The sequence below is a fragment of the Lactuca virosa genome, chromosome 5, assembly GCF_052849685.1.
Source record: "Lactuca virosa cultivar CGN04683 chromosome 5, Lactuca_virosa_CGN04683_v6, whole genome shotgun sequence".
Lineage (NCBI taxonomy): Eukaryota > Viridiplantae > Streptophyta > Magnoliopsida > Asterales > Asteraceae > Lactuca > Lactuca virosa.
Window position 1 is genome coordinate 200,593,546 of NC_136430.1, and position 144,179 is coordinate 200,737,724.

General features: G+C 38.4%; 4 protein-coding genes and 1 long non-coding RNA gene across 13 annotated transcripts; all 5 read left to right on the top strand.

Moving 5' to 3' along the window:
• Positions 1-64,368: 64,368 nt before the first annotated feature.
• LOC145115264 (cyclin-T1-3-like) lies at positions 64,369-69,091 on the top strand. Of its 7 annotated transcripts, none has more exons than XM_079051523.1 (9): positions 64,379-64,521; positions 64,633-64,720; positions 64,827-64,914; positions 65,395-65,730; positions 66,310-66,391; positions 66,482-66,616; positions 66,684-66,859; positions 66,967-67,118; positions 68,269-69,091. In XM_079051523.1, the coding sequence occupies exons 4-9, from the start codon at positions 65,501-65,503 to the stop codon at positions 68,931-68,933; spliced, it is 1,440 nt and encodes a 479-aa protein (XP_078907649.1). In that variant the 5' UTR covers positions 64,379-64,521; positions 64,633-64,720; positions 64,827-64,914; positions 65,395-65,500; the 3' UTR covers positions 68,934-69,091. The 7 variants fall into 7 exon arrangements, with proteins under 7 accessions (XP_078907646.1, XP_078907644.1, XP_078907649.1 ...); XM_079051521.1 differs by having other exon boundaries at positions 65,410-65,730; XM_079051519.1 differs by lacking the exon at positions 64,827-64,914 and having other exon boundaries at positions 64,633-64,805; positions 65,410-65,730.
• Positions 69,092-70,362: 1,271 nt separating this feature from the next.
• Positions 70,363-71,791, top strand: LOC145116620 (uncharacterized). Of its 2 annotated transcripts, XR_013712228.1 has the most exons (3): positions 70,363-70,533; positions 71,039-71,402; positions 71,574-71,791. It is a non-coding gene; the product is annotated as an uncharacterized LOC145116620 (long non-coding RNA). The 2 variants fall into 2 exon arrangements; XR_013712227.1 differs by lacking the exon at positions 71,574-71,791 and having other exon boundaries at positions 71,039-71,519.
• A 685-nt stretch (positions 71,792-72,476) lies between these two features.
• Positions 72,477-74,413, top strand: LOC145115832 (protein HIGH ARSENIC CONTENT 1, mitochondrial-like). The gene is made up of 6 exons (XM_079052188.1): positions 72,477-72,565; positions 72,668-72,748; positions 73,476-73,549; positions 73,746-73,816; positions 73,935-73,988; positions 74,155-74,413. Exons 1-6 carry the CDS (start codon positions 72,549-72,551, stop codon positions 74,269-74,271), a joined length of 414 nt encoding a protein of 137 aa, XP_078908314.1. The 5' UTR covers positions 72,477-72,548; the 3' UTR covers positions 74,272-74,413.
• Positions 74,414-85,879: 11,466 nt separating this feature from the next.
• Positions 85,880-92,868, top strand: LOC145114504 (DNA (cytosine-5)-methyltransferase CMT2-like). Its single transcript, XM_079050523.1, has 21 exons — positions 85,880-87,084; positions 87,566-87,600; positions 87,708-87,810; positions 88,267-88,371; positions 88,468-88,587; positions 88,676-88,757; positions 88,880-89,094; positions 89,186-89,251; positions 89,477-89,719; positions 89,929-89,987; positions 90,087-90,153; positions 90,250-90,579; positions 90,679-90,747; positions 90,844-90,930; positions 91,036-91,123; positions 91,252-91,373; positions 91,456-91,560; positions 91,882-91,925; positions 92,028-92,097; positions 92,365-92,468; positions 92,587-92,868. Exons 1-21 carry the CDS (start codon positions 86,146-86,148, stop codon positions 92,756-92,758), a joined length of 3,225 nt encoding a protein of 1,074 aa, XP_078906649.1. The 5' UTR covers positions 85,880-86,145; the 3' UTR covers positions 92,759-92,868.
• Positions 92,869-95,082: 2,214 nt separating this feature from the next.
• Positions 95,083-99,813, top strand: LOC145117710 (protein TOPLESS-RELATED PROTEIN 2-like). 2 transcript variants are annotated; one of them, XM_079054020.1, is made up of 10 exons: positions 95,083-95,285; positions 95,505-96,535; positions 97,603-97,686; positions 97,895-98,017; positions 98,105-98,287; positions 98,372-98,500; positions 98,573-98,662; positions 98,771-98,962; positions 99,057-99,229; positions 99,474-99,813. In XM_079054020.1, the coding sequence occupies exons 2-10, from the start codon at positions 95,639-95,641 to the stop codon at positions 99,670-99,672; spliced, it is 2,070 nt and encodes a 689-aa protein (XP_078910146.1). In that variant the 5' UTR covers positions 95,083-95,285; positions 95,505-95,638; the 3' UTR covers positions 99,673-99,813. The 2 variants fall into 2 exon arrangements, with proteins under 2 accessions (XP_078910146.1, XP_078910147.1); XM_079054021.1 differs by having other exon boundaries at positions 95,084-95,285; positions 97,907-98,017.
• Positions 99,814-144,179: the final 44,366 nt, after the last annotated feature.

The window sequence follows — 144,179 nt, forward strand, 5'->3', positions numbered from 1 at the left end:
CCGAAGACTTCATAGTTTATTGTGATGCTTCGAATCAGGGTTTAGGTTGTGTCCTTATGCAACGTGGGAAGGTCATTGCTTATGCATCCAGACAACTGAAAACGCATGAAGTAAATTACACCACGCATGATCTTGAACTGGGAGCGGTGGTCTTCACCCTAAAAATTTGGAGGCACTACCTCTATGGTACCAAGTGCACCATCTTTACAGACCACAAGAGCCTCCAGCACGTTCTAAATCAAAAGGAACTAAACATGAGGCAACGGAGATGGGTTGAACTGTTAAATGATTATGAGTGTGAAATCAAATACCACCCATGCAAGGGTAACGTAGTAGCCAATGCCCTGAGCCGAAAGGAGTATTCAAGTCATCGTGTTAAGACCCTGTCAATCACCATCCAATCTCATCTAGCCTCACAGATCAAGGAAGCCCAATTGGACGCATTGAAGCCAGAGAATGTCGCTAGTGAATCTTTACGAGGAATGGAGAAGGAGCTCGAAGTTAAAGACGACGGAGCCCACCACTTCATGAATAGAATCTGGGTTCCCAAAATTGGGGGATTTAGAGAGGTAGTTATGCATGAAGCCCACAAGATGCAATATTCTATTCATCAGGGGTCAGACAAAATGTATTAGGATATCAAGTAGCAATATTGGTGGCCTAATATGAAGGCAGAGATAGCCACTTTCATGGGCAAGTGCCTTACTTGCGCCAAGGTGAAAGTGGAATACCAAAAGCCCTCGGGACTACTACAACAACCAGTGATACCCGAGTGGAAATGGGAAAGGATTACTATGGACTTCGTGACCAACTTGCCAAAGACGGCAGACGGATTGGACGCTATCTGGGTAATCGTCGATAGATTAACAAAATCTGCTAATTTTCTGCCAATAAAAGAATCCTACAATATGGAAAAGCTAACCCAAATCTACCTCAAGGAGGTTGTGAGACTCCATGGAGTGCCAGTATCGATCATCTCGAATCGAGATAGCAGATTTACTTCAAGATTCTGACAATCTCTTCAGAAGGCAATGGGAACACAGCTAGATATAAGCACCGCCTACCACCCACAGACGGATGGTGAAAGTGAGCGTACCATCCAAACACTCGAGGATATGCTCCGAGCTTGCGTGATTGACTTCGGCAAATCATGGGATGCCCACTTGCCTCTGATCGAATTCTCTTATAACAACAGTTACCATACGAGCATCAAGGTTGCTCCCTTCGAGGCTCTCTATGGGCGTAAATGTAGATCGCCCCTATGTTGGGACGAGGTGAGTGACATGATGGGTTTTGAGCATTCTAACACTCTTATGGTGTACATGCAACCCTATAAACCTTGGATCTCTGTTTTCTCTATTATACATGCAAATATTAACTATTCCAAGGTTTCATCCTAACTAGCATATTATGAAGCACCTATACTACAAAGTTCTAGTTAGATGACATACCTTTTGATGTAGCTTGATGTCTTCAAGCTTTAAGAGCTTAGCCCCAATAGTGTGGAAGCCTCAAATGGAATCATAAATCACCAAAACACCTTGGAAGAACTTGAGAGAATATGTATGCACACTAAAATCGGCCCACTCTTATTTTCACACACTTGTCCAATTTTGTGAGCCAAGGACCCCTTTATATATTATGGAGGATTAGGGTTACATCCATGTAAACCCTAATACCCATGACCTTTCATTTACATGGGATCCATGGGTTAAAAGCTCCATGGACCATCCATGAAAGCTTAGCCCAACCTAAGTGAACTTGGCCCATTCCATATATATAAGAGTTCATATTTAATTAGTTCTTTTTGATCACTTAATTAATTCTAAATTAATTCTTGATCAATACTAATTAAATAATATGATTCCATATTAATATATTAGAACTTATAATATATTAATATAAATCATAAATATACTATTCTCAAAAGACTATCCATATAAGTTGTGGCGGTGAAGTGCAACCCAAATGGACCATGTCGGGTCGGGTCAAGTACATACTAAATATAGTTATGGACTTAGACATTAATCCAACATGACACTCAACTAGCAAAAGGACAATCACCAACCAGTGCTCTTACAGGACCCGAAATCATTCGTGAAACAACCGAGAAGATAGTCCAAATCAAAGCTCGACTTCAAGCATCACGAGACCGACAAAAGAGCTATGATGACAGGCGGCGAAAGCCACTAGAATTTCAAGTCGGGGATCGTGTGCTATTAAAGGTCTCTCCATGGAAGGGAATGATTCGATTTGGGAATAGAGGAAAACTGAACCCGCGGTACATTGGACCATTCGAGATTCTTGCCCGAATTGGTCCAGTGGCTTACAAGCTCCAGCTACCCGCCGAGCTCAGCTACGTACACCCAGTGTTCCACGTCTCGAATCTGAAAAAGTGTCTATCGGATGAAACCCTTGTAGTCCCTTTGGAAGAGATTGAGATAAACGAGAACCTCCTGTTCGTCGAAGAACCAGTCGAGATTATGGATAGGGAGGTGAAGCGTACAAAGCAAAGTCGTATCCCGATCGTGAAGGTTCGATGGAGCGTAAAACGTGGACCGAAATTCACGTGGGAACCTGAAGACCAGATGAAGCAAAAGTACCCTCATTTATTCTTTCCTTCACAATCCTAGTTTTCAAAAGAATTTCGGGACGAAATTCCCTCTAACGGGGGGATGATGTCACAACTAGCATTTTAGCTAGGAAATTCTATTCCTGTGTAACCGTTCATCTATTGTAAATCATATACTATAAGTAAATCTTACTCAATGCTTATTTAGATTCATCAATTATGTTCAACAAAGAGTCTGAAACCCTAAGAATCCCGGTTTGAGTCCATATTGGACTAGAATTTCCTTATTGGGCCTAATGGACCAGTAAGCACCCAATTCAACTTTATTGGACTTAGAAGCCCTAATTGGATCCTAATTGGACCCAATTCATAAATCTAAAACATTTTGGACCATTTGGGTCTAGAATGATTCATTCTAACCCTAATGGGCCTTATTGGGCCATAACTAATCCAATTAACCTTAGTGAGCCATAAGCCCATTCTTTTATTTTATTTGGGCCGTGAATGCTTCCAAGGGCCCAATGGGCCGAAAAATTTTATGTTTAGGATCCAAAGATCCTAACTAAAGTTAATAGGCCCAAACCACTCCACCCTTTCTTATTGGCCCAAAATCTCGGCCCATGTATAACAAAAAAAAAGAGAAGTGAAATGGGGGGGTTGACTTTGGAGGTGCCACCTCCATAATACACACCATGTATCAAGGCTTGGTTTCTCATGTTCCCATGCTAGTCACCTCACCATTCTATCTCCCCTATTTTCTTCTACTCTCGGCCGAGAGCCAAAACACACATACACACTTGAAAATTTCTCTCCAAACTTCTCTAAAATCATCCTCTTCCTTCCTCCAAGATCTCAAAAAATTGTTAGGGTTCTAAGGATCTTCATCAAGTCATTCAAATCTTTGGTAAGTTATTGTCAAACACAAGTATCTTCTTTCATCTTAACATGAAAAACTCCTTCTTATATGGTTTTTATTCCATTATCACACCTTAGAAGCTTCATAAACTCGAGATTCACAACAAAGGTATGCTAAGACCAAAAATCCTTTCCACTTCTTCTTCAAAAACTGAAACATCAAGCAAAGGTGAGTTCATACCCCATTTTTTCGGTTTTCATATGATTTTTGGGGGAGAATGCAAGTAAAATATGTAGATATATGTGTTATATGCATGTTTTGTGTGAATTCTTAGTTTATATTGGTAAAAATGTGTTAGATCTTGGCAAATCTTGAAATTTTAAGTATTATTTAGCAAAGATCTATGAACTATGACATTATATACATCACATTATCAAGCCAAAAGTGATTACATGTTTAAAATACAAAAGATTTAAAAAAAAAACCTTGTTAAATGTCAAAATTGGCAAGAAAACAAAAGATAAGGGCAAAAAGTGACATTTATGTTTTTTAAGGGCCAAACAGGTCCTACATGTTTAAAAAGGTATTTTTATGTTAAACATACTTTAAAAAGGGCCAAAAATGCAAGTTTAAGTTTAATGGGCGAAAACTTTTGGGCCTTACGGTTTTGGGCCCAATTTGCGAAAAAAATGAAGTTTTGGGGTTAAAAATGTTGTTTGGCCAAAGTTTGAGTCATAAATGTATATAAAACAAATTTAGGGGTGAAAATAACATTTATTTTTAAATTGGACCAAAAATGTAAAATTTTCCAAAATTGGGCCGAAAGTGTAAATTTTTACAAACAAGGGGCTGTAAATGCACTTTTCTGTAAAACAGGGTTCTAAATGTGAAAATATAACTTTTTGGGCTAAATCCGTGAAATTCCAAACATTTGGGACAAAAATTACAAATCTTTATAAATTATGGACTAAAGTGTCATTTTTACAAAATTTTGGGCCTTAATTAAAAATTTGAGGATTATTGGCCAAAAATGTCATTTTTACAAAAAGAAAGCTTCTGATCATCAATCTAGTAAACCTTGAACTAAAACAACAACGGAAGAAAACAAATGAACGAAATACGTCAATAACTATTTATTGGGCCTAATATTCACGTTTCTTGGCCATTGGGCCCTAAGGGCCCAATTAAGTGTATATTGAGCCCAATGTTTTCCATGACGTTTTTATTGGGTCTTGCGACCCACTTACATGTTAATTTGGGCCTAAGTTATCGATTATATGTTTATTGGGCTTTTGTGGCCCATTTACATGTCTATTGGGCCTAAATTACCCTCTTACATGTTATTGGGCCTCTGTGGTCTAATTACATGCTAATAGGGGTTGGAATGGAAATTTCACATGTTAGTAGGCCGTAACTATACCTTTGCGTAATCATTAAACTTCGTATACTTATATATGTACTTTTCGAATACAAAAACATATCACATATACGTAAACATTAAACATAGTACAAAAAGGGGTTGAGAATCTAGTGAGACATGTCGGTTGGCACCTCTGAGTGTACAATCGTAGCATGTAGTTATAATCAGAGTTTCCTGGAAGGAAAGCGGGAGTTTGTGTATAGATCTATACGGGGTGACCCTTCACGCCTTCGCTGTTCGCTACAGCTAGACTAGGCCAGTCTAGGGCGACAAAATCCTTAGCAAGACCGGCATTTGGAAAAATACCAAGACGGGGGACCTAGTCATTATCATGCATGGTTATAACGGCTCATATAGGGATTCAATACCAAAAGTTTAACCTTTTGAAGATAAAGTCTTCGATTGTGTCAATGCAAAACGACTTATTTAACGATACAATAATCTAGACGTTGGTATAAAACAGAAAATATCGGATTTTCTGGGGAAATTATTCATATACATTTATCATTTATTCACAATACAATGAATCTAAACTACACTCATATAAGTTATAACTAGGGGTGGAATTGGTACGGTACCAATTCAATTTTATTTAAACCGTGTACCATACCAACTATAATTGGTAACAAAAAATTGCTACCGGTACCGTACCAAGTATACTTGGTACCAATATAGTTGGCTACCAACAAGTGTGGTTGGTACAAATTGGTAATGGTATATGCCAACTAATTTTAATTTTCTATTCTAAGATTTAAAAATAAGCAAAGACATTGAGTAATTTTGATGTTTAATATAGAAAATAGTTACATAGTTCTTTTAGTTTACAAAAGAATTCTATTGAACTAGCGCTAAAGTATCATTTTCATTTTGTGCTTTAACGTGCTAATAACTATTGACTAATGCGACCAAATGAATTGTATAATGTTCTTGAAAATGTAAACACTAAACACAATTAGCAGTTGAAATATACGAGTTCGTTATATATATATATATATATATATATATATATATATATATATATATATATATATATATATATATATATATATAATAAATGAATTGGTTGGTACGGTATTACCATGGTATTCTAACTTTTGTACCATTACCGTACCAACATTGCTCAATTGGTACGGTACTACCAACCAAACATGTTGGCTGCCAACTATATTGGCTACCAACTTTCTTGGTTTGGTTGGTAACATGTTGGTTGGTTGTTCATGGTACAATTTTGCCAGCCCTAGTTATAACTATGAATTTCACACATGCATTTATACTTGATTTTTACATCATTTTCAGACATTTTACAGAAAATATCGGATTTTCTGGGTTTTTATGAAAGATACAAAGACTTTTACTCAAACATACTTATGAACTCACCAACATTATATATGTTGACTGTTTTCAAAATAACTTGTATTCTCAGGTAATCGTTAAGCTGGAAGATTTGCAAGTGTGTGTGGTTTTGTTTTATGTAACAGCACTTATCGTACTTTTAACAATTTGAACTTATGTATTTTAACAATGTACTTGATGTGAACACTGCTAGGTATTATGTAATGGTGGTAATGATTGTGTTATGATTCATGTATATCCATTGTGATTATTATTCAATTGTTAGTCACACGAGCCCCCAAATGTTTCCACCATCTGGTTCGGGGGTGTGACATATTATAACTCATATTAATACACTTATAAGACTTAAGACTTTAAATGTTCATAATATTTATAAATTAACCATATTACTCTTATGATCAATATGGTCAATCTAACATATACAATAATGTTAACTACCCTATTGTTTAACATTAATAATACATGAAATTTGCGGTCGTTTCATGTAAGGTGTATATGTGGTGTGGGGTAGGGGTGGAAGTGTGATGTGCATGTAAGTGTAGTGGTGATTATGAGCTCTGATACCAATTGTAGTGATGTTGATTATGATGACTAATGCAGAATAATAAATATCTAGTGAATCATCATACAAATCATGAACACATGGAGTAAATAAATTTGGTTTAAGCTCTCATTAGTTTTTGATAAAAAAGAGTACAAATAGGTCTTGTTCTTTCTCTCTCTAAAACTAACACTCCAAAATGATCATTACATAATGGGAGTCACTCACTTCCTAATTATAGGAAAGACTCAACTCATTTACACATACAAGAGGGTAAGCCACATCCAAAGAGAAGTTTGCACCCTAACGTTCTCCCCATCAAAGTTAGGATTGGATGTCCCGGCTTCAATATCCAACGAGCTCGTGCGATCAAGACCAAAATCCCCCTCGAAGTAACACCGGTCTTCAAATCCGCAAATAAATACCCGAAGCTTCGAATACCCACTCTTCATTCTCCTCCTTTTTATAATCAAAAAATGATTATAAAACCCATTAAGGGTGAGAAGCACCCGAGGATTAATCTTCACATAACTCCCCCTTAATGTGTGCAAAAAATGAAACACCGAAAATCTTGCATAGAAAAACAATCACGAAAAAGTCTTGAAAAATTTCCAATTTGTGAAACTTTTCGACTTTTGGGTGAGAGTTGCAAGATTTTCCAAAATCCGGGTAACAACTGTCACTTTCTGAATTCTGCAGGGACCCGTTGCGCCGAAAACATCTAAAAATGCAAAACTCTACCCCATTTGCGAGGCTGGGCATAAAGTATAAATTTGCACAAACTGCAAGGACTAAAATTGTTAATTCTTCAATTTCCCAGCATAGCCCAATTTCGAAGTTGGGTAATTTCTGCCAACATTTCGAAATTGTAGGGACCAAATGAGAAACTTCACCCATTTTCACAAAATAATTTCACCAATGTCGAAGTTGGGTGAAAATTGCCATTTTGTTAAAATATTAGGGACCAAATTCGAAACTTGTGTGTTTTCTTCCCCAATTTGTTACACAGGGAACGAAAGGTGTAGCAACAAGATTCACGATTGCGAAGTCCCATTAACCACTCGTCATCAACAAATCGAACATTCAGCCTACTCGTTATCAACCCTTCGCAAGTGAACCGCTCGATATCTAGCCTTCGAAACTCGGTGTCTAAACCTTCCAAGTCAAGACCCCCTTTTCGAAGCTCCAAGACCAACCCTTCGAAACAGATTACAACAATCAACCAAAATTGACCAGCGATGTCGATATACCCAGTCTTCGAAACATCTATTGATTCCAAAATCGTCATCAAACTTCCCATTCGTTATCAAACAATCGAATCTTCCAATAGCTAGCAACCCTTCGATTATCACACATCATTTAATCATTCGATTTCAACTATTCTTTCCCAGATCGATTACTTTTCCAATACTCACCAATCGATTTCAAATCCAAATCAAATACCTTCGAAATTAATCAAAATACTTCACCCATTCGAAATCAAAATCATCGATCATCAACTTAGATACCCAAGGCTTCGATTTTTGTAACTCAACCCAACTGTTCGTCCTTAGCTTTCAATGACCGTCGACAACAAAATTAACAAACATTCGAAATCGATCTTATAACCATCATCAATCGAACCATCTATAGCAGTTCGTTCCCAACCATCATTGAATTTTGACTTCGTTCTCCAATTTTGACTTAGAACCCATCGAGTCGCTTTCACAGTTTGAACATTCGAAATTAAATCTTCAATTTTGAAAACGATTCCTTGTTCGATATCAGGACATCGATATTATCTTAATGAATTTGATCCCAAACCTTCCATTATCACATTTTACACACCAGTTAATCATCGAAATCAAAAATCTCAATTTTGAGTTTTCCCGTTTGACTTTTCATTTGAATCGATCCCAAGAGAATGATGAATGAACTCAAATCACTACCGAAAAATTATTTCGACTCAAAATCTACCATTGACAACAAGTTCGATTCCAAAACAACTCAAATTGACATTTGATTCGATCAATTTTGACTTCGAATTCCTATTTTGACTTTTGATCGACTTTCAGTTCTTCAGTCGATAAATTCTCAAGACATTCGATTTACATACAAACATGCGATTTGATTTCAAAGATTTCCAGATGTCTGTTTGAACTCAATTGAGTGAATGCGAACTCAGGAATATCAAGGTCTGATGACAAACAGAAAATGAAAGAAAACAAAATAATGAATGAATCAATGGAGTTTGACTTATCATACGGATGAACAATTACCGATTAACTATTTGGGCTTAAAAGTGAATAAATGAACAGTAATGGATTTGTTGAATTGATTTTGATTAAATTTTGGGCTCATGATCAAAAATAAATTAAGTCTCAATGAATTTGGGCGTGATCTATTGAAAAATTATATTGGATCATCAATGGGATTGGAACAAAATAGATCCAAAGAAACAAAACGATCAAAATTGAAAAACGAAAACGCACGAATCAAATTTATGAACGTTTTGGAATCCATTTGAGAATTTGAGATACCTTTTTGATGATCTGAGTTCCATTTTCAACTAACGAATCAAATTTAGAAGATCTTGGTTCTTTTGTTGGAATGAGAAAATCTCCAATTTGAACATTGTACCACCCACAATGCGTGTTGTATAACTCGTTCTTCGTGTTCTTTGTGTTCTTCAACGATCTAAGAACATCTTCATAAGAACCATCAATGCTTTTGGGTTTTGACTTCAAATTCAATGCAACATTTGGAGATTGATTCTTTGGAAGCCAAATTGGCTTCATGGATTTTGGATTTACAACAACATTTGACGATTTTTGTGAATAAACTCGCTTGTTTTTACGTTTAATCTTCTTCTTCTTTTTCTTTCTCATCTTTTTGCATCTTGAAGATTTGATTTCAAGAACACCTTCATTCTTGAAAACTTCAACTTTACAAGTTTGTATCAAATCTTTTGGAGTTTTATACTTGTGAATTTTTTGGATTACCGACTTTCGATAAGGAATCATTCCTTCAGACGAATCACAAGAACACAAAATATCATCAGTATGAACTCCAATCAAGTTAAAACTTTTTCATCTTCATGAAAATCAACTTGAATTTCTTTTTCTTGAACATCAATAACATCCGGATAAGAAGCAAGAACATTATCACGATGAAAGAACCCCTTTCTCTAATCTTTATTATTACTCCAAACATGCTACGTGCATATTCATAAAAAATATTTTACATGTATGGTTTTATTATAAAAGACTGGATACAAATCGACTAACGAGTTTTTACAAAGTTTTATATATATTATATAACTTCCCAGGAATTTATACACTAAATACAAAAACTATAATATTATCTAATCTACATCTTCTACCAGTACATGACTATACTGGATGCTTATCACCTGCAATAGTTTAAACATTGAGAGGGATAAGCGGGTGACGCCTAGTAAGTTCAATAACAGTTACAATATAACGCTATGCCATATACATATCAATATGACAGAAACAAAAAAGGGACAAAGAACAACAAAGGCAAATAAGTATCATATGACAGGCTTTCCATATCAACGAATAATCGGATTCAAAGAATTTCAATCAATGAAATACAACAAATTTCAACGTAATATACATCAATAAGACTTTAGCTCATGTGGCTTAGAAAAGACACGATTTCTGAATTAACATTTTGGCTGGCAATTTATAGACTTTCGGCCCTGCCCGGCCTTCTGCCAATGCCAAAGTGATGCTTAATCATTCACTTCATGTTCAAAGGCTACATACCAATACCCAAGTGATGTTTAGTCATTCACTTCGTGGTCAAAGGTATAGCTCATTATCATAATAACACAGGAAAGCACATTGCACATATAACACATAACATACAATTGTCCCTATATTGAACTCACCGTGAAATAACTGAAGGGTAAAATGATAATTTGGGCAGCAGTTCATCTCTAAATAAGACTTTATTTGACGAAACCGGGGATTTTAGTTGAAAACCGGGCCTTGCATGGGCAGAGTTTCAACTTGAAAAAATATTATTTTCTCGGGCTTTCGGAGCATCGGGACTTGCTTCGGGTGTCGGGGATGTTTCCTAGGCTTCAGGGGGTGTTAGGTTAATTTGAGTGGGTGTAGGGGGTGAGAGAGAGTCAAATTTGTAACAAAAATTCGGGCAGCCTCTTTGACAACCCGAAAATTTCTACCTTCTAAGTCAATTCAATCAATCAAAAGTCAGGCTTGTTTCTATTACCTTTTAGCCTTGTTAAGGGTCTGTTTAAGAGTTTCTAAGCCTGGTACACTCAAGGATTGTGTGTTAGGAAGTGTTAGCTTGAGATCGTTGAGTTAAAATCGAGCCGGAAACACCCTCACAAGGAGTTCACGGCCAAGAACCATGTTCACGGCCGTGAACCCATCTTGGGCCGTGAACTCATGCCTTATACATGAGTTTTGGCCATTTTTCTTCACTTCTCACATTCCAGCCGTGAATATATCACTTCTCTCTCAAGTATCATCCTAAAAAGGGTCTCTTTTCACCTCAAAATCGTAAGTATCTCATCCCTTTACTTGTGTATACTTAGAAACCCCTTTGATTCCATATTGATTCATCACTTTTCACCAAGATCTTCAAGTGTTCTTCATCATTTGAGCCGTGATGATCAAGTGGGCCATGAACCACTCATTAAGTTGGGCCGTGAACCATCAACTTGGGTTGTGAACCATTCATTAAATTGGGTCGTGAATACCCTATTGGGTCGTGAACACCTCAAGCCTAGTCGTGAACACCCTTTCAGCCTCCTAACTCGCTTCTAGCACTCTTTTGGTGAGTTATTCTTGGATCCTAGGTCGTTTACCAATCACCTTTGTAGTTAGATTCACTAATTACATGCCAATATGTATCATTATATGTCATTTAGGACTCATTTGTGTCTCGGGAATTCATTCGTGGAACTTATCATCCTTATTCGAATCTTCAATTCAATCACCCACATAAGGTGAGTTCATACCCCTATAATCTATCTTTTAAATGTTTTTAAATGCTTTTAAGGGGGAGGGGGAATACAAGTTGAACACAATAATATTGTGTTAATATTTATCTGTGATAACCATCACATTAAAGGATTTCTTATGCTTTTGTAAGTGATCAAATCAATTCAAAAACTTTTTTTAAAGATGTTAGTTTGTTGTTTCTAAAACTTCATTCTTAAAGTACATGCTTAACTCAGTAGATAATTGAGTCTTTTCTACAGGCCAGTAACAGTTCAAACAAACATACTAGTAAACTATAATAGGTATAGTTTAGAGGGTTACTACTTACTATTTCTAGAACAGTGAAACTTACAGGAGTCAGTTCAAACATACTATAACTAGAAAAGGGAGGAACATACTATAACTAGAACAGGAAGGAACATACTATAACTAGAACAGGAAGGAACATACTATAACAAGAACAAGATAACATTAATGTGAGCCACTACTTCATGGCATAACAATATACTTGTTGTGTCACGTTTTGTACCCAGAGTCTCCTGGAGGGAGAGCGTGAGTTTGTGTATAGATCTATACGGGATTAATCATCCTAGACCTTGCTGCTAGCTAGAGTGGGACCTGCAGGTCTACGGGTGACAAATGTCATACCATTTTCGACGTCTTTAGATCGTCGTGTTTTATACTAGTTAATCAAGCATGGTTATAACCTCATCACATTTTACCTTAATTAAACTTATTGGTTTTAAGGTAGTTAGTACATCGGTAGGTATTTTATACAATACTACTATACAACTTCATTTTCCATTCCACTCATATAGTGATTTTCACACAGCGAGTAATCTAAACTATTTTCTAGTAAAGATAGTTATAAACTAGGGAAAACATACATTCTTGCGAGAGAACAAACAAACGAAACAGTTGGGTCTTAGTACATTCAGTTAGAAGGGGGCCTATAATGCTAACTTTATGATTCCTTAGCTTATACATTAGGGATATATATTAATCGGATCCGACAGGCAGTAGGATGTGTGCTTTCCGCTTCATTTCATGTTCCTTGTTTGGTTGTGGGCTTAGAGTAGATTCACACAATCTACTATCTATTCGATCTTAGTTATATATATATATATATATATATATATATATATATATATATATATATATATATATATATACATATATATATATATATATATATATATATCATGTATACACCAAGTAATCATAGGGAGTAACTGTTGGATTAATGTCTAAGTCCATAACTATAATTGGTAAGACTTGACCCGACCCGACATGGTCCATTTGGGTTGCATGGCATCATGCATTTGGATAGACTATAATGAGAGAAATACCACTTAAGGTTGGTTAATATATTATAAGTTCTAATATATTAATAAGGTTATTTAATTAGTATTGATCATGAATTAATTTGGAATTAATTAAGTGATCAAAAGGAGACTAATTAAATATATGGGTTGATTGTGTAAATCATTCATTCTTATATATGTGGGCTTGTGATCCAAGATTCCTTATGTTGGACTAAGTCAATGGGGTGACCCATGGATACTCCATGGAGGTTAAAATCCATGGAGCATAAGTAATGGGTAAAGTTATGAGTTACATGGTGTAACCCTAATAGCCACCATATAAAAGAATCCCATGGCTCAAGAAATCGTGCACTAATGTGTGAGTGTGAGGGCTAGACGATTTCAAGGAGTGTTCAAGTTTCTCTCAAGTTATTCCAAGTGTATTTGGTGTTGTGTGAACCATTTGAGGTGTCACACTTGGGGCACTAGGCACTCAAGCTTCATGAAGACATTCTACATCAAAGAGGTATGTATTCTATCTTGTTATATTTATTATTTTGTATGCTAGATTAGGATAATACCTTGGATGTTCATAATTGTATGTATAATAGAGAAAACATAGATCCAAGGTATTTAGGGTTGCATGTACACTTAGGAGTGTTAGAATGCTCATAACCCAACAGTGGTATCAGAGCCTAGGCTTGTTTTCTTGTTATACTTGCAAAAGTAGCTGAAAAATCGAGTTGGATGCATATATTCGATTGTTTTGGCTGGAATTGGACTAGGAACATTACCCTAAGATGTTTTTGTAAACTTGTTTTTGATGTGGTAATGTTCATGCTAATCCAATTTCTAAGATAATTGTCATAATTTCAAGATTTGTATTAGTTTGTATGTTCATGCTAATTTCTTGAAGATTGATGATTTGAATTATCTTGTTCTTATGAGGTTCTTAGATTAATAGAAAAGTTGTGTGAAATAGTTGTTTTCAATCCATTTTAATCTAAGAGTTGATTCCAAAGTGTGTTTTTGTAACTTGTCCTCAAGTTATATGAAAAGTCACATTTAAGAATCATAAAACTCATAAAAGTTGGCAAAGGTTACAAAATGAAGAGTCTAGTTCTAATTAAATGGTTTTATGACTCCATAACTTGTCCTCAAGTTATGGAGGTTCAAGAGTCTCTTCATTAAATTAAAAAAAAGTGTAACCTTAATTAGTTCCATAAGTTACAATAAAAAAAAGTTATTTTTTTTTATTAATTAGTTTAAAGTCTTCCATAACTTGTCCTCAAGTTATGGAACTTGAAGAGTTTTTTTTTTTAATTAAAACTACATTAAACTCATAAGTTATGGAATTAATTAGTTTTGAATAGTTTCAAAACTTGCCCTCAAGTTTTGGAATTTGAAAAGTTTTCACTTATGAATACTTTAATTCCAAGTTAGCCCTTAGAATTTTAAAAGTTAAAATTCAACCCTTATACTTTATAATATTATAAGTTAATAATATTTATATATATGTATAAGAGTAAAGTCAGTCTTACCGTTAGTAGGCCTCATTCACGAAGCCGGTCTATAAGGGGGGTATAAGGTTACTGCCTATAAAATGGCAGTTTAATGGGTGTCCACTCTCACCCACCGCTTCCTTGACTGGTGGAGGGTCGTTAGCCGAACGGGTAGGACAAGGACTTTAATTCTCCTTTCATTAAAAGTATTAATGATAAGTACTAAGTAACTAAACTCTTATTAATACCCAATCTTAGTTACTTAGGAAAATGTGAATTTGGTGCTAACCCATGAAATTACACTTTGCACTTTTCTTAAGTCGTTAGTGGAGCGTGTGTGGTTAACCGGCACACTAACCTGGACTTAACAAGGTAGGCAAAGGGTAACTTAATATTTATCATAGTATCGGTGGAGCGTGTGTGGTTAACCGGCACACTGATTAAGGGGTAAATATTAAGGGTACCAAGTATATTTGCATGGTTATTCACACCTTGGTTTTGTGATCCTCGGCATCCCAGTCACAAAACCTGAAGGGCACACTCGAGATTGAAACATGCCTTTGAACAGTTCAATGAATCTCAAAGATCTAGGACTTTCAAATCCAATTAAAACCTAATAAATTATTTCATTTTTCATGGTGGAAATTGGTGAATCGTCATTCACCTACCTTCAAATATTTTATAGCTTGGATTACGGCATCCCTCTTCTAAGTTATAAAATAGTTTGTTGGGTCCTAGCCTTAATATTTCATATTGGGTGTCATATTAAGGACTTTAAATCAACTATCTTGAATATCTCCCAAAAAGATGTCTGGTCTAGACATTTATGATCTTCCCAAATCTCTTGAAACAAGCTTTCCTAAATGAAGATGATGTCCCATGGATATCATACTTCTTTCACCTCCTCCAATTATTCTCCCTAACCCACAAGTTCCTAAAAAGTTTAAGGTCACTCAAGCCCTATTGGCAAGGCAAGGTCTAGGTGTGATCACATCTTGGAGATATAGTCACATATTGACAAGCCGAGAGAGTTGGGTGTCAAAGTCTTGAGAAAGTTGGTGGCTCAACTACTTTCTAAGTCACACAGTGAGTTCTTTTGGGAATCCTATGAAACAAACAAAGACAAGACCCTTAATGATCTTATCTATTTGCTAAGATCAACTTCCTAAAACGCTATGGACATTGACAATGATGACATTGGATATCCAGTAAAGCTCTCTCTTCCCAATAGAAAGGGATCGACCATAGTCAACTCGGTTGACCCAATGGTAAAGAGAGAGGCGAAGTCTGAGATAGTCCCATTATCAAGGGTCCATAGGTAACTATTGCCAAAGGAAGGGGCATTGGTTACGAAGCTGCCAAATTTACCTAAGGATGTTAAAGTCAATAAGTTTGGCTCTACTTCAGGTAAAGTCCATTGTCTAACTCTATTAAGTACATGCTGATTCTGATCGCGACGATGGATTTCAATCGCATGGTTCGGTGATCAGAATTTTGGGCTATTACTTAAGAGTTATGATATTTATATTGCTTAGGAATAGATAACAACAAGGTTTTCATATGGATTGTAAGGATAAGTTTTTCCGCAAAGTTTTAAAATAAAAGAAAAAGGTTTTGATTTTATTTATTTTAAGTATCCTTACAATGGCATTTGTGAAAAGTTGTTGCTTATAAGATTCCATTGATAGCAATATTGGAAAAATGGATTTGATTCTTTCGGTTGTGGTAGTGTCTAATATTACCAAATAAGGAAAGATTCTCATCACCCAAGGTTCAATTGGACCGAAACTTGGAATCATGCAAGTTGTATAGTATGATGAATGAGAACTTTCAGCTTGGAAAATTAAGACTAATTCCTTATGTGAATAAGGAAAGGACTAAGGGATCGAGTACACATTCTTGTGCACTGGTGAAGTCCACCACAAAAGATCAAGAAGACTATTCGTCATGATTTACTTAAGTTCAGTAAATATGGTTATACTTATAAGTTTAAGTATAAGTCTGTAGCATTGGAGAAGTTTCAATGTGAGACAGAACGAATAAGAAGAATCAAAGTATGGCAGAAAGATAAAAGTTTCTCAAATCTGAAAAGATGGGAGAGTACTTTAGTATCATGTTTATGATCATCTTAATGATTAAGATACCATATCACAATTGATCCTCTAAAGTCATCTTAGTGCATTCTTATGACTAAGAAGAGGAGTCATGAATTGTTGAAATGGTTAAATCAAAAAGATGAGTCATACTTCGTTCCAAAACAATTCTTAGAGTCATACTCCAAGATTGTAACTTAAGTGACATATGTTAAAGAGGGTTTGTTAACACTAGTCAAATGTAAGAGTAAAAGGTTATCTACTCTTGTACATTTGAAATTGGTAAGTTGTGATGTTTTGGATAAAACAGAGACCAACTTAGGCCAATTGTGTAAAGTGATAGTCTTGATAAAGAATCCGCACTATCTCTTGAATATTTGACAAGGGAGTCTTATATGTCAAGAGGACAGTGGGAGTCTTAAAGCTCTTGAAAGTTTCAAGACTTAATCAAGAATAAAACCTAAAGTTCTTCACTAGCACACGACTTGAGGTTTATAACCTATCATGTTGAAATTTTTGTGCCTATTCAAGTTGGCTTTGCATAGGAGTTCTGAGAGTTCTCAATTGGTTGTACAACTACTTGGAAGCAATGGCAGGCACCTGAGCTGCCAAATGGCAAGAATTTAAGATTGCACAAGTTTAATCAATATGAGTTTGGATTTGTCACTAACCTTGTCTTGTGATTATGGTTTTGACAAATTCACATGGATAAGAACACATACACTATTAAATCTAAGTGTCATAAGGTTTCTCTCCGATTCATGAAAATGATGGTGAGGAAACACTTTCACTAAGTAGATTTTAGCTAGATAGCAATTGTGATATTTGCATTCTTAAAGTCGTTAGTGGAGCGTGTGTGGTTTACCGGCACACTAACATGGACTTGTGAGAAGTGGCAAAGGTCTAAACAATTGAGACTATGATTACGGCATCCCTTTTCATAGCTCTAAAATTGTTTAGACACACATGTGAGCTATCTAAGAGAGGTGTATGATTTTAATAAAGTTTTATCAAAACAATCTAGTATCAGAAATCTGAACTTTGGTAAGAAAGTCAGCTGATTTCTGAGTACATGTCAAAGCTAGTGGGAGCATAAGTGTTATGCTAATAATCATCATGTTAGTGGGAGCATGATAATTATGACAAAGGTTGCAACTTAGCAATGTTAATTATAGAAAACAAAAGTTTCAATTCGTGAGGTTGCAGGGGTTGAAAAAGTTGTTTTGCTATAATTAAGGGAGAGGAAATTATACTTCATTTCAATTCTAAAAGCTTAGATTGAGATTTTAATCGTATTTAATCAAGGATATATATATGAATTTCATATTGGAATGGCTCAACATAAGGAAATTCTATATATAGGTCCATTATTTGCGTTCTAAAATTCGATTATGATTACGGCATCCCTTTTCATAATCTGAATTTTGAGAACTTGGCAAATTGAAATGGAAATATTATAGCAAAAGACTGGTTTAGTCTTTATGTGAGACATCATGAATCGTGTCCCATATGCTTCGGATATAGGATCGATTACATGTTCTATATTCATCCTTTCTAAAAATTTCCAAATGCCTGGGGCATCATGAAGGGAAAAGGTCTAGAATTGGATATGACTAAAATGATTAAGCAATTGTCGAGGACAATCTAAGGTTTACCAAAGATTGGTTGCTCAAGGACAGTTGGAAGTATAATGTTAATTCTGGAAGGACCATATTGACATAATCTGTAAGGAGGCAACTCTTGTTCAGAAGTGATAGTCAAAATGGAATATGGAAATGTTTTAAAGTTAGAAATTATTCAATCTGTGTAAGATTAGGAAACTTAATGAAAGAAGGATGTTTCCAAGGAGCTGATCTCCTTTGGAATGCTCTGTAATGATTGTTGTCAAGTCTTTCTGACTTTGTGCATAATCATTAAGAGGATCAATGCATATAAGTTTAGAATCTAACAGATTTCAGTAAATGGCATGAATTTGGAATTCTTGCATTTGCAGTAAGGATTTGGGACTATGAAAAGAGGATCACTGGAGTGATGTTCAATTGATCGATTTTACAAAGTAAAGATCATAGACAAACATAGTATACATACTTGGTGTATGGCATGACTAGTGTTTAGAAAACATAGTGTACATGCTTGGAGCATGGGACAACTATTGTTTTAAATTCAAGTATAAAGTTGATAAAACCGAAACAATGAATAATGAGTAATCAGTATGGTGATAAATAAAAGTGTTTATTTATATTCATAGGGTTTGATACCATATTTGATTCATTTATTCTTGTGTTTCACTTTGCATGTTTTGACTTCCAGAATAACTAAGTCGCTCTTCCTGAATGATTAAGTTATTCAAACCATCCACAGTCGGTCATATGTTGGAAGTAGATATGAATCAAGACTGTCATGGGTTGGTTTGTAGAGGTCCAAGTTGGTGGACAAAGTGGTGCTACAACACTCATGAGTGCTCATAAGTTCTGAGTATTGGATTCAACCCGCGCTCATTTGAATCACTTCATGGATTTTATCACGAGTGATCATGAGACGATAATATCTTATATTCTTCAAACCTAGAGATATGAGTTGTTACTATGAGTTGGTTATACACTGATTGCACGAAAACGCATTGGTAACTCGATGTTATAAAACGTGCCTTTATGTATGATTCAACAAGTAGTAGAACAAGCCATATGAGTCGAAGTTTATCCATTCCTTTTACCTTCGGGATAAAAGAGATATCTGTGGGCCCCTCGATGATTTAAAGATAATACATGTGAGTGCTTGGCCAAGCCATGACTGATTTGATTTGTTCAATCAGTCAGTCATCATGAATCGGAAATCGGGAAACAACAAATGGACAGAGAGAATGATTGATAATCCATGTCTCAGTCCATATGATATCTAGAATGGATGAATATATGATCCCTTATCTAATGGACAAGTCATTGATAAAGGTCAGAGTTCATCGACAAGGTCAGAGTTCGACAGAAGCTTTTGAGAGCTACGATTGCTGATCGGTTCCTGAAGTCATACGCAATAATAGTTTTAGACTTATCCAAGTGGGAGACTGTTGGATTAATGTCTAAGTCCATAACTATAATTGGTAAGACTTGACCCGACCCGTCATGGTCCATTTGGGTTGCATGGCATCATGCATTTGGATAGACTATAATGAGAGAAATAACACTTAAGGTTGGTTAATATATTATAAGTTCTAATATATTAATAAGGTTATTTAATTAGTATTGAGCAAGAATTAATTTGGAATTAATTAAGTGATCAAAAGGAGACTAATTAAATATATGGGTTGATTGTGTAAATCATTCATTCTTATATATGTGGGCTTGTGATCCAAGATTCCTTATGTTGGACTAAGTCCATGGGGTGACCCATGGATACTCCATGGAGGTTAAAATTCATGGAGCATAAGGAATGGGTAAAGTTATGAGTTACATGGTGTAACCCTAATAGCCACCATATAAAAGAATCCCATGGCTCAAGAAATCGTGCACTAATGTGTGAGTGTGAGGGCTAGACGATTTCAAGGAGTGTTCAAGTTTCTCTCAAGTTATTCCAAGTGTATTTGGTGTTGTGTGAACCATTCGAGGTGTCACACTTGGGGCACTAGGCACTCAAGCTTCATGAAGACATTCTACATCAAAGAGGTATGTATTCTATCTTGTTATATTTATTATTTTGTATGCTAGATTAGGATAATATCTTGGATGTTCATAATTGTATGTATAATAGAGAAAACATAGATCCAAGGTATTTAGGGTTGCATGTACACTTAGGAGTGTTAGAATGCTCATAACCCAACAGTAACAGGTATGGGTCAGGTCATAGCATACAAATTCAGTATACCGTTTTGTAGTACAAAAACATACCTTTCAGATAGAACAGTAAGTAGGTGAAACTAGAAACTTATCTGTAAATGGGTTGATACGCATTATAATACCTTAGCTTATACATCAGCGTTATATATAATTAATATCCGATAGGCAGTGGAATGTGTGCTATCCGCCTTACTTCCTGTTCCTTGTTTGGTTGTGGGCTTAGGGCAGATTCACACATTTAACTGTCCGTTCGATATTGGATTTCATATAGCTAGTATAAACTAAGTGATTATAGAAGGAACTATTGCAGTCACCATTTTTACCAATGGAAATATATGATTTTCTTAAAGAATGTTTTCTTCAAAAATAATAGAGCTATTATAGTTAACTTCGTAAGTACCAAATGAATACGTCAGGGTTATATACAATGAAGATCTATCAAACAATGGGATGTGTGACTTCCGCCTCATTTCTTGTTCCTTGTTTGGGTGTGGGCTTAGGGCAAATTCACACAATCGATTGTCTGTTTACTCTGGGTTTTATATAACTTGTATCCATTTAGTACTCATAGAAGGAATTGTAGAGTCATTTTTACTTATCATTCATCACATCAGAAAATATAGGATTTTCTGGAGGAACAGACGAACTTTTCTAAAAAGAACTCATGGTATCCTCTTTACAACTAAAATACCTATGAACTCACCAGCTTAAATGTTGATTTACTCTTTCAAAATAACTTATATTCTCAGGAAACTAGTAGACAGGTACGCGCACCGGGATTCAGAAGATGGAGCATTGTAGCTTCATGTCTTGTTTTGTTATTTACTTTGGAGTCAATCTTTTGTGAATCTAATACATTGTAAACACTTTATTATTTATGCAATGGTCGTTGTTACTTTGATTACTATGATGCATGTGTTGTGATACTAAGCATGACGTCCTCCGCCCCCGAACGTTTGCGGCCGTTCCGGTTTGGGGGTGTGACAGCCTCGCACCCTATTTATAGTGTCCGAGGGTTCGCATTACGTTGGGCATAACTCCTCGGTACGCTGGGCGTACTGCGTAGCGGTTTACTACGTTGGGCGTACGAAGTAGATCAGCTCGGACGCGTCAAGGCTACGATACATGGCACTCATGCGAAGGAGTAGCGAGGGTGACTGACTCCGGGTCTCTTACACGAGTACGCTGGGCGTACTCATGTATGTTGGGCGTACTTTGATTTATCAAACTTCAAAATTTCGTAAATTTCGTATACGAACTCCATTTTTGTTGTTCATTATATTCACGCGTAGGTATCACCGTGCTCTACAACTTTCGTTTAGACTCCGTCAGCTAATTTTGACTTTATTTTTAATGTTATATTTTTAACGGGCCGGGACAGGAAAAGTCCGTTAAAAATTCAAAACTTCTTCATCCGACGTCCGTTTTCGTCTGTCTTTTTACCGTTGTACTACTATTGACGAGATCTTCAATTCTCGTTTTGGGTGTCGGCTAAAAATCACTCGATCTTTACTTCGAGTTTCGAGTGAGGTTTTCGCCTAAACGTTTCTGTCACGAAACTTCAATAAATCATAACTTCTTATGGCGTCGTGCCGGTTCTGTCACGAAACTTCAATAAATCATAACTTCTTCGTTATAAGTCGGATTTTAGTGAGGTTTTCGCCTAAACGTTTCTAATGAGATAATTTACAACTTTCAATAACATTATTTTTACTTATTTCCAACTTAAATTTTTACATTTTCGTTAATTTTAATATTTAACTTTTGATTAGAATCTCATAAGACTTCCAATACTTCCCGAATGATTCTAAACATATTTTACTTCAATTCTCATAAAACTATCTTGTTAGAACTCAATACTCAAAACCATATAATATTTAATATTATTTATTAACAAAACACGATAACTGAACGTGTATGTTACAAATACCTCCTCCTTTTGAGGATTTTGTCCCCGAAATTACAACGATTTAAACAAATGGGGATATTTCGCTCTTATCTCATTCTTATTTTCCCAAGTATAATTTGGGCCTCGATGGTGTTTCCACTTGACATGCACCAACTCCACTTCTTTATTACGTAATTCAGTCACGATTTTTTCAGGCTCTTCTACATATCTTAATTTATTATCCAGTTTCACCTCGGATAACGGGACCGTTTCATCATATATGCTTAAACATTTATGCAAATAACTTACATGAAACACATCATGAATACTTGCCAAATCTTCCGACAATTCTAAACGGTACGCTTGCTTACCAATTCTTTGGATGATTTTGAAAGGACGAACAAATCAAGGACTTAGTTTTCCTTTCTTCCCAAATCGCATGATGCCATTCCATGGGGATACCTTCAGCATTACGAAATCACCCACCTGGAATTCTATGGGTCGTCTTCTCTTTTCCGTATAGGACTTCTGTCGATCCTGGGCCGCTTTCATTCTTTCTCGTACAATTTGAATCTTATCAGTGGTGTCTTGAATCATTTCAGGGCCTTCAAGGATTTTCCGTCCTACATCACGCCAACATAATGGAGTACGGCATTTACGACCATATAATGCTTCATATGGTGGCATTTTGATTGAAGTGTGGTAACTGTTATTATATGAAAATTCGACAAGAGGTAAGTACTTATCCCAGTTACCACCGAACTCCAAGACGTATGCACGAAGCATATCTTCTACTGTTTGGATTGTTCTTTCCATCAGACCATCTGTCTGGGGATGATAAGCTGTGCTGAGAGTAATTCGAGATCCCAATTCACGTTGCATACTAGCCCAAAAATGAGAAGTGAAGCGAGTATCACGATCGGAAATAATCTTTAGTGGCACACCATGTCTTGTAACAATTTCATCCAAGTATACTTGTACGTATTTTTCCATTGGAGCTATTTCACGCATGGCAAGAAAATGTGCACTCTTAGTCAGTCGGTCGACAATTACCCAAATGCTATCATTATGTCTAGCAGTCTTTGACAATTTGGTAATAAAATCCATCGACAGTTCCTCCCATTTCCACAGAAGGACATTAATACATTCTGGACTACCATATGGCTTTTGGTGTTCCGCTTTGACTTGTAAGCATACTAAGCATTCCTGCACATATCTTCCAATGTCTCTCTTTAATCCAGGCCACCAATAATCAGCCCGTACATCATAGTACATTTTACTTGTACCAGGATGTATTGGCAGTTTAGACTTATGGGCTTCATCCAAAATCTTATGTCTTAATCCGCCAATCTTTGGAATCCACAGTCGATTCTTAAACACCTTCAATCCACGTGGATCATCGAGTAAAATATCAGCATAATGTACCATCCCTTCTTTCTTCCCATTTTCTGGCTTTAAGGCCTATACTTGCCATTTTTATAGTTCATCAGGAATAGTGAACTTTACTGTAGTGTGAGTAATAACATAACACACACTATTACGATAAACCTTCCTGCTAAGTGCATCGGCAACTACATTGGCCTTTCTAGAATGATACATGATTTCATAATCATAGTCTTTGATCAGCTCCATAGCTCGCTGTTGTCTCATATTCAAAGTTTGCTGACTGAATATATACTTTAGACTTTTGTGGTCGGTAAACAATTGGCATTTTGTACCAAAAAGATAATGTCTCCAGATTTTTAGGGCAAATACTACTGCAGTGAGTTCGAGGTCATGGGTAGGATAATTCTTTTCATACTCTTTTAGTTGTCTTGAAGCATATGCTATTACTTTACCACGCTGCATCAATACACAACCGAGTCCCAACCTTGAAGCATCGCTATACACGGAAAAATCATTATCACCTTCTGGAAGTGATAAGATCGGAGCATGAGTCAAAAGATCTTTTAGAGTGGAGAAAGCTTTTTCTTGGGCTTTACCCCATTCGAACTTTACTTCCTTTCGTGTAAGACTTGTAAGAGGTACAACTATGCGTGAAAAGTCTTTAATGAATCTCCAGTAATACCCCGCGAGACCCAAGAAACTGCGGATTTCAGAAGCATTACGGGGCGCTTCCCAGTTCTGAATGGCTTCAATTTTGATAGGATTTACTGATATACCGTCACCATAAATCACATGGCCGAGAAATTGAATTTGGCGAAGCCAAAATTCACATTTGGAGAATTTAGCATATAGTTTCTCGTTTCGAAGAAGTTCTAATATTTCACGAATATGAATGACATGATCAGCTTCAGACTTGGAATAGATTAGAATATCATCAACGAATATGATGACATATTTATTGAGAATTGGATGGCATACCTGATTCATCATATCCATGAATACGGCAGGAGCATTTGTCAAACCGAATGGCATGACAAGGAATTCAAAATGCCCATAACGAGTACGAAAAGCAATCTTGGGTATATCTTGCTCGTATACTTTCAACTGATGATAGCCAGATATCAAATCAATCTTCGAGAAATACCTAACACCCTGAAGTTGATCAAATAAATCATCAATGTGAGGTAGTGGGTACTTGTTCTTGATAGTTACCTTATTTAGCTCACGGTAATCAATACACATTCGCATCAAACCGTCCTTCTTCTTGACAAACAATACTGGAGCACCCCAAGGAGAGGTACTCGGTCGAATAAAGCCTTTGTCAAGTATTTCCTGCAGTTTGGATCATCATTTCCTTCATCTCAGCTGGCGCAAGACGATAAGGAGTCTTTGCAATTGGAGCAGCACCAGGTACAAGATCAATTCGGAATTCTACTTGCCTATCCGGAGGAAGTCCAGGCAAATCATCGGGGAAAACATCAGGATATTCATTAACAACGGGAACATCATTTACACTTTTCTTCCCCTCTTTTGAGATATCAACTGTATAGGCCAGATAGGTAGAACACCCCTTCGATATAAACTTACAAGCTTTTAGGAAAGAGATTATTTTAAGAATTTTAATTCTTTGTTCACCGTAGACATAAATTGGATTCTCCCCTTCAATAGGAATGTGTACTATCTTCTCATAGCACAAGAGTTCTGCAAGGTTCTTTGACAACCAATCCATGCCGAGAATAATATCAAAGTTGGGCAAGGAGATAGAAATCAGGTTAGCAAGAAAATTATAACCTTCAATTTCTATGACACAATCTATATAGACTTTATCAGCAAGTAGTGAGATACTTTCTGCTGTGTCTACATGAAACGGTTGAGCGAGTGCATAGCAAGCAATTTGAAAAGAACGTGCAAATTCATCAAACACAAAAGAATCTGAGGCACCAGAATCAAATAATATGTGAGCAGGTCTAGAGTTGACGAGAAATGTACCAGTCACAACAGACGGGTCTTTACGTGCCTCCTCCGTGGTAATTTGGAATGTGCGGCCTTTAGCTTTTGACACCTCGTCCTTTTTAGTTGGAGTACTCTTTGGTTGTTGAACGGAAACTTGACTCCTCGCCGGTTGTTGAACAGAAGCTTGACTTCCCGCCACTTGGTTAGTAAGAGTAGGGCAGAAGCACTTCCTGTGGCCAGTAATACCACAAGCAAAACATGTAACATTCTTTATCAGGCAAACAAACTTCATGTGGCCTATTTCTCCACATCCAAAACAGATCACTGATCCTTTCTCTAATCTGCATTCACCCTGATGATTCTTTCCACAATTTCGACACGATGGTGACTGAAGAGAAAACGATTGTGACCTACCGTGGCCACGAGAGGTATTATGAGATTACACTTGCTTACTAGGATCAATTCAAATAGATTGAGCTGGTGGAATAGAGGAAACATGAACAGTTCGATCAATACGTGGATGCTTCGGAACAGAAAAAGTGGCACCACGTATTTCTAAATCATGCTGGCGCTTTTGGGCATACTCAACAACTTTATCAAATGATAGAACATCCTGATTTCTCACGAAATTGTGGATTTCATATCGTAATCCCTCCAAGAATAACTGAATTTTATCGTCCAGTTGGAATATACTTTGTAGCAAACCGTGCTTTTTGATTGAATTGAGTTTCATATTCATTCACAGTCATTCCTCCTTGTTTAAGCTCGAGGAATTCTTTCTCCAATCTTCTCCTCATGTCTAGAGGACAATATTTTTCTATCAAGCGATTTTTAAACATCCCCCAGGATAAATTCTCCTGGTCATACTCATTGAGAGCTTCAAATGTTGCTTCCCACCATACCAAGGCTTCTCCGTTGAACATTGCGGAAGCATAATTAACCTTTTCTTCATTAATCATGAGAGATACGAAATACTTTTTCCGTGTTCTGGATCCAGGTAAGAAAAACAATAGGATTAAGGGCACCTGAAAACTCCGTAGAGGATTAAGGGCACCTGAAAACTCCGTAGCACCACTACTCTTGAAAGTTTTAAATGAGGGATGTTTCGCCTCCCCTTTTGAAGATTCTCTGATGGCTTTCTTTGCCTTTATCATCATTCTTTTTGTGTTCTTCGAGAGTTTTCTGAATAACACCAGTAAGTTTACCCAAGATTCGTTCCTCACGAGGGGATACTGAAGTATTTACTTCATCAGGACGAGGTTCTCCACCCACATCTGATGTATGGCTACCTTCTTGTTCAGCCATTGTTCTGAAAATTTAGAGTAACATAGTATTTTAGAATATTAGGATTTATTATTACCTAATACTTTACTTAAGTCCTTCCTATGGTTTGTATCCATATACTTACAATGAATCCGTTCATATATTGAACTTCCGACGGTTTAAGTCTAAATACCAATCCGTGGTATTTAGTTCACTTAAACTACTGCTCTGATACCATGATTGAAAGAACCCATTTCTCTAATCACAATTATTACTTCAAACAGGCTACATGCATATTCATAAAAAAATATTTTACATATATGGTTTTATTACAAAAGACTGGATACAAACCGACTAACGCGTTTTTACAAAGTTTTATATATATTACATAACTTCCCAGGAATTTATACACTAAATACAAAAACTATAATATTATCTAATCTACATCTTCTACCAGTACATGACTATACTGGATGCTTATCACCTGCAATAAATTAAACATTGAGAGGGATAAGCGTGTGACGCGTAGTGAGTTCAATAACAGTTACAATATAACGCTATGGCGTATACATATCAATATGACAGAAGCAAAAAGGGACAAAGAACAACAAAGGCAAATGAGTATCATATGACAGGCTTTCCATATCAATGAATAATCGGATTTAAAGAATTTCAATCAATGAAATACAACAAATTTCAACGTAATATACATCAATAAGACTTTAGCCCATGTGGCTTAGAAAAGACACGATTTCTGAATTAACATTTTGGCTCGCAATTTATAAACTTTCAGCCCTGCCCAGCCTTCTGCCAATGTCAAAGTGATGCTTAATCATTCACTTCATGGTCAAAGGCTACATACCAATACCCAAGTGATGTTTACTCATTCACTTCGTGGTCAAAGGTATAGCTCATTATCATAATAACACAGGAAAACACATTACACATATAACACATAACATACAATTGTCCCTATATTGAACTCATCGTGAAATAACTAAAGGGTAAAATGATAATTTGGGCAGCACTTCGTCACTAAAGATGACTTTCTTTGACGAAACCGGGGATTTTAGTTGAAAACCGGGCCTTGCACGGGCAGAGTTTCAACTTGAAAATATTATTTTCTCGGGCTTTCGGAGCATCAGGACTTGCTTCGGGTGTCGGGGATGTTTCCTAGGCTTCGGGGGGTGTTAGGGTAATTTGAGTGAGTGTAGGGGGTGAGAGAGAATCAAAATTTTAACCAAAATTCGGGCAGCCTCTGTGACAACCCGAAAATTTCTACCTTATAAGTCAATTCAATCAATCAAAAGCCAGGCTTGTTTTTATTACCTTTTTAGCCTTGTTAAGGGTCTGTTTAAGAGTTTCTAAGCCTAGTACACTCAACGATTGTATGTTAGGAAGTGTTAGCTTGAGATCGTTGAGTTAAAATCGAGCCGGAAACACCCTCACAAGGAGTTCACGGCCAAGAACCATGTTCACGGCCGTGAACCCATCTTGGGCCGTGAACTCATGCCTTATACATGAGTTTTGGCCATTTTTCTTCACTTCTCACATTCCAGCCGTGAATACATCACTTCTCTCTCAAGTATCATCCTATAAAGGGTTTCTTTCACCTCAAAATCGTAAGTATCTCATCCCTTTGTGTATACTTAGAAACCCCTTTGATTCCATATTGATTCATCACTTTTCACCAAGATCTTCAAGTGTTCTTCATAATTTGGGCCGTGAACATCAAGTGGGCCGTGAACTACTCATCAATTTGGGTCGTGAACCATCAACTTGGGTCGTGAACCATTCATCAAATTGGGCCGTGAACACCTCAAGCCCAGCCGTGAACACCCTTTCAGCCTCCTAACTTGCTTCTAGCACTCTTTTGGTGAGTTATTCTTGCATCCTAGGTTGTTTCCCAATCACCTTTGTAGTTAGATTCACTAATTACCATGCCAATATGTATTATTATATGTCATTTAGGACTCATTTGTGTCTCGGGAATTCATTCGTGGAACTTATCATCCTTATTCGAATCTTCAATTGAATCACCCACATAAGGTGACTTCAAACCCCTATAATCTATCTTTTAAATGTTTTTAAATTCTTTTAGGGGGGGATACAAGTTGAACACAATAATATTGTGTTAATATTTATATGTGATAACCATCGCATTAAAGGATTTCTTATGCTTTTGTAAGTGATCAAATCAATTCAAAAACTCTTTTTAAAGATGTGAGTTTGTTGTTTATAAAACTTCATTCTTAAAGTACATGCTTAACTCAGTAGATAATTGAGTCTTTTTCTACAGGCCAGTAACAGTTCAAACAAACATACTAGTAAACTATAAAATGTATAGTTTAGAGGGTTACTACTTACTATTTCTAGAACAGTGAAACTTACATGAGTCAGTTCATACATGAGTCAGTTCAAACATACTATAACTAGAACTAGGAGGAACATACTATAACTAGAAAAGGGAGGAACATACTATAACTAGAACAGGGAGGAACATACTATAACTAGAACAGGAAGGAACATACTATAACTAGAACAGGAAGGAACATACTATAACAAGAACAAGATAACATTAATATGAGCCACTACTTCATGGCATAGCAATATACTTGATGTGTCACGTTTTGTACCCAGAGTCTCCTGGAGGGAGAGCGTGAGTTTGTGTATAGATCTATACGGGATTGATCATCCTAGACCTTGCTGCTAGCTAGAGTGGGACATGCAGGTCTACGGGTGACAAATGTCATACCATTTTCGACGTCTTTAGATCGTCGTGTTTTATACTAGTTAATCAAGCATGGTTATAACCTCATCACATTTTACCTTAATTAAACTTATTGGTTTTAAAGTAGTTAGTACATCGGTAGGTATTTTATACAATACTACTATACAACTTCATTTTCCATTCCACTCATATAGTGATTTTCACACAGCGAGTAATCTAAACTATTTTCTAGTAAAGATAGTTATAAACTAGGGAAAACATACATTCTTGCGAGAGAACAAACAAACGAAACAGTTGGGTCTTAGTATATTCAGTTAGAAGGCGGCCTATAATTCTAACTTTATGATTCCTTAGCTTATACATTGGGGATATATATTAATCGGATCCGACAGGCAGTAGGATGTGTGCTTTCCGCTTCATTTCATGTTCCTTGTTTGGTTGTGGGCTTAGACTAGATTCACACAATCTACTATCTATTCGATCTTAGTTATATATATATATATATATATATATATATATATATATATATATATATCATGTATACACCAAGTAATCATAGGGAGTAACAGGTATGGGTCAGGTCATAGCATACAAATTCAGTATACCGTTTTGTAGTACAAAAACATACCTTTCAGATAGAACAGTAAGTAGGTGAAACTAGAAACTTATCTGTAAATGGGTTGATACGCATTATAATACCTTAGCTTATACATCAGCGTTATATATAATTAATATCCGATAGGCAGTGGAATGTGTGCTATCCGCCTTACTTCCTGTTCCTTGTTTGGTTGTGGGCTTAGGGCATATTCACACATTTAACTGTCCGTTCGATATTGGATTATATATAGCTAGTATAAACTAAGTGATTATAGAAGGAACTATTGCAGTCACCATTTTTACCAATGGAAATATATGATTTTCTTAAAGAATGTTTTCTTCAAATATAATAGAGCTATTATAGTTAACTTCGTAAGTACCAAATGAATACGCCAGGGTTATATACAATGAAGATCTATCAAACAATGGGATGTGTGACTTCCGCCTCATTTCTTGTTCCTTGTTTGGGTGTGGGCTTAGGGCAAATTCACACAATCGATTGTCTGTTTACTCTGGGTTTTATATAACTTGTATCCATTTAGTACTCATAGAAGGAATTGTAGAGTCATTTTTACTTATCATTCATCACATCAGAAAATATAGGATTTTGTTGGAGGAACAGACGAACTTTTCTAAAAAGAACTTATGGTATCCTCTTTACAACTAAAATACTTATGAACTCACCAGCTTAAATGCTGATTTACTCTTTCAAAATAACTTGTATTCTCAGGAAACTAGTAGACAGGTACGCGCACCGGGATTCAGAAGATGGAGCATTGTAGCTTCATGTCTTGTTTTGTTATTTACTTTGGAGTCAATCTTTTGTGAATCTAATACATTGTAAACACTTTATTATTTATGCAATGGTCGTTGTTACTTTGATTACTATGATGCATGTGTTGTGATACTAAGCATGACGTCCTCCGCCCCCGAACGTTTCCGGTCGTTCCGGTTTGGGGGTGTGACAACCTCGCACCCTATTTATAGTGTCCGAGGGTTCGCATTACGTTGGGCGTAACTCCTCGGTACGCTGGGCGTACTGCGTAGCGGTTTACTATGTTGGGCGTACGAAGTAGATCAGCTCGGACGCGTCAAGGCTACGATACATGGCACTCATGCGAAGGAGTAGCGAGGGTGACTGACTCCGGGTCTCTTACACGAGTACGCTGGGCGTACTCATGTATGCTGGGCGTACTTTGATTTATCAAACTTCAAAATTTCGTAAATTTCGTATACGAACTCCATTTTTGTCGTTCTTTATATTCACGCGTAGGTATGACCGCGCTCTACAACTTTCGTTTAGACTCTGTCGGCTAATTTTGACTTTATTTTTAATGTTATATTTTTAACGGGCCGGGACAGGAAAAGTCCGTTAAAAATTCAAAACTTCTTCATCCGACGTCCGTTTTCGTCTGTCTTTTTACCGTTGTACTACTATTGACGAGATCTTCAATTCTCGTTTTGGGTGTCGGCTAAAAATCACTCGATCTTTACTTCGAGTTTCGAGTGAGGTTTTCGCCTAAACGTTTCTGTCACGAAACTTCAATAAATCATAACTTCTTATGGCGTCGTGCCGGTTCTGTCACGAAACTTCAATAAATCATAACTTCTTCGTTATAAGTCGGATTTTAGTGAGGTTTTCGCCTAAACGTTTCTAATGAGATCATTTACAACTTTCAATGACATTATTTTTACTTATTTCCAACTTAAATTTTTACATTTTCCTTAATTTTAATATTTAACTTTTGATTAGAATCTCATAAGACTTCCAATACTTCCCGAATGATTCTAAACATATTTTACTTCAATTCTCATAAAACTGTCTTGTTAGAACTCAATACTCAAAACCATATAATATTTAATATTATTTATTAACAAAACACGATAACTGAACGTGTATGTTACAAATACCTCCTCCTTTTGAGGATTTCGTCCCCGAAATTACAACGATTTAAACAAATGGGGATATTTCGCTCTTATCTCATTCTTATTTTCCCAAGTATAATTTGGGCCTCGATGGTGTTTCCACTTGACATGCACCAACTCCACTTCTTTATTACATAATTCAGTCACGATTTTTTCAGGCTCTTCTACATATCTTAATTTATTATCCAGTTTCACCTCGGATAACGGGACCGTTTCATCATATATGCTTAAACATTTGCGCAAATAACTTACATGAAACACATCATGAATACTTGCCAAATCTTCCGACAATTCTAAATGGTACGCTTGCTTACCAATTCTCTGGATGATTTTGAAAGGACGAACAAATCAAGGACTTAGTTTTCCTTTCTTCCCAAATCGCATGATGCCTTTCCATGGGGATACCTTCAGCATTACGAAATCACCCACCTAGAATTCTATGGGTTGTCTTCTCTTTTCCGCATAGGACTTCTGTCGATCCTGGGCCGCTTTCATTCTTTCTCGTACAATTTGAATCTTATCAGTGGTGTCTTGAATCATTTCAGGGCCTTCAAGGATTTTCTGTCCTACATCACACCAACATAATGGAGTACGACATTTACGACCATATAATGCTTCATATGGTGGCATTTTGATTGAAGTGTGGTAACTGTTATTATATGAAAATTCGACAAGAGGTAAGTACTTATCCCAGTTACCACCGAACTCCAAGACGTACTTATCCCAGTCACAAACGAAGTCTCTCTCAAACCTCTCTCGCTCTATCTCTCTCTATCTCAAATCTCTCCCAAATATCTCCAAATATGTGAAATTCCCAAATATCTCCAAGTATGTGAAATCTCTCCTAAATCTCTCTAAGTATGTGAAATCTCTCCAAGAATATGAAATCTCTCCCAAATCTCTCCAAGTATGTGAAATCTCTCCCAAATCTCTCTCAAAATCTCTCTCAAATTTTTTTAATCACTCGGGCCATCCCGACCCTTAAATTAGTCAAAAACAACTCGAAACGGGAAGATAAATGGAAAATCAGCCATATAGAACTGAAACCTTTTAGGAACCGAAACTACTCCTTAAGGACCGAAACTCGCTTAAAGAACCGAACCGGCCATGGACCGAACCCGAACCTCGGAGGACCGAAGGTCCCTTCGGACCGAACCTCCTCTTTCGCCCCATTTCGCTTTCGGTTCTTTCTGACGGCTTCGCCTGCGAGACTCGGACCGAACCCTTCTCTCGGTTCTCATCCAACAACCAAACCCTCCTCTCGGTTCTAAGCACCCAAGGACCGAACCTTCGGCCCTGAACCCAGATTTTAGCAGCTTCGCCCTTATTTCCCGGTTTTCGACCCAAACTTCGTTTTAGGCTCGTTTTTCGTGATTTTAACGCTGGATTTTCACCCAAACTCATATTTTGACATAAGAGACCCTAAATATTCATAAATTAATCATATTTTGGGGGAAATCCTTGTCCAATAATAAAATCTATTAAGTTAGATTTTGAGGTGGAGTGTTGTTTTCTCCATAAAGCTATGACACAAGCAACCTCCCATGCCCACTCCATGTCACTATTCCTATCATCTCTAGTCTATTCCTTGTTCCGTCACACCCTTCTCCAGCAAGTTATCTTAATCAAGTATTGGGAAATCATTGTCTCTCCTCCAAGATATTCACTCTTTCACCAAAAGCAAATACACTTTTTCTCTCTCATTTCTCTCCAAGATTTCGAGATTCTCCAGAGGTTTTGAGCTTTTCATCCTCTTTTGGTAAGTAAATTTCATCCCTCACTTGATTATCTTATTCTTTTTCACTCAAGTCATGGATTTCTCACACAAATATCGTCATATTTGTTGCTAGATCTTCAAATCTTCAAGTATCTCCCAAGTGTTCTTGACTTGGAAACCTCTCTTCTTCCACCTTCATCTCAGGGAATAACTCAAGGTGAGTTCATACCCCCACATTTTCATATTTTCTTCAAGTTTTAGGAGGGATACAAGTTAAAATACCAAAAACTTAACTAATCTCAAACATCAGTTTTCAACAGGAAAGTTTAGTTCCATTCACGGACTGTTTTGACAATCTTAAACTTAATATCTTTCAAAACTGTTTAATAGAAAAATAGGTCAGGTTCATACCTTTAAAATGACTACTTGCACATCTCCATACGATTTTTCTACAATTTATGGTGATTTTTACAAAACTACCTATCATTTCAGAAATGAATTCGGACCAGTCTGTGAATATGAACATTTTCACACAAGTTAGGGACTTCTAAAAATCATAAAGGGTGATTTCACTTCCTCCACGGAAGAGGTTTTATATTCAAACTATATGTAAACTAGTTAACGTAAGTTGTGAGACAATTCTTCCATCGTACTCTTAGAGTACGGGTTCAAATTCCTGTAAGTTATAACCAGAGTCTCTTGTAGGGAGAGCGTGATAATTGTATATAGATCTATATTGCGATTGACACCCCACACCTCGCTGCTAGCTACAGCCGGACCTACAGGTCTACGGGTGACAAGAGTCATAGGATCTTCACATCTGAAAAACGTTGTTGTAGGTTATTTCTCGTTATAGTATGGTTATAACGACTCACACAGGGATTTACCAATCTTTCAAGTTTACAGGGAAAATTCTACTTTGAAAAGAGGTTTTATCTATTTAAAACTACAAACATGTTATAAGTATAAAACACACTCATACTCTCGGTCTTGGGATTTAGGACTACATGACTGTTATAAGGAAAATATTGGATTTTCTTTGGAAACACATTTCTATTAAAACTACGTTTCATCTAGAATTGTTAGACTTCAGCTATAATTGCTAAGTGTACATGTTAGAGTTATATATGAATTTAGTCGCAATCGACTTAGAATTGGTGGGCCCGCCTTACTTCCTGTTCCTTGTTTGGTTGTGGACCTAGGCCATACCCATTATATTCGACGGTTTATTTAACTTAAATTTTATATAACTTATATATGCTGGGTGATTATAGAAGGAATCTACGGGTCTTTCTAGGGTACATTATTGCATAACATAGGAGCGTTCATTTCATACTTAATAAAGAAAATATTGAATTTTCTAGAAACATACTCTATCACTTTTACAAGGAAAACAACTTCTTTCTCAAGTAAAATTCTTATGAACTCACCAACTTAATTGTTGACACTTTTTTTCAAAACTACTTGTATTCTCCGGAAATCAGTGAAACAGGAAATCAACAGCATCTTGAGGATGGGACGTTAAATCGTCAAACAGTTCATTTTGTCATCATAATGTAATTGATTTTGAAACATGTAAACATATACTATGGCTTAACTTTTTCAATTATATTTATGATGGTTGTATTTACTTTGAGCACTATTATACTCATTGTTGTGATACTATACATGAAGTCCTCCACCCCCGGACGTTTCCGCCATCCTTGGTTTGGGGGTGTGACAATTTGACCCCTACCACTACCATATAATAACATATCATGAACACACTGCTAGGCATGCATGGGTGTTGTCTACCCCTTCAGTATCTTTCAACCGGTATCCGAGGGCTATTCCACCCCTCCTACCACTAACACATATAAAAGAGCATCCTAGCACATAAAGCATATCAGATAGTGGCAACCCAGACAATTATCACAAAGACAATCATCTAATCACACAACTCCTACTAGCGGGTCGGCATTGTGGTTGTAGACACACTCCTACTGGAAGGTAACTCACCTCAATGATGTGAAGTGTCCGAACTGTCCTCGATGTTGGGATCAACTCCTCTCAAACTCCTACACATAACAGCCTTCCTTAATTACCATTTCATACTCTTAACCCTTCCAAGGGTCAACTCAAGTCAATTCCAAGTCAAGGTCAACACCTTGGTCAAAGTCAACTTTTGGTCAAAGTCAACATCTGGTTGACTTAACTCGCCGAGTTGGTCCACCAACTCGTCGAGTTCCATAATCCACTAACATCCTCGCAATTCACTCCCACTCGTCGAGTCTTTCAAGAACTCGTTGAGTTCTTCTTCATACGTAATCGAGACCTTTAGTCAATGACTCGCCGAGTTCGTCCTTGAACTCGTCGAGTCCTTCTTCATGCAAGTTGGAACGTTAGTCCTTGACTCGCCGAGTCTTTCCTTGACTCGTCGAGTTCTTCTTCATGTACATTGGGATATTGCCTTGAACTCTCCGAGTTTATCCTTGAACTCGTCGAGTTCTTCGATCTTCAAGTCCATATTCAAGTCCATCTTGTTGAGTCATCTTCTAGACTCAACCTGATTCCTCAGAAACATAAAATATCGGGAAACCATTACCCGACTCGCCGATTCCTATGAGCGACTCGCAGAGTCCCCCAAAGTCCAAGTCCACCAAGTCAATTTCAGTCGGGCTTAATGCATCCAGAACATAGATCTGACCTCCTAGGATCGATATAGCACATAAAGTTACAAACTTTACGTGCATGCATGGGTTAACTGGCTCATAAGGACCTAAAATGAAGTCTACAAGGTGCATGGGACTCCCATGGCCATAAAGTTGGCACCTTTATGCCATGGGAACCCTTAAAGGTTCAAGATCCGAAGTGCAACTCCATGGATGCTCACAATCTCGAGTATGGCTTCGCTAACACTTGAAAAAGGTAGAAAATAGCCCTAAATGGAGATCTAATAAATGAATAGTCAAGGTATCAGCTTTATACCTCAAATGAGCTGGAAATGTGCCAAAACTCTGGATCTACTTCCTTTATCTTGATCTCCTAAGCCTCGTCCTTCTTCTCAAGCTTCAATGACACACAAATGGCATAAAAGGCTCAAGAACACTCAATATTCGATTAGGGTTTCGTGAAGAGAGTCTGAGGGTGATGGAGGATGGAGTGGAGACCCTATAAGTTGTTTAAATAAGGTACAAACCCTCAAATTTAGGGTTTCACCCAGACATGTCTACTCGTCGAGTCGGGGGTTCCGACTCGGCGAGTAGGCTCTTCTACCCGCGTCCAATCCTTCGCATCTACTCGACGAGTTGGGCCTCCTACTCGTCAAGTCCCTGAGTAAATATGCAAAACTTGAAAAAATACGTACCGGGAACCGGGCGTTACAAAATCACTTGAATTATAGTGAAGAAAATCGAATTATGAGTAGAATCAATGAGGAATTCGATTTCTAGAATCCAAACTCTCTATAACACAAAGATCAAAGATCAAATGAAAAATCACCAAATCTAGAAAGCCATCATGGATCTATTCTTAATCAAATCAAGAACACCCGCTCTGATACCAATTGTAGTGGTCATTATGAGCTCTGATACCAATTGTAGTGGTATTGATTATGATGACTAATATGGAATAAGAAATATCTAGTTAATCATCATACAAATCATAAACACATGCAAGAAAATGAATCTGGTTTAAGCTCTCATTAGTTTTTGATATAAAGAGTACAAATGTGTCTTGTTATTTCTCTCTCTAAAACTAACACTCCAAAATGATGATTACATAATGGGAGCCACTCACTTCCTAATTATAGGAAAGACTCAACCCATTTACATATACAAGAGGGTAAGCCACATCCAAGGAGAACTTTGCACCCTAACAGTAAGCATGTGGATGTGTGTTAGAGTCAAATTATGTAGATATGATGATGTCAAATTTGTACATAGTTTTATAGGCTTACTACTCATTGTTGATAGTCAGTACTGGTTAAGTAAGTGTAAATATTATAACTTGGCAAGATGAGTTGTCAGTTAACCAAGTTGTCTTTGTGTTGTGAGTTATTTATTTTATTATGTAAAATGTTGCAAGACTGAACATGAAGATATTTTTTGCTAATCTACCGAATACTAAAGACCATATATGATATGCCTTAGCTCATCAAATATGGAGCTCATTTCTAAAGCTATTGGAGAAATTTGAAGATGATGTTTGAAGTGCTGAAATAATTTGAAGCTGCAATTGTTAATATATGGAGTTATACATGTCAATGGGGAAGGGTTTGGAGCGAATCACCCTTTATCCAAAAGCCTTTCAAGATTTTAAAAATATGCCTCATCCTACTCCAATAACCCTAAGGGTTTTAAATAATCAAATTTGAACATGTATCCATCGAATCAATGAATAGCCGACCTAATAACTTGACTATTTTATTATATAAAAATTCCACAATGTATATATATATATATATATATATATATATATATATAAGATGTTTTCGTATGTTGAAAGCCAACGTTTTGTATAGGTTTCTGAGAGATAAAGAGCTTAATGTAAAGAAATTTTCACGAGTTTATGTACAAAGTCTCATAGAGGATTCATAGAGAAGTTATGTGTTCATAACTATGAGTTATCTATCTGAATCATTATGCTTAAAAGAAAACCCTGGAAAATAAAATAAGTTTATATTTGTTGAATACTTGTGTCATTATTCCTCGTTTCTAAGGGTGTCAAATCAGGCAATCGTGTCGTGTTTTTGTCTGACACGACAAAGTTTTATGTAACACGAACACAACACGACATAATGTTATATTTATTTTCATTAACACGAAAATGAGTCGATTAAAATACGAAAACACGACAAACATGAAATAATATAATTATTAGTTTATTTAATTCATACTTTTTTTAACAACTTCAGACCCATATTATTAGTTATTTAGCAAGACGTTAGAATATGAAAAAACCACCAATTACAAAGGTTTTAAAAGTCAAACATTCCAAAACTACGTATAACATAAAAACACGACAAACACATGCTAAGTCGTGTCAATTTCGTGTCAAATTTTAAACACAGACACGGCACGACACGAAGTCGTATTTTTTATATATAACATGAACACAACACGAATACCAATTTGAATTTCGAAGCCATGGACCGGAAGTCGATTGTGTAAGATTTTTGGCCTTAAGGAGGCAAAGTTTAGTCCTTGTGGAAGGATGTAATGATAGTTAAGAGATTTTACCCTTGAGTTGTGTTTTGGGGCGAAGGGTAGAAAGGGAAAAGTCTTAGGTTGGGTTCTTGTGTGAAATATTGATTTTTGTTCGAAAAGTTTTTAGTCCAAGATATTTAGATAATAATGTAGAGCTCTTTAACACCTTTCCATGGATATAGAGAACGTCGAAAACAGAGTTAGAACGAAGAAATTATGGCCGTTTGAAGTTAGGGCGGTTTTGGGTTGAGCCGCGTACGTTGGGCGTACTAGGGAATTCCTAGTACGTTGGGCATAAATTGAGTACGCTCGACGTACACGACTAGTGTCCAAACCCTATTTTTGTGTTTTGAGCCCTATTTAAGCTCCTTAACTTCCCCAAACTCATTCCATTCTCAACCTCCACCTCTCCAACACCCTCTCTTGAAACACTAACCCGCCTTATGAGCAAAAAGAAGGTGTTTTTAAGTGCTTTGGAGTGTTCTTGGTGCACCTTGGAGACGAAAGAACTCATTAAAGGAGCATTGGTTTCTTTGGAGCTTGTAGATCCAGACCTTGTTCACCTTGATCTTTCTTCTAGAGGTATAAAGTTTGAATCTTGATGATGAAATTGTTAAATCTAGCTAGTTTTGGGTGTTGTGAGCTTTTGGTCACTTTAAGTGCATAAAGTTTAGATCTCGAAAGTTTGTGACCTTGTTATGGATAAAGTTGGAAACTTTATCCATCTAAACATCATTTAGATTCAGATCTGTAGGTTAGAGACTTGGACTTAATGGGTTAAGTTGAAAAAGATGCACTTTTGGGTCCCTTTGAGAATTAAAGACTAGATATTGTTTGTTGGGACCATTTTAATGGATAAAGTTGGAAACTTTATCCATTATGGAGTTATTATGAACCATAAAAATATGATATTGAGTGTTGTATGTAACCCATGCATGTGTTAGATGGTCTTATTGGATAAGAACATAAGGTTTTGGATATTAAGCACTTAATAGCCATACAAAGTCATAAAGTTGGAAACTTTATGACTTAGGACATCATTTTGGGCTTGGATCTGAGTTTTGGACGGAAGGGCTTAATGGAATAAGCTCTTAATGAAGTTTTGGGACTGAGCAGTGTAAGCTGGGCGTACCTGGAGGTACGTTGCGCTTACGCGGTCAGCGCCCCGCGTTTTGGTCAACATCAGAGTAAGCTGGGCGTACTCTCTTGGTACGCATGGTGTACTCCGTTGGGAAGGGATATTGACTTTTGGGACCTTGACCGTTGACTTTGACTTTGATAAGATTTGACCAAGTTTGACTTAAGGGTATTTTGGGTATTTCAAGCTATAGTTAAGCCTTGGTCTCTATCTGTTGAGTAGGTGACCTGTAGAGTCGGCTATCGGAGCAGAGATTCATTCAGATTGTTTTCAGGCTGGGAGGTGAATTTTCCTCACTGTACTTTCAGTTCGAAGGAACCAAGGCCAGCCCATTGGATTGATATACTGGTTTACCGTATGTTGTTATGCTGTAGTAATCAGTTAGATCTGCATCCTAGTTTATACGATGTTGTTATTGTTGGATTAGGTGTCTAAGTTCATAACTATTTCTGGGATGTACTTGACCCGGTTCGCATGGTCCATTTGGGTTGCATGGCATCATGCATTTGGATAGACTAAAATTAGAGAAATAACACTTAAGGTTTATTAATATATTATAAGTTCTAATATATTAATAATATTATTTAATTAGTATTGATCAAGAATTAATTTGAAATTAATTAAGTGATCAAAAGAAGACTAATTAAATATATGGGTTGATTGTGTAAATCACCCATTACTTGTATAGTGGGCTAATGCTCCATGGATTATCAAGTTAGGCTAAAACCCATAGGATCCTCCATGAATGCTCCATGGTGTCTTTGAACCCATGGATCATGGAAATGAAGAGCCATGTCAAGTTAGGGTTTACATGGTGTAACCATACCTATGACACACTATAAAAGGAATAGGTGAGCAACCAAAATCGGCGCTAGTGTGAGAACAAGAGGGCATACCCGATTTTAGAAGTGTTCTATTTCTCTCAAGGTTATTCCAAGTGTATTTGGTGTTGTGTGAGACATTTGAGGCATCACACTTGAGGTGCTAGGCTCATAAGGTTCTCAAGGAATCCAAACCACAAAAGGTATGTTCTTCTTCTAGCATTTATGTTTAAAAGTTCCCCATGCTGTAACATCCGGATTTCCATGTATCATAATTGAAGTATTTATTTTTGATTTAAGAAGAAGGACTCAACGAGTTGACGCCTAAACTCGTCGAGTAGGATCGTGATTGATGACTCGGATTAATGAATAGACTCGACGAGCCGGTGAGTGGACTCGACGAGTCCGCGCTGTGGATAGAAACCCTAAATCTTTGGGCATGTGCCCTATTTAAGGGACCTTATGGCCTTCATTGGCGGCCACACACACACTTGAGAGACCCCAACGAACTAGAAAGCCTAGAGAGTGAGGGAAGGAGCTAATTACATCACCATAGTGCATTATTGCAAGAAAAAAGGGAGATTCAAGCTAGGCTGATTAGAGGGGGCTCAGAAATTCTTCTATTTCATCAAAGGCTTCTGTTTGAGGTAAGAATCCATGCCTATTTTCGTGTATATAGTAGATTTATGGAATCTAGGGTTTCTTTACCCCTTTATGTTGAGATCATGGAGCATGGGGAGTCCCATTGAGGCATAAGACATTAGATCTGGACCTAAAGAGGTCCAGAGAGTCCCAGAGACCAAGCTTTATGCTGTTACATGAGGGTATTGAGCCTAGGACACCATTGTAAGGGTTATTTCATCAAATAGAGCTAGATGTGTGTTGCATGGACATAAAGCTTGGACCTTTACGTGACTTTTGGGTGTTAGAAGGTCAGATCTATAAGTTAGAGAAACAGATCTGACCTCAGAAGGTCGAATGAGTGTTGCCATGGAGGAAACTCGTCGAGTCCATGAGAGAACTCGACGAGTCGGATCGGGTTGCCCGCGATTCGTGATCAGTGGTAACCCGTCGAGTGAGAGGTTAACTCGATGAGTCGAGTGAGGCCTTAGGAGGATTCAGAGGACACACATGTACTCGCCGAGTCACCTGAGTGCACTCGGCGAGTCTGGTCAAAGTTGGACCGTTGACTGGAGTTTACTTTCGTTGACTTTTAGGGTTTGGTCAACATTTGGACATTTGGACCATTGGAGGGGTAAAATGGTATTTTCCCCTTCTGAGAGGTTATAGGAAGGGATTAGTCGGAGTTCGAGACTTTCCGAGGTTATCCGAGGTGAGTCTTTTCACTATACATTACGTAGAGTGGTATCTATGTGCAGACTGGAGGGTCTTATGTGTATGTGTATGTTGAGATTTATGTGCTTTCTGTTATATGTATTCTATGTGTTATATAGACCGGATCGGAGGGTCCAATGACTTATGAGGCCGGAGGGTCCTCGATCAGACCGGACCGGAGGGTCCAATATTCAGACCGGACCGGAGGGTCCAACGAGCTAGACCGGACCGGATGGTCCAACGAGCTACGAGACTGGAGGGTCCCGCTGAGACACATTGACCAGAGGGTCATACCGAGTTGTAGCCTTAAGTGGATTATGTGTTGTATGTGGTATTTTGGGGAACTCAACAAGCGTTTATGCTTACCGTGTTATGTGAATTGTGTTTCAGGTACTAGCGAGGATCGTGGGAAGGCACCGACATGATTTGTACACACTGGCTGAGGATTATGTTTTGAGATTCTGGGATATGTATTGTTGTGATGACATTTGATACACATGAGATTCTGAGATTTTTATATGAGTTTTATTGTGTTGGAAAAATGAAAAATTGTTTTAAATTTTACGTCGTTACAAGTTGGTATTAGAGCCTTGGTTTGAGGGATTCGGATGCACCTTCGGGCGTATCTAAACTCAAACTGAGGATTTGAGAAATTTTTTCGTCAAATAAACAATTTTTCTAAAAGAGTAAGAGATTTTGAGACAAGCAGAACAAAACAGTGTGTACGATCAGCCAGCGCCTGAATGGTGATTTCCCAAAATACCCTTACATTATGTTTTATGAGATATTATGTGATTTGCTATGCATGCTAGAGTAGGCTAGGTATTCATGTCTAGGACTAGAGTGGCCTGATTTGTGATGCCTTAGCCTAGGAGATTACTGCTGCTATGAGATACTTCGAGAGTGAGTAGGTAGCAGCGAGGAGCTTATGAGTGGTCTATTGGAGGGTAGCCAGAGTTAGTGAGATATAGAGTACTTGTGATCTGGGATCCTAGGAGGAGGACTTGGGGTGAATACCGATGCGTTGTGGAAGGTAGTATAGGGCCCGTACTACTGGAAACACCGGATCGGTGAGCAGTCCAAGTAAGAATCCTTAGGGTACTAAAGAACAAGTAGGGTTGAGTATCGAGTGCGAGTATACTCGAGCGAGTCTCTGATTCCTTTTGTGTTGTGTTTCAGAGACATCATGGTTGGGACGCGCCACAACCCAGGAGGCAGTGGTACCAGTGATGAGGAGATCCGTAGGCTGATTCACGAGGAGGTGGCCGCAACCATTCGAGCTGAGATTACTGAGATGTTTGGGTCTATCTGTTGGATTAATGTCTAAGCCCATAACTATATTTGGTATGTACTTGACCCGACCCGACATGGTCCATTTGGGTTGCACTTCACCGGCACAATTTATATGGATAGTCTTTTGAGAATAGTATATTTATGATTTATATTAATATATTATAAGTTCTAATATATTAATATGGAATCATATTATTTAATTAGTATTGATCACAAATTAATTTAGAATTAATTAAGTGATCAAAAAGAACTAATTAAATATGGACTCTTATATATATATGGAATGGGCCAAGTTCATTTAGGTTGGGCTAAGCTTTCATGGATGGTCCATGGAGCTTTTAACCCATGGATCCTATGTAAATGAAAGGTCATGGGTATTAGGGTTTACATGGATGTAACCTTAATCCTCCATAATATATAAAGGGGTCCTTGGCTCACAAAATTGGCACAAGTGTGTGAAAATAAGAGTGGGTCGATTTTAGTGTGCATACATATTCTCTCAAGTTCTTCCAAGGTGTTTTGGTGATTTGTGATTACATTTGAGGCTTCCACACTATTGGGGCTAAGCTCTTAAAGCTTGAAGACATCAAGCTACATCAAAAGGTATGTCATCTAACTAGAACTTTGTAGTATAGGTGCTTCATAATATGCTAGTTAGGATGAAACCTTGGAATAGTTAATATTTGCATGTATAATAGAGAAAACATAGATCCAAGGTTTATAGGGTTGCATGTACACCATAGGAGTGTTAGAATGCTCAAAACCCAACAGTGGTGTCAGAGCCATGGGTTGTTTTCTGTTATATTGATGCAAATGTTTTATTTTCAAAGTTGGAAAAAAAAAGAAAAAAAAACATGACGTTTGTCAAATTTTAAGATAATTACTTGTTTTTGTGAAAAACTAATTATTTGTAAAATTTGAATCATTTGCTATATGAGTTGAATTAGGTCAAATTTAGTAAAAGATAAAATGATATTATTATTTTATTAGTTTTAAAAGTTTGATCTAAAGAGTTTTTTGAAACCTCCATAAGTTATGGATATGAAAAGGTTTTTAAAAAAAAATTGATTCAAAGTTTTTTATAGAGTTACAAAACTTGGTCTTAATGTTTTAAAGAATTCCATAACTTGTTCTTAAGTTATGGAACATGAAAAGTTTCATCATAAAACAAGTATTTAACTTCATAAGTTATGGAATCCAAAAGTTTTCAAGAGTTACAAAACTTGCCCTCAAGTTTTGGAATTTGGAAAAAGTTTTTTTATGATAAAAAAAAAGAATTGAATTCTAAAACTCTTGGGTTCATAACTTAAACAATTAATTAAATGGTTTTAATTTTGAATTTAATAATTGGAATTATGATGTTTTTATTGAATAATTCAATTAACTCTTATGGACTTTCAAACATTAGAAAATCAAGACTAATTACTTGTTCACATGGATGTGTGAGTCAAGTGAAGGACTAAAGGGATCGAGTACACATTCTTGTGCACTGGTCATGTCCACCACAAAGCTCGTTAAGACTATTTGATTTACTAAAGTTTAGTAAATATGGTTATACTTACAAGTTTAAGTATAATTCTGAAACATTGGAAAAGTCTCAATGTATGGCAGAACGAATGGGAAGAATCAAATTAGGCAGAAAGATAAAAGTTTCTCAAATCTGAAAAGATGGGAGAGTACTTTAGTATCATGTTTGTGATCGTCTTAATGATTTAGAAATCATATCACAATTAGTCCTCTAAAGGTCATCTTAGTGCATTATTATGACTAAGAAGAGGAGTCATGAATTGTTGAAATGGTTAGATCAGGAAGATGAGTCATACTTCGTTCCAAAACAATTCTTAGAGTCATACTCCAAGATTGTAACTTGAGTGACATATCTTAAAGAAAGGTTTAAAACACTTGTCAAATGTAAGAGTAAAAGTGTCCTACTCTTGTACATTTGAAATTGGTAAGTTGTGATGTTTTGGATAAAACAAAGACCAACTAAGGCCAATTGTGTGAAGTGTTGGTCTTGATAAAGAATCCGCACTATCTCTTGAATATTTGGCAAGATAGTCTTATATGTCAAGAGGATAGTGGGAGTCTTAAAGATCCTAAAAAGAATTTCAAGAACTAATCAAGAATAAAACCTGAGGTTCTTCACTAGCACACGACTTGAGGTTTATAACCTATCGTGTTGACATATTCTGTGCCCATTCCAGTTAAGGTTGGTTTTGCATAGGAGTTCTGAAAGTTCTCAATTGGTTGCATAACAACTTGGAAGCAATGGCAGGCCCTGTACTGCCAGGTGGCAAGAAGTTAAGATTGCATAAGTTCAGTCCATATGAGTTTGGATTTGTCATTATCCTTGTCTTGTGACTATGGTTTTGACGATTCACATGGATAAGAACACATACACCATAAAATCTAAGGGTCATAAGGTTTCTCTCCGATTCATGAAAATGATGGTGAGGAAACACTTCCACCAAGTAGATTTGAAGCAGATGGCAAAAGGTCTAAACAATTGAGACTATGATTACGGCATCCCTTTTCATAGTTCTGAAATTGTTTAGACACACATGCATGCTATCTAAGGAAAGGTGTATGATTTTGATAAAGTTTTATCAAAGCATCTCATATCAGAAATCTGAACTTTGGTAAGAAAGTCAATAAAGTATTGATTTCTAGAAGTCCAGCTGATTTCTGAGTACATGTCAAAGCTAGTGGGAGCATAAGTGTTATGCTAATAATCATCATGTTAGTGGGAGCATGATAATTATTGTTAGTGTTGCAAGTTAGCAATGTTAATTATAGAAAACAAAAGTTTCAATTCGTGAGGCTGCAGGGATTGAAAAAGTTGTTTGCTATAATTAAGGGAGAGGATATACTTCATTTCAGTTCTAAAGGCTTAGATTGAGACCTTAATCATCTTTAGTCAAGAATATATATATATGAATTTCATGTTGGATTGGTTCAACTTAAGGAAATTATATATATTGCGTTCTCAAAATTCGATTATGATTACGGCATCCCTCTTCATAGTCAAATTTTGAAAACATGGAAAATAAAAATATTGTAGCAAAAGTCTGGTCTAGAATCATGTCTTTATGTGAGACATCATGAATCGTGTACCATTTGATTTGGGTATAGGATCGATTGTATGTGCTATAATATTTGTCATTTCTAAATTTTTCCAAATGCCCAGAGGCATTAAGAAGGGAAAAGGTCTAGAATTGGATATGACTAAAATGATTAAGCAATTGTCGAGGACAATCTGAGGTTTACCAAAGATTGGTTGCTCAGGGGCAGTTGGAAGTATAGTGCTAATTTTGGAAGGACCATATTGACATATTCTGAAAAGAGGCATCTCTTATTCAGAAGTGATAGTCAAAATGAGAATATGGAGTTGTCTCCATAGGTGGAAGTTATCTGTGTAAGATTAGAAAACTTAATGCAAGAAGCATGTCCAAAGCAATGTACTTTGAATATGAGACTTAGTTTCCATGGAGTTGATCTCCATTGGAATACCTTATAATGACTGTTGACAAGTCTTTGTGACTTTGTACATATTCATTACAAGAGGGTCAGTGCATATAAGTTTAAAATCTAAACAGATTTCGATAAATGATAGGAATTTGAAATTCTCACATTTTTTGATAAGGATTTGGGAGTGTGAAATTAGAATCATTGAAATTATGTTCAATTGGTTTATTTCACAAAGTAAGAATCATAGACAAACATAGAGTGCATACTTGGTGTATGGCAAAGCTATTGTTTAAGAAAAACATAGTGTACATGCTTGGAGCATGGGACAACTAGTGTTTTTAATTCAAGTATAAAGTTGATAAAACCGAAACAATGAATAATGAGTAATCAGTATGGTGATAAATAAAAGTGTTTATTTATATTCATAGGGTTTGATACCATATTTGATTCATTTATTCTTGTGTTTCACTTTGCATGTTTTGACTTCTAGAATAACTAAGTCGCTCTTCCTGAATGATTAAGTTATTCAAACCATCCACAGTCGGTCATATGTTGGAAGTAGATATGAATCAAGACTGTCATGGGTTGGTTTGTAGAGGTCCAAGTTGGTGGACAAAGTGGTGCTACAACACTCATGAGTGCTCATAAGTTCTGAGTATTGGATTCAACCCGCGCTCATTTGAATCACTTCATGGATTTTATCACGAGTGATCATGAGACGATAATATCTTATATTCGTCAAACCTAGAGATATGAGTTGTTACTATGAGTTGGTTATACATTGATTGCACGAAAACGCATTTGGTAACTCAATGTTATAAAACGTGCCTTTATGTATGATTCAACAAGTAGTAGAACAAGCCATATGAGTCGAAGTTTATCCATTCCTTTTACCTTCGGGATAAAAGCGATATCTGTGGGCCCCTCGATGATTTAGCGATGACACATTTGAGTGCTTGGCCAAGCCAGGACTGATTTGATTTGTTCAATCAGTCAGTCATCATAAATCAAAAATCGGGAAACAACAAATGGACAGAGAGAATGATTATAATCCATGTCTCCGTCCATATGATATCTAGAATGGAGGAATATATGATCCCTTATCTAATGGACAAGTCATTGACAAGGTCAGAGTTCGACAACGGCTTTAAGAGCTACGATTGCCAGTTAGGTTTTGAAGTCATACTCATAATAGTTTTAGACTTATCCAAGTGGGAGACTGTTGGACTAATGTCTAAGTCCATAACTATATTTGGTATGTACTTGACCCGACCCGGCATGGTCTATTTGGGTTGCACTTCACCGGCACAATTTATATGGATAGTCTTTTGAGAATAGTATATTTATGATTTATATTAATATATTATAAGTTCTAATATATTAATATGGAATCATATTATTTAATTAGTATTGATCACGAATTAATTTAGAATTAATTAAGTGATCAAAAAGAACTAATTAAATATGGACTCTTATATATATGGAATGGGCCAAGTTCATTTAGGTTGGGCTAAGCTTTCATGGATGGTCCATGGAGCTTTTAACCCATGGATCCTATGTAAATGAAAGGTCATGGGTATTAGGTCTTACATGGATGTAACCCTAATCCTCCATAATATATAAAGGGGTCCTTGGCTCACAAAATTGGCACAAGTGTGTGAAAATAAGAGTGGGCCGATTTTAGTGTGCATACATATTCTCTCAAGTTCTTCCAAGGTGTTTTGGTGATTTGTGATTACATTTGAGGCTTCCACACTATTGGGGCTAAGCTCTTAAAGCTTGAAGACATCAAGCTACATCAAAAGGTATGTCATCTAACTAGAACTTTGTAGTATAGGTGCTTCATAATATGCTAGTTAGGATGAAACCTTGGAATAGTTAATATTTGCATGTATAATAGAGAAAACATAGATCCAAGGTTTATAGGGTTGCATGTACACCATAGGAGTGTTAGAATGCTCAAAACCCAACACTATCAAGACCACATTGATTGAGACATTTGACGAGCGATATGCTTCTCTTACCGAGGCTGCTGTTGCTGCAGCCACCGCAGCCGTCGCCGCTGCCAGGCCACATGGGGGTGACTCGTTGCTGTACCGAGAATTCAGCAACACGAAGCCACCAGATTTTGATGGGACTCAGGATACGATAGCCGCGATGAGATGGATCTCTGACATTGAGGTATGCTTCTACACGTGTTCTTGTCCAGAGCATCTGAGAGTACGGTTCGCGTTGAACCAGCTTCGCTTGGGGACGAAGGACTGGTGAAAGTTTGTGATAGCTGACTTCACTCCTGCAGAGATTACTGTGGTGACCTGGGAGAGATTCACCACCATGTTCCGAGATGAGTATGTTCCCCCGGTGGATAGGGAACGTCTAGCCCAGGAGTTCTTGTCCCTCAAGCAGGGAACGGAGTCTGTGACTGTGATTACACGGATGTTTCATGAGAGGTCGTTGTTTTGCCCTGAGCATGTGTCTACTGAGCAGGACCGTATTAGTCGATATCTGAGCATACTGAGGAGAGACATTCGTGAGTTCGTGGCGAAATCGACGTACCGGACATTTGCCGAACTCCAGGAAAATGCTCGGAAGAGGGAGATTGAGCTGGAGACTCAGGCCAGGGAGGAGGCCGAGTCTTAGAGGAGGGATAGGCGCCCGGTTCAGTCTCAACCAGCAGCCAAGCGGCCAAAGTCCGTTGATTCGAGGTCTAGAGGCCAGAAGGGCCACATTTGTGGGAAGTGCGGCAAGAGTCATGATGGGACGTACAGAACGGGTGTGTGCTACAAGTGTGGGAAGGAGGGGCATATCGCAAGGGATTGCCCCAAGGGATTTTCGGTTTGATTTCACTGCAACCAGACGGGCCATCGGAAGGCCGAGTGCTCACAACTACTTCAGGGATCAGCACAAGGATCTGCACCTGCTGCTAGAGCTACCGAGGCCCGGCCAGCGAAGGCCGAGGAACCGAAGGCTCGCGGGAGAGCCTTTCAGTTGACAGCGGAGGAGGTCCGCGCAGCGCCCGATGTCGTGGCTGGTATGTATTCATTTAATTACTTGTTCTGAGTTTGAGATATTGTTCTTATATTGTGGTATGCATAGGTACTTTTCTTGTGAGTTTCGTACCTGCTTTAGTGTTATTTGACTCGGGTGCGAGTCGATCTTTCGTGTCCTTAGCATTTAACCAGCACATCAATATCCGACGAGAGGCGATGAGTCGGCCTCTGTGAGTTTCTATAGCCGACGAGCGAGCGGTGTATGCGACTGATGTGATTCGAGGATGTGTACTCGAGATTTTCGGTTTTGAGTTCCCGATAGATCTGGTACCGATTGCGATGGGGGATGTCTGTGTCATCGTGGGCATGGACTGGTTGAGTCGATTTGGAGCTGTTATCGACTGCGAGCGTCAGTTGGTGACCATATGAGACCCTAGTGGGGGAGTACTTATGGTGTATGGCGAGGGTACCCGATCTGGGTCGGCATTTTGCTCGGCTACCAGAGCGAGGCAGAGTCTACAGCAGGGCTGTAGAGGGTTTGTAGCCTATGTGATGGATACGCGAGTTGCCGCTGAGGGGCCGAGTTCTGTCGGTGAGGTACCGATAGTGCGAGAGTTTCCAAATGTTTTCCCCGAGGAGTTGCCGGGTGTGCCTCCCGAGAAGCAGGTGGAGTTTTGCATCGATTTGATTCCGGGGGCGGCACCTATTGCCAAGGCACCCTATCGCCTTGCGCCACCGGAGATGCATGAGTTATCCTCACAGCTTCAGGAGCTGTTGGGGAAGGGATTCATCCGACCGAGTAGCTCGCCGTGGGGAGCGCCAATCCTTTTTTTTCAAGAAAAAGGATGGTTCACACCGGATGTGCATTGATTACCGGGAGTTGAACAAGTTAACGGTCAAGAACCGTTATCCATTGTCGAGGATCGACGATCTATTTGATCAGTTACAGGGTGCGTCTTGGTTTTCCAAGATAGATTTGAGGTCTGGATATCACCAGATGAGGGTGCGTGATGAGGATATCCAGAAGACGGCGTTCAGGACTCGTTATGGGCATTACGGGGTCGTGGTGATGCCATTTGGGCTCACCAATGCACCAGCGGCGTTCATGGACGTCATGAACCGAGTATGCAGGCCGATGTTGGATCGATCGGTGGTTGTGTTCATCGACGACATTCTGGTGTATTCGAGATCCAGAGAGCAGCATGAGGAGCACCTGAGGGATATCTTTGGAGTATTGAGATCGGATAGGCTTTATGCCAAGTTCTCCAAGTGTGATTTATGGTTACGAGAGCTCTAGTTCTTGGGACATCTCGTTAATCAGAATGGAATATTGGTCGATCCGGCCAAGATTGAGGTTGTTATGAGTTGGGAGGTGCCGAGATCCCCCACCGAGATCAGGAGTTTTCTGGGGTTGGCTAGTTATTACCGGGGATTTATCAGGGATTTCTCCAAGATTGTCGTTCCCCTTACCAAATTGACCCGGAAGGGCGTTGCTTTTTCTTGGGGTCCAGAGCAGCAGACCTCATTTGAGACTCTTCGCCAGAGACTATGCGAAGCCCTGGTGTTAGCCCTTCCGGAGGGAATGGAGGATTTTGTGGTATATTGTGATGCGTCTATATCGGGGTTGGGTGCAGTGCTTATGCAGAGAGGGCACGTGATAGAATACGCATCGAGGGAGCTGAAGCCTCATGAGACGAGGTATCCCACCCATGATTTGGAGTTGGGGGCAGTGGTGTTCGCCCTCAAGATATGGCACCATTATTTGTATGGGGTTCGGTGTACGGTATACACGGACCACAAGAGTTTGAAGTATCTGATGGATCAGCCCAATCTGAACATGCGCCAGAGGAGATGGTTGGATGTGGTAAAGGATTATGACTGTGAGATCCTGTACCACCCGGGCAAGGCTAACGTGGTAGCCGATGCTCTGAGTCGCAGGGCGGAGAGTGCCCCGATTCGAGATATATGCATGAGGATGACGGTGATGACTCCGGTATTAGATACCATCCGAGAAGCCCAGGCAGAGGCTGTGAGACCGGAGAACCTCAAGAGAGAGCGGGTGGTTGGACAGGTATCCGAGTTTGTGACGGATAGCTGAGGGCTTATGACCTTTCGAGGTCGGATTTGGGTGCCTTATACGGGCGGGGCACGTAACACTCTGATTGAGGAGGCGCATAGATCGAGATTCTCGATCCATCCCGGGGACACTAAGATGTATTTGGACCTGAAGAGAGACTACTGGTGGCCCTGTATGAAGAGGGATGTTGCATAGGTAGTAGAGAGGTGCTTGACCTGTCGCCGGGTTAAGGCCGAGGACCAATGTCTGTATGGTAAGTTGCAGCCGCTAGAGATTCCCCAGTGGAAGTGGGAACAAATTTCTATGGATTTCATCACCAAATTGTCGAGGACCACGAGGGGTGTTGATGCAATTTGGGTGATTGTGGACCGACTGACGAAGAGCGCTCACTTCTTTGCTATCAGTGAGAGCTCTTCTGCAGAGAGGCTGACAGAGATATATGCACGAGAGGTTGTAGCTCGGCATGGAGTGCCGACGTCCATAGTGTCGGATCGGGATGTGCGTTTTACTTTTATATTCTGGAAGAAGTTCCATGAGGATTTGGGAACGCGATTGCATTTTAGTACCACCTACCACCCACAGACAGACGGACAGAGCGAGCGAACGATTCAGACGCTCGAGGACATGCTTCGAGCATGTTTCAAGGACTTCGGTGGAAGTTGGGACACAAACCTACCCTTGGCTGGGTTTTCTTACAACAACAGCCATCACTCGAGCATTGGTATGCCTCCCTTTGAGCTCCTATATGGGAGGAGGTGTCACACCCCCATCTATTGGGGTGAGGTGGGGCAGAGAGTTATGAGCAGCACTGAGATAGTGCTGAAGACGACCGAGCAGATTCAGCAGGTCAAACGGAGGTTACTGACAGCCCAAAGCCGACAGAAGAATTATGCGGATAGGCGGAGATCCGAGCTCGAGTTTCAGGTTGGAGATTTCGTGCTTCTGAAGGTATCTCCTTGGAAAGGAGTGATCCGATTCTGGAAGAGGGACAAGATGGGGCCCCGGTACATTGGTCCGTTCAGGGTGACCGCGAGAGTGGGTAAGGTAGCATACCGTTTAGAGCTACCTGCGGAGTTGAGCCAGATTCATGATACCTTCCACGTATCCCAGTTGAGGAAGTGTATAGCCGATGAGACGGCAGTAGTGCCGCTAGACGATATTCAGGTGGATGCGAGCCTAAATTACATTGAGAGGCCGATCGTGATCTTGGATCGGAAGATCAAGGTTATGAGGAACAAGGAGGTGCCTCTGGTTCAGGTCCAGTGGAAACATCGGAGAGGGTCCGAGCTGACTTGGGAGCCAGAGGCGGAGATGCGGGAGCAGCATCCAGAGTTGTTAGCAGAGTAAGACTTCGAGGGCGAAGTCTGATTCTAGTGGGGGAGAATTGTAACATCCGGATTTCCAGGTATCATAATTGAAGTATTTATTTTCGAGTTAAGAAGAAGGACTCGACGAGTTGACGCCTAAACTCGTCGAGTAGGATCGTGACTGATGACTCAGATTAATGAATAGACTCGACGAGCCGGTGAGTCGACTCGACAAGTCTGCGCTGAGAGAAACCCTAAATCTTTGGGCATGTGTCCTATTTAAGGGACCTTATGGCCTTCATTGGCGGCCACACACACACTTGAGAGACCCCAATGAACCAGAAAGCCTAGAGAGTGAGGGAAGGAGCTAATTACATCACCATAGTGCATTCTTGCAAGGAAAGAAGGGAGATTCAAGCTAGGATGATTAGAGGGGGCTCAGAACTTCTTCTATTTCATCAAAGGCTTCTGTTTGAGGTAAGAATCCATGCCTATTTTCGTGTATATAGTAGATTTGTGGAATCTAGGGTTTCTTTACCCCTTTATGTTGAGATTATGGAGCATGGGGAGTCCCATTGAGGCATAAGACATTAGATCTGGACCTAGAGAGGTCCAGAGAGTTCCAGATACCAAGCTTTATACTGTTACATGAGGGTATTGAGCCTAGGACACCATTCTAAGGGTTATTTCATCAAATAGAGCTAGATGTGTGTTGCATGGACATAAAGCTTGGACCTTTACGTGACTTTTGGGTGTTAGAAGATCAGATCTATAAGTTAGAGAAACAGATCTGACCTCAGAAGGTCGAATGAGTGTTGCCATGGAGGAAACTCGCCGAGTCCATGAGAGAAATCGACGAGTCGGATTGGGGTAAAATGGTCTTTTTCCCTTCTGAGAGGTTATAGGAAGGGATTAGTCTAACCATGAGAATCGTTGTTAATTGAAGGTAAATTACTTTATGTGATTAGGCGGAGGCTAGATCAGTATTCCGAGTTCGAGACTTTCCGAGGTTATCCGAGGCGAGTCTTCTCACTATACATTACCTATAGTGGTATCTATGTGCAGAACGGAGGGTCTTATGTGTATGTGTATGTTGATATTTATGTGCTTTGTGTTATATGTATTCTATGTGTTATATAGACCGGACCGGAGGGTCAAACGACTTATGAGGCCGGAGGGTCCTCGATCAGACCGGACTGGAGGGTCCAACGATTCAGACCGGACCGGAGGGTCCAATAAGCTAGACCGGACCGGAGGGTCCAACGAGCTAGGGGACTGGAGGGTCCCGCTGAGACACATTGACCAGAGGGTCATACCGAGTTGTAGCCTTGAGTGGCTTATGTGTTGTATGTGGTATTTTGGGGAACTCACTAAGCGTTTATGCTTACCGTGTTACGTGAATTGTGTTTCAGGTACTAGCCAGGATCGCGGGAAGGCGTCGACATGATTTGTACACACTGACTGAGGATTATGTTTTGAGATTCTGGGATATGTATTAATGTGATGACATTTGATACACATGATATTCTGAGATTTTTATATGAGTTTTATTGTGTTGGAAAAATGAAAAATTGTTTTAAATTTTATGTCGTTACACATGCTATGCTAGATAGTTGAAGAACCTTAAAATCCATTTTGCATGTATCTTAGTAAAACATAGATCCAAGGCTTCTAGGGTTGCATCATAGGAGTGTTAGAATGCTCAAAACCCAACAGTGCTATCAGAGCCTAGGCTTGTTTGTTTGATACTTGATGCAAAATTGTGAAAAAATTCAGTCTTTCTGCACTCTGCAACATGAACTCGCCGAGTCCATGGGGGAACTCGACGAGTCCATGAGTAAACTCATCCTACTCGTCGAGTAGGTTCATGCACTCGACGAGTAGGAGCCCCAGAATGCAGTTTTTCGACTTTTGCTGCTGGAAATGGACTAGAAACATTACCATAAACTGTTTTGGTCTTATAAAACTTGTTTTAGATGGTGTAATGGTTATGCTAATCCATTTTCAATAACTATTATCAAATTTTCAAGTTTTATATGGTTAATTTTATGATTCTTGAAATTGTTGATATGCATGTTCATGAACTTATGAGTTTAGAAGATCATAGGAATTATTTGTAACTTGCTTGTTAGTTTAATTTTTGATCATTATGTGTTTTAATGGAATCCATAATTTGTCCTCAAGTTATGGATTACCAAAAGTAATTCTTTTAAAGTCCATTAAAGAAACACATAGGTTACATAAAATGAAAAGTCTCTCATTTTAATAAACCATTTAACTCATAAGTTATGAAAGATGAAAAGTTTTGAAAGTTACAAAACTTGCCCTCAAGTTTTGGAACATGTAAAGACACTTTAAAAAACTTTAGTTCCAACCCCTAGAATTTTAAAAGTTAAAATTCAACCCTTATACTTTATAATATTATAAGTTAATAATATTTATGTATAAGAACAAGTCGTTTTACCGTTAGTAGGCCTCATTCACGAAGCCGGTCTATAAGGGGGGTATAAGGTTGTTGCCTATAAAATGACAGCTTAACGGGTGTCCACTCTCACCCACTGCTTCCTTGACTGGTGGAGGGTCGTTAGCCGAACGGGTAGGACAAGGACTTTAAATCCTCATTAAAATTATGATGGAATATAAAGTAACTAAATGTTTTATAAAATTCCCAATCTTAGTTACTTTAGGAAAATGTGAATAAGGTGCTAACCCATGAAATTACACTTTGCACTTTGATTAAGTCGTTAGTGGAGCGTGTGTGGTTAACCGGCACACTAACCTGGACTTAACAAGGTAGGCAAAGGGTAACTTAATGTTTATCATAGTATCGATGGAGCGCGTGTGGTTAACCGGCACATCGATTGAGGGGTAAATATTAAGGGTACCAAGTATATTTGCATGGTTATTCACAACTTGTTTTGTGATCCTCGGCATCCCAGTCACATAACCTGAAGGGCACACTCGAGATTGAAACATGCCATTGAAAAGTTCAATGAATCTCAAAGGATCTAGGAGTTTCAAAACCAATTAAAACCTAATAATTTATTTCGTTTTTCATGGTGGAAATTGGTGAATCGTCATTCGCCTACCTTCAAATATTTTATAGCTTGGATTACGACATCCCTCTTCTAAGTTATAAAATATTGTGTTGGGTCCTAGCCTTAATATTTCATATTGGATGTTATATTAAGGACTTTAAATCAACTATCTTGAATATCTCCCAAAAGATGTCTGGTTCAGACAAATATGATCTTCCCAAAAACTCTTGAAGATGATGTCCCGAAAATCATTCTTCACTCCCTCCACCTCCTCCAATTATTCTCCCTAACCCACAAGTTCTTGAATAGTTCAAGGTCACTCAAGCCCTATTGGCAAGCAAGGTCTATATGTGCTCACATCTTGGAGATAAAGTCACATATTGACAAGTCGGGAGAGTTGGGTGTCAAAGTCTTGAGAAATTTGGTTGTTCAATCACTTTCTAAGTCACACAGTGAGTTGCTTTGGGACTTCTATGTAACAGACTATGACATGACCCTAATGATCTTATCTATTTTCTTGGTGCTGCTGAATCAGCAATGATTTGGAGCTCTAGTAAAGCAAATTTGATTAGTATATCAAATTCCCAAACTACCATGGACATTGACAATTGGTAACATTGGATATCTAGAAAAGCCTTCTCTTCCCAATGGAAAGGGATTGGCCATAGTCAACTCGGTTGACCAAATGGTAAAGAGAAAGGATAAGTCTGAGATAGTCCTGTGTGCCATTCCCAAAGGGTCCATATGTTTCTGTTGCCAAAGGAAGGGGCATTGGTTGCGAAGCTGCCTTAACTACCTGAAAGATCTGAGAGAAGGTCAAGTCAAAAGTTTGACTCTGCTTCAAGTAAGTCCACTATCTAACTCTATTAAGTTCATATTTGGAGATTCTTATTACATGATGTGACTGGGTCACATGTTGAAGTTTTAAGAATCAAAGAAAAGAGAAGAAGCTTAAAGAAGAGTAAGTTGATTCTGATCGCGAAGATGGATTTCGATCGCATGGTTCGGTGATCAGAATTTTTGAGCTGCTGCTTAAGAGTTGTGATAGATTGCTTAGGAATAGATAACAACATAGTTTTCATATGCATTTGCATTGTAAGGATAAGTTTTTTTTCCGCAAGTTTTAAAATAAAAGAAAAAATGTTTGATTTTATTTATTTTAAGTATCCTTACAATGGCATTTGTGAAAAATTGTTGTTTATATGATTCCACTGATAACAACATTGGAAAATGGATTTGATTCTTTCATTTGTGGTAGTGTCTAAATTTACCAAATAAGAAAAGATTCTCATTACCCAAGTTTTCAGTTGGATAGAAACTTGGAATCATACAACTTGTATGGTATGATGAATGAGAATTTTCACCTTTGGAAAATTAAGACTAATTCCTTGTTCACATTTATATGCGAGTCAAGTGAAGGACTAAGGGATCGAGTACACATTCGTGTGCACTGGTTAAGTCCACCACAAAAGATCGATAAGACTATTCGTCATGATTTACTAAAGTTTAGTAAATATGGTTATACGTACAAGTTTAAGTATAATTCTGAAACATTGGAAAAGTTTCAATGTAAGGCAGAACGAATGAGAAGAATCAAATTAGGCAGAAAGATAAAAGTTTCTCAAATCTGAAAAGATGGGATAGTACTTTAGTATCATGTTTTGTGATCATCTTAATGATTAAGAAACCATATCACAATTGGTCCTCTAAGGACATCTTAGTGCATTCCTATGGCTAAGAAGAGGAATCATGAATTGTTGAAATGGTTAAATCAAGAAGATGAGTCATACTTCGTTCCAAAAACAATTCTTAGAGTCATACTCCAAGATTGTAACTTGAGTGACATATCTTAAAGAAAGGTTTATAACACTTGTCAAATGTAAGAGTAAAAGTTTCCTACTCTTTTACATTTGAAATTGGTAAGTTGTGATGTTTTGGATAAAACAAAGACCAACTAAGGCAAATTGCATGAAGTGTTTGTCTTGGTAAAGAATCTGCACTATCTCTTGAATATTTGGAAAAAGCGTCTTATATGTCAAGAGGACAGTGGGAGTCTTAAAGATCTTGAAAAGGCTTATAGATCTAATCAAGAAGAAAAATCTATAGTTTATCACCAACACACGACTTGAGGTTTATAACCTACTGTATTGACATATTCCTATTTTTGTGCCCATTCCAGTTAAAGTTGACTTTGCATATGAGTTCTGAGAGTTCTCAATTGGTTGCATAACAACTTGGAAACTATGGCAGACCTTTGTGCTGCCAGGTAGCAAGAAATTAAGACTGCACAAGTTCAATCCATATGAGTTTGGATTTGTCACTAACCTTGTCTTGTGATTATGGTTTTGACAAATTCACATGGATGTGAACACATACACCATAAAATCTAAGTGTCATAAGGTTTCTCTCCGATTCATGATAATGATGGTGAGGAAATGCTTTCACTAAGTAGATTTTAAGTAGATAGCAATTGTGACATTTGCATTCTCAAAGTCGTTAGTGGAGCGTGTGTGGTTAACCGGCACACTAACATGGACTTGTAAGAAATGGCAAAGGTCTAAATAATTGAGACTATGATTACGACATCCCTTTTCATAGTTCTGAAAATTTTTAGACACACATGTGTGCTATCTAAGGAATGGTGTATGATTTTGATAAAGTTTTATCAAAGCAGCTTGTGTTAGAAATATGAACTTTGGTAAGAAAGTCAATAAAGTATTGATTTCTAGAAGTCCAGCAGATTTCTGAGTACATGTCAAAGCTAGTGGGAGCATAACTTTCATGCTAATAATCATCATGCTAGTGGGAGCGTGATAATTATAATAAGTGTTGCAAGTTAGCAATGTTAATTATAGAAAACAAAAGGTTTCAATTAGGAAAAAGTTGTTTTGCTATAATTAAGGGAGAGGAAATTATACTTCACTTCAATTCTAAAAGCTTAGATTGAGGTTTTAATCATCTTTAGTCAAGGATATATATATGAATTTTATGTTGGAATGGCTCAACATAATGAAATTCTATATATGGGTCCATTATTTGCGTTCTAAAAATTCGATTATGATTACGACATCCCTTTTCATAATCTAAATTATGAGAACTTGGCAAATAAAAAATAGAAATATTATAGCAAAAGACTGGTCTAGTATCATGTCTTTATGAATCGTGTCCCATATGCTTTGGATATAGGATCAATTGCAGATGTTATAATATTCATCTGTTCTAAATTTTTCCAAATGCCCAGAGCATTAAGAGGGAAAAAGTACTAGAACTAGATATGACAAATTTGATTAAGCAATTGTTGATGACAATCTGAGGTTTACCAAAGATTGGTTGCTCAGGGACAGTTGGAAGTATAATGTTAATTTTGGAAGGACCATATTGACATATTCTGGAAAGAGGCAACTCTTGTTCAAGAGTAATAGTCAAAAGGGGAATATGGAAATATTCCCATAGGTGGAAGTTATTCATTAAATCTGTGTAAGATTAGGAAACTTAATGCAAGAAGAATGTTCAAAGGCAATGAACTTTGAATATGATACTTCTGTTCCATGGAGTTGATCTCCATTGGAACACTCTGTAATGTCTGTTGACAAGTCTTTGTGACTTTGTGCATAATCATTACAAGAGGACCAATGCATATAAGTTTAGAATCTAATACAATTAGGTAAATGGCAGGAATTTGGAATTCTTGCATTTGCGGTAAGGATTTGGGATTGTGAAATGAGTATCATTGGAATTATGTCCAATCGATCTATTTCACAGAGTAAAGATCATAGACAAACTTAGTGTGCATACTTGGTGTATGGAATAACTAATGTTTGGAAAAACATAGTGTACATACTTGGTGTATGGCATGACTAGTGTTTAGAAAAACATAGTGTACATGCTTGGAGCATGGGACAACTATTGTTTTTAAATTCAAGTATAAGGTTGATAGTTTGAAACAGTATGCAATGAATGATGGGTAATCAATATGATGATAAATAAAAGATGTTTTATTTATATTCATAAGTTCTGAGACCATATTGGATTCGATTATTCTTGTGTTTCACTATGCATGTTTTGACTTCCAGAATAACTAAGTCACTCTTCCTGAATGACTAAGTTATTCAAACCATCTACAGTCGGTCATATGTTGGAAGTAGATATGAATCAAGACTGTCATAAAGCTGGATTGTAGATGTCCAAGGTATGGGACATAACAAGGATTGCTGCAACATTCATGAGTGCTCATAAGTTCCGAGTATTGGATTCAACCCACGCTCACTGATATCACTTCATGGAATTTATCTCGAGTGATCGTGAGACGGTAATATCATATAAGTCTTCAAACCTAGAGATATGACTTGTTGCCTATGAGTTGGTTATACATTGATTGTATGTAAACGCATTGGTAACTCGATGTTATAAAACGTGCCTTTGTGTATGATTCAACAAGTTGTAGAACAAGCATATGAGTCGAAGTTTATCTGTTCCTTATTGGATTAGAAGCGATATATGGGCCCCTCGATGATTTTGTGTTGACCCATGTACCGGGCCCGGTCAGAACTAAGTTGATGTGTTCAAATAAGTTCTATGTCAAACAAATCAGAAATCGGGAAACAAAATGCTGGACAATCACTTATCTTAAATGGAGTATCATCATCATCTAAGTTCCGTGAGACCTTGAAAGAGATACGATTGCTGATCGGTTTCGTGAAGTTATTCTTGCAGATATTTTATTAGACTTATCCAAGTGGGAGACTGTTGGATTAGGTGTCTAAGTTAATAACTATTTCTGGGATGTACTTGACCCGGTTGGCATGGTCCATTTGGGTTGAATGACATCATGCATTTGGATAGACTAAAATGAGAGAAATAACACTTAAGGTTTATTAATATATTATAAGTTCTAATATATTAATAATATTATTTAATTAGTATTGATCAAGAATTAATTTGAAATTAATTAAGTGATCAAAAGAAGAACAATTAAATATATGGGTTGATTGTGTAAATCACCCATTACTTGTATAGTGGGCTAATGCTCCATGGATTATCAAATTAGGCTAAAATCCATAGGATACTCCATGGATGCTCCATGGTGTATTTGAACCCATGGATCATGGAAATGAAGAGCCATGTCAAGTTAGGGTTTACATGGTGTAACCCTACCTATGACACACTATAAAAGGAATAGGTGAGCAACCAAAATCGGCACTAGTGTGAGAACAAGAGGGCATAGCTGATTTTAGAAGTGTTCTATTTTTCTCAAGGTTATTCCAAGTGTATTTGGTGTTGTGTGAGACATTTGAGGCATCACACTTGAGGTGCTAGGCTCACAAGGTTCTTAAGGAATCCAAACCACAAAAGGTATGTTCTTCTTCTAGCATTTATGTTTAAAAGTTCCCCATGCTATGCTAGATAGTTGAAGAACCTTGGAAAATCAATTTTGCATGTATCTTAGTAAAACATAGATCCAAGGTTTCTAGGGTTTCATGTACACCATAGGAGTGTTAGAATGCTCAAAACCCATGAGTTATACAGTAGTGATCTGTAGATCTGCCTATTTGTCTGTTGACTGATTATATGTTTATCTGTTATGTATATGTCGATATGTTATGGTTTTTGGTTGAGACTTTACTACTTTGTGTGTGAGTCAACAAACCAGGGGTATTCCAGTCCGATGACTGAGTGAGCCCGAGGGTATTCCAGTCCGATGACCGAGTGGACCCGTTGTATATTGGCATTCTAGTCCGATGGCTGAGTGGACCCGTTATATATTGGCATTCCAGTCCGATGACTGATTGGGCCAGGGGTAATCCAGCCCGATGGTTGTGGACCCGTGGGTATTCCAGTCTGATGACTCGAATACCCAACATGCTTGTTTGTATATGTTATGTTGTGTGGTGGTACTTTGAGGGAACTAACTAAGATTTGGCTTATAGTTTTAGTTTATGGTTTCTGGTACTTCAGATGATCGTCAGAAAGCAAAGGCGTGATCGTACATAACTTCTTGTTTTATGGCTTTGGGTCTTGGGAAAACTCTGATTTTGAATTTATGCTTTTGGAAACAATGACTCTTTTGTAAACAATGATGTCAAATGGTTGATTTTGAAAATTTTAATTTTCTTTAATTTTTGGAGTGTTACATTTGGTTTTATAACAAAAACATTAAAGTTTAGAAAACAAGAATGCAAAATAAAAATAAGCAAAATAACTCTTTGATTAATTGGAAAATCATTCAAAACCAATGTTTACAATCTGTTCTCATAATCATAAACTCTATTATGAATATGTATATATAGCCTAACAAAACAACTTGTATTAGACTAGGAAACTTATGACCAACTTGTCATAAACTAAACTTTCCATAAATTAGATTGTTTGGTCTCCAAGTCGTCATCGACTTAGGATTCCAACAAACATAAGAAATGAAATATAAAATATTTGTATTTAACCAAAGAATGATCAACTCTTCGGAATTTTTTTTTGATAAAACTTAAAAATTTTCATTTCTTTAGTTTTGTCAATAATACATTATATTTACTAAAATTTAGATTTAAATTCAAATTTAATTTAAACTTATGAACCAAAGAAGCATTCAAAATTTTGATAAAACTTAAAATTTTTAATTACTTTAGTTTTGTCAACAAAGCACAATATTTACTAAAATTTAATTCAAAATCAAATTCATTCAAACTCTATGAACCAAACACGCATTAAATTTAAGAAAATATCCAGAAAAGTCCTAAAAATTTACCGTAGTTTATGAAAAAGTCCCAAACTAAAATTTGTTTATGAAAAAACATGAATTACCGATAAAAATGACGATTTGACCATATTTTCCCTGTTTACTGGTTTCATTACTTACATGTTTCATTAAAGTCCCACTATTGTATACTAATTTACGAATAAGTCTCAAACTAAAATTTAGTGATGATTTGGTCATTTCCTCCATATAAGATACATTTTACCAGTTTCATTGCTGACCTGGGCGTTTAGTCATTAAATGAGCTGATTAGATGAATATGTTTGGGTTATATAATGCTATGTTTACCATAAAACTTGATATCTTGATATATCGTATATTTTTTTGGAATATAAAATGCATTCAACGAAGACTGCAATAATTATATAAACTAGCAACAACTGTATCATTTTTTACGTTTATAAGAAATTTCAAATTGTCTATCTAATTTTATGTAACCCAATATATCCATCTCATCAGACATCAGCTCATTTCCAGTCCTGGAAGCACACATTTTAGTGGTTTCATTGCTGACATATATACATAGTCATAAATGAGCCGATGAGATGGATATCAAATTTTACAGTAAATGTAGCATTATATAACCTATCGTATCCACCTTATCAGCTAATTTAATGATTAAGTGTCTAAATCAATAATAAAACCGATAAAATGTATGTTACATGGAGAAAATGACTAAATCATCACTAAATTTTAGTTTGAGACTTATTCGTAAATTATGGCAAAATAGTGAGACTTTAATGAAACTGGTAAGTAATGAAACCGGTAAACCGGAAAAAAAGGGTCAAATCGTCATTTTTACCGATAATTCATGTTTTTTCGTAACCAAATTTTAATTTGAGATTTTTTCGTAAATTAAGATAAAATTTTAAAAATTTTCTAAAGATTTCCCATAAATTTACATTGGTTAGGATTATACCCCCTTTTCTTGAATCTTCGATAGCAAAACTTAGTAGGAAATAGATAGAGGGAAATATTTAATTTACAACAAAACTGCATATAAGAAATAGTAGAGGGACTATTTATGTATTTAACTATTTCTTGATCATAAACCCTCCCTTTCCTTTCTTGAAACACGATTGAATTCGACTTTCTCACCTGATCGCCTCTGCAAATCGGGAAAGACGTAGCACGGCCGAGAGTACAAGCGGACGAGAGAAACGCCGGTCCCGCCGGAACCTTGCTGAGATAGTTCTCCATTGGTCTCCGGTTAGTTATAATCATCGTTACATTATCTTATATTCAGTGTTCTTTCTTTTTGTGCCCTAATATTTCTTTTTTTTTTGGATCATTTTTTTTCCTTTGTTACCATGTGATTAGGAATGTTAGAGATGATTAAAGTGCTGAAAGTTAGATGATTTACGCGATCTTGATGTTGTAATTCCAATTCTGTAAAAATAAAAAAATCGTGAGCATCCGATGTTATGCATGAAACCCTATTTCTTGGGCTCTCTAAATCGAGACATAGTTTTGTTTCTCTTGTCTCTAATCATGTAAGTACGTTTTATTTGTAGGCTTTTCTTCTGATAACTAGTGGAATTGAGTTTGAACTCTTCTTGTTCCGTGGAAGGATTTCTATTAGCTTCCATGGAATGATTTTAGGTTAGTAGATTAACAATTACAGTCACTTTATAAAGTACTTTACTTTTCCCAAAATCAATTTGCACAGTCACATGCCTACTTGGGTTTCAATGCTGTTTTGAGTTCTGTATAAGATGAGTGGATCACCTTTTAATAACTCACCTTATTGAAAAGGGAATCTGAAAGATGAATGTTGTTGATGGACATGTTTCCTTACTCATGATAATTTGAAACTCATGAACTTATCAATGTATACTATATCGGGATTTGTATAGCTATAGTAATATTCATTAGTTTCAAGTTTTCATAGTTCCCTACCTCCAGAATAGTAAAATAAATCCAAAACTAAGCCCATTAAGATCTCTTGGATGATGTAAGTGTTACACAAAAAGTTATCTTATGCATCTTACAGTGATATACATTGATCATGTTAGTAGATATTTGGTTTACTGTATTTAGATTATTCTGGTCATATGGTTTTCATTTTGTTGTGTATTGAAGTTGCTTCCAACACAGGTAGGTGATGGCGATTGCTATGTATCCTGTTCACTAAAGGGAACTCCAGATTCATTCCTGGATTAATTGGAAGATATCACAGGGGACACAAATGGTAACTATGATGTCCAGTGATCTGATGCATTCTAGAATGCATGAAGGTGGACCCCACAAACAGTGTGATAATAAGGTGGAGGAAAATGGTGGTAGATGGTATTTTTCTAGGAAAGAAATAGAAGAAAACTCACCATCAAGATCAGATGGCATTGATTTGAAGAAGGAGACTTATCTTCGCAAATCTTATTGCACATTCCTGCAAGACTTGGGTATGAGACTTCAAGTGTAAGTCCATTTATGTCTCTATGATAGTATGATCATTGTTTCTTGTTCCTTTTATGTTGATTTATTCATATAATTTCCAATATCACATAAAAAGTTTGCCTTTTCACCTTTTGCATTGTTGCATCACCAATTTTGGTGTTTGATATTCAATAATAGTAGATCACATAGAGATTACTCTTGCATAGGTTTCTTTTTGTTTTGTGTGTGTATTATTTACATGGGACAGCTTAGTTTGGGTCAAAGGTGCTTTTAAATTACTCTATGATCATTCTTCCTTTTTCTTTTATATTTATTTATTCACATGATTTCCAATATCACATAAAAAGTTTGCCTTTTGCATGGAAAATAACTAAAAACAATTTAATTTAAGTTTTGAAAAATTTTAAAGTCATTATTGTCATTGAAGATTATGTATATAAAACTAAATAAATATTTAATTAGTTTACATAAAATAAAGGAATTATAATTATAGAAGAAGAGAACACAAGATTGTGGAACTTGTCTGTGCAAAAGACGTGAATGCCCTCCTCATTAGTTTTTTTTTTTTTTGAAATAATAAATTGGATATGGTCCATGCAGGCCCCAAGTAACTATTGCTACAGCCATTATCTTTTGTCATCGTTTCTTCCTTCGCCAGTCTCATGCGAAGAATGACAGGAGGGTTAGTTATGTCATTTTACACTTTTTTGGGGAATCCATTTTTTAATTTTGTAATAAAATAAGGACATAAACTAATATATTTAGAATGCAGACAATTGCAACAGTCTGCATGTTTCTTGCAGGAAAAGTTGAAGAAACTCCTCATCCTCTAAGAGATGTTATCCTTGTCTCCTATGAAATCAATCACAAAAAAGACCCTGAAGCACTTCAAAGAATCAAACAAAAGGTAAGTACATTGGTATTTCTCGGCTGGAAAAAAGACGTAAATGCCCTTGTTGTTGTTGTTGATGCAGGAGGTGTATGAAGAAGAAAAGGAAATAATATTAATAGGAGAACGTGTAGTACTTGCAACACTTGCTTTTGACTTCAATGTGCATCATCCATATAAGCCACTTGTGGAGGCAATAAAGAAGTTCAAAGTTTCCCAACAGGCCCTTGCACAGGTGGCATGGAATTTTGTCAATGATGGGTAATGCTCTTGTATTCCTTTATATTATATATAGAAAATAAAGTGAGGGTGTGGTGGAGGGACTTTTTCGTCTTTTTGACATTAAAAAAAAGGGGGTGCAACTGCAGGCTTAGGACATCCCTGTGCTTACAATTTAAGCCCCACCACATTGCAGCAGGTGCTATTTTTCTTGCTGCTAAGTTTCTTAAAGTCAAATTGCCTTCAGATGGTGAAAAGGTTTGGTGGCAGGAGTTTAATGTTACTCCACGTCAGCTTGAAGGTTAGTTTTATTTTTTATTGGTTAAAATTTCCATTTTTTCATTGTTATTTGGTTTTAGTATGACTACAGAAAACCACAATGTGCTTTCATTATTATCCACTTAACTGTTTTCTGCAGTGATTAAATCGTGATACTTTTTGACACTTAAATTGTTATTGTTATTATTATTATTTTGTAGTTTTGTAATTTGATCATTATTTACAGTTTAAATGAATGATTTTTCAAAATTGACCCAAAACTACAGCTTTATCTGTACTGAAAATAGTATCTTCCAAATCTGAAAATGGTCTAGAACATATTTTCTTGAATCTATTATTTTCCTCTATTCCAAATATCATCTTCTGTGTTTAAATTTTTGGGTTAATATCATAAGAGACCTCATATATTGTGTTTTTCCGGATTAAACCTCAATTTTATATTTTTCCATTTTTTTTGATTTGGCCCTTTTAGCAGTTTTTTTTTTTTTTTTTTTTTTTTCAAAAAAACTTGTCAAATGTGATGGTTTTTTTGAAAAAAGTTAAAAGGTTGAGGGTCTTTCAGAAAAAAAAATAAAAAGCGGAGGGTTATTTCAGGAAAAATGAAAAGAATGCAAGGTCTTTTTCAGGAAAAAAATAAAGTTGAGGTTTAATTCTGAAAAAAACCCAATAGATAACTTTTTTTTTTTTTTTAATGATATTAACCCTAAATTTCAACAGTAAAAGTAGCTTATTGAACTGTAAAGTTAAATGTGGATTTCTTTATTGCATTGTAATATTTGTAAATGAGGACAAATTTGAAAATTTTAGAACTTAAATTGAACAAAAAGGATTTAATGTTGGCAAAAAAAATCTCATTTTCCAACTTTCAATTTTTGAATGAGGACAAATGTGTAAAAGTTAGAACTTAATGAAAAGTCTTGTTTTTATGACTTTATCTATTAAGTCGTTTTTAGTCTTTTAAATGAGGAAAAATTGCAAAAAGTTAGGCCTTAATGCGATAAGCCTCATTTTTCTGTATTTTCTATCAAGCCATTCTTTAATTAATTTATTTCTTTTGCACTGAAAGTCTCATTTTTGTCATGGAAAACCCATAAATTTTTAAATGTTAGTTTTCCATAAACTGTTAATTTTTCATTTATAAAATATTAACTAGTCTTATTTAATCATTGCAGAAGTAAGTAACCAAATGTTGGAACTATACGAACAAAATCGGGTCCCGCCTTCCCAAACTAGTGAAGTCCTTGATGGAAGTACAGGTGGCGGTGGTGGTGGTGGAGTTACTCCAAAGGCACACGAAGACAACAACACAAATGACAGCAACTCTCACGTGGGCCCCACCACCACCACCACTTCCAAAACCGATCATCCAAGAACATCCCGGAATCAAAGCAATGACGATGGAAGTACGGATCATAATAAAGACATCGATTCCGATGTCGAAAATGACGACGAATCCGATCAAAACCCGGAATGCAGATTCCGGTCGCCCAAGGAAGCGGTGAAAAAGATCGATAAAGATAAAGTCAGGGCGGCTTTTGAGAAACGAAGGAAAGAACGTGGCGGTGATGTGAATCGGAGGACGGAATCCATGGATGATGATGATTTGATCGAGAGGGAATTGGAAGATGGAATAGAATTGGGTGGGGAATCTGAGACAAAGAAACGGAATCGGAATCGGTGTGATGAGGTTGAGGATTTTGAGGCGGTGGAGGAAGGGGAGGTGGGGGTGTTGGATGATGATGGTGGTGATAGGCGGCATAGGGTGCCGGAGAGTGGCCGGAAAAGAAAGGGCGGTGGGAGTGGGACCCCACCACCGGACAAACGGAGAAGAAACTAGAAGGGTGTTTAGGTGAAGGTAATTATGTTTATGTTTATTTGGTTTTTTTGTTTGTTTGTATTTAAATTAGAATGTGGTATTTATAAGTTTTGGTTTTTTGGTCATGGGGAATGGTATCTTTTAATTATGAATATAATTTATATCTTCCCGTTTTATCATCTCATAGTCATAATAGTAAGGCTGTTCATATCGTTACCTTATGGTGATGTATGCATTTGTATCATTGTCAAACAATTTATCTGAAAGATTCAAAGATTTGAGGTCTTTTTCCATTGAATCTTCCTGGAAATCTGTTTGTGTATATATGACAAATGAAATGTCAACTTCTAGCTATGATGAGAAATCACATGTGAAAGTAACTGAATTCAAGGATCAAAGTGATTGTAATGTGAGTGTAGTAGCAATGTGTCATTCGGTAATAGTTGGTAGGTTAACATTGGCTATCGAAAAAATGTTTTGAAAATAAAAAAGATTATCTTTTCAGTATTATTTTTGGATTCATACATTAGGCTCTTTTTTGAGACAATTTAATCACACAATGTAAACAGGCATTGACAACTTGGTGCTTCAATTTGTCTTGCTTTCTTGGGCTCCGGTAACATTGAGAGCTTATCCATTTTGATGATGATTCACTTTCTCTATCTATCACATTGGCTCACCTATTTGATCCAATAAAACACGAATATTTAAAAGTAGATTTGAAACCATGTGTACAAGTTTTGTAAGTGCAATAAAAACAATAAACAAATTTGTTGTTGCAAGTTGCAAGCGTGAACTCAAATAGGGACAGAAAAAAAAAAAAAAAGAAGATACTTGATCACGAAGTTAAACAAAAGCACTGGAATTTCATTGAAACAAAAGAACGACACATGCTCCTACTTATACTAAAGAAATTGAAACCTACTCAAACTTCTAAAACAATATAATAAAAGACTTTGACTCCTAAAACTGGAAATTAATAAAAGACAACTTTCCTAAAAAAACCCTAGACTTGAATCCGATTAACCCAACAAGTTTGGCAAACTCGATTCGGAAAAGGAGAATATTAATCACTCACATAATGGTTCATACACTTACACATAATGGTTCATACACTTACAAGTTACAATATGATAATATTTAATAGCGTTACTTCCAAACCAATATCAGCTTACAATATGATAATATTTAATAGCGTCACTTAATGAAAGGTAGCTCAACGGTATCCGGTGTTGCCCTCCCTTTTGAGGTTGAGGGTTCAAGTCCCGTTGTGGACATAGGTGGATTTAAGGAGTAGATTAGATTTAACGTTTCAAAAAAAAAAAAAAAAAAAAAAAAAAACCAAAAGGATCCAATTTTTTTAAAGAGAATGAGCAAAGGCATATACTATTCCAAACCAAAGGGACCATTAGTGTAATTTACTCTGAATAGTTTGAATCTGGTTGAGGTAATGTCTAAAAGAGAGCTCGGTTTGACTTGGACTGCGAAGACAGTGAACCAAAAGTCTACCCGTTCGTAGTTCAAGACTCGCCCCAATTCATCAGATTCAGAGACTTGAGAGTCATAGTTTCAGTCTGGGTTCCCAAATACACCTTTATCAGATTCAGACATAATTCCCGAGGTGGGCTTATCTTTCCATAATCATATATAAAATGTGTGTATCACTTTGTTGATTAATCAACTTGACATTTCCATGAATTCTCCATAATCACTTAATCGTTCATCAATTATGCCTCCCCTTCATTTCACTAAGATGATTAATTCTTTTCAATTGTTTCTATTTCTTTTTCTATTTTATGTCTATTTTCACACTTGAATTGAATTCAATTGTTCGTTAGTGTGATATATAATTGAGTGTGCTAGGGTAGTTCGCCTTGTGATATCCATATACACAATGTTATCATGAGTGTTTGATCTCTTTCCGAATTTATGAATCAAGCTTTGTATTGGTTGTATTTTTATTCATATATGATATACGGCATCTAAAAAGCTTCATCAATAATGATGTTTATTGTACTTTTATTACTATTATGCTGTTGTATGCAGTTCCATTATTGTTTGAGGTTTTAATTCATTTGAATACTTTCGTCTCATTGGAGTTTCTTTTTTATTAAATTTGGTTGCAGAGCTTATTTTGTTTCCATTTATTTCCAAGATTCAAAGTTTTGTGTATTTGACAAATGGATTCAAGAGAACAGCAACCATTATTTGATCTTAATGAACCTGCTATGGAGGATGATGAGAGTGACTTCCTCTTGTGCTTCAAGCCCAAAACGATTGTCCTAAATACTGTTGACAATTTAGTTACATCCAAGACAACCATTATATCTTCTTCTAGATCAGTAAATAATCATCAGTTTTCTCATACCTCTTCTGGTTCAGCCTTTCAGCCTTTCATCAAGTCAAAAGGAGATCGGGAGAAAGTAACTAAACTCATGGATCCAAGTGATTGTAATGTGAATGTAGCAATGAATCCTTCTAGAATAATTGGTAGGTTAATGTTGATTATCAAAAATATGTCTGTCAAATAAAAAATTCTCTTTTGAACATTATTACCCTGTAATCTACTCGTATATGTCCCAAAGAGGACTTGAACTTAACCCTCAACTCATTATATTTTAAATAGCTTCGATCTGATGATAATGAACTTGTTATAACCAGGTTTCCCCTCTTATCGGCTTGAGAAGTGAAGGGTTTGTTGTGGGGACAAACTGTTTTAAAAGTTGTCTCATCTAAAGTGACAAAACACGAAAAACTTGCATAGCTAACCAACATGTGTTTGTATACTATTCGCATTTGATACATTTGGTTTCCTATCACTAGAGGTTGTGGAACTTCTCAATAGAGTTTAATAGGTCATGCATAACACTGTTATTTATGACTACACGATCGATGTATGTAGTTTCTTTTAAATAAATAGTTTTGCAATCCAAAAATGGCTAGCAACGCAGTTTGTTGTCTGTTTGCTTCCATCTCAATGTGAACGAAAACTTTGATAATGCCACAAAATCCAACTTTAAAGTTTAAACCAAAAAAATGACAAAAAAAAAAAAATCAATGTGTGGAGATTCAAGTCTAAGTTTCTTGTGTTTTTACTAGATTTATCTTTGAGTTTAGAGTTGCCAAGAAAAGGAATAGGAGGAATTGGTGAAAATTGGGAAGGAACAGAAAAATGGAAATTTTTGCTAGAGAAACAAATAAAGTTGATTGTTTAATTAACCAGGTTTTGTTAGAAGTACGTTTTCCAAATAAAGAGACTGATTATTAGTTACGACTTTGGTTATATGACCTTTAAAACATGAGCTGCATCAAAAGGAATCCAAATTATTTTAAACAGGGTTATATGTTGGGTGTTCGATCTATTAGTTTTTTTTTTGTAGGAATTTACAATACTTTAATGAATAGATAACAAAAATTTCAACGAATTATTTTCTGAATATAGGAACACATCACAAGGTAATGCCTTGGGAATTAAGTTATGAATAAAAACTATTTGTCAACTCTTTGTTGATAATAAATAATAGAAATTAAATCTTTTAATAATGTCAATTTGATGCTATAAAAGTCAACTTATGTTGGTACAAATTGATGAAAGCATCAGACATATTTTTATAGTTCTGTCGAGGGTTGATTTCCATGGATGCGCCCAAGAGGTTGGATCCTAATTCCTATTTCACATCCTTCTTCTTATTTTATGTTTTTATTGTTTTTGTTTTGTTTAATGTATGATTGTTTGTGTGTTTATGGTTTATCAGTGTTGAAGATGTGGTCACAGTGGATGTTCATGATGCTAGAAAACTTCTCATCGATTCCGGTCATCGTTATCTTGATGTCAGGTTAGCGAAAAAACAAACCGATAAAACACACCAAAACCATATATCAATGGATTAAAATTTGGCACTAGGTATTGAATTGTTATGTTTAATTAGCCTGTACTTTTTACCTTAATTGAAGAACTATATATATAAATTGTTTTTTTTACCATATTTCAAAATATAATTTTTTTTCTTTCACTAAATTACCCCTCGTAACCACATATATACCATAGGGGTACATACGTACATACCAAGCACCCCCAAATCCATGAACATGTATACTTTTGGTTCATTATATAATCATGTATATAAAGTTATATATGATTTTTAATTGCCTAAAAATTAACTATTATGCATGTTATTAAGTTCCGTCATCTAAGCAAATTAGATCGTTAAACATTTGTTTAGCATATATGATAAAGTGAACTTACCTCCTTTTGTAAAAAAAAAAAAAAAAAAAAAAAAAAAAAAACTTTAAGTGAAACATAAGATGAAAATATTTTTGGGTAAAGAAAACATGAGGTACAAATCAACTGTTGAAATGAAAATATGTTATCATAATTAGAAATTACAAGTTTGAAATACATTTTTGCCACACACAATACTATTAATTAAGACTATGTAGACATGTAATAACAAAAGTTTCATATTCTTGAATATGGTTTTCAAGCCTCTTTAACAAACATACAAATTGTCACCTTATGTGTTTTATTTTTAACTTGTACTAAATCTAAAAAAAAAATAACAGGACCAATGAAGAATTCAACAAGAGTCACGTGGACAATGCACTAAATATCCCTTACATGTTCATCACACAAGAAGGTGCGTATTAATTACACCACATCATGTACATGCTTCATTAATCTATTTAGTTATGTGACACTTATTTTTATACTAAATCAGCCCTTAAAGTTCTTTTTTACAGGAACAAATGATTTTGACTAACTTTTTCTATGTTATTGCTTTTTATGTATATGTTCATTTTTGTAATTCATTAAAGCATTCTTGCAATGTACAGGAAGGGTTAAAAATCCTGAATTTGTAGCTCAGGTCTCGGCTCTTTGTGACAAGGAAGATTCCCTAGTTGTGGTATTTTTCTCAGAATAATAAGTAGTACATTTTTCGTTTGAAAATGAATACATAAATTTCTTCAATTTTTTTATAAAACAAACACAACATTTTCTTTTTTATCTTGTACATGTTAAAGGCTTGCAACAGTGGAGGGAGATCTCTTAAAGCTTCTGTGGACCTTCTTATTGCCGTATGTTATTAAACCTTTCTTTCCATTTACCATTTTCAATTGATAGGCTCCTCAAACATTATGATTATATATTTTATATATGCTGATTGTATATATATGTTGTATGTATTATATATCTTTCTTCTCTGATGATATCTGTATATATGACATATTTATATGCGTGTAGGGCTACAAGAATGTGAAGAATATGGCTGGTGGATACTCGGCATGGGTCGACAACGGGTTTGCTCAGGACTCAGCACCACCAGAGGAGTTAAAAACTGCTTGCAAGTTTCGGCGTTGAGATAGTCTATAAACCTAAATTTGGTTTATGGTATTATTGTATGCATCAATGCATGTTTTTTATTGTACGTGAAAAATAATGTCATGTGTGTATGTCTTTTTTCTTTTTTTTTTGAATAAAATATGAGACATGTGTATGTAAAGTAAGGGCTCAAAGTGTTATAAAAAGGTAGGAGTTGATTTTTTGCTTAAGAAATTTACAAAATATATGTTTTCAAAAGAAACTAGAAATGATTAATAAACACAAACTTCACAACATCAACAATTCTTATTATATAAGAATAAGTTGGTTTTAACGAATTTACAAAATAGAACTCACTACAATTCCACTCAGACACTCAATAGAATCGAACCTTACTATAACTCTCTCTAACCTACACTCAAACAATTAAAGATGAAAGAATCAGAAGAACAAGTTATATGAACAAACACTAACTTATATTGAAAGAGAAATATTTGAACAAATGAAGAAAAATGAAGTGTGTTACTCATAATTACTCTTCAACAAGTTATATGAACAAACACTAACTTATATTGAAAGAGAAATATTTGAACAAATGAAGAAAAAGAAGTGTGTTACTCATAATTACTCTTCACAGCTAAATATATACATCTAGTCTAAATTCGAATATGAACCGGAGCAACCCGACTATCCACCCAAATATCAAATGGATAAAACCTGCGCCTTTTTTTTCTTTGAAACAAGTGAGCCGTAGTCCAAAATAATTGAGAGTTTGACAAGATTAGCCCTCCTACACTATATACTTACAAAGAAACACAAATACCGAATAATAAATATAAAGAAACAAAGAAATAAAAGGATATGTATAAAGAATACAGATGAAGATGAACAATGATTTAAGTTTGAGTCCATATGCTTATTTCAACATCCCTCTTCAAACTAAATCACTTTCACATTAACATTGTTCTTGAAATGGATCAACAAGACGCATTTGATCACATAACCAATTATGTTGAACAAAACCCAAAGCTTTAGTAAAAATTTCAGCAATATTAAGATCTGAATCTATATTTAAAACTTCTACAACACCTTTAGAGACTATCTCTTATGAAATGAGTATCAACATCAAAATGCTTTGTTTTTTCATGAAAAATTGGATTAAGAACCAGTTTAATTGATGACTCATTATCACAAAAAATAGGAACTGAAATAAAATCTATTAACCTAAGATCAAACATAAATTTCAAAATCCACATGATTTCACAAGAAATAAAACCAAGAGCACGATACTCTGATTTTGTGGAAGAACGAGAAAGAGTTTCTTGTTTCTTGCTTTTCCAAGAGATAAAAGTATCTCCAAGAAAAATAGCATAACATGTAACATAACGTCTAGAGACAAGGCACGTAGCCCAGTCGACATCAACATAACCTTTTGTTAAAAACCTTAGATTTTAAAATAGAAAACCTTTACTTGGATTAGACTTAATATAATGAAGTAATCTTAGACCAATATTTAAATGGAATTTACGAGGACTATGCATGAACTGACTTAACACTTGTACAGTGTAAGAAATGTCAGACCTTGTGATAGTCAAGTAAATAAACTTACCAACAAGTTTCTGAAATAAAATAACATTTTGTAATAAAACATCATTTTTATATATACCATAATCTTTAATTATAATGTTCAAATCCAAAGGAGTTTTTACAGGCATAACTCCAAATTCTAATGTTCAACATTCCAAATCTTTAATTATAATGTTCAACATTCCAAATTCATGTAATAACTCCAAGCAATATTTCCTTTGGGTTAAACAAATACCATTTTTAATATCCACAACTTCAATCCTTAGAGAAACTTTAACTTTCCAAGATCTTTAATTAGAAATTTAGTTTTTAAAAAATCTTTTACTTTATTTATCTCAATCAAATTATTTCCAGTCAAAATAGTGTCATCAACATCAACAAGTAAAACAACAAATCATTAATACTCTGAATAAAACCAAATTCAAACAAAGAACTACACAACTTTTCATTCCACTTTCTTGGGGCATGTTTGAAACCATAAAGAGGTTTTAAGAGCTTACAGACATGTTTATCATCTTTATCATGATATTCAAGAGCAAGAGACATATAAACATGTTCATCTAACTCACCATACAGAAATGCATTATTTATATCTAATTGAGAAAGTTTCCAATCAAAATTAATAGTAATGGAAATAACAGTCATAATAGTGACCTTTTTGCTACAGGAGAGAAAGTTTCATCATAATCTAAACCTTCCCTTTGATTATAACCTTTAGCAACTAACATTGCTTTAAATCTCTCTACTTATCCATTAGATTTATATTTTATTTTATATTCCCATTTGCATCCTATTGGTTTTCTATTAGAGGGTAAATCACAAATAATCCAAGTTTTATTTTTGTACAAAGCCTCCATATCCTCATTCATAGCCTGTACCCAATTTGGATCCAAGACAGCTTCATAATAAGACTGAGGCTCTACACTACTTTTATTTAAATTAGAAACAAAACATTTATGTTCATGATTAAGAAAAGAATAATTCATAGATTTTTCAATACCATATTTATACTTCCATTTTACAACAAAATCATTAAATTTTTGAGGAAATCTAGACTCTTGATTTAACCTCCTAACAGATTGACTATCAGAAAAACGTGGTAACAAAGAATTATTTTCCTTAGAACTTCCTAGAGACTCAGTGTAACATCCCAATTTCCAAGCCCAATTTTTTTTTAAAAAAATTAAGTAATTCTCAACATAGTCTACCAAAACATTTCCCATGCCATATCATTTGCAAACAAAACTATAACAGTGTGTCTGAAATCATAGTGTCAAAGTAAAATCAATCAGAGTACAATCCCAGAAAACTCCATGCGGAAATCATGTGTGTGTGTGATGCGCTGCTACACTGCCGGCTCCTTCCTCTTAGACGAAGAGGTACCTGAAACCAAAACTAAAACTTTAAGCACAAAGCTTAGTGAGTTCCCCCATCATACCACATACCATACATACATATCACATTCATACTGCCGGACAATTCTGGGGTGCCCGACCTACCCAGTACGGCCATTTTGGGGTGCCGACCTACCCGTGTCAAGCCATTCTGGGGTGCTGACCTACCCATGTCAAGCCATTCTGGGGTGCTGACCTACCCTCCGGCCCTATCGACCGAACCTCGGGGACTATTCCACCCCCTACTGCTACTTTCACATATAACACAACGTAAACATACTGTCAGACGTTTCTGGGGTATCCGACCTACCCTTCGGTCTTAACAACCGAACTTGGGGACTATTCCCTCCCTACTACCACTATCACATATAACATATCATGCCAACATATAAACATATCATCACATACTGTCAGACATATCTGGGGTGTCTGACCTACCCTTCGGTCCTAACAACCGAACTCTACTACTATCACATATAACATATCATGCTAGCATATAACATATCAGGTAGTAGCAAACACAGATGCATATCACAAAGACAAACATCTATCATACGATTCCTACTGGTGGGCCGGCATTGTGGCCGTAGACCCACCGCTACTGGAAGGTAACTCACCTCGAACGAGTAGCTGCTGATAATCTGTGCGGGGAACCTCTGTTCGCTGCTGCTTCGGAAATCCTCCGGCTATAATCCCCACAAAACACTCAGTCAGAAGCTGATATCTACTCTTGGGGTAAAAATGACTATTTTACCCCCAACCAAGTCCAAGTCAAAGTCAACTGCCAGTTGACCCGACTCGCCGAGTTGGGTCGTCAACTCGTCGAGTCCCTAACCCTTAACCTGTCCTTATCCACGACTCGACTCGTCGAGTTTGGCAACGACTCGACGAGTTCCTCCTCTATATGAACATCGAATGATCCTTCATCCGACTCGCCGAGTTGTATGAACAACTCGTCGAGTTCACCTTCATCTGATGAACAAGTTCTGACCTTGACTCGCCGAGTTGTATGAACAACTCGTCGAGTTCATCTTCAACCATAAGGAGATTGCCTTGGACTCGCCGAGTCTGTTCTAGCACTCGTCGAGTCCCATGAACTCCAGGTCTAAGGCTAAGTCCAATACATTGGGTCACTCCTTCGGACCTTCTACAACCCTTCTAACACCCAACTGAGTTCTTTTGACCCTCAACAGATGTGGCACTTTATGCCTTGGACTCGTCGAGTCCCAAGAACGGACTCCCCTAGTCGATAACGTCCACACCCTAAATCCTCGATTTCTGATGTACAACCTTTGACCAAAAGATAGATCCAAGCCCCCAAGCTCGATCTAGCACGTAAAGTTTTGAACTTTACGTGCATGCATGGGACTTTTGAGCCTAAAAGGCTTTAAAATGGTTCTTATGTTGCATGGGACCTTCCTTGGGTGCAAAAGCAACCCAAATCTGCCTTGTGACTCCTCCCAAGACTTAGATCCGAAGTCATGACCACCAACCATGTGTGTAATCATGGTTGGCTACCTCATATGGCTTAAAAAGCCCTAAATCTTCCCCAAAAAGGGATCTAACAAACAAGCAAGCAAGGTACAGACTTTATACCTTTCAAAGACTGCAAATGATGAACCAAACTCGAATCCTTCAGTATCCTCTTGATCCTTCTATGCTCTTCCTTCTTCCTTGAGGTCAAAACCCACAAAAATCACTCAAAAGCCTTAGATCTTGCACCAAAACACTTAGGGTTTGCTATGGAGGGTTTCTGGGAGCATAAAGGGGCGATGGAGGCTGTATAAGGTTGTTTAAATAGGGTGCAAACCCTCAGATTAGGGTTTTGTCCAGTCAGAGCCTACTCGTCGAGTCCGGGACCCGACTCTACGAGTCCATCACTTAAATCCCGCGTCTCATCCCGCTTCTACTCGGCGAGTTGGGCCTTCAACTCGCCGAGTCCCAGGCCAAAAATGCAAAATTACTTAAATAAAATACATACCAGGAATCGGGTGCTACACTCAGAAATAACCATCTCAGGTTGCGAAATAGGCATCTTACAACCAAGAGTACCATCCTGATTATCAGTTGCATTCAAATTTTGATTACCTTCCTGATAAGTTCTAGTTGCACTTAAGGAAGGATCTACACTAGAATCACCTTCCTGATTGATATGAACCAAGACTCTATTAGAATGATCATCATTAAGAGTACCCGATCAAAGAATTTCATCATCGAAAAATAGATCCCAAGGGTCATGATTAACAATGCAAGTAGATCTAAGAAACTCAGAAACTTCATCAGATTTAGATGTCATTTTGAAAGGAAACACAAATTCATATAATTTCACATCCCTGGAAAAGAAAGAAATACCATTATCAAGAGTAAACAACTTGTAACCTTTTCTAACATTAGAATAGCCAATTAAAATACACTTTTATGACCTTTCGGAAAACTTATCATTATTATTTAATTGTGTTGCAAAACACAAACAACCAAACACTCTAATATTATCAAACATAGGAATGGTATTATATATCATTTCATAAGGTGTTTTCCCACGACCCAGTGACATAAAACAGGAAGCTGTGTACGATCACGCCTTTGCTTTCCACGATCCTTAGAAGTACCTGAAACGATAAACTAAAAATTGTAAGCCAAAGCTTAGTAAGTTCCCCCAAATTACCAACACAACACATAACAACAAGCATATAAATATGATCAGCCAGTCTGACTGGAATGCCTCGCAGGTCCTACAGCCTATCTGGACCACTCTACGAGCCTTCGGCATGACTGGACCGCCTCGTAGGGCCTACAACCTATCTGAATCGCTCTACGGGCCGCCAGATTGACTGGACCGTCTCACAGGGCCTACAGCCTATACGGTCATCCCCGGGTGTCTTGGCTTACAACACAAAGCAAGACCGCCTCAACCCAACATAATATGTCGACATATATAACAGATAAACATAAACACAGAACCATCAAATACGAATAATCATATGGTTCTACCAATCAGTCATATACTAGCATATCACTATCCTATAACCAGGATACAAAATCTAGTGGGCCGACATTGGTGCCTTCAACCCACGGTACAGTGAGGAAAACTCACCACTCTGTAACATCCCAAAAATCATGACCAAAAATTTTGTTTTTAATTAAGTTACTTATAAAACTGTTTACTGAAAAACATCATCGATATTATATCAATCCATAATCCCATAAGCCAAATGTCATAAAACATGTCGTGGAATAATAATAATGTCAGAGTACAATCCCAAGAACATCATGGTGCAGAAATCATGTGTGTGATACGCTGCTACCGTGCCGGCTCCTTTCCCTTCGAAGAGGAAGATGTACCTGAAACCAAAACTGAAAACTGTAAGCACGAAGCTTAGTGAGTTCCCCCATCATACCACATACCATACAATAACATATCTAGCTAGGCATATCTGGGTGCCGGCCTCCCCTTCGGTCTATTTCAATCGGATAATTGCCTAGCATATCTGGGTGGTGGCCTCCCCTTCGGTCTATTTCAACCAGATAACTGACTAGCATATCTGGGTGCTGACCTCCCCTTCAGTCTATTTCAACCGGATATCGGGGACTATTTCACCCCTACCACTACCACATAGAATCATAGCATACTGGCACATAGAACATAACAGATAGTGGCATACCAGACAATTATCACACATACAATCATCTAACTACAAGCTCCTACAAGTGGGCCGACATTGTGGCCTTAGACCCACTTCTACTGGAAGGTAACTCACCTCGTAAAGCTGAGTGTCGAATCTCACAGAAAGTAATCTCTAACAGCTGCTCCGATGACTCCCGGCTATCATAATCATAATAACACTCAATCAGAATCTATAACACTACTTAGGGTAAAATGACCATTTTACCCCCCTTGGCCTAACTTGAACCATTCATAAGGCCCGATTCTAACTTATTATACCCAGTGCACCCATGGCCCATCAAAGGCTCCCTAAGGCCCACTAATGGCCCAATTTTCTAAATTGGGCCATATTCCTCAAATGAGTTCATTACAATACCAAAAGTCCTTAGCCCAAAATATAATTTCAAAAGGCCCGACATGGCCCAATAGGCCCAATACTCAAATTCCAAACTCCCAGGCCCAAGACTATACTTCAAAGTGGGCCACGGGGCCCAATAGTCCAGGCCCAGTCCCCTAAGGCCCAAAAAGCCCAATATAGTCACTCTGCATGCGTACGCGCGGCGTACCTGACACGTACGCCCAACGTATGCTGGCCTTGACCGAAAACGGGAAGTTGACCCAGTACGCGCATCATACCAGGGTGTACGCTTAGCGTATTGGCCAGCTTTCTTGGGACTTCATTTATGACTTAATCCATTAAGTCTTCACGTCCAAAATGTAGATCGAGGTCCTTTAAGACCTCCTAATCCATAAAGTCACAAACTTTATGTGCTTGCATGCATGTTTGGGGGTCAAAACATGATTTTGGTCCTTTAACAAGCTTTATGATCATCAAACACTTGCATGGTTGTGGCTTAACCATCAAGGTCCGATTTTTATGACTCTTAGTGCCTATAAGAGCCCAAAAGGACAACTCTTATGGTCTGAAATCATCAAGATGCAAGAAGCCTCAACAATGGAGTCCAAAAGTGGCATAAAACACCCCAACATCAAATCTAAACATGCAATGATCAAGTTTGAAGCTTGATACCTCAAATGATTCAGAAATGGTGGTAATCTCCTGGATCTACAAGCTCCTTTTGAATCCTTGCTCCTTCTTCAAGCTCCTTTCTCTTCCAAAACACCAAAACTACACCAAGATACTCTCAAATGGCTTCCAAATCACAAGGACACACAAATATGGGTTAGGGTTTTCGTGGTGGCTGCCTAGAGGTGAGAGGGAGGCTGGACCAAAGGCATAAGGTCCTTTATATAGGGATCAAACCCTAAAACTTAGGGTTTTAGAATCTGTGCGCGTACGCTGCGCGTACCCTTTGGTACGCTGGGCGTACGTGCATGGCCTCCCCGCCCAAATCTCTTGAGTACGCTGAGCGTACCTGGCATGGTACGCCCCACATAATGCCCTTCTCAGCCCAATTCTTGAAGCCCAACTATCCTGGCCCAAACCAAAACAACCCATTATTCAATAAGATAAATAATATTAATACTTGGTAAATCCCGGATGTTACACTCTCAGTCTAAATGCAAGCGGAATAATTCTCTGTTCTGAAAAATCGGCTCAACGATCACCTAACCAAAACCAAGGACCTAACATCGATTAAGTAGCTCAAAATACCCAAAATACCCCTCGGTCAAACTTGGTCAAAGGTAGAGGTCAACGAGTCAACTCGGTCCACTCAGCTGAGTACGCGGGGCGTACTCAGCTCCTACACTGGGCGTACACAAGCCTTAACCGGGATCATACAGTTGACCCCGTACGTGCGGTGTACGCTGGGTTACATACAACATACGCACCAAAACATTTTTTTATCAATAAGAGCTTAATGCATTAAGCTCTCACGTCCCAATTGCAGATCCAAGGCCAAAATACCACAAAGAGTCATAAAGTTTCCAACTTTATGACTTTGCATGCCCATTAAGTGCTTAATACCAACAAACTTAACTTCTTAACATCTAAAGACCATTCTAGAGCATGGATGGGGAAGAACTAAGCATCAAGACCTTATTTTTATGACTCAAGACCCCTCATTGGGTTTGAAAGGACGACTTATTTGGTTAAGAGCATGCTATGCTCAAGAATCACCATAGTTGGGACCAAAAATGCCCTAAATGAAGAAATTGCAAGATCTATAAGAAAATATGATCACGCTAGGAGCTTTTTACCTCCTGGAGGTTGCTAGCAAGTAGAGAATCCCAGATCCAAGCTTCTTCCAAGCTCCAAGGTACTTCTACTACATTCTTCTTCTTCAAGAACACCACCAAAACACACAAATGAGCTCAAAATGCACTCTTCTCAGTTAGGGTTAGCTAGAGGGACAATTTTTAGGTGGATGCTGATGAGGGTGAAGGTCTTGGGGCTATAAAGAGGATTATATAGGGTGCAAACCCTCAAACTAGGGTTTTGGATCTGAACAGCGTACGCGTTGCGTACCTGAAGAGTACGCCAGGCATACGCGTGCAAGGCCAACTTCCTTCATGCATAAGTACACCATGCGTACACCTCGAGTACGCACGATGTACGGACAAAAAATGCCAACCTTTATAAAATTTAGGGTATATGTACCTTCTCCGAACGAGTGTTACAGTTGGAGTCCAGATCTGAAACATACAATATTCTTGGGACATTGGAGGGTAATAAAGTTGTAAACTTTATTCCCAACTCTCACTCAAAACTCATTAAAATGGACCAAAACACCAAATACACTTATATCTAAGAGGAAATGCAATAACACTTAGAATTTTATAACTTACAAAGGTCTAGAAGGTAGATAAAAGTTGAGATCTTCAATTACCAAGCTTCAATGATTAATCTTGCATGAAAACATTGCTCCAAAACCACAAAAAACTCCAAAAATAGATGAGAGAGGAGATGGGAGGCTCAAATCTTGAAAATGGAGGCTAGGGTTTTTCCAATGGATTCTAGATATGATGAAGGCTAAGAAAATACCCTCAAACATGAATCCTTACCTTTAAATACCTTGAAAATCCTAAAAATTCGTGGGCTTGGGCTGCACAGTTCTCACGTCGTGAGAATATACCTTGTGAGAATAGGCTCCTCACGTTGTGAGAATATACTTCTCATCTCATGAGAACGAGTTTTCACCAAATTTCATTCCAACTTCAAACAATCATAACTTCTTCATTCAACTCTGTTTCGACGATCTTTATATGCACGGAAAGGTATTGGCGAGCCCCACAACCCTATTTAATTACATTTGACTTAATACATGTCGAACTAAAACCATAATCCATGCAAGAAGCCCATAATATTACTTTTCCCATTTTACCCTTTTTCTTCCAAGCACAAATCGAAGGCTTTAATCACTTAACCAACATTATCATCATCCAATAAGGTCTAAACCCCATTCCCTTGAAGCAAAATGCCTTTACTCAATCCATTTATAGCCCACAATCCCAAAATGAGAAACTTCTTGAAACAGGATGTTATACAAAACCCATACGCAAAAAAAACCCAGATACAAATCAATATATAAGTTAACAAATTTCAGTGAACAACTTTTCAACAATCAAAAGAAATTCTATTCAATCTCTTATCTCATATCACCGGTGATACCATATCCCCTACTATCTGCAACCTCACAAAAATAGCTCGCCGATGACCCTTTGCCACCTTCTATAACCTCAGACGACCCTTCTTCCTCCCCTGCCATTCTCCTCTTTTTTTCGACACCGCCTCTTGCTGTCTCCGACACCACAACCACCCACCATTTTCCTTTCTTCTCTGTCCACTTACAACTCCCCAACTCCCCCTGGTGTTCAAATATTATACCAAAAGAACAACAAAAACATTCTCCAACCCATACCAAATTACAAGAAACACACAATCAAAATTGATTTTACCCTTGGTGATGACGATGGTCTACTGCAAGTAAGGGGGAGAATCTTCATCGACATCAGAAATCTGGATCGCTGCCAGAACCTATCGATATTGAGATGCAGAAACGACCACCATATGCACCCCGAACTCCATCGATATACAACATCTGGTTCGTTTTAGGGATTTGAAGCAGGTGTCTTTCAATTTTTTTGGTTGTGAAAAACACAGGTGGGTTTTGATTTGGTGCTCTAGTTTCGTTTAATGCTCTAGTTTCATGTGGATTAGTCTCGCTTTGATTATTGGCATATGACTAGAATTCAAGATTTCATCAGATTTGAGGTTTAGATGTTTAGGAAGAAGATGGGGTAAATGTATGTTTCCGACCACCACCACTACCACCGTTTGATTGCAGATCGAAAAACATGATATTATTCTGATCGATTGCAGATCAGAGATATACCAGAGTTGAGAAACAGAGATACACTGCAACAGGCAAACTAGAGATGAAATGAGAGAAGCTTGACGATGCAAAGTTGAGAAAGGGTTGGTTCATCGGAACCATCCAAGGCAGCTGGCTATTTGAGGGTTCTTTCCTTCTTGGTTGAGCTGAGCAACAAAGAAGCCTGTATTAGAAGAACAAGGTAGGTTGGGGGTGGGGTATATGGTGGTGAGTTTTGTTTATTTTTTTAAATTATAAATAAAATAAATGATAAGTAAATAAAAAAGAAACACATATGGGTAAAGAAGTCATTTTAGGTCAAACATGGACTAAAGACGCAACAAAAACAAATAATAAGAATTCCAAGTTAAAAAAATTTCTTAGGGACCAACCATGCAAATTACCCAAACCATAGAGACCATTCATGTAATTTACCATTTAATTTAAGAGATGTCAAAATAGATATCAAAGACACCAAAGTTTTTTATGTAAAATATTTTATTTCATATGTTTTTATTTAATTTAATCGATTTAACCGAATTTTTGTCGGAATCGACCTGTTATTCCGGTCTAGAAATGGTCCAGACTACTAGTTCGAACCGTTTTTAAAATTTTGTTACTAACCAGGTTTAGGAACCCGAAATGCAATCGCTTGTTGCACACTTGCACTGACGTCCCACACTCAATTACATTCCAGCTCCACCTCATAAAACATAAATCCTCCATAGATCACATACCACTGCAAAAACCCTAGTCTGTCTCTCAGAAAATCTTCAGAAGATTGCAGAATCTGAAGCTGATGGCATTGCTAGTAGTGCTAATCAGCTATCAGAATGTGCATTGCTGATTAACTCCACTCGGAAGTCAAGAACTCTCACCGGAGACTGTCTTGAGCTACTGTGGACATCGACGGCGGTGCTGAATCTGAGAAATGCTCAACATTTTTTTTTACTGAGAATACATTTATAAGTGTGTTATAAGGTCTCCGAAGATGATTTTGAATCCGGTGGATGATGATGGTTGTGAATCGGTAAAAGGCTTAACTGAGCATTCCAGTTCGATGTCGGAGACAGTCTTGAGAGGAACTAAAAGGATGAGTCCGGATGCAAATTGCGAAAAATCAGACAAATGCTCACCTAAACTTTCACCGGGGAGCAGTTCGACGTCGGAGAAGCGCATGAGAAGTACGACTGGAATGGAGGTCAACGGCACCGAATCGGATCCTTCGCCTCCGACATTGAACGTAAGCAGTGATTTTGTCTACAATGGTGATATTTCGCCGGTGCCGGTGCCGGTGCCGTTGACCATTGACGGATCTATTATTACTCCCAAAAGCGCTTCTGAAAATGGAAGTGTTCCAGGGGAATGCAACGGCGCCGAATCGGACGCGTTGCCTCTGCTATCAAACGGACTTGGCAGTGATTTTGCCAAGACCGACGATGATTCGCCGGCTCCGATGACGATTGACGCATCTATTCGTACCCCCCAAAGCGCTTCTCAAAATAGAAGTTTTCCAGGAGAAAGCAAGGGCACGGAATCGGACGCGTTGCCTCTGACATTGCAAACACTTGGCACTGATTTTGTCAACAATGATGATAAGTCACCGGTGCCGTTGACTATCGACGCATCTATCATCACTAGGAAAACCGCTTGTAAAAATAGAAGTGTTCCACGAGAAGGAGTTGAACTAAGGAGATCACCTCGAGTATCTTCAACCACGTTAACCGTTGGGAGCCAAGTAACTAAAACTAAATCTAGATCGACCAAGTTGCATGTTTCAGGCCACAATATGGGACTACAACTAAGTTCTGAAACTCGATCTGCTTCTAATAAGAAACAGAGAAAGCTAAAAACAGAATCTTTCTTTGTTGGAGACCCATTTCCTGAAGATGAAGCTCAAGAAAAGTGGGGCTGGCGCTATAAATTGAAGGTACAATTTAAGGAAACTAGTGATTGTGATGCATTTATTTAGTTTTTTTGGGTATACACATGTTCCAATGCATGTTTTATAAGCCTTCTGCAAGCTATATCTGTTCCCTTTGTGGCTGTGATATATCTGAAATGAGATGATTCAAATAATTTGTACTTTTCTTTAAGAATTTGCTTAGCTCACTATAAAAGTCTACATTTCTTTCAATATTTGGTTTTCTAGAACTGTAACAATTATGTTATGCGATGGCTATTGAGTTACTTTGATGTCTCCATCCAATAATTTGATCAATTAAGTGGTCAATGGTGAGTCAGTGAGTCAACCCAATCTATTGACTACTGTCATTGGCAAACTTAAGCAGAAGTCCAGGACAAATTTATCTGTCTCTGTTTTTTGGTGCCCAAACTCTTTCATTCTTGATTATTATTTCCAAAATTATTATCTTGCAGTTTTCAATTCATGAGCATTCTAAATTTTACAGGGTCAAAGACACAAGGGACAGAGCTCGATACTAAAGTGAGTGGGAATCTTATTTCTTGCATCTTTCATAGTTACTTTCATGCCTTTGTTGTTATGCCATTCCACTTTGAATTATTTCACATTGAGAATGATTAATTATGCAGTATTGGTGGAGATGATGAGGTGCATATCGATGTCTTATGTCATTACATTCAAGCTAATGTTGATGGATGCATTTTCAATCTTGGAGATTGTGCACATATAAAGGTACTCCACAATTCCACATTATTACTAACTTATTCTGTCAGCAGGTAATTTGTAGTTCTTAAAGGAAATTGAAATTCTCTGATCAATTTTGAAGCATCAAATGACAGTTCCTTGACAATGCAGATATGGAAAATTAATTCTAAGCTAAAAAAAATATCATTTGCATCCAACCATAAATATGTTGCATAAAAAGAGAACATGACCATATCTATATAAGGTGAACATCCACTTTAAATACATATTCCATATATAAAAGTTTTTAAAAATAGCCATTAATACAAGGTTTATACTTAAATTACTAATCAAAATGCGCCTCAAAGAACAGAGGTTAGTTTGACTAATTGTGAACAAATTCCTGGATAACAAGGTCAATTGTATGACCAATTGTTTGGATCATTATATTCTATTCTTCACTACAGGGGTAAGAAGGTCATTTATGTGAGTAAATTTTTTCAGGGTGAGGGAAAGCAAAAACATGTTGGCAGGATTGTGGAGTTTTTCAAAACATCTGAGGATAAAAATTACTTTAGAGTGCAGTGGTTTTTCAGAGCTGAAGATACGGTTAGTTTCTGTAACCTTTTCTATTTGTATATTTATTAGAATTTGACCTCAGCTCTTTTTTCTTTTCCTTTTTCCTTCCACCTTATTATCACTCAGGTTATGAAAAAAGCTGCTGCTATTCTAGACAAGAAGCGTTTATTCGCCTCCACTTTAATGAATGACAACTTATTAGACTGTATACTTTCTAAAGTCAAAATAATAGAAAAAGCTCCTGGGGTATGTTCTTTTTTTACCTTTATCTTTCATAACTAATCCTCTTGAAATATTTATAATTTCCCAACATAAAATTCTTATTTCTTTTCAGTCAACCTCTATTCATCCATCTGACTATTATTGTGACATGGAGTATTCTGTAAAATATTCAACATTCCGCTCCTTGCTTACTGGTAAAATCCTTTCTCACCTTTTATCACACCCCCCCCCCCCCCCCCCCACACACACATATATATATATATATATATATATATATATATATGTATAACTGTAATTTTTGCCATAAATGCTGCAGCTAAAGATAACTCAGTAGCAAGGTGTGGTTTGACTTTGACCACACCAAGTAGCCTTGATGCCAACAATATGGGCATAAGTACAACTCCATTAGACATAGTTAAAAGTGACATGCACAAAGCTGAGCTGGCATTATTAGATCTGTATGCTGGTTGTGGTGGAATGTCTACTGGACTGTGTCTTGGTGCCAAACTTTCTGGTGTTAAACTTGTAACAGTAAATATTATGCCCCTCAAAATCTCTTGTATGAAGCACATGTAAAATATTTGTCCAATTTACTAATTTACCCTTCTCTCCTTATCTTCAGAAATGGGCAATTGATTATCAAAAGTCCGCGTGTGACAGCTTGAAACAAAATCATCCAGAAACACAAGTGAGTGCTTTAAGTGGTGTATTAATAAATCATAGGGTCTAAATGGAATAACAAAGGAATGGAATGACTCATTACATTCCATGAGGCAAAACAAACACCTTTTCTTTTTCATTTCAATGGAATGAAGCATTCCATTCCTTCTCTGATTCCATCATACCATACCAAACACTACTATAGATTTGCTTCTTTCTTTATTGTTACGTACTTACATACATCTTTTTATAGGTTCGACATATAACGGCTGAAGATTTCCTGCAATTATTGAAGGAATGGGAAAAACTATGCAAAAAATACGTGTTTAATGATCATGATATAAAAACTAAATCTGATGATGATAAAAAATCCAGAATCAATGAATCTTCTGTAGAGGATGATGATGTTGCTCCTGGAGAGTATGAAGTTTCAAGTCTTGTTGATATATGTTATGGAGATCCCAGTAGTACAGGCCAGGATGGGTTAAAGTTTAAGGTACATTAAAAATTTAAAAAAAATATATATTTGGTTTACTAAAGTTATATTTTCACTAATCACAATGTCTTTGAAAACTTTGTTTATGTGATAATTTTATCATTATGTTATGTTAGACTTGCTTTATTTAGGGTTAAATGTTAATTAGTAAAATAGGGAACAATGGCATTTCCGTAAATAACATCACACTCTCATTTCTTTCCCTATAGGTGAGATGGAAGGGCTATGGTCCAACTGATGATACATGGGAGCTAATTGAAGGATTAAGGTTTTTTTTTTCTTGTATTAATTTATTTATAATAATAAAACTCATACCACAACTATTTTCATTTTTCACTTGCTTATATTTTATTTTTACCTCCCACAGTGATTGCCAAGATCACATACAAGATTTTGTCAGACATGGATACCAGTCCAAGATATTGCCACTTCCAGTAAGTTATAACTTATAACATATATTAATTACTAAATTTTTTTTCATTGATATCTTATCTTCATAAATGGTAAAAAAAAAAATTCTATTTCTTCAGGGTGATGTGGATGTTATATGTGGAGGTCCTCCATGTCAAGGGATCAGTGGCTATAATCGGTTTAGAAACACGGATAATCCACTGACTGATGAAAGAAATCAGCAAATAGTTGTCTTTTTTGACATAGTAAAATTCTTAAAACCTAAATATGTGTTGATGGAAAATGTTGCTGATATCTTAAGATTTGATAAAGGTTCTTTAGGAAGATATGCTTTAAGTCGTTTAATTCATATGAATTATCAAGCAAGACTCGGGCTTATGGCTGCTGGCTCTTATGGTCTTCCACAATTTAGGTTACGTGTTTTTATATGGGGTGCTCTTCCAACTCAGGTATCTTCTTTACTCATTTTACCTTTTTAATATTTTACTAAAAGTTACTCTTACTTTTTAGCCATTGTTGCATTTCTGATGGAAGATTATTGTTTGCAGAGACTACCTCAATTTCCACTTCCTACACATGAAGTTATTGTCAGATACTTTCCTCCAGCTGAGTTTGAGGTGCTATTTGATTTACATCATTGAAATATGTCAAAGTTTTATCCATTTTTGATTAAAATAATCCATATTCTAATTATAAAATTCTTTTAAATGCAGCAACATACAGTTGCTTATGAGGAAGGGCAACCTAGAGAGCTTCAAGAAGCCATTGTTCTTCGTGATGCCATCTCTGATCTGCCACCTGTACTCTCTCTCTTTCTCTCTCTACTACATTATACTTTAATTATCTTTTTCTTTTACTTATCCTTGAATAATATTATTTAATTTAATTTAAAAATTAATACACAGGTTACAAGCCATGAAGAACGTGAAGAAATCCCATATGAAATGCCTCCACAAACAGAGTTCCAAAAGTATATAAGGTTAACAAAAGATGGTAATGCTTTGCAATCACCCTATATTTTGACATATTATAGATTGCAAAAGGGGATATAGATTGCAATCACCCTATATTTTGACATATTATAGATCTAATTATATAATATATAATCCTCCTTCATGTAGAGTTTAATGGTTATGATTCAAAAGGGGATATAGATTGCAAAAGCTCTGTTCTCACAGATCATCGAACATATAAATTATCTGAAGATGATTTTCATCGAGTGTGTTATGTTCCACACAGAAAGGTTAATTTACTTGTTACATTTTCATCTTAAATATTTTCTTATCCTTTCTTGTTTCCTAATTCTATTTTTTCAAGATTTATAGGGAGCAAATTTCAGAGACTTCCCTGGAATAACTGTGAGTTCTGATAATGTGGTTCGCCTCAATAAAAAAGTGGAACAAGTGTTGCTTCCATCTGGAAAGCCATTGGTAAGTATAAAAACTAAAACCAAAATACCAAAATTTTAGGGTTTGTAATAAATAATAAAATTGTAATTTCCTTACTTTATAAATTGTTAAAGGTCTTTGGAGTTTCCATTGTACTTGTGTTGTTAGTAACAAAAATCTAGAAACTTTTTTTTTTTGTTATTATATATTGTGAAATTATGATGAAAACCTCCTTTCACTTTCTTCATTAAGTTGTTTTTTCTGCATTAATTCAAAAGAAACATGTATTATGTATATGTAACTTACCAGATCAACTTATGCAAATTTCATGCTTATATATTCTGTTCTTTTTTTTCGATGTAGATACCAGATTATGTATTCACCTTTGAAAAAGGAAGATCTAGAAGGTTTGATGTTCTCATAGACTACCTTATCAATTATCATAACATCTTTTTAATTTTTTTTTTTAAACTTTTACTGACATCTTGAAATTTTGGAAAATTTGTTAGGCCATTTGCAAGATTATGGTGGGATGAAAACGTGCCAACTGTCTTAACAATCCCAAATCTTCACAGCCAGGTAAAAAACAAACATGTTAAATGCAAGAAATAGCAACTTACTTTCATTGAAAAATCTACCCAATCATAGCAATCTCATCTAGATATGAAGCAGTTTTTACTGTTGTAATTGGGTAGGTTTTTCAAAATTCAAACTACAATGTTGTAATTGAAAGAAAGGAAAATTGGATGTGATAATACACAACTAAATGAAAGTAAGTTGCTAAGGAAAAAAAAATGTAAAAATGCATACTTTGAATTGGTTTATTAAGGTTATAAAATTGTACAGAAAGCATTACATCCAGAGCAGGACAGAGTCCTGACTGTAAGAGAGTGTGCAAGGCTGCAAGGGTTTCCTGATCATTATAGATTTTGTGGCAATGTTAAAGAAAGGTATGCAAGGCAGATTCAAGTAATAACAATTACATAATTTTTGGTATGATGGAATCTGGAAAGGAATGGAATGGTTCATTCCATTCCATCCAACCAAATTAACTGGAAAAATTTTCAGGTATTGTCAGGTGGGAAATGCTGTGGCTGTTTCTGTTTCAAAGACCTTGGGGTATGCACTTGGAATGGCTTTCAGGAAATTAAGTGGAGATGAGGCACTCATGACTTTACCCCCTGGTTTTGCTTTCCAAGTACCCCCACCCCCACTTGAGAAGTTTTCTTCTCAGCTTTAGAAAAAAAATCATTAATGATTTGTTTACGAGTATCTGACACGTTTTCATTGTTGTAATTTAATAAATTATATAAAATTTTACAAATTGCATGATGATAGTTTGTTTGTTAATCCCTTGCAAAGTCAAGTTATATGCGTAGAATGTCGATAGATAAATTCTATGACTCACGTTAAGTATTGTAGGCTTGTAGCGACATACTATTTCTGTATTTTGGACCGAATCAACTGTCTCAATCCACACCTCGTATTTTCCTTACAGTTAGCTAAATTAAATTACTATATATCGATTGCAATGTAAAAAAGTCGAATTTAATAGAACTTATGATGAAACAATTAATAGTTTCTAAGAATTAGGCGTTTGCAGACAAAAAGAGAATCCAAAAGGAAACAAAGTTATGTTTCCTAGTTTTTATGAGATGAAGTGATATCTATTTTATTTTATACATTCACTATAGATTGCTTTTATACCTTTGTAAATATATAATCAATGTATAAATACGCTTGTAAAGATATAAACACATTTTAGAATATATAGATACAAACACATTTTAGAATATATAGATATATTTTAAAAGTATAAATATGTTTTTAAAGGTATACATATGTTGTTTTAAATGTATAAATACACTTGTAAAGGTACAACAATATATGTAAACATTTAAAACTTATATATACATCTAGAAATGTATTTATATCTTAACAAAAGTATTTATATTTAAAAACATATTTTTATCTTTAAAACACACACACACACACACGCGCGCGCACACACACACATATATATATATATATATATATATATATATATATATATGGTTCTATGGAAAACAAAAAACCCTAAAAATCATAAAAATGCATAAAAAAAATACTTAGAGATCACAAAACTTTTTTTTGAATTTTTTTTTATAAAAAATCGCAGTTTTTTATTAAAATTCGCTGAAAAATAAAATAAAAAATCAAAATTTTTTTATAATTTTTTTTTTCAAAATTTTTTTCAGCGAATTTCTTTAAAAACCTGCGATTTTTTCATAAAAAATGTCAAAAAAAAGTTTTGTGATATCTAGGTATTTTTTTTATGCATTTTTATGATTTTTAGGGTTTTTTTGTTTTCCAAATAACCCTTCCCTATATATATATATATATTCAAAAACGTATTATTATATATTTAAAAACGTATTGTGGGCATCTACTTAGTGTATGAATATGTTTGTAAACATATACAAATGTATTTGTACATTTAAAAATATATTTACTTATTTTCAAAAACATATTTATATATTGATAAAACTATATTTATATAAAAATATTAATGATGATGAACATTACAAAATAATAAAGATGCTAATAAGAAATAAGAATATTAATATCTATATGCTTCAAACATTTTAAGTGTTATATAGACAAAATTACACAAATGGCCCTTGTGGCTGGTAGAAAATAACACTGCAAGTCATTTTCAGGAATTTTAACATGGTTGGTCTTTTTCAAGTTTAAAACGCATACGATGAGCCATTTTGGCTAACATGGTTGGTCGTTTTCAGATTCAAAAGACACACGATGGGTCTTTGTGGTTGGTAGAAAAAGGACCTATCGTGTGCATTTTAAACATAAAAATGACTAATCATGCTAAAAATTTCTCAAAAGGACTTGTAATGGTATTTTCTACCAACCACAATAACCATTTGTGTAATTTTGTCTATTATATATGAAAGTGCAACAATCTATTACACCAAAATGGATGCAACTTTATGGTAAATGCTTTGGCCTTGGTTGTGGGTGATGGGTTCGTGGGGAGGCTACGAATCCAGCCAACCCCTTTGTGATCCGTTTCTCTGATTGCAAGGAGAGGGTAGCCAATTAAAAAAAAGGTGATAAATGCCAAAAATGAAAAAGACTTCTTAAGTTTTTTTCACACAAAAAATGACGTTGGATAAAAAAAAATGATTTTTGTAGTATTTTCCCTGATACAGGATTACAATAAAATAATATTCTTTTTCAGACATAAAGAATATTAAAAGATTATGATAAGATAATAAATCGGTTAGAGAAAAAAATGCATTAACAAAGCATATTTATAGATAGATATCCCATAATTGAAAATAACTATTTTCTGTAACTTCAGAAAAAAAAATGATGGCTATTGTTAATGAACCTATGGTATATAGATTTTTATGAAAATTTCTCATATTTACAAAAAAACAGCAATTACTATTTTTTGTAATTAATGTTAGATTTGTTTAATTTCTTTTCGACCGAAACAACATAATTTTTTTTTTCTTCCCATCATTTTCAACGTAGTAATACTTGATATAATCATGAAAGTAAGTAAGAATCAACTAAAACGAAAAAGTCAAAACCCAACAAAAAAAATTTGGAAGAAACAAAACCGCAACAAATGTCAATTTATAACAGGTCTCTTTCTCTCGTTCTCCGGGAACCGTCGCTCTTTTCTAATTCAACGCGGCAACGGCGAGGTTTGCTGCAACGGCAACAACAAGGCGAAGCCGATAAAGTCTCTTTCAGATGTGGTAAACTTGTTAAGATATTTCTTGTTGCATAAACGCTCAGATTTTTATTTTGTTTTCATATCTCAAATGCAAAAAGTCAAACCGTGCCCAAATTGAATTTGAATTGTAATGGTTTCAAATAGCTCCAAATGCACAAGTTTTATTGCAATTGCTCATTGACTGGTGTCTGATCTATTGTTTGTGAGAGACCATTCACCTCTACTTGTAAACTTGTTTCAGATATTTCTTCATGCTAGTTGACTTGTCAGCGGTTATATGTTAAAGGCGATGCTGAGCAGAATTGATCCATTATCAGCTACTTCAAGCTCTTGTCTTTGGAGCTGTTGATTATCTTTCCTATTTTCTCCAAATCGATGTCTAATATAAGAGAGGTTGAACACCTCAAAATAACGTTAGAAGCCATAAAATCTGCCACTAACAACTTTGCTGCTGAGAATTGTATCGGAAGAGGTAGCTTTGGGAAGGTGTATAAAGGAGAAATCCTCCATTCTGAGGGGCAGTCCATGGTTGTTTTTAAGCGCTTAGACCGTGCATTTGGGCAAGGAAACCCAGAGTTTTGGAAGGAAATCACAATGCTTTCTCTTTACAAACATGAAAATTTGGTCCATCTTTTAGGATTCTGTGACGAGAGTAATGAGAAAATCCTTGTGTATGAGTACCTATCTAATAGAAGTCTAGACTTTCATCTCAACAACAATGATCTAAATTGGACCCAACGTTTGAAGATATGTATTGGGATGGCTCGTGGATTAGCATACCTTCATGGTTCTGAAACCCAACTTAGAGTATTGCACGGTGATGTTAAAAGTTCCAACATCCTATTAGATGAAAATTGGAACGCCAAAATCTCTGATTTTGGCCTTTCCAAATTTGCTCCCACTAATAACTTCACATTTCTTTACACCTCAGTTGTAGGCACTGTTGGATATTGTGATCCACTATATGCCGAAACTGGGTTTTTTACAAAAGAGTCTGATGTATACTCTTTAGGTGTGGTGTTGTTTGAAGTGTTGTGTGGAAGGTTGTGTATTAGCAATAAGGATGATCGCCCTTTACCAGGATTGGCACGAGAATGTTACGAACTAAACAAATTACATACAATTATTTTTGGTAATATAAGGGATGAAATAACCCGAAATTCGTTGTGGGCTTTTACAACAATAGCTTATCAATGTTTGAAGAGAGATCGTGAAGAACGTCCATCAGTAACTGATGTTGTTAGAATGCTTTATACTGCGCTTGGATATCAAGTAAGTTATATTAAATATTTTTTATTGATTATATTGATCTAACTCTGTTACTCTAATAGAAAGTTCAAGTGAGGTATTTCATCTGCTGTAAGGTTCACTACTAGAATACTTTTTAAGTTTAAAGAAAAATGAAATCAAAAAAATATGTGTTCAACATAGAAATGTGGTATAAAATAATACATTTATCTGCTTAAATTTATTTCCTACTACTAATAATAAGATTATTATTTTCAGAAATTTGGGAATATGGTTTTGAAATTATAGTATGTATGCAATTATGCATGTAGACTGTTTCTTCAACTAACGGTATAGTTTCTTGTATTTGGATCATGATATATGCATGTTATATCTTTTTGTTGGTGTTTTGTAATATATTATTGAGTAAATTACACGAAGGGTCCCTATGGTTTGGGGTAATTTGCACGCTTGGTCTCTAACTTATTTTTTTAACTCAGAAGTCCCTACTATTTGTTTTTGTTACAAAATTGGTCCCTACTGTTTGTTTTTGTTACATGTTTGGTCCCTGTCTTACCTAAAAAGACTATTATTTAAATAGGAAAAAAAAGTGGGATAAGTAAGGTAAGGTGAGGGGGTGGGGTTGGAAGTGTGTTTATTTAAATAAATTAAAAAATCGAGGGCAAAATAGTCTTTTTAGATAAGACAAGGACCAAACGCGTTACAAAAACAAACAGTAGAGACCTTCCGAGTTAAAAAAAATAAGTTAGAGACCAAACGCGCAAATTACCCTAAACCATAGGGACCATTCATGTAATTTACTCAATTTCTTATGTTACAAAAGAAATTAACTAGCCAATCTCTTAAGAATTGCTATAGTTTTTGTTTTTGCATTATTGCAAAAACCGTTTGCTGATTTATATGAAGAATATCATCAACTAAATTGATAAAGTGTTTCATATCGATAGCTTTACATATAACATAAGGATCATTGTTCTCCTTATATGATGATTGGTAGAAGACCAGAACTCAATTGATTATTAGCTATATTAATACTCGATACAATGCATATCGATAACTTCAATTGACTATATATGTGTACATTAATGCAGGCTAATAAAGAAAGCTGGGAGCTCCCTGATATAGTTGATTCCTTTCACATCAAAACTCTACGCTTGCCAATGGATTCCTGCAAGGTTTGTTTCAAATAGCTGTGTTTGGCTAATTATCATTGCAAAGTAGGTTAAGTTCGGTGTCCTCCCTATTAATAAGTAAACCAAATTTGTTGAAATGGGTGAAAAGTCGATGAAATAACTGGAATATTCTAATCATGTCAATATGCTTTTATCAGTAATTATTGCCAGATCCGTTGGTACTTTATAATTTATATTAATCTAGAAACAGCCTGGTCTTCAGGTTGTGCAGTTGATCTATACAAATTCTGGGTTAGATTTGCTAGCACTTGCTTCAAGTGGCATTCATAAGGTCTGGAAATGGAAACCAAGCAAACGCAATCCATCTGGGAAGGTTTTTGTTAATTGGAGTTGAGCATTTCTGATTAACATATTTCAACTTTTAAATTTGACTTTTGATTGCTCCTTGTACATGTTTAAGTCAACTGCATGTATCGCCCCAAAAGTCTGGCAACCAACAAAGGGAGCTGTCATGTGTAATGATGTAAGTGGGAATAAACCTGATGAAGAGTCAGCAGCATGCATTGCTTTGCCAAAGCATGATGGCTACTTTGTGTCTGCCTCTGGTGGGAAACTCTCCATGTTCCAAATGGCAACTTTCCATGTAATGTATCTTTGAGCTCAAAGTTAAAAATATCAATAGGGAATGTGTCAATTTCAAATAGTTGATCATTTTTTTAAACTTCAGACTATGATAAGTTTCATGCCCCCTCCGCCTGCAGCCACCTGCTTGGCTTTCCATCCTCGAGACAACAACATCATTGCTATAGGAAGGGAAGATTCAGTTATACAAATTTACAGCCTAGAATTTTTTCAGGTAACCTTTACAACTTATCAGATTGTCTTGTAGAAGTGTATCTTCTTATCATATCCATGATGGTTTTATTAGGTCAAAAGAGAACTCAGAGGTCACATGAAACAAATTACAGGGCTTTCCTTTTCATGGACTTCACTGGTTTCATCTGGAGCTGATGCTCAGGCAAGTTGTAGATGATGTACACTTAATTTTCTGTTTGTTGTAAGACAGTATAGTTTCCTTTACTGCTTGTTTTAGAATTCCATATTTGTATGTTTGAGTGTATTACAGCTATGTATCTGGGACATTACTGGTGCATGGAACTGGAAGAAGAAATCAAGAAGCATACAGTCGCCACCTGGCTATCCATCCTCACTTGTTAGAGAAACTAAAGTTCAGTTTCATAATGATCAACGCCATCTCCTTGTTGTACATCAAAGTCAAATTGCTATTTATGACGACCAACTGGAGTGCTTGAGATTGGTAAATACACAGATCTCATAACTTAACTAGTTTTAGAAATTGCTAATTATGACTAGTAACTAATAAAGTAGTTTCATTAAATCAACCTTTGCAGTGGTCTCCAAGAGAACCTCTTTCTGCTGCAATTTCAAGTGCAACATACTCATCTGATGGCTTGCTAATATTTACTGGATTTTTGGATGGTGCTGTTGGAGTTTTTGATGCAAACAGTTTGAGGCTTCAATGTCGAATAGCACCTTCTGCCTACTTGTCTACACCGATTTCCAGGTATGGCACAAAAGAGAACTAGAAATTAATGGTTATATATGTAATCCCAGCACAAGAAAATGGGGGTCATAGCAGTTTTTTGTTTTTTGATATTTTTAATACATTTAAGTTGTAACAAAGCAATTTTGACATCTCATGTGGTTGAAGTTGTAGTATTTGTTAGTGTCATCATGTGAGCTCGATGTACTATTTGTTTGATGAAAAGTCGATGTTGGGTTACTTATGTTTTTTCTTTTTCAAGCAGCAACAGCACCACCACATATCCGGTGGTTATTGCAGCACATCCATCCTATCCTAACCAATTTGCTCTTGGAATGAGCGATGGTTATGTTCATATTATTGAGTCGCCTGATCACGATCCAAAGTTGGAAAACTCAGCGCCTCCAGAAAAGGGTCCTCTAGCATCGTCTAAGTTGAAGCATGTCTTTCGGTTTTTAAGATAAGTTGTAAATGTAAGTTTTCTAGAATTTACATGATTTAAATATTGAATTGTATTTGTAATATTAATGTTCTCTAGAATTGTACATAAATGATTGTAACATTTCATTTTGGGAAATGTGAGTAAATAAGTCTTATCTACTCAAGTCAAATCTCATGTGTGAGTGGGAAAATATCATTGCTATATAGGGAAAGAGGATTCTACTATTCAAATTTATAATGTTAAGGTTGATGAGGTAATTTTGTTCCGTCTAATTTCCCTTACTAGGAATGAGAAAAAGGTTTGAAGAAAAAGGTTTGAACTTTGATGTTTAGGTTTTGATTGAATTTACACTTTGTTCCCGAGTTTAACTTAACGAAGGAAAAAAAGGGACCGGAAATGGATGGAAGTGAGAATAAAATTAAAAAATTGGTGTTCTTGATTTTTTTAATGAAAGGAAATGAAAGAAAACAGAAAGAAAACTTTCCTTCCAATTTGTAAGGGGCACAAAATTCATTTTTATGGGTTTAATAGATGGGCCGTTAAGTTAGAACTAAAAGTGTGAAAAAACAATCTCTTCGGGACAGAAAAATCAACCAATGTTAGGAAATAATTCTCATTTATGAAAAGCATATACCCGTTGTTATTCTCTCAATATTTCCCTTTTTATATCTCTATATTGTTAGGAGATTATTTGTGTATTTAAACCATTGTACGTATTGTTTTTTTATTATCAATAAATATTATCAATAGCTCACATGGTATCAGATTATCAATAAATAATATGTCAACGAAAGAATAAGATGTGAGTTTATTTATTGAGAGAAGATTTTTGGTGAGATGTGGAACCACCATAACATCTAGAAGAGGCAACCTATTATTAATAGAAGATTTGCCGGTATAGAAAATTGGTAAAGAGTTACCATTGCCGAATTTAACCCGATCAGGACTTGAGTATAGTGTGGAGGATGAAAGGCCATTTGGAGTAGATGTCATATGAGAAGTTGCCCCAGAGTCAATATACCATTCTGGAGAGTTTTCAGACACATTACATTGAGAGTAGAAAGCTTGTGCTAAGTTAGCATCTAAAACAAGTCCACATTATGCAAAAGTAAACAGATCATGAATTTTTGCCTGTGCTAAAAGATCCTAAGGGATTTAAAACAAGATCTAAACATTTGAAGTGGAAGACTGCAATGGGTGAAGAAATGGATGCCTTGCACAAGAATCACACGTGGGATCTTGTGCCTCGCACTAAAAATTCAAATGTTGTGGGATATAAATGGGTTTATAGGACAAAATATAAATATGATGGGTCAGTTGATCATTACAAGGCTGGCTTGGTTGCACAAGGATTTACTCAGGTTCCGAGGTTAGATTATTCCTTCACTTTCAGTCTCGTTTTCAAGGCTTCCACTGCTCGAATTGTTTTAGTTTTAGCTACTATCATCAATGGCATCTACATCAATTAGATGTCAAAAATGACTTCTTAAATGTAGATCTTATTGAAACTGTTTTTATGGAACAACCCCCAGGTTTCATTAACTCTCGTGTTCTTGACTATGTATGTTCTCTTAAGAAAGCTTTATACGGCTTAAAAGAAACACCACGTGCCTGGTTTCTAAGACTTAGCAATTTTCTTGTTCATATTGGTTTCACATGTAGCTGTGTCGATCCATCTTTATTTGTCTACAAGCGCGAATCATGTCTCATCTATCTTCTTGTTTATGTAGATGATATCATTCTCACTAGGAATAACGAGTCAACAATTAAACAATTTATCACTCGTCTTCACAGAGAGTTTGCTATTAAAGATTTGGGACAACTTAACTACTTCTTGGGATTGGAAGTGACCTACACCGACTATGTTCTTTTTCTAAGTCAAGCAAAGTATGTCCATGATGTTCTTGCTAGGGGAGGGCTCCTTGATGCCAAACCTGTTGGCACATCGTTGACACCTGGTGACATCTTTATGTAACATCCCGATTATGAGGTACTTCTAAAATTGGATCCTATAATTGAATTATATTGCATTTTAGTCCCTAAGTGTGAGAAAGTGTGCAAAGGGCCCATAGTGGCAATTTGGTAAAAGTTGGGACTGGAGGAGGACGCTGTGCGTACGTGTATACGCTAAGCGTACTAAGGCGCGCCTTAGTACGTTGGGCATACACCTCATACGCGGGGCATACGTGGCATGCATGCAAACCCTACTTTTAGGGTTTTGGCTCATATTTAAGCAACCTTATGGACTCATATCCTCTTCTTATCCAGCCTCCTTTTGTGATATCGACCCTCAAGCAACCCTAGAGCAAGAGAGAGCAAATTTTGAGCCTTTAAGAGAGTTTTGGAGTGATTTTGAAGATAGAAGAAGGCGGTGAAAAGATATTGGAGTTGAGAGCACTTTGGATCTGAAATTTCTTCTTGGTTTGCAACATCTTAAAGGTATAAAGCTTGCATCTTTTCCACTCCATCTTGTAGATCTAGGTTTTTGCTCTTTTAAGTTACTTTTTGGTCCCAACATGATGATTCATGAACATAACATGTTCTTGAACCATTAAGCTATCCTTTCAGACCCTTGGGAGGGTCTTGAGTAGAGATGCACAAGCAGTCGATCCGATCCAGTTTGATGACGTCAAACAAAAATCTGTTTCCTTGTAAATCCGATCCGGTTTTGACTGGTTTTCCCTTCCACGAATCCGAATCGGTTTAATCCGATCCGGTTTGGATCCGATCCGAAATTTACAAATTAAAAAAAAACATTTGTAGGACCTCATATATAACACAAAATGCAACATAGGTTCATTAAAATAGTTAAAACATACGCCAAACGTCGAAATAGAAAGAGCTTAGAAACTAGTTAACTAATAATAATAATAATAATAAAGTGGCGTTATAACATTTTGCCAAATAGAAAGAGTTTTTGTGATCTTCCACTTCGTGTCGCCTTCACTAAAATGTTCTTTAACCGCCACACAAATGGTAAGGGGTATCATCAATACCATCTTCTTCATCTTCGTCTTCATCGTCATCGTCTTCGTTTACTTCCGGAGGTGTTGACAAGCCTTGTTCATATTCTTCTTCCATTATCTCTTGTTTAACATTTTGTGCTAGTGGGCCTTCTAGTGATGCCAAGTGTTGTATACGTTCCACCGAATCCATGTAATCCTTCAAGTAAATGCAAACCTCTACCGCAACCGGGGTAAGATTCGTCCTCAACTTTGATAAAGCTCTACCACAAAAAAAAGCGAACTCCGAAGCTACCGTGGAAGCTTGGACGGTTAGTAAACCGTGGGCCATGACAGAGAGAATAGGAAATTGTGCTTCCTTTTCTCTCCACCAAGCCAAAAGATCAAAAATTTTAAATTGTGGTGCACTCATGAATTTTAAAAAGTTTGACCCCATATAAATTCCAAGTTCGCTACTAGGGGTTGATGTGCGTGCTGGTTTGTTTTGTTCCTCCAAAAGGTAGTTATAGAGGTCGATATGAAAATCCATTCGACCCTCACTACTACCCGATCCATCAAATCCCAATCAAAATCCAACAACGGGTTTTTTTTTTCCTTTTGCAATTGTCGAAAATTAATTGCAAAGCGATTTTTGGACGTGTCAAACTTTCAACATCATGCACGTTGAACTCCATCTAGTGTCAACATCCTAATGAGGACTATATGGAGTTACGTTAATGGAAACGACAAACTTTCGATATTTTTCCATTGTAGCTTTATTTTTTCCAAAAACTCTAGTTAACACATTTTTCAAATTTTCAATGGTATAAATAATCATTTTTAAACCATCTTGTCCGGCTATTAATAATGTGATGACAAACACATCGAGTATGAAAAAACGAGCCATCCAAAATAGGTCTATATTTCGCAATTAATCTTTTTGCGGCGGCGGTTTTGTTACTTGCATTGTCAAACGAAATAGAGAAGATTTTGTCGTCTAAATTATAAGTCTCTATAACGCTTACTAAAATTGCAAATAATCGTGCCCTCGTGTCAGGATACGCAAAAATTTCAAAAGCAACAACTCGTTTATTCATTACCCAAGTAGAGGGGTCTATCCAATGTGCCATGACGACAAGATAGCTTGTGGAAACACTTCTAGTGGAGGACCAAACATCACAAGTTAAAGAAACACTGGTTTTTAAATTTATAAATCCCAATTGCATATCTTTTTTGGCTATATCCCAATACTTTATTTGCATCACGTCTAAGAGTAGTGCAACTTACTTGCCGGTAATGAGGTTGCATTTTTTCCAGTAAATCCGTGTTAATTGTGGGTTGTCGAAGTGGTTGAAAGGCAATCCTCTTGAATCACAAACTTGCAAAAGCTTTCACGGACGTCTTCATTGTTGTAAATAAATAACATCCTGTCAGGAGTAATATTAGGTTGACTCGGATCGCCTTGACGTTTTACAACTGGACAATTTTTAGCAAGGTTGTAGAACTCATTACTCGGTACCTGTTCGGCCGACTACCGAGTAGCGAGTACTCGAGAGTACTCGGGGAGTACTCGGATTTGGAAATTCATGTAGAAATATTTTTAGGGAAATTACATATGTCAAAATCATAAGATAAATTGATTGACATATATAACAAAATTAGATAAATTTGAATACACAAAAATTAAAAAACACATAACGGTCTCACTTTCTGAATAATTACTAAAAATTTAAGATATATATGTAGTAATAATCATATGTGTGTGTGTGTGTGTGTGTTAAATAATAAATCATTAACTGTATTATACATATTAATCACCGAGTTGACTGAGTAGTACAACACTGCTTAGTTCAGTCGAGGCCGATCGGGGAGTATTCGGGATTCTGTAACTCGCCTCGGTAAGGGGGCGAGTAGCGAGTACTCGGAGGAGTAATCGGCCAACTCGGCGAGTTTTACAACATTGATTTTTAGTTGCATGATTCCTCAACGTACTATTGCCATCTTTACCCATTAACAACCCACACTTCTTGCATCGAGCTTTTTGATTCCCGTTCGACAATAGCACCATATCAAAATGTTGCCACACTTCTTTATTTCGACCGGTTAGTAAGATTTTCACCACAGTTGCATCCGAGTCTTGAGCACCGGTGGCAGTAGAATCCCTCGAGCTCATTTTTTTTTGAAGTGATAACAAAACTAGAAGATGTGAAAAATATGTGTGTATATTAAAAATTTGAAATCTAGCAAAATACATGCTATTTATAAGTGTTAAGGGGGTAAAAAAGACAAAAAAATGAATTATAGCAGTTTATATGTAACATCCCGAGATATTTGCAGGTATTTCTGAACCCTCCTCTATCATTACCTTGTCATTTATGGTCCTTGGGGTTGGAAGTGTTGAGTCAAGATAAGTTTAAGGGACAAAGTTGCAACCTTGGGCCAAGAAGGAGTACGTTGCGCGTACATAAGAGTATGCTAAGCGTACTAAGGTCCGCCTTATGTACGCTGGGCGTACTAATGTCAGGATGAAACCCTAATATTTAGGGTTTGGAGGCTATATAAGCAACATTATGAGCACATAACCTTCCCTTACCACAACCTCCACTGCTTAGAGTCGTTTTCCCCAAACCCTAGCCACTTCCTTGAGTGTTTGAGCTTATTGAGTGTTTCTTGATTGTTTTGAGAAGAAGTTGTTGCATAAAGGAGTCGAAGAAGAAGATCAAGCCTGTAAATCTGAAGTTGGGTTGTGCCCTAGAAGCTCCAGAAGGTAAAAAGCTTCAAACTTTATGCATATATGTATAGATCTTGCCATTTTGCTTTAAAGAACCATTTCTTGTCCCAAAAAGTCCCAAGATGGTGCATGGTGTGATTTGGACGAAAAGGACTGTCCTTCTAGACTCTTGAAGGGGCTTTGAGTGATAAAAATGAGGTCCCAACAGCTGAATGTGTCCCATGCATGGAGTAAGAAGGTCTTAATGGATTAAGACCAAGTATTAAGAGTTTTCTGGACGTCCAAAGTGAGAAAGTTCGTGACTTTATGGGTCTTAGGCACGTTAGGTCTCTGGATCTGAAGTTTGGGCTTAAGTGCTTAAGCCATTAAGCACTTAATAAGATTTTGGCAAAACTCAGAGTACGCCCAGCGTAAATCCAATACGCCCAGCGTACTGGGTCAACCACCCCGATGGTGGTCAAACATTTGGTCGAGTACGCCCCGCGTACGTCCTCTGTTGTACCTTTGAAATTTGGGCTTCGAGTTTTGGGCTGTTTATGGGCTATTTGGGTTTGGACCTTTGCTAGACTTTATGAATAAGATGTTTTGGGCCAAATTTTGATAATGGATCTTAGGATTAGGCCCAATTAGGGAGTTGAGCCCAATTTGGTAAATTGGGCCAATAATGGGCTTTGCATAAGGACTTTCAAGATTTTGGATTTGGCATTGGGCCTTGGCCCAATAAAGAAAAAGGACATGATGGATTGTGTGGACTGTAGTCAAGATTGTTATTTTGTATTGACTTAGTATCTATTGTGTTATAGTTCGGGATTTCCGGTGAAAGAGCAATCAGAGATTTTCAGTACTTCGGCACTACTTGCGAGGTGAGTTATCCTCACTATACTTAAGGGTATAAGGTACCAAGGCCGACCCTTTTAGATTGCTATCCTGATATGTTGTATGCTCGAGTATTGTATGATCCGTTAGATCAGTATCCTGGTAGATAGGATGTTATATGTTGATATGATCCGTTAGATCAGTATCCCGGTAGATAGGATGTTATATGTTGATATAATTCATTAGATCAGTATCCTAGTAGATAGGATGTGCTATGCTATTATGATCTGTTAGATCGGGTTGTCTTCCTATAAACTGTTATATGATTATTTGTTATATGTGCAGATGTTTGTTTGGCGGTTGAGGCTTATCTGCTTTGTGCGAAAGCCAATAGGCTTGGGCATTCCAACCTATTGGTTGTGGGCCGTGAGTATTCCATCCCGAGGATGATTGGACTTATAGTATGTGGGCATTCCAACCTGTTGGTTGTGGGCCCGAGGTATTCCATCCTGAGGATGATTGGACCCATAGTATGGTGGCATTCCAACCGGATGGTTGAGGGCCTGGGGTATTCCAACCCGATGGTTGACTGGATCCATAGTATGCTGTTTATGATTATATGTGTATTATTGTGTGTATGGGTATTTTGGGGGAACTCACTAAGCTCTCAGGCTTACATTTTCAGTTTATTGTTTCAGGTACATCAGGGGACCGCGACAAGGCAAAGGCATGATCGTACTGCTCCTCACTTTTTATGACTTTGTTTCTGGGAGACTCTGATATAGACTATTTTGAAATTTTTTTTTGTAATGACTGTTGGTTTCTAAATGTTTTAAAAAGTTTAAATTTGGCATGATTTTTATGGGTGTTACAAGTTGGTATCAGAGCATTGGTTTGAGTGAATTGGAGGAACATTCGTGTGAATCCAGTCTCAAACCAAGGAAGGATTTTTAAAATAATTTTAAAATGGTTTTCAAAATGAGAAAATGAGGATGCAGGGTGTACGATCAGCCGGAGCCAGTAAGTAGACCCCAAAATACTATACGGTTATTTGATATTGTGATATGTTAGAACAACATGCTAGTACTAGGCTAGGGATCTTCAGGAATTGCATAATTGAATTGCCTGATTACATGATTCTTGCTAGCCTAGGGTTTTCCTTATATGAGATTGACATCAATACTGTAGTTGCTGGTGTATGTATCACGGCTGTATATAATTAAGATCTTATAGCCTGAGAATGTTTGATTTGGCCTTATGTTCTGTTCTTGCTGATTAGGGGCTTAGGGTAGGATCAGATATTCAAAAGTCTATAGGGTCCAAGTTTATGTATGGCTAGCATACACTAGTGCTGCAGGGTTGGTGGAAGTTTCATGGATGAGTGAGTTGTGCGAGGCCGGTAGGTCGATGTGAGACATTTAGCTTTCCTCTAGGAGTAGGGATTGAGCGACCACCATGGGAACGTATATTGGGTGTTGTGGTGATACTTGAGACAAATATGGGTAGGCGTGGAAGGTAGTATGGGCCTGTACTACTGAAAGCACTGGACCCATATGCGTAATAAGGAAGTCACAACCCTTAGGGTTTAGTCAGGAGTTGGTTCCCTATTATTTATGCGAATTATCTGATATCTTCCTGTTATATTTTTCAGTATAGTGGTTACGAGGCGTTTTGTGACTGGATCCAGATCGGGATCAGGACAGGGCGATCAGGAGGCCCCAGCCGCGCATGAGGTTATCGGCTAGGAGGGGCCAGTGTTGACAGAGGACCGTGTTAGGGAGATCATCCGCGAGGAGGTGGTCGAGATTGTCCGGAGTCAGATTCCAGAGTTGTTTGGGTCTATTAAGACCGCTATGATGGAGTACTTCGATGACAGATACGCAGCCCTGGTGGAGACGGCAGGAGGAGGATTAGGAGCCAGTTGGGGCTTCCAGTACAGGGACTTCGATAACACAAAGCCCCCTACTTTTGATGGGAATCAGGACCCCATCAAGGCTATGAGGTGGGTTTCTGATGTGGAGGGGTGTTTCTTTACTTGCTCGTGTCCTACTGACCAGAAGGTCAGGTGTGCCCTGAACCTGCTGAGGTCCGGGGCCAAGGACTGGTGGAGATTGATGACAGGGTCGTACACTGATGATCAGAGAGCTGCTGTTACTTGGGAGCAGTTTAGGGATATGTTCCGCGCTTGTTACTGTAACGACGTGAAATTTTCAATCAATTTTTCATTTTCAAAACACGGTAAATAACACATCATATTTCTCAAAAACTTTAAGTCTCAATATTAAACATATTTCAAATTAGTTTTTCTACAAATCCAGGATCCACAATAAAACATAATTCCAGCTCAGGTGTGTGTACAATCAAGCCGGTGCCTTCCCGCGATCCTCGGAGGTACCTGAAACACAAAACACATAGCACGGTAAGCACGAAGCTTAGTGAGTTCCCCAAAATACCACGCACATATAATTAGCCACTCGAGGCTATAGCTCTGTAAGACCCTCTGGTCAATGTGTCTCAGTGGGACCCTCCAGTCCCACAACTCTGGTGGACCCTCTGGTCCTAACTCTGTAAACTCTGAATAATACACATCATAAATCACAAAGAAATAATGAAGGATATCACGATACACAGATAATCACATAAGACATCTCTATCACACAAAATACCACTCATGGTAAAGTATAGTGAGAAGACTCACCTCGTAAGAACTCAGATAATCTCGAACTCGAATCACCGGTCTAGCCTCTGCCTAACACACACAATAATTGTCCCTAATTAATAACGGCTCTCACAAGGATAAAATAACCCTTCCATGCACTCACAGAAGGGTAAAATACCATTTTACCCCTTCATGGGCTCAATAGATCACATGTTGACCAAACCCTAAAAGTCAACCGAAAGTCAACGACAGCGAGTACGCTGCGCGTACCAACTCTCTACGCTGGGCGTACTCAGCTGCCATGCATGCATCAAGGATGCTCGACCTGTATGATGCGCGTACTAGGATTACGCCCAGCGTACGTCCCGGTTTCACTCTCCTCACATTTTTGGTCTTAATCAGATAAGACATAAGCTCATATCTCAGATCTGGACTCCCTAATGTCTCTTAATCCATAAAGTCAGTGACTTTAAGCCTTTGCATGGCTGATTAGGTCACAAACACTCAAAACACCCATCCCCTTTCCTTAAGAAGCTCATAACTCATGCATGGCTCACTCCTAACGTCCAATATTGGATTTTTATGACTCTACTTCACAAAATACATTGAAAAGGGGTAGATCAAGGTCTCTGGAGCTCATTATCTCATAAAGTCTCCATCTTTTGGGACCAAAAACCTAAAACAATCCATGAGAATGAACCAAACCGTAGAATGTGAAAGCTTGAAGCTTTATACCTTTTTGTGAAGCTTTCCACACAGCTAAGCTCAGATCCAAACTCCTGGGGCTCTCACTCCTTCTTCTCCAAGCTCCTTCTCTTCTTCAAGAACACAAAATCACACTCACAAGCTCCTAAATGCACTATCCAGCTATAAGGACGAAGATTTAGGGTTAGGAGGGTTTGGTGTCTGGGAATGGTGGCCAGGAATAAGGCCATCATGTCCTTTAAATAGGGAGCTTACTAATAATTAGGGTTTCACTCTGGGCCTAGTACGCCCAGCGTACTAGGTGACCTCCGCGTCACATGCACGCATTCGAGTACACTGAGCGTACACTGTAGTACGCCCCACGTACTCTTTTACCACCTTTTCTCTAATAAGGGCCAAAATGGACAAGAGCTCAAAAGATCAAGGTTTACAAGATATACCTGGACTTGGGATGTTACAATTCTCCCCACTAGAATTAGACTTCACCCTCGAAGTCATGCTCCACAAATAACTCTGGATGCTGCTCCTATATATCAGATTCCGGCTCCCAAGTCAGATTGGACCCCCTTCGATGCTGTCACTGGACCTGAACCAGAGGCACTTCCTTGTTCCTCAGAACCTTAACCTTTCGATCCAAAATCGCGATCGGCCTCTCGATGTAATTCAGGCTTGCATCCACCTGAATGTCCTCTAGTGGTACCACTGCCGTCTCATCGACTATACACTTCCTCAACTGGGATACGTGGAAGGTGTTATGGATCTGACTCAATTCCGCAGGTAGCTCCAACTGGTATGCTACTCTACCCACCCTGGAGGTCACTCTGAAAGGACCGATGTATCGGGGTCCCAACTTACCCTGCTTCCTGAATCGGATCACCCCTTTCCATGGGGATACCTTCAGGAGCGCAAAATCCCCAATCTGAAATCTAGCTCGGATCGTCGCCTGTCCGCATAACTCTTCTGACGACTTTGAGCCGTCAATAACCTCTGTCTGACCTGTTGAATCTGCTCGGTCATCTTTAGCACTATCTCCGTGCCACCCATCACTCTCTGACCTACCTCTCCCCAGCAAATGGGAGTCCGACACCTCCTTCCATACAGAAGCTCAAACGGAGGCATACCAATACTCGAATGATGGCTGTTGTTGTAAGAAAACTCAGCCAGGGGTAGGTAGGTATCCCAACTTCCCCCGAAGTCCATGACACATGCACACAGCATGTCCTCGAGCGTCTGAATCGTCCGCTCACTCTGCCCGTCCGTCTGTGGGTGATACGCAGTGCTGAAATGCAAGCACATTCCCAACTCCTCATGAAATTTCTTCTAAAACCTGGAAGTGAAACGCACGTCACGATCCGACACTATCGAAATCGGCACTCCATGACGAGCTACCACCTCTCTCACATAGACCTCGGCCAATCTCTCTGCGGAATAGCTCTCACTAATAGCAAGAAAGTGAGCACTCTTCTATAGTCGGTCCACAATCACCCAAATCGCGTCAACACCACGCGCCATTCTCGTTAGCTTTGTGATAAAGTCAATGGTAATCTGCTCCCACTTCCATTGGGGATTCTCTAAAGGTTGCAACAGATCATGCGGTCGTTGGTGCTCTGCCTTGAACTGACGGCAGGTCAAGCACCTCTCAACTACCCATGCAACATCCCTCTTCATACAGGGCCACCAATAATCTCTCTTTTGGTCCAAATACGTCTTAGTGGCCCCGGGGTGGATCGAAAATCTCGATCTATGGGCTTCCTCCATCAATATGCCTCGAGCTCCGCTCGTATAGGGCACCCAAATCCGCCCTCGGAAGGTCATAAGCCCTCGGCTATCCGTCACAAACTCTGAAACCTGACCAACCACCCACTCCCTCTTGCGGTTCTCCGGTTTCGTGACCTCCGCCTGGGCCTCTCGAATGGTATCCAGGACTGGAGTCATCACCGTCATCCTCATACACATGTCTCGAATCGGGGCACTCTCTGCTCGACGGCTCAGGGCGTCGGCTACCACATTAGGCTTGCCCGGATGATACAGGATCTCGCAATCACAGTCTTTCACCACATCCAACCATCTCCTCTGACGTATATTCAGGTTGGGCTGGTCCATGAGGTAGTTCAGGCTCTTGTGGTCCGTGTATATAGTACACCGAACCCCATATAAATAGTGGCGCCAGATCTTGAGGGCGAACACTACCGCCCCCAGCTCTAGATCGTGGGTGGGATATCTCGTCTCCTGAGGCTTTAACTGACTCGATGCGTACGCTATCACGTGCCCTCTCTGCATCAGCACCGCTCCCAACCCGGATATGGATGCATCACAGAAAACCTCAAAGTCCTCTACTCCCTCGGGAAGGGCTAACACTGGGGCTTCGCACAATCACTGGCGAAGAGTCTCAAACGAGGTCTGCTGCTCGGGACCCCAAAAAAAGTAACTCCCTTCCGGGTCAACCTGGTGAGGGGGACGACAATATTGGAGAAATCCCTGATAAATCTCCGATAGTAGCCGGCCAACCCTAGAAAACTCCTAATCTCGGTGGGGGATCTTGGCATCTCCCATCTCATCACTGCGTCAATCTTGGCCGGATCGACCAGAATCCCATTCTGATTAACGAGGTGTCCCAAGAACTGGACCTCTCGTAACCAGAATTCACACTTGGAGAATTTGGCATAAAGCCTCTCCGATCTCAATAGCCCAATGATCTCTCTCAACTGCTCATCATGCTGCTCTCTGGATCTCGAGTACACCAAAATATCGTCGATGAACACGATCACCGATCGATCCAACATGGGCCTGCACACCCGGTTCATGAGATCCATGAACGTTGTCGGTGCGTTGGTGAGCCCAAAAGGAATCACCACGAACTCGTAATGCCCATAACGAGTCCTAAAGGCCGTCTTCTGGATATCCCCCTCGCAGACCCTCATCTGATGATATCCAGACCTCAAGTCGATCTTGGAAAACCAAGACGCGCCCTGCAACTGATCGAACAGATCGTCGATCCTCGGTAGCGGATTACGGTTCTTGACCGTCAACTTGCTCAACTCCCGGTAATCAATGCACATCCGGTGTGAACCATCCTTTTTCTTGACAAAAAGGATCGGCGCTCCCCACGGCGAGCTACTCGGTCGGATAAAACCCTTCCCCGACAGCTGCTGGAGCTGTGAGGATAACTCCTGCATCTCCGGCGGCGCAAGGCGATAAGGTGCCTTTGCGATAGGCGCCGCCCCTGGAACCAAATCAATCAGGAACTCCACCTGTCTCTCAGGAGGCACACCCGGTAACTCCTCGTGAAAAACATCCAAAAACTCACTCACTATCGGAACCTCAGCGATAAACTCGGTCTCTCCGCAGTAACTCGCGTATCCATTACATACGCTACAAAACCCCTGCAACCCTGCTGAAGACTCTGTCTCGCTCTGGAAGCCGAGCAAAATGCTGACCCAGGTCGGGTACCATCGCCATATACTATAAGCACTCCCCCACTAGGGTCTGGTATGGTCACCAACTGACGCTCGTAGTCGATCATAGCTCCAAATCGACTCAACCAGTCCATGCCTACGATGACATAGACATCCCCCATCGCGATCGGTACCAACTCTATCGGAAACTCTACTCGAAAAATCTCAAGCACACATCCCCGGATCACATCAGTCGCAAATACAGCATGCTCATCGGCTATGGAGACTTTCAGAGGTCGACTCAACGCCTCTCATCGGATATTGATGTGACGACTAAATGCTAATGATACGAAGGATCGACTCGCGCCCGAGTCAAATAACACTAGGGCAGGTACAAAATTCACAAGAAAAGTACCTACGCATAACACAATATACGCACAAATAACTCAGAATAGAATAAACAAAGGGATACATACTGGCCATAACATCAGGTGCTGCGCGGACCTCCTCCGCTGTCAGCTGGAAGGCTCTCCCACGAACCTTCGGCGCCTCGGCCTTCACGGGCCGACTCTCGATATCTCGTACAGTGGCAGGTGCAGATCCCTGAAGCAGCTGGGGGCATTCGGCCTTCCGATGGCCGGTCTGGTTGCAGTGAAAGCAGACTGCAAACCCCTTGGTGCAATCCTTCGCCATGTGCCCCTCCTTGCCACACTTGTAGCAAGACCCTTCTCGACATATCCCCTCATGACCCTTGCCGCACTTCCCACAAGTGCGGCCCTTCTGGCCTCCTGATCTCGAATCTGCGGGCTTAGCCCGCTTGGCTGCCAGCTGAGACTGTGCCGGCCGCCAGTCTCTCCCTTGAGACTCTGTCTCCTCCCTGGCCTGAGTCTCTAGCTCAATCTCCCTCTTTCGGGCATTTGCCTGAAGCTCAGCAAATGATCGATAAGACGAGTTCGCCACGAACTCACGGATATCCCTCCCCAGAATGCTCAAATACCGACTCATACATGCCTGCTCGGTAGACACGTGCTCCGGGCAGAACATCGCCCTCTCATGAAACATCCTCGTAATCACTATAACAGACACTGTCCTCTGCTTGAGGGACAGGAACTCCTGGGCCAACCGTTCCCTCTCCACCGGGGGAACATACTCCTCTCAGGAACATCGTAGTAAATGTCTCCCAATTCATAGCAGTGTGCTCTGCAGGAGTAAAATGATCTGTCACAAACTTCCACCAATCCTTCGCTACCAAGCGAAGCTGGTTCAGTGCGAACCGTACCCTCAAGTGCTCTGGACATGAACAAGTATAGAAACACCCCTCGATATCCAAAATCCATCTCATTGCAGCAATCGGATCCTGCATCCCATCAAACTCTGGTGGCTTCGTGTTGCTGAACTCTCGGTACAGCAACGAGCCACCGCCCTGTCACCTGGTAGCAGCGACAGCTGCGGTGGCTGCAGCAGCAGCCGCCTCGGTAACAGTATCATATCGCTCATGAAATGTCTCAATCAAAGTGGTCTTAATAGACCCAAACATCTCGGGGATGGCCTCTCGGATAGCTGCGGCCACCTCGTCATGAATCATCCGACGAATCTCATCATCGCTAACTCCACTGGTCCCTGGGGTGCGGCGCGTACTCACCATGATGTCTCTGAAACATAACACAAAATAATCAGATTCGATCAAGAACACTCACACTCGATCACCCACCCCTACTTGTTCCTTAGCATCCTAAGGATTCTTACTTGGACTGCTCACCGATCTGGTGTTTCCAGTAGTACGGGCCCAATACTACCTTCCACACCACATTTGTGTTCATCCCAAGTCTCACTCCTAGGATCCTTCATCACAAGTACTCTATATCTCATCTAACATCGATTACTCTCGTAGAAGTCCTCTCATAAGCTCATCTTTGCTACATACTCGCACTCGAGAAATTCACTAGTAGCAGTAACTCCTAAGCTAAGGCATCACAAATCAGGCCACTCTAGTCCTAAATTATGAATTACCTAGCCTACCCTCTAGCATGCATAACATATAGCATTATATCTCATAAATATCTCATAACACAGAAAGTAAGTGTAACATCCCAAAAATCAAGGCCAAAAATTTCATTTTTAATTAAGTGGTTTATAAAATAACTTATCAAAACATTGCTAAAATTATGTCAATACATAAAACCATAGTGTCATGTCTCAAAACCATAACATCAAAAGTAATGAAAAATCGGAGTGCAATCCTAGAAACCCAAAGCGGAAACCATGTGTGTGTGTGATGCACTGCTACACCGCCGACTCCTTCCCCTTCGACGAAGAGGTACCTGAAACCAAAACAAAAACTGTAAGCACAAAGCTAAGTGAGTTCCCCCATCATACCGTATACCATATAATATCGTCGGTATCTTTCAACCGGTAACTGCCATCGGTATCTTTCAACTGTGGCACTCCACTCGCCGCCAATGCGGAAGGATGACGCCGACTCGTAAGTTAGTTAATAAGGCACGCTAGGAGGTGAGCTAGGCGCACAGGAAAGAGAGAAGAACGACAACAAGATATCTTAATTTCACATTCTGAATATTGGATTACCTGCATCATGTCGAATGGCGGGTCCATCGTCTATCCCGAAGGTAAGACCCCGAATGAAAAAAGCCTTCCTTTCGCCCTCGCTTTCCTTCATCTCATGCATCTGGGGAAGGATCAATAGAACCTGGCTGGATCCGGGCTGGGAGAGGGGCGCCCATTCCAATCTAAATCGGCACACACATTTTTTCATTCATTAGCGGAGCCGGAGCCCGGCATGTTCGCCCGCTGGGCCCTATCTTCAAAGGCAGAAGAAAAACCGGTAACTATCATCGGTATCTTTCAACCGGTAAACGCCATCGGTGTCTTTCAACCGGTAACTGCCATCGGTATCTTTCAACCGGTAACTGGGGACTATTTCACCCCTACCACTAGCATACAATAGAAAGATATAAACATACAGTCAGGCATATCGGGGTACTGACCTACCCCTTGGTCCTAACGACCTATGCCAGGGAAAGACTATTCCCTATCACTACCACTGACACATATATCATATCACGCAGGCATATCTCATGACCAAATCACATAACCAAACCAAGATAATTATCACAAAGACAATTATCTACTAAATACCCCTGTTGGTGGGTCGGCATTGTGGCCTTAGACCCACCCCTATTGGAAGGTAACTCACCTCGGTGTCGTGTAGTGTCTGAACCGTCCTCTACGCGAAGATCGACTCTCCTCGACTCCTCAATCCCTACACGACAATCCTTAAGTCATCAAAAAGAACATATGACCCTAACCAGGGTCAATACCATAACCAGTCAAAGTCAACATTGGTCAAAGTCAACTCCTAGTTGACCTGACTCGCCGAGTTGGTCTACCAACTCGTCGAGTCCATGCTCCACTAACCCGATCCAACCCCGACTCCACTCGTCGAGTCTAGCAAGAACTCGTCGAGTTCTCCTTCATTCAAACCATCGGGACCATCCTCATCCGACTCGCCGAGTTCTTCCTTCAACTCGGCGAGTTCATCTCCCTCATAAAAATGTGTCCAGTCTATGACTCGCCGAGTTGTATGAACAACTCGTCGAGTCCATCTTCAACGGTTGGGAGATTGCCTTGGACTCATCGAGTCTGTTCATACACTCGCCGAGTCCCATGATTCCCAAGTCCCTTTACGTGTCTAAGTATCTACTTGACTTTCTTCCCAAACAACTGGTCCATCCACAGAAAGGATTTGGTGGTCAATACACACCGACTCGCTGAGTTCCAAGAACAACTCGTCGAGTCCCTCCTTGACCCTTACTATACAGCCGATTTAAATGGGTCTTAACACATCAAAACCATAGATCTGGCCTCCTAATGTCCATTTTATACGTAAAGTTCCAAACTTGGTGCACATGCATGGGGTTTTTACCTCAAAAATCCATAAAAGGTACTCTACAATGTGCATGGGGCTCTCATGGCCATAAAGTTGGCACCTTTATGCCATGAGACCCCTCCAATGACTCAGATCTGAAAGTAGAACCCCATGAATCACTTCACAAATCCGAAAATGGCTTGGGAAACCCTAAATGCACCCAAAATCTAAGCCCTAAAGATGAACAACCAAATGGAAGACCAAAATAGGGGGCATTTACCTTGATTGAGCTGAAGATGGAATAAGATCTCTGGATCTACAAGCCCCAAGTCGAATTCCCAAGCTTCTTCCTTCATTTCAAGCTTCACAAACCACCCAAAAGCACCAAAATGGCCTTAGATCACACAAAACGGGTAGGGTTTCGATATACAGCTTCTTGGGAGACATAGGGACGAGGGAGGCTGAGTTAAGTCGTTTAAATATGGTGCAAACCCTCAGATTTAGGGTTTCCCTCAAACAACACCTACTCGCTGAGTCAGTCTCCCGACTCGTCGAGTAGGTCACTTAAAATGCCCGCGGTTCACGACCCTACTCGACGAGTTGGGCCACCAACTCGTCGAGTCCCAGAGAAAATACAGAAATGCTTAAATTAAATACGTACCTGGAATCAGGTGTTACAAATCTCCTCCACCTATTCTAGACTTCGTCCTTGAAGTCTGCTGCTTGATCCTGAAAAAGCTCGGGGTAATGCTCCCTAATCTCGCCCTTCGGCTCCCAGGTCCATTCCTAGCCCTTGCGGTGCTGCCACTGCACCTTTACCAGTTCCACCCTCTTGTTCCTCAGATCCCTTGACTTCCGGTCAAGGATTGCCACTGGCCGCTCGATGTAGTTCAGGCTGTCATCAACCTGAATATCCTCTAAAGGCACCACTGCTGAATCGTCCACCAAACATTTCCGTAACTGGGAGACGTGAAAGGTGCTGTGAATCTGACTGAGTTCGGCTGGCAGATCTAGCCTATATGCCACCTTTCCCACCCGGGCTATAACCCTGAAGGGTCCAATATACCTGGGGCCCAGCTTGCCTCGCTTCCTGAATCGAATGACGCCCTTCCATGGCGATACCTTTAGGAGTACCATATCCCCGACCTGGAACTCCAGGTCCGACCGTCGCTTGTCGGCATAGCTTTTCTGCCGACTCTGAGCTGTCTGAAGCCTGCTCCGAACCTGCTGGATCTTCTCCGTAGTCTTGAGTACCACTTCGGTACTCCCCATGACTCTTTGCCCAACCTCTCCCCAGCATATCGGGGTCCTGCACTTCCTCCCATACAACATTTCGAAGGGAGGACGGTTGATACTCGCATGATAGCTATTGTTATAGGAGAACTCAGCCAACGGAAGGTAAGTATCCCAACTACCTCCGAAGTCTAAAACACACGCCCGCATCATATCCTCCAGAGTCTGGATGGTCCGCTCGCTCTGAACATCCATCGGCAGGTGAAAGGCGGTGCTAAAATGCAGTCGAGTACCCAGCTCGTCATGAAACTTCTTCCAAAACCTAGAAATGAACCGCACGTCCCTGTCTGAAATCACCAAAACTGGCACCCCGTGCCGCGCCAATACCTCCTGGATGTAGATGTCGGCCAACTTTTCGGCCGAAATACTCTCCTGAATCGGAATAAAATGGGCGCTCTTGGTCAATCGATCAACGATGACCCAGATCAAATCCACCCCTCGCGCGGTCCTGGGAAGCTTCGTAATGAAGTCCATAGTAATATCCTCCACTTCCACAGCGGGATATCCAACGGCTGGACCTTTCCGTGAGGTCTCTGGTGCTCAGCCTTGACCTTCCTACAGGTCATGCACCTTTCCACAAACCAAGCTATGTCCCTCTTCATACAGGGCCACCAATAATCGAGACGAAGATCCCTATACATCTTCGTCGCCCCGGGATGGATGGAGAACCTGGATTTGTGCGCCTCTGCCATCAGTACCTGGCGCACACCCCCATGATACGGGACCCACACCCTACGGTGAAGAGTCAACAATCCCCGTCTATCATAGTCGAAGGAGGAAACCTGACCCACATTTCTCTCACTCTTCCGATGTTCCTCCTTCATGGCCTCCTGCTGGGCCTCCCGAATCTGCCCCAACAACGGAGTCACAACCGTCATCCTCAGACAGATGTCCCTGATCGGTGCTGCCTTGCGGCTAAGCGCATCGGCCACGACATTGGCCTTCCCCGGGTGGTAGAGGATCTCGCAATCATAATCCTTTACCACATCAAGCCACCGACGCTGCCTCATATTCAGATTTGGCTGGTCCATGAGATACCTCAGGCTCTTGTGGTCCGTGTACATGGTACAATGAACCCCATAGAGGTAATGGCGCCAAATCTTGAGGGCGAAAACAATAGCCCCCAGCTCCAAATCATGCGTCGGGTAATTCGCCTCGTGAGGCTTCAGCTGCCTCGAAGCGTAAGCTATAACATGCCCGCTCTGCATCAATACCGCGCCCAAACCTGAGATGGATGCATCGCAGTATACCACAAAGTCCTCCATGCCCTCTGGCAGGGCTAAGATTGGCGCCTCGCACAATCTCTGCCTCAACGTCTCAAATGCGGCCTACTGCTCAGGCCCCCAACGAAAGACCACGACTTTCCTTGTCAACCGGGTCAGGGGCAAGACTATTTTGGAGAAGTCCTGAATGAACCTCCGATAGTAGCCTGCCAGTCCCAGGAAGCTCTGAATCTCAGATGGAGACCTCGGAACCTCCCACCTCATCACGACCTCCACCTTGGCCGGATCAACCGACATTCCGCCCTGGTTGACAAGGTGCCCAAGAAACTGCACCTCGCGCAACCAGAACTCGTACTTGGAGAACTTAGCATACAAGCTCTCGCTCCTTAGAGTATCCAAAACCTCTCGCAAGTGCTCCTCATGCAGCTCTCGAGTCTTGGAATAAACCAAGATGTCATCGATGAAAACTATCATAGACCGATCCAACATCGGTCTGCACACGCGGTTCATGAGATCCATGAACGCGGAAGGAGCATTGGTGAGCCCGAAAGGCATAACCACGAACTCATAGTGGCCATAGCGCGTCCGGAACTCAGTCTTCTGCACATCCTCCTCTCTGACCCTCATCTGATGATATCCTGAACGCAGATCAATCTTGGAGAACCAAGATGCTCCCTGTAGCTGGTCGAAGAGGTCATCAATCCTCGGGAGTGGGTAACGGTTCTTCACCGTTACCTTATTCAACTCCCGATAGTCTATACACATCCGATGCGACCCGTCCTTCTTCTTCACAAACAGAATTGAGGCTCCCCAGGGTGAACTACTTGGTCTGATGAATCCCTTGTCTAACAGCTCCTGCAGCTGCGTAGACAACTCCTGCATCTCAGGAGGAGCCAACCGATACGGTGCCTTGGCTCTCGGAGCCGCACCAGGGACTAGGTCGATCCTGAACTCTACCTGCCTCTCCGGAGGTATCCCAGGCAACTCCTCAGGGAATACATCCGCAAACTCTCGTACCACGGGCACATCGCCCACCGGCGCCTTACCCGCTTCCCAGGTATCCATAACATAGGCGACAAATCCTGCGCAACCCTGCTGAAGGTAGCGCCTAGCTCTCGCTGCTGAACATAGAGCTGGTCCTCGCTGTGGCCTCTCGCCCTGAACCACCAGCTCTCCCCTACTTGGGGTCCTGATCCGCACCAACTGCTGCGCGCAGTCAATCACTGCCCCGTTGGGGCTTAGCCAATCCATACCAATAATAACCTTGTTCCCCCGCAACGGTATGGGAACCATATCTACCATGTAACGCTCCTCGAACAGCCTCAAAACACAATCTCGGTAGACCTCTGATGCTCGCACTGATCGGTCGTCCGCAATCTTGACCTCCAAAGGGCAATCCAACATGCCCGAAGACTCAGGAAACTTCTTGCTAAGCGCAAGAGAGACAAACGATCAGGTAGCACCCGAATAACACAATCCCTGAACTGGGATACCGTTCACATGGAATGATCCTAAACAAAGCACATACATAACATATCAAAATCACAGCGACATAACATAAAAGCATAAGAAAGAAATCATACCCGTCACCACATCGGGTGCAGCGCGTGCCTCCTCGGCTGTCAACTGAAATGCTCGGCTCCGCACCACTGGAGCCTCTACCTTGGCCTTCCGGCCATCCGTCACCCGTGCCGACGCTGGGGTCGGCGACGCCGCTGGCGCTGCTGCTGTCGCTGCTGTCAATCTAGGGAAGTTGGCCTTTTTATGGCCCCTCTGATTGCAATGAAAGCAAATAAGGTCTGATATCTGAAGCGTGGGAGCAGGGGCAGTACAATCCCTGCCAAAATGTCCCATCTGGCCGCACTTATAGCAGCCGAAACCCGAACCAGTGCGGAAAACTCCCTCATGTGACCGACCGCACTTTCCACAACGGTCCCGCCCCTGTTGGCCCTTCGACCTCGCGTTGAATCCCTTAGGTTTCTTCCCCGAAACCCCTGCAACCTGCGCAGTCTCTGACTTCCTCTTCCTGAGGTGCTCTAAATCAATCTCCCTCTCCCGCGCCCTGGAAATCATGGACTCCAGGGTCGGGCATGCCGAATAGATGACATGCTCCCGAATGTCGGCTCTCAACATATCATGATAGCGGGTCTTCCGCATTTCCTCATCCCCCGCATACTGGGGTACCAACAAGGCCCTCTCCCGGAACTTGGCGGTGATCTCCGCCACGGTCTCCGTAGTCTGTCTCATATCCAAAAACTCTTTGGCCAGCTGCTGAAGCTCCACAGCTGGCTTAAACTCAGCCCTGAATTGGGTCACGAAATCTGACCAAGTCATAGCCTCGACGGCTGGGGCTCCGAACGAATCACCAACTAATTCCCACCAATCCCTGGCTCGATCCCTCAAACAACCTGCAGCAAAATGGACCTTCGACCCTTCCGGGCAGAAGCTCGTCAACTGCGCAGACTCAATGTCTGCGATCCATCTCCTGGCAGCAATGGGGTCCTTCAGCCCATGAAAATCCGGCGCACCACTCCCTTGGAAGTCCTTGAAGGACAGTATGCACGTACCCGTCTGGCTAGACGCCAGATCACTCCTGAATGCCCGGAGGCGATCCTCCATCAGCTCAACAATCCCCTCCTTGATCGACCCGAAAATGACCAGGGTCGCATCAAGGATACCTCTCGTGATCTCAGACGCGATGAACTCGCGTAGCCCGTCATCAACCTGCCCGGATCCTGCACCCGAGCCTGATCCTGATCCTGATCCTGAACCTGATCCTCCTGCTCCATGTCGTGTGATCGCCATACTGAAAATAAACGCATAAATGTCAGGATCATACATACCCCCGAGAGGTATCACACACTCTGCAAGTTTCCTGGTTCCATCTCGGTCCTCCTTGACTCGAGTACGGATCCTATGCTTCAAGTAGTACGGGCCCATACTACCTTCCACATCAATCCGTACTTTCCTCAAGGGTTGCTTCGACTTCACCAAGTCCCTCTACCGATACCCTTTCCTACTAATCTCGTCCTAGGCTTTCCTAGGGCACTCTCCGACCTACTCTCCGCTATCAGCTGCACTAGGAGTCTCTACTTCCCTTCCCTAACTAGCTTGCGAATATTGTTACATATCCACTCACTAGTTAGTTAAAGTTAGCCAGGACCCCTTAAGCATAAAGCAAGCAGCATTCGTGCATCGAGTAACCACATCAGGCATAACCTAATCAGGCTATCCTACCGCTGACTAAACAGTCCTAGCATACAACTCATACAATAGGCATTCAAGGCATCCTCTAGATCCTTCGCCCTACTGTAGCATGCAGTTCTCAGAATCATGAATCATACACATAACATAACAGTATGGGTATCTTGGGGAAAACTTACTTGAGCTCGTCCGGTCGCACGCATCACACACCTTGTCTTTTCTCAAAATTCCTTAACTTAAAATTTTAGAACTGTTTTCCTTGAAAAATCTTTTAGTCCCTCGGTTTGAGTCCAGACACCCCCGAGGGTGTGTCCGAATCCCTCAAACCAGGGCTCTGATACCAACTTGTAACATCCCAAAAATCAAGGCCAAAAATTTCATTTTTAATTAAGCGGTTTATAAAATAACTTATCAAAACATTTCTAAAATTATGTCAATACATAAAAACATAGTGTCATGTCTCAAAAACATAACATCAAAAGTAATGAAAAATCAGAGTACAATCCCAGGAACCCAAAGCGGAAACCATGTGTGTGTGTGATGCGCTGCTACACCGCCAGCTCCTTCCCCTTCGACGAAGAGGTACCTGAAACCAAAACCAAAAACTGTAAGCACAAAGCTTAGTGAGTTCCCCCATTATACCGCATACCATATAATATCAACAGTATCTTTCAACCGGTAACTGCCATCGGTATCTTTCAACCGATAACTATCATCGGTATCTTTCAACCAGTAACCGCCATCGGTATCTTTCAACCGGTAACTGCCATCGGTATCTTTCAACCGGTAACTGAGGACTATTTCACCCCTACCACTAGCATACAATAGCAAGATATAAACATACAGTCAGGCATATCGGGGTACTGACCTACCCTTGGTCCTAACGACCTATGCCAGGGAAAGACTATTCCCTGTCACTACCACTGACACATATATCATATCACGCAAGCATATCTCATGACCAAATCACATAACCAAACCAATATAATTATCACAAAGACAATTATCTACTAAATACCCCTGTTGGTGGGTCGGCATTGTGGCCTTAGACCCACCCCTACTGGAAGGTAACTCACCTCGGTGTCGTGTAGTGTCTGAACCGTCCTCTACGCGAAGATCGACTCTCCTCGACTCCTCAATCCCTACACGACAATCCTCAAGTCATCAAACAGAACATATGACCCTAACCAAGGTCAATACCATAACCAGTCAAAGTCAACATTGGTCAAAGTCAACTCCTAGTTGATCTGACTTGCCGAGTTGGTCTACCAACTCGTCGAGTCCATGCTCCACTAACCCGATCCAACCCCGACTCCACTCGTCGAGTCTAGCAAGAACTCGTCGAGTTCTCCTTCATTCAAACCATCGGGACCATCCTTATCCGACTCGCCGAGTTCTTCCTTCAACTCGGCGAGTTCATCTCCCTCATAAAAATGTGTCCAGTCTATGACTCGCCGAGTTGTATGAACAACTCGTCGAGTCCATCTTCAACGGTTGGGAGATTGCCTTGGACTCACCGAGTCTGTTCATACACTCGCCGAGTCCCATGATTCCCAAGTCCCTTTACGTGTCTAAGTATCTACGTGACTTTCTTCCCAAACAACTGGTCCATCCACAGAAAGGATTTGGTGGTCAATACACACCGACTCGCTGAGTTCCAAGAACAACTCGTCGAGTCCCTCCTTGACCCTTACTATACAGCCGATTTAAATGGGTCTTAACACATCAAAACCATAGATCTGGCCTCCTAATGTCCATTTTATACGTAAAGTTCCAAACTTGGTGCACATGCATGGGGTTTTTGGCACAAAAATCCATAAAAGGTGCTCTACAATGTGCGTGGGGCTCTCATGGCCATAAAGTTGGCACCTTTATGCCATGAGACCCCTCCAATGACTCATATCTGAAAGTAGAAGCCCATGAATCACTTCACAAATCCGAAAATGGCGTGGGAAACCCCAAATGCACCCAAAATCTAAGCCCTAAAGATGAACAACCAAATGGAAGACCAAAATAGGGGGCATTTACCTTGATTGAGCTGAAGATGGAATAAGATCTCTGGATCTACAAGCCCCAACTCGAATTCCCAAGTTTCTTCCTTCCTTTCAAGCTTCACAAACCACCCAAAAGCACCAAAATGCCTTTGATCACACAAAACGGTTAGGGTTTCGATATACAACTTCTTGGGAGAGATAGGGACGAGGGAGGCTGAGTTAAGTCGTTTAAATAGGGTGCTGTCACACCCCAAAACCGGAACGGCGGAATCGTTCGGGGGTGGAGGACGTCATGTACAGTATCACAACAATGTATAGTAGTAAACAAGCAACAACATCATCCATTGCATTAATAATATAATTTAATACAAGTATGTTCTGTCAAGTTTAATAGACACCAAACATATGAATCAAAATAAAAGATGAGTCTTGAACGAGCTCCATCTTCTCAAAACCTGGCATCGGTACCTGTCTACTGGTGACCTGAGAATACAAGTTATTTTGAAAGAGTTTATCAGCTTTAAAGCTGGTGAGAACATAAGTATTTTAGTGTCTGTGTTTGTATGAAAGTGTTTGTAAGTATGTAATGTGTAAGTTTGTAAAAGTTTGTGAATGTTTGTAAAAGGTTTGAATCTCCTAGAAAACCCTATGTTTTTCTACTAAAAGTAGCCTTCTACCAAGGCATCAAGTATCTGTGTGTGTGTGTGTCTCTTGTAAGAGTATGTATTTTCCAAAATCTGACTATCATTAACCAAAAATATAGTTTTTACATTACTGTTTATTGTGTGAAGATCACAAAGTGAATGCAATGGGAAAATGAAATAGTACTGCAGCGTTGTATTAAGTAACTACTGCTGTACTAACTACCTTAAACCAATTGTTATTTAAAGTACTTATGTGATCGGCCTGTACCATACTACCGACTATAAACACGATGATGTAAGACGTCGGAAGGAATGACGTTTGGCACCCGTAGACTTGCAAGTCCCACTGTAGCGAGCAACAAGGTGTAGGATAGTCAATCCAATATAGATCTATACATAAACTCAACGCTCTCAACTTAAGGAGATTCTGGATACAAAACGGGCCATGACAGGTGATGCCATGCCCTGTTACGTGGCTCACATAACTATATTAGTGCACCTCTGTATGGTATTGTATGTTCTCTCTGTATGGTATTGTATGTTCTCTCTGTATGGTATTGTATGTTCTCTCTGTATGGTATTGTATGTTCTCTCTGTATGGTATTGTATGCTCTCTCTGTATGGTATTGTATGTTCTCTCTGTATGGTATTGTATGTTCTCTCTGTGTCTAGCATGTATGTTTTCTTGTAAAATGTATAGTATGTACTAGCTATATTGTATTGTATAGTATGTACTAGCTGTATTGTAATGTATGTTTCATTGTTCTAGTAATAGTATTAGTAACTTCCTAAACTATGCCTATTATAGTTTACTAGTGATGTTGTTTGTATGTATGAACATGTTTGTATACCCTTGCTACCCAAAGATATTGAATAGAAGGAAGGAACTTTTATGTCTATATAGGTATACATAATATATAACTAATATTTATATGACCTTCAGACAAATAACCTATACCCTAAGGCCACATCCAAACAAGGAAAAGGAATTAAAGCGGGTTAGCAGTCCTAAGTCCTTTAAACATTACTTATATAACTATACCTATATAGGCATGCATTTGACAATATAACATAATATAAGTTTAAAAGAGTTTAATAAAAGTATTTGACATGTAAAAGAGTTTGTAAAAGTATTTGATATGTAAAAGAGTTTGTAAAACAGTTTGAAGTAGTTTGTTTGATAACACAGTTTGAAAAGTAAGAAATCCACTTGTTTGGTAGTTATTAATCACATGTGATTGATATAATAACTATAATAGATCAACTTGTATCCCCCCATAAAAGCATTAACAATCATTTAAAAGGTTGATTAAGGGGTATGAACTCACCTGTAGTGAGTGGTTTGGATGAACATAATGTTATAGGATGCTAATTGTCAAGTGAAGACTTGAGCACACCCAAGGATCCTAGTTAACATATAATAACACATATATGTATCCAATTAGTCATTTAACAACTAATTAATCAAGTTAAGACACCCTAGGACATGGAAAACACTTTGATTTAAGTGTTATAAGTACTAAGGATTGCATCTAAGGGTTGTAGGGCCTTGCATTTGAGTTTAGGGTCCAAGGGGACACTCTTTTGGAGTTTACGGTTTTGTGACCAACCCCCTTGGAGTTTACGGTCGTAAACCCATGAGTTTACGGCCGTAAACTCATGGTACTTCTACCATTTCGTGTTTTGAAGTCTTTAAGGTCATAAGGAAGCACCCTAACTTCAAGTCTAAGCCTTAGGAAGTGATTGTGGCATCATTTCACCCCTTTGTGGAGTTTACGGCCCATGGACCATTTCTCCATGAGTTTACGGCCGTAAACTCTAATGGTTCATGGTCTTTTTGATGTTTAAGGTCCTAAGCACTTCAAGGATATGATCTAGACTAGTATCCAAGGCTTGCTAAGGGACTAGGGCACACAATGGCCCATTCATTAGGGTTTACGGTCCAAGAACATGTTGGACCGTACACACCTTTGATCTTGTGTTTAATTGTGTTTTCTAGTTGATTAAGAAGTGTAACAAGTCTTATAACACACTAGGGTAAGAGTACTTACAATAGATAAGCTTGAAAGGGTGTTAAAAGTCCAGGAACACTAGTGTGTGTTCTTGGTGTTCTTGGTGAAACTAAGAACACTTGAAGATCTACACAAATGGAATGATTTCACGCATGGAATCATGTAAGATCACTAGATTAAGTAAGATATCAACTAATTAGGGTAAGAAACACTTACAAAGTTGAAGATCAAGAGGGAAAATCGGATGATACTTGAGAGGATTTGAGTTCTAGTTCTTGAAAGTGTGAAAAAAATGAGTAAAATGACTAAGTGTCATATTTATACTCTTTGGAGTTTACGGCCGTAAACTCCATGTTTAGGCCGTAAACTCCATGTTTAGGCCGTAAACTCCAAACTCTTGGAGTTTTGAGGTCTTACTGATGCACAATAAACCCTAGAGCATCCTCTCTCCAGTTATCTCCTGAAGTACTAAGCTTTAAAACACTCAAACTGACTCTACACAGCTCAAAAGTTAGCAGAAACAGTTCTGACTTCTATTGAAGTGAATGGTTGTACATAATAGAAATTTCGGGTTGTCACAGGTGCAAACCCTCAGATTTAGGGTTTCCCTCAAACAGCACCTACTCGCCGAGTCAGTCTCCCGACTCGTCGAGGAGGTCATTTAAAATGCCCGCGGTTCATGACCCTAATCGACGAGTTGGGCCACCAACTCGTCAAGTCCCAGAGAAAAAACAGAAATGCTTAAATTAAATGCGTACCAGGAATCAGGTGTAACAGTAAGGGTATTTTAGGAAAATCACTGTTCGGGCTATGGCTGATTGTACACACTGCTCTTCTCGTTTTCTTTTAGAAACGCTTACTCGTTTTTAGAAAAAATCATTCCTTTTGAAATTTTTTCTCAAATCCTCAGTTTGAGTCCAGACATACCCGAAGGTGCATCCGAATCCCTCAAACCAAGGCTCTGATACCAACTTGTAACGACGTAAAAATTTCAATCAATATTTCATTTTTAAAACACGGTAAATTACACATCATATTTCTCAAAAACTTTAAGTCTCAATATTAAACATATTTCAAATTAGTTTTTGTACAAATCCAGGATCCACAATAAAAAATAATTTCAGCTCAGGTGTGTGTACAATCAAGCCGGTGCCTTCCCGCGATCCTCGAAGGTACCTGAAACACAAAACACATAACACAGTAAGCACGAAGCTTAGTGAGTTCCCCAAAATACCACACACATATAATTAGCCACTCGAGGCTTTAGCTCTGTAAGACCCTCTGGTCAATGTGTCTCAGTGGGACCCTCCAGTCCCACAAATCTAATGGACCCTCTGGTCCTAACTCTGTGGACCCTCCGGTCCTAACTCTGTAAACTCTGAATAATACACACCATAAATAACAAAGAAATAATGCAGGATATCACGATACACAGATAATCACATAAGACATCTCTATCACACAAAATACCACTCATGGTAAAGTATAGTGAGAAGACTCACCTCGTAACAACTCGAATAATCTCAAACTCGAATCACCGGTCTAGCCTCTGCCTAACACACACAATAATTGTCCCTAATTAATAACGGCTCTCACAAGGCTAAACTAACCCTTCCATGCACTCACAGAAGGGTAAAAGACCATTTTACCCCTCCATGGGCTTAATAGATCACATGTTGACCAAACCCTAAAAGTCAACGGCAGGGAGTATGCTGTGCGTACCAACTCTCTATGCTTGGCGTACTCAGTTGCCATGCAGGCATCGGGGATGCTCGACCTGTACGCTGCACATACTGGGATTACGCCCAACACACGTCCCAGTTTCACTCTCCTCACATTTTTGGTCTTAATCAGATAAGACATAAGCTCATATCTCAGATCTGGACTCCCTAATGTCTCTTAATCCATAAAGTTAGTGACTTTAAGCCTTTGCATGGCTGATTAGGCCACAAACACTCAAAACACCCATCCCCTTTCCTTAAGAAGCTCATAACTCATGCATGGCTCACTCCTAACGTCCAAGATTGGATTTTTATGACTCTACTTCACAAAATACACTGAAAAGGGGGTAGATCAAGGTCTCTGGAGCTCATTATCTCATAAAGTCTCCATCTTTTGGGACCAAAACCCTAAAACAATCCATGAGAATGAACCAAACCATAGAATGAGAAGGCTTGAAGCTTTATACCTTTTTGTGAAGCTTTCCACACAGCTAAGCTCAGATCCAAACTCCTGGGGCTCTCACTCCTTCTTCTCCAAGCTCCTTCTCTTCTTCAAGAACACAAAATCACACTCATAAGCTCCCAAATGCACTCTCCAGCTATAAGGATGAAGATTTAGGGTTAGGAGGGTTTGGTGTCTGGGAATGGTGGCTAGGAATGAGGCCATCATGTCCTTTAAATAGGGAGCTTACTAATAATTAGGGTTTCACTCTGGGCCTAGTACGCCCAGTGTGACAACTGTCAATTCAGGTCATTCTCGGACTCATGCATCTTTATAAAAACCATTCATGCACAACATGCCATGGCCTAGTAGTATAAATTAGGTCAAAATCTTGCATAAACTAGGATCCAACTAAGATCTAGGACTAATATACTTGACTCTTACGATTCTAGTAAGTTGTTTAACTACAATAGGAAATGCCAATACCATAATTAGAATGAAACTTCAAACTTTGTTACCATTGAAAAAGGGTATAAAACCCTAAAAATAAATTAAAATATTCTAATTTCATTCCAATATGATGGTGAATATCAAACAATGTTCCAAAAACTCTAAAGAGCCCAAAAATCCAAATTTATAAACTTTAAAGCTTAAAAACTTTATAAAATTTGCTATAAACTTCCTAATATAAAATTTTTATTAATCAAATTATAGATTATAATCAATGACATAAAAATTTAATTATCAAACATTAATCATAATTTATTAGTTAAAAACAAAGATTTTTAAATAAATCAAGAATTACATAAAGAAGCATTTTTATAAAAATTAGGGTTTTATAAAAATTGAAGAGGGAATGCATATAATTTGAATTTTAAGAGATAGGGAGCCTCTCTCACTCATAAAATTCGTGCATCCTCTCCCCCATGCCCTCTCTCTTCCCAAAACTTCAATCATTAAAACACAATCCCCACTCTTCCACTTCTCTCTTCACTCTCTCTCACACTCCACCCTTTCAACTCTCAAACTCTCCTCCTCTCTCTCCAAACCCACGAAAATCATCAGCCAAGAACACCTCTCCACACTCAAATCTTCATCTTCTAAGGTTATTCTTCAAGGTATACACGAAAATCTTTCACCCTCCCTTACTTTTCCTTCTTGTTTTTAAAGAGTTTTCTTGTATTTCTCTTCCTTCTACACCATTCTTTATGAACATTCATGAACATGTTCATGAATGTCGAGTTTGATGATGATGGTGGTAGGGTTTCACCCAAGAACAACATGCATGTTGTTTAATGGTGAAATCCAAGGACCAAAACCTATGTCAAACACTAAAGTTCGGATTTTTACAAGTTTTAAAGGTTCATACACCTTATGCATTCAAGTATTTCCTTTAAAAACATCACTATGACAAACATATGTCCATGCATGGTCTTCAAACCGTGATGCATGTGATGAACACCAAGCTAAAGAGCTTGGTGATCAAAGTACATTGTTAATAGTGCATGTAAATGATTTTGTCTATAAAAATATCTAAAAGTTCTTTTCTGTTCAAATCAAAATTTGTCCAAATTCCCATTAAGGTAATATGAACATCTGGAAAATTTCAAGAGTTTTTATCATTTCCTTGATTTAATAAAATTGTTACAAGAAAACAAGGGCATAAATCACATAAAATACTTCCAGAGGTCTATAAATCCGGAATAAATTCGTGGATGACCCCTATGGTGAATAATGACCTCTCATTAAATTTCATCGATTTATGTTACTGTTTAGTATGATTTTCGATTTTCTTTTTGTTTGGGTGCAATAAATCACAAAACCACTTTAAAGAGTGTGAAAATTGTATCTAACAATTTTCGCAGCTCTTACCTGTGGTGGGAGACTTAGAAAAATAATTTCAGAATTTTTCATCATGCTTTTCTATTTTTCCCAATTTTTGGTAGTTATAATGGCCTAAAAATAGGAAAATTAGTTCTGATTATCCAAAATTCATGAAAATTTACCAGAACATCATGTTGTACATTAGGAGGATACATAAAAATTTTGATGATTTTCCTCTACTGTATACTATTTTTCTCCTATTTTCTAAGGTTAAATACACTTAAATACACTTAAATACACTTAAATACACATAAATACCCAAAACCGGATTATACAATATGAAAACCACTTTTGGTATTTTTCCCAGATTACTTACACTGTAAATGATGTTACAAAAGTTTTTGGTAATTTATTTTAACTGTTTATTATTTATTCTTCAATTAATGATTATTTAAGGGGATAAAACAAGGAAAAATAGAAATACCCACTGAAAAATATCTTTTATATTTTTCCCAGACTAGTTATGTATAATAACAGTTAAATAAAAAGTTTGGGTAATTTTGGAAACTGTTTTCTTTTTATTTCAAATTTTATTGGAATAAATGCTCAAAAATCGTAAAATATAATTAAACAGCTTGGAAATCCATTTTTATATTTTTCCCAGCTTAGTAATGTATAATAACAGTTAAATAAAAAGTTTGGGTAATTTTGGAAACTGTTTTCTATTTATTTCAATTTTTATTGGAATAAATGCTCAAAAATCGTAAAATATAATTAAACAGCGTGGAAATCCATTTTTATATTTTTCCCAGCTTAGTAATGTGTAATAACAGTAAAATAAAAAGTTTGAAAATTTTTATCCTTTGAATGCTATTTTTCGTGAATTTATGTTGTTATGAAGGCTTAAAAATTTGGAAAATAGTTAACCATATCAAAAATTCAAGGAAAATTTTCTGGAAAACCTCAATTGTATTTAGAATGAAAAATACGAGGTTTGACAATTTTTGGAAACTATTTGATAATATTTTACATTTTTAGGAATTTAAAACACCTTTAAATGTGTTGAAACACCCTTAAATTTATATTACTAAATCTGGAAAATTAATATCCCAAAGTTGTATTTATCGCATGACTTGTAGAATTTCATCATTTCAGAAAAAGTGTAACCAATTAATATAAAATCCAATATTAGAACATAAATTGGCATTTCACTATATGTAGAGTTTAGTATATTAGCATTAGATTTCGACATGGAAACTCAATAGTGTGTGTTTGATGTCGTAGGATCCCGGCATTAAGACGTTGGTGTATTCCAAGGCACCACTTGTATCTACTCGAAACATTGTGAGTATTCACCACTCCCCTATTTTCGGTTTTTAAATGTTTTGGGGTGGAAAAGCATGTCCTAAACTATTTATATTCGTTGTATTTAATTGACTCGTATAAACTTGATTACTATATTTTGCATATTGTGAGTATTCACACACTCCCCTATTTTCAGTTTTTATGTTTTGGGGTGGAAAAGCATGTCCCGAAAAACTATTATTTGAATGTTGTATTTAAATTGATTTGTATCAAACATGATTGCTATTTTATTGCTATGTCTCTCTATGTATGTCTATGCAACACGGAACATGAGAACTTATCGTACTAAGGCCCTTCCCTTATCTCTAACCATTAACTCTTTGAGCCAATGGTCATTATGGATAGCGCTATTAGGAATTGACAACTCCTCACTCGCCCTATTGCTGGAGTGCATGATACCATATTCATCTATGGAACGATAAGCATAGATCTTGATAGGGCTTCAGTCATAGGTTTGGTTGAGACTCATTGTTTGCTCATACACATACAAACTCGTTTCTCGTTATAGCAATAAACTTGTTATTTATTATGGCAATAAACTCGTTCATCAATTTTAGCAATCAACTTTGTTTCTCATTATAGCAATGAACTTTGTTCTCATTAAAACAATGTACTTGTATTTATGAAAAATCTTATACCAAATCTTGATTTTATAAACCTGTGAACTCACCAACTATTTTCATAGTTGACGCTCGTTTTACATGCTTTTTCAGGAAATAATTAGTAAGTGGATATAAAGATTCATCATCATAGAGCATGCTGCATTGTGTTGAAGTTATTTATGAAGTTATATTTTGAACAATGTTATTTTGGAAAAACTTGTACTTTGTTTTGTTTAAGCTATGGGTTGTAAACTTTTAAATATTGCTATGGTGATGTATCTTTATCTTTTGCAATGAAACCTTTGTCGCTGTCATACCTTGCGTTTCCGCTTTAGCGGGGTGTGACACCCAGCGTACCCACTGGTACGCCCTGCGTACTAGGTGGCCTCCGCGTCACATGCACGCATTCGAGTACGCTGAGCGTATGTTAGAACAAAGTTCTAGTAGGATCGATAGATTCTAAGCAGAAAAACAATTAAAGACGTAATGACGAACACATGAATGGTTTAACTGATGTCGAATGATTAAACTTTAACACCTCAGAAGAGCTCGATTAAGAACTTCGACTGTAGAGGTGTTTAGGGTTACAAAGCAATAATGATAATAATCACGACCGTATCTAAGGCATACATGCATGCACTATTTATAGCTTAACCCTAATTAATAATATCGGATGGACATGCCCAATCTGGATATACAAAACTAAGCTCATGACGCAACATAAAATACCGAACAATCTCCCCCTTTGCGTCAATGGAGCCGAGAGCTCATTTCGGTTGAGCTAAAGAAGACTTCTTGACAGTCTTGAACAACTTCGGTATAATGGCCAGTAGAGTATGACGAAAAGTGATATACCTCCGAACCATGTCCATGAAGTGCTTCTTGTCTGCCTCAGAGTTCTGCTTGCATCGATGGATGATATTAATTATGTGCTCCAAGCAGTCCGTTGAGAACAGATGCTTATCAACAAGAGCGAAAAGAAATCTGTTAGCTTCGCCTCTTGTGAACATCACTGTGAGATGTGTAGAATCAATTTGTCCCATCTTCATCTTGTTCACATCTCCAGGTTTTGCAGTTGGCTTCACAGTTGGTTTCTTTGTCAAAACTTTAGCAATCTCCTGATCCATTGTAGCAACTTCATGGACATAGGAAGCTAACATCCTCTTCAGATGATCTAGGATCGGCTCATACTCCTTCGCATTAGTGAGAAAAATGTTGAACAACAAGATCCAATCATGAGGATTCAAGTTAGGAAGATCTGCCAGGGATATAATAGAAACCGAGTTGTTTGAACCTCGGGTTATTTTGAATCTAACATTAACAAACTTCCCTGCAGGCGAAGGTTTCAGCACCTTGACTGTTGTAATCTTCTGTGCACTCCAAGTCAGATATTGAGGCTGACCGAACTTGAGATAAAAATCGATAAGTTCACGATTAACTTGAGGGTGAGGCGAGGGAACTGGAACTGTTGAATCAAAGCAGTGAAAAGTAAATGCCTTTCGTGTTATAGGCATATCAAACTGTGAGTCCCTCGAATTCTCACAATCAAACGAAGCTAGAGGTTCCAGCCACTACACGCTTGGAAACTCTATCGCTTCTTTGATGAGCTTTTCTCTAGTCCAAGGAGGAAACAAGGCCTTTTTGCAAATTAAGGCATCTTGCTCTTCCTTGTTCTTTCGCTCCCTCTCTTTTGCTTCCTTTGCAACCCGAAGGTTTTCATCTAATTCCTTATCCCTTTTCTTTCGTTTCAGGGCATCAACAATAGTTTCGTCTTCATCACTATCATCGCCAAGTCCTTTCTTCTTTTCTTGATTACCAGAACCCGAAGCTTCATTACCCTTCGGTTCTGTTTTGACAGTGACCTTCGGTTGAGTTTTCTTAGCACCTTCTCCCCCTTGTTTTGGAGGTACGAATCGCTCCGAAACACCCTTCATTTCATGTAAAAGTGGAAGGGCAGGAAGAAGCTTGGAAATCAGATGATTCCGGATGGTTAGGGTAAGAATTGGATCATGAGCACTAAGAACATTGTTTAGCATATTCTGAACATCACCAGCACAACTCCGGAAAACAGCACGCTCAGTCTTCAACAATGAAATCTCCCGCTCAGCTTGAGCCAGTTGAACCTTCTGGACTTCAATGGTAGAAGTTTCACGAGCATGATCCTCCCGTAATGCGCTCTCCTTAGCTAAATCAGCTTGGAGTGTTTCAAGACGAGAATTCACTAAGCTAAGAAGAGAAGTGTTCTCAGCTTGAATTTCAGAATGAACATTCTCGAATTTGGCTTGCTCCTCTTGAAGTGACTTAGATAGAGAGTCAAGTGAAGCATTTACCTTAGCTACATTCGCATCAGCATGACCCTTAAGGGATTCAAGAAAGATCTTGGAACTATGAAGGAGTTCTGCAACTTCGGTTCTAGCCTTCTTGCAAGAAGATGTTGATTCTTCAACCGCCTCCGTTGATTTGTCAATTGCCCCTGTATACTGCTCAAAAGCGGTGTCCAGAAAAGCCTTGAGCACAACATCGTTATACTTCTTAGTAGAGGCGAGCAATTGATCAAGTTTTTCATCTAGACTCTGCACTTGTTGTTTGGTTACTGGAGCCTCTTCATCGTCATCGGTGGGAAGTCTATAAGGACTGTAATAGTTTGAGTCAAACTCAAGATTGTCACCACCGAGAGTATCACCAGAATCAGCGGAGGGTGAGGGTGAAAGAGGTTTGGATGTAACAGGAGGTTCAGTTTCAGTATTAGCTCCCGTATCAGATACGTTGACGCTTACTGGAGGTTCGGTTGTTGTGGTGGTAGGAGTAGTTGTGGTAGTTGCTTGTGAAAAGATGGGAGGTGGTAAAGGATTTGTAGAGATTGGTACGGTACTAACTGGTGGTGGAGGTGGCACAGAAGTGGTGGTTTGAGATGTAGGAGGTGGTGGAATGGGAGCAACCGAAACTGGAACATAAGTTTTCGGTGGAGATGGAGGAGGTGTTGGAATCTTGTCATGAAGTTGTTCAGTAGGAGTTGGAGAACGAGGAGGTGTATTACCTCTTGGTGAACCATGATGCTGAACTTCTTCTTCCTCATCTGCCGATCGCTCCTCATCATGTTCTGAGCTTGAAGGAGAAGGACTTTTCGATTTCCTTGGCATCTTCTTAACTTTTTTTGGAGCCGAAGAATTAGCCTTTTCAGCCTTTCGCTTTTTGGACTTGACAGGCTTAGACGAAGGACCTTCGGTTGCCACTTTCTTGGTATCTGCCCTTTTTCCTTGCTTTGTTGGCTTCTTCATAGCATCTAAAGCAGCTTGCTGTTCAGGAGTCAGTTCTCTTGGTCCTTTGGGAGTAAGCTTTCGGTAGTCAGCCATCACTTTACTTGCGCTTGACACACACCTGTACATTGTTTCAGGTATCGAACCATTGTGAGAGAACTTGGTGGCATCTGAGAAAATAATCTTCTTTGTATGAAAAGTAGCCACTGAGGAGACCAATGCATTTTGCATAACTGGAATCTGTAAAGTGTCAATGGCCCTTCGGGTGACAATGGTCCATAAACGACCACAAGAAATCTCAGAATGTCTCGTCGAGGTGTTGAGACTTTGCACCAGTTGTGACCAAATAATCGACCCATAATCGAGGTTAATGCCATTGTAGAGACCATAGAGAATGGTCATAAAACCTTTGCTTGTACCATCTGACCCAGCAACCCTTTCCGCCAAACCCTTGATGATAAGAGTAAGTAACCCATTCCATTGCGACGCCAAACATGATTTCTTAACCTTCGTCACGGTGGTAAGAACATCAGTGTACCCCATCTCATAAAGCATTGTAAACAGTTGGGTTGTGGTGATGAAATCAGGAGAGATAACAGAAGCATCGACGACAAGCTTTAACAGGGAACAGAATCGCCCTTTCGAAATTGATGCCTTGTGAGTGAAGATTTGAAAATAGATCCTCTCCTTGTTCTTGTCATAGGATGCAATAGAATAGACTTGGGATAGTAGAGACATTGGAACAGATTCCACCTGCGTGAGTGCGATAACTAGAGGAGAGTACTTGAGACATTCGACAAATTGGAGCATGTACGAATCATACAGAAAGGGGTTCAGTTGAATGATCATGTTCTGATTGGGTTTGATCACAAGCAATGACGATGAAGCAGTTTGATCTTGAACAGATGATGATTCCGCCATTGTTGATCTAAGGAAGAAGATGAACAGTTGCAGACCGCCTTGTGTATTTGAGAGAGTTTGAAGAAGGTAAGAAGATACAATTTGTGCGAGAAACCCTTTATATACCGTTGCCAGGAGAGAGAAAGAATCTTTGTGATAATGATACGATCACTGAAACGTCGCCTGAAAAAGCGCGATGTGACAGCTTGGTTTCCCCAGATAGACGTCAGCAAGCGTGGGTTTAGGAACCGTTCAAATTCACGCGCCCAAAATCTTATCCACATATCGTCTTTTCAAATTCACTTTCGCTCCAGATGTTAAAATAACCATTGTCGCGCCAAAAATAAACTTTAAACAAGCCATAAGGAACATCAATCAGAATTTTGGAAAATCACAAAGTATTTTCGTGTAAGAGTGTGCGAAAAATAAAGAAATAAAACAAAATGTGTATAGGATGCGAGTGATGTCTTTAATAAGACATAAAGCAGATGATTCTGGGCAAGAATCTCTTCCTTCAAAGTCAAGAGAGACTTGAAGTGCTTGCGTGGTTCCCCGAGAAAATACGATCGAGTGTTTGTAAAGAAACACCGAATGGCTTCTTTTAAATAATAGTCTAAAGGGTGGCTTATCTTCAACCGAACATCGATTCTGAACATAAGACCGAACGTTGGATGAAGTACTTGTGAGACCGATGTGGTCTGTTGAACAAGTAGGTTAGATATAATTTGTTGTGACTAAAGATGTTATAAAAATCTCAAAAACAAAAACAAACTGGATCTTTTTGGGAAGAAATGCCTTGGTGTTAGACAATTTCATAAAAGACCATTCAGAAAATAAAATGAGATTTCGTTAGGTAACAAGTGAGATCTTGAATATTAATATTCACCGTCAATTCATTGTTGGTGTTGGATTTTGGGTCTCACTTAGCACGTGGTGTATGCATCTAAGATCATAGACACAAATTTTGTGTAACCATAAACCTCAGTGGTAATATCTGAGAGTCTCAAGGGTTACCTTGTTGAAACGAAAGTTGATGGAGAATGTAAAGGAGGTGGTTTAGGAACCGAAAGTACCTCTGCTATATAATCGTGACAAAGCAGAAAAATCTTAGCTCATTTGAGAAGAGTAATGTAGCTCATGACTGGAGTGGATTTATCAGCCTGATTGGGAAGAAACGATAGGTATAGATCGAATCATTAAGGCCTTGCTCCTAGTCTTAGAGGCTTCGGTCTACATGCAGCAACATGCTTCTAGGGACACTTAACTAGTTCATATTAAGATAATCATACTTGCCCTAGCTCCAATTTATGATGTACTTGGTACCTAGTAAAGAGAATAAGCAAACAAACAAACCACACAAAAAAAAAAACAAACAAAAAAAAATAAGAGACAAATAAAAAATAAAATCTTTTGGAAAAATATTTTTGGATTTTTGAAGTTTCTGATAAAATAATAAAAACAAACAAAGAAAATATTTTTAGATTTTTGAAGTTTCTAAAAAAATAATAAAACAGAAAAATAAACAAAATGAAATTAATACTAAACACTCTTGAAAGAGAAAATAGAGCAAGAAACAGATTTAAAAGAGAGTATACAAAGTATACAACCGAAACCAAACCTTAAAAGAATGAAGCGAAATAAGCCGAGCGATCGGTTCATTTCGGTTCCCTAAAATTCCGGAGCCGAAATAGACCGAGCGTTTGGTTCATTTCGGTTCCCGAAAAATCCGGAACCGAAATAGACCGAGCGTTCGCTCTATTTCGCTTGTCCAATTTTTAGAGAGAGGTTTGAGGGTTCGGTACCGACTCTGCTTCCATCATTCCCAAACCTTGTAAAATTTTATTGAAGCTTGCTTCTGGTAAGGCTTTAGTGAAGATGTCAGCCTGTTAATCAGAGGACCGAATGAAATGTACTTCCACGTTTCCATCTTCAACATGGTCCTTGATGAAATGGTATCTTAGTGCAATATGCTTTGTCTTTGAGTGTTGCGCTGGATTGTGACTTATTCTTATTGCTCTTTCTGAGTCATAATAGAGTGGTATTTTCTTCATAGTCAGTCCGTAGTCTCTTAGTTGGCTTTGTATCCATATCACTTGTGAGGTACAGGATGCTGCAGCTATGTACTCAGCTTCGGCTGTTGAAAGAGACACACATGTTTGCTTCTTGGACTGCCAACTTACAAGTTTACCGTCAAGGAATTGGCATCCTCCAGTTGTGCTCTTTCGGTCCAGACTGCATCCTCCAAGATCGGCGTCAGAAAAGGCTTGAACAAAGAATCCGGATCTAGCAGGGTACCAAAGACCGAGAGAAGAAGTTCGCTTCAGATAACGAAAAATATTTTTCACTGCCACCATGTGAGGTTCTCTTGGATTTGCTTGAAACCTGGCACAATAACAAACAGAGAACATAATGTCTGGTCTACTAGCTGTTAGATACATAAGTGACCCTATCATTTGACGATAGAGTGTTACGTCAACAGCAGGTTTTTCCAGAGATGGTGTTAACTTTATGCCAAACGCCATGGGAACCTTCACCTTCGAATCTCCCGTCATACCGAACTTCGCTAGCAAGTTCTTCGTGTAAGCCTCCTGGTTGATAAAAATGCCTTCTGGACCCTGTCTTATATTCAAACCAAGGAAAAAATTAATCGGACCCATTGCGCTCATTTCAAATTTAGTCTCCATCAACTTCCTGAATTCAGCCGTTAAGCTAGGATTCGTGGAGCCGAAGATGAAGTCATCGACATAAATCTGAACTATCATTAGATGTTCGCCTTCTTTCTTTCGGAAGAAGGTTGGGTCAACCGAACCTTGCTTGAATTTCGACATTTTAAGAAAGCGAGTTAAAGTTTCATACCAGGCCCTCGGTGCTTGCTTCATACCATATATAGCTTTATCCAACACATAGCAGTGATCAGGGTATTTCTCGTTCACGAACCCAGGTGGTTGCTCAACATACACCGTTTCTTCTAGTTCTCCATTTAAGAAAGCACATTTCACATCCATTTGGAAAACTTCGAAGTTTTTATGAGCAGCATATGCCAGAAAGATTCTAACTGATTCCAACCTTGCTACTGGAGCAAAGGTTTCCTCATAGTCTATTCCCTCTTCTTGGCAATATCCCTTTACCACCAACCGAGCCTTATTGCGTATGACTTTCCCTTCTTTGTCTAACTTATTCCTGAAGACCCATTTTAAGCTGACCACTGAAGCATCCTTTGGAGTGGGAATCAGCCTCCAAACTCGATTACGTTCAAACTCATGGAGTTCATCTTGCATAGCTTGTACCCAATCAGCGTGATCAAGTGTAGCATTGACCGTCTTTGGTTCGACTTTGGAGGCAAACGAATTAAACATTAGAGAATAATGCAGTTTGTTTCGCTTTCAATTGAGAAGGTATGAGAAGTCGCTCAGATGATTCACCAATAATTTGTGCTTTGGGATGATCCTTAGTCGATTTCGTTAGAGGAGGGTAATTAGGGTCATAGGCAGGATCCAACTCTGCATTTACCTCTTCTTCAAATTCTGATTGATCATCTTCGTCATTTGTATTCTCATTCTCCCCCTCAAATGGCGAAGCGTATCCTTTGTCAGGTTCAGGATTCTCCCCCTCGGTTGGAGTTGGATTCTCCCCCTCGACTGGACTATTATAGCTTGGGGATGGAGTTGGATTCTCCTCTTCGAAAGACAAATCGGTTGTTTTTGGTGCAGATGAGCCCTCCCCCTTGAACGTTGAGCTGTTGTTTGGAGGGTCAGTTGAGGGTTGAACACCAGTCGGTTTAGGAGGTTCATTCTCCATTTCTTTTGCAGCTTCATCAATGATCTTTTTCAGATTGTCGATGTTGTTGTCTGCTGCTTTCGCCTCTGAGTGTACGGCCTTTTCTGGTTCATTAAATAGCCTCATGAACTCTTCAAACAAGATGGAAATGGGAACCGAGACTTGTCCTGATTCAGGAAATATTTACCCTAAGGCACTTTCGCTTCTTTGAACTTTCTTCATGTAGTTGTCATCAAAGGTTACATAGTATGTTTCTTTAATTCGTTTGGAGCGTTTATTCAAAACCCTGTATGCCTTTGAAGTGAGCGAATAACCAAGAAAAATTCCCTCATCGGCTTTGACGTCAAACTTGTTTCGGTTCTCTTTGGAGTTGAAAATGAAGCACCTTGAAACGAACACGTGGAAAAACTTAACGTTGGGCTTTTGATTGTTCAGAATCTTATACGGAGTGATGGAGAATCGTTTGTTAAGTAAGGATCAGTTCTGAGTATAACACGCGGTTGCAACTGCATCGGCCCAGAAGTATAGTGGAAGAGAAGCGAAGCTTAGAATGGTTCGGGCTGCCTCACATAGAGAACAGTTTCATCTTTCAACAATTCCATTCTGTTGTGGTGTATAGGGGGCCGAGAAGTTGTGAGTTATCCCCTTCTCAGCCAGAAAATCCTCAAAATCTTTATTCTTGAATTCAAGCCCATTGTCGCTTCTAATATTCCTCACCAGCTTTCGCAGCTGCAGTTCCACTTGCTTGATAAACGTCTTCAACTTGGGAGTTGCGTCTGATTTCTGTTTAAGAAAAAAAACCCAGGTGAAGCGTGAAAAATCATCTACTATGACAAGGATGAACTTACTACCACCGAAGCTTTCGATAGCCGAAGGTACACATAAGTCAATATGCAAAAGTTCAAGAGCTTCAACAATATTTGTATTGATACGTGTAGGATGGCTCTTTCTGCTTTGTTTGCCCATCTCACATGCTGCACATAGGTGTTCCTTATCAAACTTGAGAAGAGGAAGGCCTCGAACATGATCACCAAGCACCAACTTATTAATGTCTTTGAAGTTCAGGTGCGATAGGCGTCGATGCCATAACCAGCTTTCATCAGAGTGCGCCTTTGACAACAGGCATATTGCTGGTTTTCCTCGAATTGGGTTGAGATTTAAAGGATACATCTCTCCTTTGTGTTCAGACTTCAACATAAATCTTTTAGATTGCTTCTCAATTATTTCTGATCCCTCATCATCGAATGAAACCTTCAAACCGGTTACCACAACCAATTGAGATACACTGATGAGGTTGTGCTGCAACCCTTCCACATAAGGCACTTTTCGAATCGTGAAGTCTCCGTTGGTTATCATTCCATATCCTTTGATTGTACCAAAAGAATTATTTCCATACTTCACACATCCACCATCCTTAAGGGACCGAAACTCCCTCAGCTCTTCCCTCCTTCCTGTCATGTGACGCGAGCAGCCACTGTCTATGTACCATTCGTCATCGAACTGCTCGTCACTTATAACCTGCAAATTCAAGCAGATTTAGGAGCGCAAAGTCTCTTGGGCCCTGGTGAGTCTTTTACAGAAAAAGGAATAGCAGCATAAATATCAACCAAATAAGTTCTTTTTATTAGAGTGGTTTCGTCTTTTCTTTTGATGGTATACACCTTGATTTTGTTTTTATCTTGTTTAAATTGTGGTGTATCAGATGGTGTGTTATTAGATGGTTTTGGAATTTTCTTTTGAATCCTAGGGTTAGCTGACTTTTTCTTATTATTGATATCAGAATTCGAATCAAGCTTTCCCTTTCCTTTGATGTCCTTCATTAGATTCGGCTTTTGTTGGTAGTATGAAGGACCGAAACTAGACTTTCGGTTATTAGCCTTGACGTTGGGACCGAAACTTGATGTTCGGTTCCGAGCTCTAGTGTTGGAACCGAAACTAGATGTTCGGTTCTGAGCTTTGGAATAATAGGAGCTTGGACTAAAATTTTCCTTTCCTTTTGGCTTGTCTTTTTCTTTGACATCTGACTCTTTCTTGGAAGGAACGTAGTTAGGGTTTTGAAATGCCAAAACCGTTTTCGCTCATTCAGATTCTTCATGTACCTCTGATTTCTTTGGCGTTTCTGTTCAGCCAACTGCTTTTGAGATTTATGAATGTTGAAGCTTGATTTTGGCTTTTCCTTTTGAGTTTCGGTTGTCTTGGAAGGAAAATTTGATGCTTTCTTTGGTTCTTCTGGTATCTCTTTCGTTCCACTTGCGCTTGGTTTATCAAAACTTGAGGGTTTGTTGATGGGTTCAGCAACGTATAGACCTTTTACCCTCCACGAGGTTCGCTCCGATAAGCCGATGGTTTCGTCTGCATTATCAATAGGGGCTGACCAGAAATAATCGTCGCACCCTTCAGCTTTGTCTGTGTCGACCAAGATTTTCAATTCTGCTGTTTGTTTTTCAGTGACCCCTGTAACAGCATATACCTGATTTGGCACAGTTTGAACCTTCTGATAAACCGTTGCTTTCTCTTTGAGTTTCTGTGGCTTGTCCTTTGACAGGCGAGCATATTCAACCGAGTTCTCAGATATGAGGGATTTTTCATTCTTGGTTTCGCTCTTCATAAATTTAGAGCAATCAACCACATCTTCCACCGAGATTTCGCTCATCTCACTTTCCTCATCAAATTCAGACGTGTTTTCTATATTCATTTTATGTTCTGAAATTAATTTGGCATTAGACGAGTCAAATGATTGAATGGTCTCGGACTTAATTTTCAACCTATCATTTTCATCTAAAAGATTTTTGAGCATACACTTGTGTTCCTTAGAGTCAATAAAGGTCTCTATCTTATCTAGTCCAATTTTATAAGTGATGGATGTCTCTTCTGAGGACATTATTGATTCACACTCAGCGATGACCTCATCCTCCTTAAATTCAAGGAAGGGTAAGATCATCTTATGAATCTTTTTCCCTATTTCACAATTTAAGTGCAACTGAGCAATATTCGTATATAAGCGTTTAGGAATCAAGCAAAAAACATTCCGTTGTTTTAAAAACTTTAAATTGTCTCGTTGCAAATAAATAATCTCATCCCTAGCCCTATTTAACTCCGTCTCCTTCAGCTCAATCCACATCCTTCTCTCCTCATTC

Bases quoted from the DNA above. Each gene is read 5' to 3' on its own strand.
- LOC145115264 (XM_079051520.1), top strand. From the start codon at position 65,501: ATGGTAACTATGATGTCCAGTGATCTGATGCATTCTAGAATGCATGAA. The intron at 66,860-66,966 runs GTAATGCTCTTG...GTGCAACTGCAG, and splicing joins TGGAATTTTGTCAATGATGG to GCTTAGGACATCCCTGTGCT. The intron at 67,119-68,268 runs GTTAGTTTTATT...TAATCATTGCAG, and splicing joins TACTCCACGTCAGCTTGAAG to AAGTAAGTAACCAAATGTTG.
- LOC145115832 (XM_079052188.1), top strand. The intron at 73,550-73,745 runs GTGCGTATTAAT...TGCAATGTACAG, and splicing joins CATGTTCATCACACAAGAAG to GAAGGGTTAAAAATCCTGAA. The intron at 73,989-74,154 runs GTATGTTATTAA...ATATGCGTGTAG, and splicing joins CTGTGGACCTTCTTATTGCC to GGCTACAAGAATGTGAAGAA.
- LOC145114504 (XM_079050523.1), top strand. From the start codon at position 86,146: ATGATTTTGAATCCGGTGGATGATGATGGTTGTGAATCGGTAAAAGGC. The intron at 87,601-87,707 runs GTGAGTGGGAAT...TTAATTATGCAG, and splicing joins GGACAGAGCTCGATACTAAA to TATTGGTGGAGATGATGAGG. The intron at 88,588-88,675 runs GTATGTTCTTTT...ATTTCTTTTCAG, and splicing joins TAATAGAAAAAGCTCCTGGG to TCAACCTCTATTCATCCATC.
- LOC145117710 (XM_079054020.1), top strand. From the start codon at position 95,639: ATGTCTAATATAAGAGAGGTTGAACACCTCAAAATAACGTTAGAAGCC. The intron at 96,536-97,602 runs GTAAGTTATATT...ACATTAATGCAG, and splicing joins ATACTGCGCTTGGATATCAA to GCTAATAAAGAAAGCTGGGA. The intron at 98,501-98,572 runs GTAACCTTTACA...TGGTTTTATTAG, and splicing joins ACAGCCTAGAATTTTTTCAG to GTCAAAAGAGAACTCAGAGG.